Source organism: Corvus moneduloides, chromosome 13 (genome assembly GCF_009650955.1).
Source record: "Corvus moneduloides isolate bCorMon1 chromosome 13, bCorMon1.pri, whole genome shotgun sequence".
NCBI lineage: Eukaryota > Metazoa > Chordata > Aves > Passeriformes > Corvidae > Corvus > Corvus moneduloides.
The window spans coordinates 8,314,008-8,454,762 of record NC_045488.1 but is presented as its reverse complement, the minus strand read 5'-3'; the positions used below and the strand labels follow the sequence as shown (position 1 = coordinate 8,454,762).

At 43.2% G+C, this 140,755-nt stretch overlaps 1 protein-coding gene and 2 long non-coding RNA genes across 26 annotated transcripts; 1 reads left to right on the top strand and 2 right to left on the bottom strand.

Moving 5' to 3' along the window:
• Positions 1-9,103: 9,103 nt before the first annotated feature.
• On the bottom strand, positions 9,104-10,288 carry LOC116450515. The gene is made up of 2 exons (XR_004242814.1): positions 10,180-10,288; positions 9,104-9,497 (listed from the first exon to the last, which is right to left on the bottom strand). It is a non-coding gene; the product is annotated as an uncharacterized LOC116450515 (long non-coding RNA).
• Positions 10,289-21,768: 11,480 nt separating this feature from the next.
• NR2F2 (nuclear receptor subfamily 2 group F member 2) lies at positions 21,769-34,978 on the bottom strand. Of its 2 annotated transcripts, none has more exons than XM_032123344.1 (3): positions 28,844-29,411; positions 26,516-27,043; positions 21,769-23,380 (listed from the first exon to the last, which is right to left on the bottom strand). In XM_032123344.1, the coding sequence occupies exons 1-3, from the start codon at positions 29,271-29,273 to the stop codon at positions 23,106-23,108; spliced, it is 1,233 nt and encodes a 410-aa protein (XP_031979235.1). In that variant the 5' UTR covers positions 29,274-29,411; the 3' UTR covers positions 21,769-23,105. The 2 variants fall into 2 exon arrangements, with proteins under 2 accessions (XP_031979235.1, XP_031979236.1); XM_032123345.1 differs by lacking the exon at positions 28,844-29,411 and adding an exon at positions 34,767-34,978 and having other exon boundaries at positions 23,050-23,380.
• On the top strand, positions 31,576-98,028 carry LOC116450656. Of its 23 annotated transcripts, none has more exons than XR_004242900.1 (6): positions 35,369-50,562; positions 52,407-52,578; positions 53,315-53,605; positions 57,056-57,131; positions 57,318-57,863; positions 58,503-66,923. It is a non-coding gene; the product is annotated as an uncharacterized LOC116450656 (long non-coding RNA). The 23 variants fall into 23 exon arrangements; XR_004242890.1 differs by having other exon boundaries at positions 53,315-57,131; positions 57,318-57,410; positions 57,750-57,863; XR_004242883.1 differs by adding an exon at positions 31,576-33,921 and having other exon boundaries at positions 33,997-50,562; positions 53,315-57,863.
• The last annotated feature ends 42,727 nt before the right edge of the window (positions 98,029-140,755 follow it).

Genomic DNA, 140,755 nt, shown 5'->3' with positions numbered 1-140,755 from the left:
GTCGCTGAGGATGCGCTTATGCTTCCCGGGAGATAACGTCGCCCCCAGCATCGTCCCTCGCCCCCAGGGAAGCGGCCAGGCTTTTCTGGAAACTTTGCTCCAAAAGGGTATCCTCGTGTTGTGTAACATTTTCCGAGGATTTTCATTACACGTTCAGCCAAAGGTAACACAATCAGAGAGGGGAAAGTTTCTTTCCGTGGCCTTTTTCCCGATGCCGGCACCCCGGGGCTGGGCGGGCCGGGGACTCACTCGCCCGAGGCGAGGCCATCTCCGGGCCGGTGGCTCGAAGGGTGTGAGAGAAACTGGGCCCAAGTCGCCCCACAAACTCCTACCGTAAAAATAAATCTTCGCCTGCCGCTGCCTCCGCATCCTCCGTGCAAATAAACCTCGGGGAAAACTCCCCGAGGCTCCTGGGAAGTCCACGCAGGGTGTCGGGGGAGGGAAGCGCTTCTCCCCAGCGCGGCGGGGCAGGGCACGGCTGGGTCGTGCTGTGGGACAGGCAGGGTCCCCACTGAGCCCCGCACGACCCGGGCCGGCACCCACATATCTCCGCTGCCAAGCGCGGAACCGCTCCTGTCGGACCCAGCCTCCCCCGCAGCCACCAGCTGCTGTTTTAAACTGGGGGGACGGGGAGTCACTGGGGCAATCTGCACTTGCAACAGGTATAGAAGTATTGTACCTTCCTCCCGAGCTTTTCTCTAAAGAGAGAGGTTATTTAATTTTTTTTTCCCGGGAGAAAGAGGTCCCAGCAGAGGATCTATTGTTTTTTCTTAGGTAAAAAAAAAATAAGGAAGAAAAACTTATCTGCGTCTCCATATTTTTCAAGGATAAAGACTTGAGAAGTCTTGTAAGAGACAGCTTCAGCTTCGGAGAGAGTGTAGTCAGCCAAGGAACTTCAAATAAAGTCCTTGAGCGGTGAAAGAGAAAGTACGGAAACTTTCCCAAAGGTCACCTTTAAAGCAGCAGAGAAACTTCTCTCCCAAGTTCTCTGCTCTGACATTTCTCGGGGGGGTGAGTGCGCCGAGACTTGCCTAAAATCGATAACACTTTATAGAAAGAAGCCCGGATAACATCTCAAACACTCCCCCACCCCAATTCGCAGCCCATGGCCCGCGTTTGTGGCCGCCAGTCCCGAGGTGTGGCCGCGACCACCCCACGCACCCGCTGCCACCGCCCGCGGAGCGCGGCGCTCGGGCGCGTACCTCTGCCCCTCGTCACCTTGGGGGAAAAAAAACAAGAACTAGAAAAACCAAGGACAGTTATCAGCGCAGGGAAAGGAAGAGCAGCGCTTTGATTTACATTGTCTTCAGGAAAGAAAAAGGTGGAAAAAAAGGCAATTAAAAAAACCCATCCCGGCCCTGAATCCCAGGCAGAGATCTCGTCGTTTGTTTTTCTATTTACAACTTATTTTAAAACCATTTTACAAACTAAAAAAAAAAAAAAAGAAGACGTTTATAAACCCCCGGGAGGTATTTTTATTTCCCAAGAGCAGAGGCAAAGCCTCCGCACCCTGTCCCGGGGCTGCAGCCCGGAGCGAGATTTGGGAAGGGTGCAAGGAGAGCCTGCGGGAGCGAACCCTCCGCACATACAACCGGTCATTGATTCGTTCCTAGTAATTCTTGAGAAAGGAGCGTCAATTCCTTCCTTTGCGATACTTTTCGGGTTGCAGGCGAGACCGAGAAGGGACGGGAGGAACTGGCGATATCCTCCTCACGCTTGCACTTGCTTCGCTTACGAAAATTGTCTTTTTCCGAAAAGAATCGACCTTTTCCTCTTCTGTTATTCCTCCCAATTTTTTTTTCCATTTCTTTCCCTTTTTATTTTTTTTTCCACACTGTGCCTACAAGCATGCAGGTAATAAATGAATCTGGTAAAGGAGAGGAAATGGCCCATATTTATTTTGAAAACCTTCCTGGTGGGGCCTGTGGGTTCGGTACAAGGATCGGTTTGGCCTTAAATACCAGTAACGCGGCGAGACTTGTGCTCGAAAGGCCTCTAAAACTGACGAGGAGGAAAAGGAAAAAAAAAAAAATAGCTGATGCCTCCCTTTCCCAGCTGGATGTTGGGGATCGTTTAAATTCCCCTTTTTCTCTTCGAGGGTCCATAATAAAAGCGGTGAAAATGACACCGGTTTCCGCACAAGGAGGAATGTTTTGCTGCTTTAACATTGTTATTTTTGGCGGCGGGTGAGGCTTGGGGAAGGCGACAGCACCCAAAGCCGCTGTGCTCCTGCAGCTCCTACTGCGACACTGTATTAACTCCTAGTTAAGCCAGCAAATAATATTGTTCATTCTTCTTTTTCAAAGTTGATTTATAGCAATCGACAGGTTAAAGCGTCATCTGACTTCATTACTTTTAAAAGCTGTCTATTTCAGAACTGTCACTTTTCATCACTTAAACCGAATAAACGGTTGAAGAAATGAATTGGGAGAGACTTGGAGATCGTGTTTATAATTCTTTGTCTCGACGTTAACATTGCTAATGACCTGACCTGCATGGGGAACCTGCGTGCCTAACGCCGAGATTAAAAACAATAATAAAAAGAAAATCAACATCAACCCACCAGCCTCCAAAAGTTACAGGAAAGGCGAGGAAGTGGGGACAGAGGAAGAGCAGGACCGAGATGCTGCACTCGCACGGAGGAAGCATCATGTATGATCACACATGTGCCCACGTACGGAGATGTGGAAGTTAGCACTGGGTTAGCAGTAAATAATTCTCCTGTGTCCGTTTCTTCCTCACACTCCTATGGCGGCTGTTTAAAATGGGGGAGGGGGGGGGGAGTGGAGGAATAACAATAATAATAATAATAATAATAAATTAAAAAAAAAAAAAACATGAAAGGAAACGTATCTCGGATCCTTTTAACTCACTGAGTAATTTTCATACACTACTAAGACTTTTTATTTTAAAGCGACTAGCGATCATCTCCGAGAAGGTTGCAGGTATTGTAGGGAAAGGAAAGACCATAAAAGAATTTTTTTTCAAGTTTTTTAGAGACCGTAAAACAGTAAACAAAAAAAATCTAAATCAGAGAAATGCAATCCTCAATGACAGCACGCGTCAAAGCTCTCAGGAGTTTCCCTGTCCACATAAAAACCGGCGGCTCTGTGTTTGCTCCCCATGCTGGGAATTCACCTTTGTGGGAGTTCTTCTCCCTACGCGTCCAGGTTCCCGCAGCGTGTTTGGCTCTATAAAACTGTTGCCAATAACCTGCGTATATTAATAAATCCGAACCAGAAATGCTTCCAGGGGGCAGAGCTGTGGGAGAGGGGGAATTATTTTAAACAAAGCAGACAGGTTGCTCCCTACCTTTGCTCTCTCTTAACGCCGGGTGCAAGAGAGCTAAAATAATAGTGACCACCCTAAAAACGGAGCAGAGGTGCCGGGAGAGCCGGACCCCGCTCCGCGGCCGCGCAGGAGGGGGGCTGCGCAGGGGCGTGCGGAGAGCGCGGGTGCGGAAGGTGCGTGCTGCAGAGCACTGCGAGGGGGATCGTGGGGGTCAGAGGGCGGCGGGCCGCCACCGGGCGGGCTGGGTTCTAACAAAAATATGTATTATCGGCTAGGATGGTGGGTTTTGGTGGGGTCACCCCGCTGCGCGCCCGCGGGGCGCCCGCGTCCCCCCACGCCGCCTCCCGCCGCGCTCCCGAGCGCCACCTCGCTGCGCTGGGCGCTACTGCAGCCGCGCAGCCGCGCAGAGCCCACGCACCTGCGGGGCCGCGCGTGGGGAGGCGGAGCGGGGGCACAGCGCCGGGGGCACAGCCCCACGCGTAACTCCCGCCGCCAGGCCTCGGGCCAGCCGTAAAAAGAACAGAAAGGGCTTTCTCGCTTTCTTTGCAAGATTTTTTTTCTTCCCCCTCCACGCTGGAGGTGGCCTGACCTTGCAGGGAGATTGAGCTCAGAAGTGTCCCGGAGCACAAACTACTGCGACAGGATTGGACATGCAGTTTAAAAGGGCAAAATCGAAGGAGCCCTTTCTGCCTGCTGTGGCCCGGGCGCTCAGGCAGAGCCTGCCGCAATTTCTGCACCAAAAAAAAAAAAAAAAAAAAAAAAAAAAAGGCCTCAAGTACTATTAACTACTTTGTTTGGATCAAAACGAAACTTAGAAGCCAGAGCCATTTCCTTATGGACCACGTACAACTGCTATTTCTCAAGATAATTTAAAAATTTTAATCTGTTTGTTTTCCCCAGGAAAAAAAATTTAAATGGTAAACCCTCCAAACACCAGCATTAGCTGATACAGTCCGGAATTCCCACATCGCTTAAGGGAATAATCATAATAATAATGGAATAGGAAGCAGTGAATAATGCAATGTAAAGAAGATGGTGAAAACGTAAAGTCTCGAAATAGTTCCAGCACTTGGAGGACTGATTTGGGAAATTACTAAAAAGAAAAAGGAAAAAAAAAAAAAAAAAAAAAAAAAAAAAAAAAAAAAAAAGGAAGGCCCCTGCAGGCTCACAATAGGGACAGTGTCACATGCGCATTTCAAAGCACCCCGCGGATCTCTCCGCGGGCTGGGTCGCAGGCAGGTGGTGCGCGGGGAGGGGGATTTGGGGGGATCAATTTCGGTCCTACTGAAGAGGAAGCAGCGGCACAGGCACGGAGGAAAGGAAAGTCCCCATCTCCCAAGCTTTTGGTGGCTTTGGGTGACAACGGAGGGCAGACATCTCCCGGATCCTCTTCGCCCTCCCGTTTACAGAGAATTCCTTCCCACCAGCACACACGGCAGTTGTTTAGCATGAAACGTGCTATTAAGTATTGATTAAGAGCATCCACATGTTATTCCGAGAATGTAAAGAGCTATTAAGAGCCATTTGACTTTACCAGAAAGTAGCGAATATTAGTTAATGAGTAATGGAGAAAATAGAGAGGTGCGGGGCGGCGGGGCCCCGGCCGGCCCCAGCACAATTGGATTCTTTCAAAGAAAGCAGAAGAGAAGAGAAAAATCGGTCTATTTTTTAATTCCAGCGAGAATTTCAACCGGGAACAATATAACCCAACAGCTGCGACAGGTGGAAGAGAGATAATTGAGCAAAGGCTGCTTTTGACAATTAATATTGCGGGGAGATAATGTCCCCGGTCGGGGTTTGTTAAGAGCCCGGGGATGCGAAGGGGCAATGCGGCGGGTGCAGCAACAGCCAGAAATTATGAAAAACATTCAGAATTATGGAGAAGGCAAAAAAACCCCAACAAAACAGGAAGGTGAAAAGGTTGGGAAGAAATTCCCCTCGTCCGGTGCGGACAGCGGATCCCCCAGGCTGAGAAGTTGCCCGTCCTACCACCACTTTTTTTTTTTTTTTTTTTTTTTTTTTTTTTTTTTTTTTTTGTTAAGAAAAGAGGAAAAGAGTGTTTCAGGTAGACAACTTAATGCCCGGAGTCTTTTTTAAAAAATGCTTTTATTGCTATTGCACTTCCTACCACAAGATGCAGAGCAAGTCAGCGGAGTTTGTATTACAACTATGTCATAATGTTTCACTGATGCAAAACATGTAGCCAGAGGGGGTTGCTAATGATTCCTGGATTAGAGAGAGGGAGAGCGAGAAGTGAGAAAAAGAAAACCTGGTTTCTTTTTTCTTTTTCTTTTTTTTTTTTCTTAAGCTACGTAAAACCTGCCCATTAATACCCAGCCCTTGCGACATCTCAGTATCTCGCACAGACACGCGGACATGCCATGAGCCTTTTAAACACCGCAAACGTTTTGCATATTCCACCTATTAATTATGTTTGCAGCCTATTAATTTCAGGAGGCTCTTTTCAAGAGAAGACAACTTCCAACTTTGTATCTGTGTGGGGGGCGGGATGCTCCAGGAGCTGGGGATTTCCGCTCGGGGTGAAGACCGCTTCAAAGTTACCCTACCGCTGCCCCCCAAAACCTCTCCCCTCTGCCCAGGATGTGCAAAACATCTGTCCTGGCTGCTCCGGGCGCGGACTGGCTCCTCTCAGAGTGTGCAGGGTCCCTGGGGAGATGAAGAGGGAGGTGGGAAGGAGAGCTGTCGGGATTAAGGAACATCCCGCGGAGACGCCACCCGGCGCTGCAGGGCTTTCCTCGCCCTCCTCCTGCGCTGGGCTCTAGGCCCGGTCGCAAAGGCTCTCCCGGGCAGGGTGCGAGGTTTGGGAGGAGGGGGGTGCTCAAAGCAGGGCGCAGAGTCCTCCTGCACGGTGAGCAGGGAGAAGTGGGGTCGGCCGCCCGGAGCAGGGGCTACGGAACCGCCGGGCTCGGGGTGCCCGCTCCCAGCCTCATGGTCCCTGCTCCCCGCAGCCTCTCCACCAAGGCTGCAGCTGGAAAAGATTTTCCCCATTTGACAAGATAGTTTTCTTTTTTCTTTCTCTCTCTCTCTCTTTTTTTTTTTTTCTTTTTTCTTTCTCTCCTGACAATGAACCTCTGAAACCCGTTCAGGGAACGACGAGCGTTCCGAGGAGCCGGGCAGTGCCCAGACAGCCCGGGAACCAGGCGGGGGAACCACTGCCACCTCTCCTGCCCCGGCCACCATGGGCTGAAGCCAGCTCCATCCTTCCCGCAGGCTCCGGGTGCGATGCTGGCCTCCGTCCTACTCCTCTTCCCCACCGGGGCAGCCCCTCCGGCTCCGTCACTCTCCTCGGAGTTGCCCGGTCCCATCCCTGTCCCCTCCGCCCAGCTTGTCGTCAGCCTTGCAGAGAGGCCCGATCAGGCCCGGCGGGCGCTGGGAGGGACCTGCGGGGCCAGGTGGGACCAAAGAGCCCGAGACCTGTAGCATCCTCGGGAAAAGGCAGAGGCGAGGAAAGGGCTCGGGTCATGGTTACAGCCCCTGAGATCTGCCGGGCAGGCATTAGCTTTGCCCCTAAATCCCGCCTAAGCAGGACCCGTGGGCAGCTCCCAGCCCTGGAGCTCGACCCCGACCCCGCGGCTGCCACCAGCCCCGGGCACCCCGCCGGGACGGGCAGCGGCAGGAGCTGTCCTGCCCTTTTATCTCCGGATTTCGCTCAGAAGAGATGAAAAATAAAAAGTTTCAAATGTGACCTACTTCCATCTCCCCCTCCCCCTTCCCTTCAGATATTCACGTCATCTATTAAGGGAGGGTGGGGGGGAGAAGGGAGAAGCTAAATTTACGAGGTCTGGTGGGTTCTGGAGTCTGGGTGCTGGGAAACAGGTGTTGGCAGTTCGCTAGAGTGTCAGTCAACTTTTGGAGATGAAGTCATTAGGGAGGTAGTCTCCTCGGAACAATCTGGTGGTTTCAGTCGGAGTTAATTTATACCGAAAAAAAAAAAAAAGAGGGAGAGATGGGGAAAAAAAAAAAAAAAGGAAAGAAAGGAAAAAATAAAAGAGCCTGTAGAAATACCGAAGGGGACAAACATAACGAGAACAGATTCACACTCCCACAGATTATGCCACTTGGAAGTCACATCCTGAGAAAAATAGCCGGCTCTTGCACAGCAGCGTCGCGGGGCGGGCGGGGGCTGCGGCGGGGGGCGCGCCGGGGCGGCGAGGCTGGGAGGGCACAGCCGGGGGGACAAGAGGTCCTGTCCACTCCCCGGGCCGCCCCGCACCTCCACCGCCTGCTCTCCGGCTCCCAAGGCGACAACTGTCCGGGAGACGACTGGCCAGGGTCACCTTCTGCCTGTGTCTCCCTCCCCAGCCCGCCGCCACCGAGGCTGGAAATTGCCGGTGACCCTGAACTGTTCCCGGCTGTCTGTGAAAAGGCCGGCGATCCGCGGGCCGAGACAAAAGGTTTCGTGTGCACAAACACAGTCTCCTTCAGGCCTGAGCACGGCGCTGCTCGGAGCCGGGGCTGGCGGCCGCTCCGTGCCGGTGAGCCGGGGGGCGGCGGGGGGCGGCGGGGAGGGGGGCTCCGGCAGCGCCGGGGTGGGAGAGCCCGGCAAAGGCGTGGTGCGAGCTCTGCCTGCGAGGCATCATGGCATATCATGTGCTTCAAAAGATGGGGGGGGAGGAAAGGAATGATGCTCAGATCCCATCGCCCACCCCCCTTTGCAGTTGGGTGACAAATCACCTCCGTTGTATCAACCACTTGTTTCTTTTAGTATCGCGGGGAAAGATTTCATTAATGCTCCTCCAGCCCCCCCCCCCCTTCCCCCCTCCCCTCCCTCCAAATCTATTTTCTTGCTCAGAGTGTGTCTTCTAATCATAATTAAAATCGTCTCATATACATCGGCGTCTCTTGTGTGCATATTGAATTGCAGGTGACTGGGCGGAATGTTATTTCACTCGTGTCTCTCATTTTTACATTTACACTCACACGAAAACAACAACGACAACAACAACAACAAAAGGGAAAAAAAATAAAGCAAAAAGCAAAAAGCCCAGCACCCAGCGCCCCCTCCCCGGCCGCAGATAAGGTGTATCGTGAACGGCGATAGAAAGGCGATAGTCACGATCGATGGTTTACCAGGCAGCCGTCATGCATCACGTTCAACCCCACGGCCAGCCCGCTACTTCACTTAATATAATTGAGGTTAAAACTGAAGTGGTGGCGGAGGGAGCGGGTGTCGCTGGGTCGCAAGGACAGCAGCGGGATCTGCTGCCCCGGCTCAGGCACGCAGGGGTCACTTCTATTAAGTGATTTCCACCTTATTTCCTATATCCTGGTCTTTAGGTGCGGGCTGCACATATGCGCGGCGGTGCGCGTAGGTTCCGCTCTGGCACTGGGCAGAAAGCTCACGCAGATGACCTTTTTCCTTTTTTCCCCTCTTAAAAGCAGAGAAAGATGATCTCCGCGCCGTTATTTACAGCCACGTAATTAAGTCAATATGATGGTTTCGAACCAGAATCCCAGTCCCACTCGCGGTGGAGCGAGAGGGGCTGAAGCCAAGTTTATTGTCTATCACTTCAAGGAATGGGGGTTAATTTAAGCGCTATTACTGCTATTTCTCTGCGTCTGAGGCCACAAGCAAAGCATAAACCGAGGTGCTGGGTGTTTATTCCAGGCGATGTGACAGTCTGGATGCAAGGCAAGGAGGGACTGTGGGAGAGTTCAGGCGAGGACTGAACCAGCCCCACAAGCAGGGCTGAAAACCGTGTCTTCTTTTTCTTCCAGGCTTACATGAGGGTTTATCACTCGTTTCTTTTCCTTTATTGATTTTTTCCTCTTTTTTTTTCTCTTTTCTTTCTTTTTTTTTTTTTCCCAAACAGATACGCTTTGTTAATTTTATTTCCCGACACCGTATTCAGCCTCTGCGCCTTAAAGTCCTTTAAGCGATAGGTCCACGTTTATACCTCCTCTGGAGCAAATGCAAAATACACTTCAGCTTAAGGGTTGGAGAAAAAACCTTCTCCGCAAGCAGAAGCTCTGCTGAGCAGCCTGGTGCTGCTGATTATATAGTGCAACTTGAAATGATCTCAGCCGGTGGAATATTAATCAAATCAATCAGGGTTGACAAATGAGAAATATTTGAGGGAAGGTGGTAATTTACAACTTTGTTATTAGTTAAGAATCTCCCGCCTTGTAAGAGTAATTAATAACTCCTGGATGGGAACAATTTGGAGACGGCAAGAAGACAGCGTCTTGAAATAAAACAGGATAAAGAGAGGGGTTGAGAATGAGCTACATCTCCGTGGAAGAGAAATTGCAAATGATTTTTTAAAAGATGTCTACAGGGGCATTATATATATAATACGTATATAATGTATACACCAGTATAAATATGGCATAATCAGGCCAGCGAGCGAGGGAGACTGGACAGGAGATAAATACTGAAAAAATAAATCAAAACATTGATTCTTGTGGTCACGTCGCCCATCCAAAGATGAGATGAAACGCTGGGTTTCAAAGTACTTCAAAGAAATGATCCCCAATATGCAAAAGTGCAAGTCAGAAACCAAAGGAGTGAGTCCAGAGTGATTTGAGAAATGTATTTTCCCGCTTCTCTCTCGTTCACCCACACTCCCCCTCTTTAATGTCTGATAAATGTGAAGACCCCTTTTCTCCCCAACTCCCGCTCAGATGGGAAAACTCAATTGTCTGCAATGTTTATAGTGTTAACCCTGCTTATCTACAGAACCCTCCCCTCCCCACCCCTCCCTTTTCACTTTCCATAGACACACATTGATTATTAGACTGTATGGACCCCCCTCCTTTTCCACAACCCCACCTTCAACAACTGACCAAAATAATGACTTGTTGGAAAACTATAAATCATTTTCGTGTTTCAATCCCTGAAGACTCTATTTAAGTAAATAGGCTTACTGTGAAACAATGCATAGATCCAAGTCCTTCTCCGGATTGCTTCCAAATGCTGCCATCTCCAAAACTTTTATTTACAAGAGAAGAAGAGGAAGAAGGAGGGGAAGGATAAAAAAAAAAAAAAAAAAAGCAAACCAAACTTTGGCAAACTTTATCTCTTCTTTATTTTAAGCTTCAGCCTCGCCTTGGTAAGCCCCAGCCTGTTCTACAAAAGGTGGCTAGAGATTGAGATTTATTGGTTTCCAAATGAAAAGATTCATTCGATATAAGAGGTTAACTCAAAGTTCCTTAAACCGTGACTAGCATTGGCAAGGAGCTTTGCCTAGTCAGCACAAAGGCAGTTCAAAGAAACCTTTAAAAATACACACAGATATACATACACACAAACACACTCTCACACTTTAGCCTCAACTGCAATTTTCTTTTCATTTTTGTTTCTTTCTGCCATTACAAAGCCCTGAGCCCCTTTGTAGGTAGCTGGAGGGGTTTTTTTTTTTTTTTCCTCCAAGCTGAACTTTGCCATTTCGGTGTTGACCAACCCCCTTTTCTTTTGCGACCAGTGAATGAAAAGACTCGAAGAAAAAAAAAAAAAGATTAAGAAGTAAACGGGGTGAGCAAAAGAAAAAAAAATTCCTTCTAATTTATAGCGAGCAGAACAACGTTTAAAAAATAATACAACACCAAAGAAAACCCCAAATCCGTACAAAGAGGGGGGGTCAGGCAAGGTGACACGGGAGAGAAAGGCAGCGAGCGCGCCCCACGCTGCCGGGGGTGCTCGGAGCGGGCTGTGAGGGTTTGGGGTGCTGTCACCACACATGTCCCCGTGTCCGTCTGTCCGTGTGTGTGTCCGTGTGCGCGCCCTGAGCCGCACACAGCGGCTGCGGGCTGGAGGGCTCCGTCCTGTGTGTGGAGCCTGAGCTATGGAAATGGTAATGAGGGAAAATTAACCCGGCCGTTTGTTACATTGCAGAGAGATCAATGCCTGACCCGGGGCTGAGGGATAGCTTACTGCTGCAGGAAAGATATGAGATAATCGCTCCGAAACACACTGGTGGCGGGGACAAACAGGCACCCATTTGAATATCAGTAGAAATAATAATAATAATAATAATAATAATAATAGTAATAATGTCATCAACAACATTAAGCTCTCGCTAGAGCGTGCGAGGAGATGGAGAGCGGAAGGTGCTCAGAGCAGCGCTGGTGCGCTGCTGGGGCTGCGGCCGGTGCTGTCCCGGGGGACGGTGCGGACCCCGCAGCCCGACCCGCCCGGCGCCCCGGCCCCGCCGCTCCCGGGGGCTGCCACATCCCCGGAACGGGATCGGAGCGGGAGCAGGGACGGAACCTCGGGGCTGCGGGAGGCTTGCGGGGATACTAGAGCGGGGAGAGGCTGGCCTTTTTGGGATTTAAAGGGTTTTTTTTCAGCGAGACCTCGAAATAAAACATGAGAAGATGAAGGGGTTGGACAAATTCAGCTGGAGGAGAGAGAGTGAGCTGCTGTCTAAAAAGCAGCCAGCGGAGGCTAACGAGACCTTTGGGGTAGAAAAAGTGTACTTCTTTTTTTTTTTTTTTTTTTTTTTTAAAGTAAGACATCAGTAAACCCACAAAATTGATAATAGTGACAGTGCGAAATGAATCATCCTCCTATAAAGGGACTAGGAAATACAAAACGCGAGCGGGGAGGGGGTGTCTATCAGGCGTGGAACATAATAAAAATATATATTTTTAAAGCAGCTGAGGAAGGTGGAAGGGTTCTTCCCATGTTTCAGAAGACAGTATGGGCAGTGTGATGTGCTCGGACCTGCCTCCTATTGTACAAGTTCGCCATTGGCTTCAGCGAGGGAAAGATCGAGTTTTATCTGAATAAAGTCCAGCAAACTTTGCTGAATGGCAGCCCTTCCTCTCCCTTCTCCTCGTGCAGTGTCAATGCAAAAACTAGTCTGGATGTCAAATGTCTCATTTAAGGCTTTACCCTCAAGATATTTTGCATATGCTTCTGTCAGTGTTGTTTCTATTATTATTATTATTATTATTATTGTTATCATTTATTTTAGTGAGCTTAAATTTTTTTTTAGCTTCTTTTTAAGGCTAAGTGAAACTGTCTGCCTGGAGGATGAAATTTGAGGTCACTGTACAGTTAATTTCCAGGGGTCGTTCACTAATAACGATGCAGTAGTTAAGGCAGAAACTTGTTAGCTGAGATTAGGTTCTGCAGGAAGGAAAACCTGCGAGTGGAATCCATTACATCTGCAGCGGGGGACGACTTTCTTGTCCAGAAAAATAAACGTTGCAAAGAATAGGGACAGACAATGATCTCCAAGGAAGAAACGGAGAGCGCTGGGACGATTTGGGATTGCCCGGAGCTGAGCCCCAGCCGCTGCGGCCCCAACGCCAGAACCCTGAGGGGCTGGGGAGCAGCCCCGCTCTCACCGCCAACCTCAGCCATGAGAAATGTAGTCTGGAAAAGGCTCTGGGGCAAGGGGAAAAAAAAGTGGGGAAGGATGAAAAATCGCACTTAAGATGACTAAACAGTTTGTGATCAAGGGAAGAGAGCGGCTGGTGAAGCCGCTTTCAAAATTAGGATTATCTTTAAACCTGGGCATTTAGAGTGGCTGAATGTGGCTTCGCCTGCGGGGCGGTAGTTTGTGGGTAGCGAAGGATAAAGTTTTAACCCTAGTACCTGACAAATAGAAAAAATCACGGGAATGGTTGAAAAGACACTGGGAAGTATCAAACGGAAAAACAAACAAACAAAATGAAAAACAAATTGCGAAACTGCCCGGAAAGCTCAAAAGGGCACGGAAGGGGGAATGGACGGGGGGGGTTGGAAAAAAAGGGAGAGAAAAATGGTTCTGTGATGCCTGGATATTCCGACAGGAATAAATGAAAAATGAGAAATCGGAGAAGCGAGCCTGTGCAGCTTCTCTGGTCTGTACAGCAGGGAATTAAAAATTACATGTGGAGCAGAGCTGTCCTTGGCAAGTCGTTATTGCTGTTTGATATCATATATATATATTTATATTAGCAACAAGTACTCAAGGACCTAAACTAATTGATTCTGAAGTTTCTTGGAATTTGTCCCAAGAGCGATATAGTTTTCATCTTACATTGCTTAAAATTCCATTTCTCGAACAGTGTGAAACAAGTCATAAAAGTCATAAAGTGCATCAGTGTTTTTTTTCCCCCACACATAAATACTCGTCCAACACCCTCCATTCTCTCCTGATACTCCGAAGAGGTGCAAAAATAATTTCGAAGACATGTAACTACACCATTACATAATCTTGGAAATTGGTAATCCATTTTAATTGATTTAGAAGGCACTTCTGATTTTAAGTCTTAGTGGGAAAAGAAAAAAAAATAAAATTAAGACACCTTCCCAACTATTTCTACTTATCCACAAACAAGAAAGGTTTTGAAATCTAATTTTAAACCTGAGCACTAATGTTCCAGTTGGACTAATGAGGTAGAACTGGGTTACTGTGCAAAGTATTGGGGTGGAGATAAAAAGGCCTGTAAAGTTTATATACATTTCTGTTTTCCTCATCCCTCCCTTGGAAACACAGCCAGCAGCATCCCCAGCTAATCAGCCAGAACCAACCTCAGCAAGCGAACTTTTTTTCAATTAGCAACACTATATTTTCAGCATTAGAGGCCATGGCTATAAATATCTGACTATTTCTCTTAAAAAAAAAAAATTACGACAGAAGACTGACTGCCCCCTCCCCCCTTTCCCTGCACACCCACACTTTTCGTGTCTAAAATTAGCAGGAAAACTATGCACTAGAGAGAAAGTGCGATGTAGCTAAAGGCAGGGAGGCTTCATTAGTTCCTGCAAAGGCTTGGGTTGGAGCTGGGGCCGGAGCGCCAGCCATCAAAGGCAGCCAACTGCATCTTTGCAGATCATTTTGGCGCTTCAGAGAGCGATTCAGGCTGGAAATCTGTAAAATCCACGCAAACCTTTCTCCTCTCGCTACTAGGCACCCTTTGACACAGTTGTATTGAAGTTGGGGCTGGAAGGTCCTTGGAGGTCTCCGAGTGTGACAGTACTTAGAATAGCGGGTAGATGGCACAATTTTCTAACATTTAGAGAGAAGAACCCACGCTGGGAGCAATAAGTCCATTTAAAAGCCCTTTATTTAAAAGGAACAAAGATAACTGACAAACAAAGTACAGAGACATCTCAATGAAATTTCTAGAGAAGAATAAAAAACTCTCTGCAAAGGAAAACACAAGTTCTCGGCTTTATTTATTGTTGCTTTAAGTACAATACCGAAATTAAATTAAATTAAAATATAGATGTATCTAACAAGCTCCTAGAACTGAGGATGTTTAAATCAGGGATCCAGGATAGTAAGATACGAGCAGCTATTTGAAAGGAAGGAAATTCAGAAAATAGGGTTAATGTTTCAGAGTGAATACAGCTCTCGCATGCCCGTTGTTTAAAGGGCTCCATCACATCAGCACATGCAATTTTTTTTTCTAAGGCGAATCGGAGAAAGATGTGGTCAAGGGTGTGTGTGCTTGGGGGGGGTGGGGGGGAATAAAACCCGGGAAGAAGGGGGAGGGGGGAGAAATCTGAGGTTAGGAGCTACTTTCTAGGAAAGGGAAATAATCTTAAGGGCGCTATGTGGCTGCATTTCAGTTTTTTTTTTTTTGTTTTTTTTTTTTTTTTTGACAGTGCTTGAGTCCAACAATGAATGGTGCTTCTTTCTGAGTTCATTCCTTTCATTCGTGTACAGGCTATTGGGTAGGGTTCAAAGCAAAGGCTAAGAAAAAGGAGAGAGAAATTTCAGCAGAGGTGGGCAGCATCTCTGCGAGGTGGTGTGGCTCCTAAGAGCCGCTCGCAAGCATTTAGGGAGCGACATGCAAATAATTCAGGGACAATTTCCCCCCCTTTTATTATTCATCTTGGACTTCGAAACTCGACGGCTTTTGATACCGAATACACATATCGTCGATATTTTGGGGCTAAAGGAAAAGAAATATGTGAAAGTAAGGGGGAGAAGGGAGAGGGTGATGCCGAGAAATTAGGCATTGATCTGGGTTTGATCGAGTCTGGGAGCTTCCACTAGCAATAAGCAGGCAAACACTCCCAAAACAGAGACAGACACACGCTCCCAGCTCCAGTGATTATGTTAAAAAGGAGGGAAATAAAAGAAGGACAGGTGAAAAAAAAGAGAAAAAGCGAAGGAAAAAAAAAAAAGCAATAAGCTGTATGTTCACTCGAATCTGTGGTGCTGTAAAGAAATCAGTTTCCGTATAAATGATTGTATTTGGGTGGGTGCTTTTCCGACTTATTTGTTGAGTAAATCTCTCTCACCGCGCTGAAGGCGAATCCCTGTTGATAAATCCATCATTACCGTTTGGATACAGGGAGACAGCAGCGCCACTAAATTTATCTTACATTTGTAGCGCTTTAATAGACATTTATTAAATGCTTTCAGAGAGAGACATGGGGCGCCTGATTACATCCTAGTTATAGACAGAACATAAAGACACACGTTAACAGCAATTTACAAGAAGGAGGGAAAAAAGGAATAAAGAAAAGAAAACAAAAGAAAAGGCAAAGTTTGGGAGTGAAGCTGCTGGGAACCAGGCATCGTGCGCCTCTCCGTATGGCCGCTAAATACCAGCTTTTTCTCCTGCATTTCTGGGAATATTAATCGTGGCCTATAGATGTGTGTGCATGTCTACATACAGAGTATGAGCCAGGCACTCGCACACGCAGATGCACGCGTATGGATCAAACAAGGCGACGCAGATTTCTGTTCCATTCCCCAACACACAGGAATACAGGAGAGCATTCACAATAGATTCATCACCCTCTTCCACACTCGCCCTCCACCCCCTTACCCCTCTTACACCCCCCACCCCTCCCCCCGCCAGCTTTTAACTCTAATTTCAATCTTCTTCAACTGGAGAATCTCCAGGGACCTGGGCAAACTTGTGTAAAATAGTTAAACCAAGCGTGTTTCAAAGAGGATTGCTGAGTTCCTCTTCCTGCCTTAATAAACCGAAAGGCCCAGTTCAAAGAAAACACGCTGGAATCAAAATTCAAAATATCTCACGACTCGCACGGATGGAGCAGGCTCCGAGCGATGGATACGGCTTTATGCGTTGGTGGGCATGTAGTGACAAACATTTCACCCTCCTTTTTGTGTGTATGGAAACCCTTCCTTTGGGCTTTTTCTCCCTTTCTTATATATATACACATATATTTTAAACCTTTCTATTTTCTTAAAAAACCCTTCCTTCCACCGTCTCTCAGGTACACGTTTAAAGCCACCACTCGCTTTTATAAAGTTAACCCGCTCCTGCAGAGATCTGATCAAATTCGGGTTCACGCCGCTCACTGCCCTCCACTCCCCTCGGCTCCACAGCGCGCCCGCACAGCGGAGCCTCTGCCTCAGGACCAATGACTTGTATACATATATATATATTTTTTTTTTTTTTGGGTGTCTTGTAAGGATCGCCTCCGCGTTACCTTCCCATCATCCGAGTCACTCCAAGGGCAGCATCGCCCGGATAACACATGTAGCTCAGAGCTTCTCCTCCTCTAACACCCCGTGGGTCGCCTTTCACCGGGGACAGGGACACACACACACACAGACACATCCGCACAAGCACAGAGTTGATCCCTGCACCTCCAGGAAAATAAATAAATAAATAGCCACCACGCGAAACCTTCCCTCCACCTCTGCCCTTTTGCGAGAACACTCCTTCTATCTAAAAGTTTCCGAAAGAAAATAAATACAAGTGACACTGTGGTGGGGGAAAGCTCATTAGTTCGTTGTCCAAGTCTAATAAAAGAACAGAAGTGCAAATTATAGAGTTCAGCTTCAACACACGCTCTGTCAACTAAAATCAACCGAGTGCAGCCTTGATTCAAATAGCTGCGAAGTTGGTCCGCAATTCAAAACCATCTTCCCCCTCCTCCCTTCCCCTTCCCACCTCCACCCTCCGCCCTGCCGCAGGGACATTTGGTTGGAAAAATATTGTTCCAAGGAAGGTAATGATAAAGCTTAACATTAGGAAGAGGAGTGCGCAAACTCATTTCCCCATCGGTAATCCCAATAAAAGGAGCGTGGTGCTTCGCTGGGAAGGGCTGGGACGGGGGCTGCGTGTGTGTGTGGATGAGGGGGGGAGGAGGGACAGGACTCCTGAAATAACATCTTCTTTCCAGCAAGGTAGAAGAAGAAACGGCCCCTTTGTTTTGATAATTAGCTAAGCCCAAACTAGGAAAGCAGATGTGTTTGCTTAGCTAATCATAAGACAAGTTTCTTTCAAAGAACTTCATTGAGCGATGGCAATTCTGAAGGAAGGAGAAGGATTTCATTTTCCTCTCTCCCTTGCCTCCCACCCCCCTCTATTTTTATTATTATTTTCCCCCCTATACTTCTAATATGATAGAAATGCTTCCGATTACCTAGATGGGAAGAAAGCAAACCCTCTTCATCATAGCACCGGGCTCGCCCCCGGAGCAGCGCAGCCACCTCGGGCTCTCCCTGCTGCACGTTACCAGCCAGATCTGTTGACATTTTACTTGGGGGGGGATGGGTAGAGAGAGGGGGGAAAAAAAAGAGAAGTGGGAAAAATAAAGTTTTAATGACATGTATGACATATTAAATTAGGCAGTTTTACAATTGGGTTTGAATGCGATGCTAACTGATTACAACTGTGTTATCAAAAGGGTGATAAGATTTATAACTTCGTGAGCACAAGCCTCTCCTCTTAATGACAATAGATGTTCAATAGCAGAAATCTGGTTTCTATTTCCCAAGAAGAGACGCTGTGTGTCTCCGTTGCCCCTTTATTACCGCAGGATTCAAGATCCTCTCTAAAACAGCTCGGCACTTGGAAATCCACAGGCCAGGAATACCTTTATGGTCCCTATTAACTACTGTGTTATTTACACTTTCGCTGGTGCTTCTCACTCAATACCCGTATCACATACGAGGGGATAACACAGCCTCTCTCCTTGCCTTTCGCTGGCTGTTTTGGGTTTATATTTTGCATTTCTTTGCTTTACAAAAGGGGGGGGGGGGGGAGGGAAGAAGGGGGAAAGGAAAAAAAACAACCCCACAGCTCTGTCCCTTACACCCTTCTCCTCCCCAGCTCCCTAAACCAACACATTAAGCAAACTTTAAAAACTGGGTTCCTATTACAAAGCAGCGCCCAGGACTAACTGCTTTAAAATTACTGCATAATTAGATTTAGTTGAATTTCACCATTAATTAGGCAGCCGCACTGCGGGGAGCCTTTGAAATCTGAGAAAATGGGAAAAATCATCTGAAGCACGTTTTTTAAACCCAACTTCAATAAATTCTGACAAGGCCTGCATTTCTCCGTGTATCTCTTTCCATTCTACAAAGCAAAGCGAAGCGAGCACGATCCCCAGGACCCACTAAAGTTTTAATTAAAAAAAAAAAAAAAAGAGAGAGAGAAAGAAATAAAAATAAAACCCATCTCCATTCCCACATCCCGCTCGTTATCAGCGGCGGCGGTTACGGAGCGCCTCGAAACATCCCATTTTCTCCTCGCCTTTTCCTCGCTATCCCTCTTTCCCCCTTTCTTTCTCCCCTTTTGTTTTTTTTTTTTTTTTTTTTTTTTTTTTTTCCCCCCCTTCCCTTTTTGGCACATCCCGAGGATGCCGCGCTCCCTGCGGGCGCAGACCCCGCTATCCCACCCGGGGTCGGTGTGACCCCGCTGCACCGCGCCGCGCTCGCACGGGGGAGATGCTTCCACAGGTCATTGACATGCGGATGGGATACGGGCTCCGGGGGAAACGCCGCCCGCGGCCGCGGCCCCGGCCCCGGCCCCGGCCCCGTCTGCGGCCCGGCCGCTCCGGCCGCCCCCGAGCGCTGCGCCCGGCGCGGAGCGGGGCCGCGGGGCCCCCCCGGCTGCGCGGGGCGAGCGGCGGGGCCGGGGCCGCCATGTTGGCTGAGCTCATCGGACCCGCCGCCGCGGACTTTCCCACGCGTCGCCCCCGCGGCCGCGCAGCGCCGCGCGCCCCCCGCTCCTCCTGCAAACCTCCAAACCTCCCACCGGCCCGGCCCGGCGGCGCGGTCCCGCGGGCGAGCCCCGCGCACGGCCCCGCACCCGCGCAGGCAGGCACACACACACAGAGACAGAGACGCGCACACACACCCAGACACTCGCACACTCGCGCACGCACACACACAGACACACACACGCTCACACGCGCGGGCTGGCACCGCCCGCCCGGCGCCTCCTCCGGCCCCAGCCCCCGCTTTTGTCTGAACTTGGGGAGCCGCCTCCTCCCGCGCCCCCTCCGCGCCCCGCAGGGCCGCCGCCCCCCCGGCGGGCCCGGGGGAGGTTTGGGAGAGCCGCGGCGGGGAGGGGAGAGCAGACGAGAGGAGGAGGAGGAAGGGGAAGGGGGGGTGAAGAAGACCTTTCCCGAGCTGTGGGTTGCACCGCGGGCGGCTCCGCAGCTCTCGCTGTCGTTCCGGGTCGCCTTTGGGTCTTGCCCTGCCAGTCCCGGTGGCAGGGGTGGGGGGAAGGAATAGAGCGAGCTAAGATCAGATTAAAGCAGAAAATATAATAAAAAGGAAGGTTGGGAAGGGGGGAACCGCAAGGAAAAAAAAGTAAATTAGAGACTTAAAGGGAAAGAGTCGCCATGTTTAACAGCTTTTTTTTTTTTTTTTTTCTTTCCTTTTCTTAAAAAAAAAAAAAAAAAAGATCTCCTCAATTCAACATAGAGCAAGCTTCTCGATCCCAACCCTCCTCTTTTGTCCAATTCAATCTTTGGATAGATCTTTTGTTCTAACTCAGCATGAAAAGAAAAACTTTCTTTAAATGCTATAAACTTAAAACTAACTGAAGTCCCTAAACAAATCCTCCTCTGAACATTCCAAACATATATACACGGGGCTTGTGTGTGTGCGTGTGTGTGTGTGTGTGTGTGTGTGTGTTTTTATTTAACCCTGGTGCATTTTCTGTTTACTATTATTCTCTGTGAACCAAAGCTCGCTGCAAGAAACTTATAAATACAGAGATAGCTTACAGGCTTTAAAACATAAAAAGCAGAGAATGTTTTGGATTTGAAAATCATAAATTATAATTTAATGCCAATAACAATTTACAACAAATGGTTGTTTACAATAAACTAACACCAAACAAACAAGTCAAGATCCTGTGTTCTTAGTAAGCATAAAAACTTCACACACACACACTCACATGGATAGCACTTGCAATAGAAAAAGCTAAATCTAGAGGTCAGCAATTCCCCTGCAATAATAGTATATTTATATATTTATATATATTTATATATTTATAGAAAAGGAGCCATGATTCAGATGTAAAACTCTGCTCAAATTCACAGTCATACGCCCCTCAGCCCCCAGTACAGATGTGTCTAACTGGAACACACTAAAGATCAGGGTTTAATCGACTTTACAGAATGATCTCCCTCCCTCCCTCTCTCTCTTTTTGTGAAACCACAACATGGTGTAGTTACGTGTGGTAAAAAGGGAGAGGGGGAAGCCTCAGACAAGAACAAAATTGCAAGCTTTCACATACAAAGCATCTGCTATAGACCAAGGGAAGGGCGGGCGGGGGGAGAGAGAAAGAAAAGAAAAAAAAATAAATGACATGCACACACACAAAATAAAATATCAACCCCTTGCAAAACCACATCATCTTGCCTTCCTTCAGGTTTGGGTTGGGTTGGGTTATTTTTTTTTTTTTTTTTTGTCTGCTCGGGATAGCACTCAATTCCCCAGTGGTGTGTCCGGTCCTATGCCACCCGCCCAGGCAGGTCCCACTCCCGGTGGGAGCAGTGCCTGTGCCAGGGCTGCAGGAGAGGGCCCTGTGCCTACACAGGGGACATCCATGGACGCCCACGCGTGTCTGTGTGCCAGGATACACACAGACATATAGCCCATATGTAATAGAGAGAGATGACCTGTGGTCATGCTTTCACAGTCTAAGGTAGGAAAAAAAAAATCCACTTGAGAGTATATATACATTAAAAACCGACTCCTCAGTGCTAGAAGCTAAAGCCACTCCATTTGAAGACCTCTCAATGACAACGATAGATGGCAACTACGGAGTATTATAAAAAATCACACATACTTAAAGAAAACTCATTGCAAACAACTGACCTATATTTACAATACTGCTATTACCTTGCTTGAATGATCTTGTGCGCGTATGTCAGACATTTACAAAAGATTTTTCGCCCCATTCTGATCATAAAATAGATACTGATCTCCAGATTTCTAATACTTTTTCACAACAATACCTTTCCTACGCAGGCACTTAAGTGTGACAAAAATAAGGGCCTTTTTTTTTTTTTTTCCAGAAAATCCATTTTTAATTAACAGGAGGATTAGATGAATGGGGGTTGATGGTTTACCATTTCAGCATAGAACTTCCTAAAACCAGAGATAAACCACGAACTTAAGTCCTCCTCCCCCATCCCGGAATTAAACAGGTAAATACACTACAATACATCTGCTACAAACTTACTGTGACAAGTAAACAAATCAATCGCCTATGGACTTAAATGACTGCAAATTATAGAGAAGTAAGGTGGTTTCTGAAAGACATTTATGACAGCCAAACAAGTTTCAGATATCAAATAATATTTTAATTTCTGAATACTTTCAATTTTCCTTGGAATATAACACACAAAGACTCGACCAAACAGTTCAGTTATTATAACTTTTACAGTATACAGAAATGTTGCACTTAAAAAAAAAAAAAAAAACCTTCAGTTTTTTTAAACACAAAACTGTAAACTCTAAGATACTGAATCAATCACGTTATCTATAAGTGCCAACAGTGTTATTTTGTCATGCTGATTTCAATGGTATTTTTTAAAAAGGGAAAATATCAACAATTATTATAATACAAAGGGCTTGCAAATATACAAACAGATAGAGGAGTTTAATAACAATTCATGATGAACTATGTGGAACCCAATTCAAATTACAAAAGTTCACTTTGCTTGTTTGCTTGTTTTTTTTTAAATCAAAACCGTAGTGTGTCTTGGACACAAAATCCTTCTACCTATAATAAATCCCCACAGTTCATTTTCTGTCCGAAATATCAAAAAACCTAGATTTGGGGGGAGTTATATGACACGTGTGGTTCATTCGGGTCTATATAATTATAGCTCTCTCAGCTTCAAGCTAGATTTTGGGTCACCACCTTAAGTGCGCTTCCATCATTGTGTTGTTGAAGGGTTTTTTTTTTCTCTTTTCCTTTCTTCCTATGATACTTTCGTGGACTCAGTTTTAATTCTTTCAGAACATATATTTTTAAGGATACACAGTTTATTTTTTTTTAAAGAAGCCAAGGTTATATCAAAAATTATTATAGAACCACAGAATAAACTGGTTTGAAACCAGAAAAATACAAAAAAGAACAGCTATAGGTACATAGACACATAGGACAATTAATAATTTGGAAAAAAAAGACTTACTTTCTTCCGTTCTGCTAATTTTCTCCAAATTTCCTTTAAATGCACTTTAAGCGAGATTTTTTAAAAAGTTTACCCCAAAAAAAAAGAAAAAAAAAGAAGAAAAAAGAAAAAAAGAAAAAGCCCACCATCGTTTCTTTTCTTCTTCTTTCTTTTTTTCTTTCCCTCTTTTTTATTTTTTACAAAAAAAATGATAAGTAGCAAGTTTTTTTTCTGAAGAACATGGGAGTTTTTAATGCATTCTGTAAAAGTTCATTTGACAGTCTCTTTTTTTAATTCACAGTCCATTAATTTTTTCCTGTCTTCTCTTAGCAAACTTGTAACATCCTTTTACATCCTTTCTTAGCAGAAGGAAATTTAAGAAACAACCAGAACCCAAATGTCATTTGCTTTCCTTTCACTCTCATCTCCCTTCTCAATTTTGAAATTTTTTTAAAATTTTTGTTTTGTTGTTTTGTTTTTTTTTTCTCTCTCAAATGTTTTATTGAATGGACATGTAAGGCCAGTTAAAACTGCTGCCAGACAGTAACATATCCCTGATTAGGGTTTCTATGGGGGTTTTACCTACCAAACGGACGAAAAACAATTGCTCTATGACAGAAGAGGAGACAGTGCGAAGGGAGGGGAGACGTAGTAATAGCTTCCCGAATCGTGTTGGCTGGTTGGGATACTGGCTCCTAACATACTCTTCCAAAGCACACTGTGACTTCTCCTGTAAACTTTCAACATGGGCTACATCAGAGAGACCACAGGCATCTAGAAGAAAGTGTATTAAAAAAAAAAAAAAAAGAAAAAAAATAAAAAAAAAAAAAGAAAGCAATCATCAGATTAAAAAGGTTTTGGTGGTTTTTCTTTTTTTTTTTTTTTAATTTTTAATTTGATTTTTTTTCTAAATTTCTAGGTTTAAGAGTCGATTGTGCGCCATCACCTCGCCCCCCAGAGTTTAAGTGGGTTTTACCAAAAGGGACAATCTCTCTGTGCATGTGTGTGTGTTTGTATTTCTCTCTCATCTAGAGGGTCTCCTTTAGGACTGAGCACAGCTCCCAGAGTCGAGATTTCTAATGGCACAACAGACCTGAGAGGTTGGCAAGGAGGTGCTGGCCAAGCTTCATTTCATATATCTGTATTTTTTGGGGGAAAGGCTGGGGGGGCGGGGAAGGCTTGAGTCGAAAGGGGGGAAAGGGAGCCACTATTTCTCCACACCCCCCCCCTCCTCGGAAAATAATTGGGGAGAGCCTAGCCCTGTGATGAGAAGGAATACTACTCATAGTGATAGAAATCATAATAATAATAAAAAACTGGCCCAGCCAAAGATAATGGCGCCCCGGATCCAGCAACAGATTCTCCCCCAAAGAAGACAACGCGTTTTTCTTCAGTCTTTGAAACTGATTTAAGTGGCCCTTTAAAACTGATCTTGTCAGTTTAGCCTATTCAGAGGCAGCCATGCAAACTGTGATCTCTCTGTTCATTTGAGCTGTTTCTTTTCCCCCCTCTTTTCTTTTCTCTTTCTTTCTTCCCCCCCCTCCACTCCCCCCTCTTTTTTTTTCCTCTTCTTCTTCTTTTTAAACCTAAAGGCCCTTACAAGAAGAAAACTCCCTGATAGGGTCTGGACATTTTTTTCTTTTTTTTTTTTTTTTTTCCTGATACGCTAAAATACAATAAGTTCCCTTTAAATCAGAGACGTCTGTGCTGAAAGAGCACAGGTTGTGACCTGACCTCCCTGTGGCTTTCCTAGGCACAGGGCTAACACATGCATATTCTGCGAGTCATTAGAACCCAGATTTTTCCCCCCTCCCTCTTAAAAGAGGCTGCAGCAAACATTATATGCATCTATGTGCGTCTGCTTTACATCAGGGAGGTTATTGGGGTGCTGCAGAAGCTGCAAGCATCACCCTATATTTTTTTGCATGCGGCTGTCTTCCCCAGAATCAGATAACAAGAAACGTTTATCTAGTTGGGAGGCAATTTACACGCCAGGCCTCACATTTTGAAAATAGTCATAAATTAAACAGTTACGACAGGATCGGACGATTGTTTTCTCAGAAGGCTAAAAAAAAAAAAAAAAAGAAAAAAAAAGAAAAAAAAAAGTGATTTGGGAGAAAAGGCAGGATTGGAAATAAACTCCTCGGTGTGGGTGTGAGCTGGGCAGGGGCTGGGGAGGGATGTGAGTGTGTGTGGGATCCTCGCTGAGCGGCTGAGCGAGGGAGAGGAAAATGCATCCTAGAAAAACGACAGAAAAATAAAATAAGCACCCCACGGGCACCCCTTCCCATTCGGGATCCCTGTCTCCCTGTGGCTAGATGTGCCCTGCTCATTGATCACCTTAGGATTTAGCACGAGTAATTTGGGGGGGGAGGAAAAAAAAAGGAGAAGTTTTTTATGTGTAAAGCAATAATATATAAAAGGAAGTTTAGGTCACGACCCAGAACCTGGACAAAGTCCAGAAAATGACTTCGTTCCCCAGACCCCCTTTAACACAACAAGGAATGGATTGTGAGCCCTTCTTTTCCCACATAAACTACATTTTTTTCCTGTTTCCTGATATCAGGCTTTAAAAAACTCTGATGAGTAATTATTTTGCAGGTCCTGCTTCCATTCATATGTTTATCGCGTGGCCACTTTCCCAAACGTCCAAATGAGTTACAGATGAAATATATGTATTTTTAAATTTAATCCCCGAACTTCGAGGGCTCCAGCACACTGGGTTGCCGGTGCAGCCTCAAAGTTAGTGATCTGAGATAACGTATTGCACAAATTAGCGAGCAGATTTTTTTTTTTCCCCTCAGAAGAAAAAAAAAAAAAAATTTAGCCTCCAGAGTTAATATCAGGATTATTACTCACTCAGGTTAAACTCTAGTGCAAGCTAATTAGATTTCACAACGCACTCAATTATTGCTTTATAACTCATGCACTATTTCTAGGCAGCAAAAGTTGACACATATTTCCCCCCCCCTCCCCTCTTTGATTATCTAAGAAACACCTCGAGGTCTTTTCCTCGGGAGAGTCATGGTTGTGCCACCCCGGAATTACACTGCAGAGCGGCAGCTTCAGCCTCCTCTTACTTTTCCATACTATCCCTGTCTACTTATGGTAATGATCTTTTCGCACCCGCTACTCGCTTTGGACTATGCAGTTCCTGCTGGGTACAAATGCAAACTTTTCCCCTTAGCTTAAATGACACAGAACTGCTCACTGCCACATTCTGTTTAAATCAGAGACAGCTCTTTGCAAAGTTGATTTATTTTATTTTATGGGATGGCAGGGAACATATTTTAAACTCAGCTTTGCGCATTTAACTTTTTTTTTTTTTTTTAAATTCAATTTTTAATCCTTCAGGGCTTTTTTTCCTTCCTGGCTGCCCATAAAATGATCCTCTTTTTAAAGTGGTTTCACTGATAGGACGACTTGTATTTAACAACATCAAACAGATTTTGCTGCTGTTCGGATGCGTGTCATTAAATGCAACAACCCAGAGCTATACTGTTAAATAAAATATTATTTTCAATGGGAAGAGCGCAGTCTCTCGTGGCGAATGGGTGCCTCTTCCCAGGCCCCCTTCTTTCACAGTCCCCAGCATTACCCAAGCTAGGGTTGGGGTGTATTTTGGCTGCCTGTTTTTTTCTTAAAAAAAAAAAAAAAAGTGTGTGTGTGTGCATTTTATTTTTATTTTATTTTTCTGATTTGCACTCCCTGGAAGATAGGATGCTCGGATCCGAGGCCCTGAAGGGGAGAGCACAGGGCACCACTTCCTAAAAGGAAAAGAGACCGCGCTGGTTCTCAGGGGGCAGGGAGCGGGGATGGGGTGCAGGCAATAACACTTTGCAAGAGCAAACAGTTCTCAAGGGGGGCCCGGGGAAGGAGAAAAAAAAGGAGCAAAGAAATGCCGCCTACCTGAGGTGAAGAGGACTATGGCCTTTAAACAGCTATATTCTGCAGAGTCGACATGCAATGCTTTCAGTTTTTCTACTTGCTCTTGGAAGATTCGTATGTGGTCCATAAAGGCGACCACTCGGTCAGCAGACATTGGCGAAGCGTGAAGGCCAGCAGCTGCCAGGAGCGGAGCTACGTGGAGGGGCATGGAGCACTGGGCAGCGTTGAGGACAAATAACTCGCTCCAGGTCAGCCTCAGGAGGGCCACCTGGTCTGTGATCTGGAGGTCTGGGAAGAAGGGGATATTCCTGGCCCACTCCACCGCGCTGAAGAGCATCCTAGCTGCCAGTTCACAAATGTTCTCGATGCCCATGATGTTGTTGGGTTGCATGCACTGACTGCCAAAGCGGGAGGTGGGGTAGGGCTCTGCTCTCAGAAGAAGGGAGATATATCCGGATAGGTAGGAATGGCAGTTGAGAGGGTCCCCATTTGTCAAGGCGAACTGACCATGAGTTGGCTGTGTGGGTGGCATTCTGCCCCTCTGGACCGCTGCAGTAAATAAAGAAGAAACTACAGCTATTAATATCTGAATTGCGACCATCGGTTCAAATACAGCCTGCTTTGTGTGCTTGTGCGTGCCTGTGTGACCCCGGACCCGGCCAGCTTCAGGGGGAGCATGCATTTTCCCAGTCAGAGTTCAGCCCCAGCCCCGCTCTAAGGCTCTGCAGTTCTCGGGTCAAGTCAAAGCAACAATAAAAGCTGAGGGACACTGTGGGCTCGGCCAGGGCTGCTGCGGGAGCCCAGCTCCTCACTTCCCAAAACACACCTCAGTTCAGTTATTTCCCCCCTCCCCTCCACCGCCACCCCCTCCTTCAAGGGGTGCAGGATACGTCTTTGTGTGTTTTTTCTCCATTACATCTAAACCAGCTCATTGATTTGAGGCTGGGGGAGCGGGATGGGGAGGGAGGAGAGGAGAAGGAAGAAACACTTCAGTTCGAAATCCCCGGCTCTGGTCCCACACGCGTTTCTCGCCCACTGAATACATTGTTGCTGCTGGTATTATATATCCCCACTCTCGTAAAAAATACCAAAGGAGGCGAAATCACCCCACAACATCCCCGGCAGGTCCCCTGGTGAGGCTGAGGGCATTATCCAAAGGCACCTTCCCCCGCTGCCCATGGAAAGTGGGCCTTTCATTTTGTTAATAAATTTACACGGTGACAGCGAGAGAAAAAGGAAAGAGAAAAAGGGCTCAGAGGCAGAGAGACGACAAGAAGGGAGAACGCCTAAAAATGTGCTTGATTTATATTTGTTATCGCCTGTATTCCAAGGTTAGTTACTCTTGCAGAAACACAAAGAGAGGAGCCCGGCGAGTCCCAAGCCCCCTCACCCTTAACCTACATAGCAGCGTCCAGACACAGAGCACGCACTGGAAAACTGCAGGCTCACATTTCCCGTCTAATTTTATATCACAAAGACTCCACTTGCAGAGATCCGAGCACCCCACACTTACTTCTGGACTGCTCCCTAAACCCCCCACCCCACCCCTTCTACCCCCTCCTGCCTCTCCTGGAGGAACAAGAAAATAAGAGGAAGAGGAGAAAAGTGAGGTAATAACAACCAGTGAAGGCAGGCACACTGCAGTGTGTATATACACACACACGCGTGGAGATGTGTGTGTGTACATATATTTTTAAAGGAGGAAAAATCCGGCTGGAAATCCACAGTGGAGTGCTGTAGAGCCTCGGTAGGGTGAGTCCCATTGTAATAGTAATTTGAACCGCCTGTGTAAAATTGCAATCTAAGGCAGGGTGCTGGAGGATATATATGTGTGTGTGTGTGTGTGTGTGTGCATCTCGGGAGGCTCCGTGTGTGTGTGCACACAGAGGCACAGACACACACACACAGGGCTGCTCGGGGGACGGGGGCTAAGGCTGAGCATGCAGGAGGAAACACGAAGGAAAAGTAACCACACGTCAGAATCATCATCTCGCTCCTAAGCAGCGTGAAACTAAAAATCCACTTTCAATAAACCTCCATCAGCAAAATCAAAACAAACACAAATCAATTACGAGTGCAGGAGAAAGCATGCGAGAGCCCCTGCCTCCCTGCCCACCCTCCCCAACACCGCTTTCTTTCATTACGAGAAAGTTTCTGGCTGGTTTATTTGAGGGGGGTGGGTGGGGGGGAGGAAAGGTTCTGGTTGGGTTTGGGGTTTGGAGAAGGAGGTTAAAAATATTAAGAGTAATTATATATATTACTTAAAAATAATAAAAAAAAAAGAAAACCAAACAAACCCCAAAACGCAGCGAGTGAAAAAAAATTGCAAAACAAATGAAATCCCAATACCTTCCCGTCTCATGCCAACTTTGAGGCATTTTTTGAGGCGGCAGTACTGACACTGATTGCGGTGGTGCTGGTCAATGGGACAGTTCCTGTTGGCACGACAAGTGTAGCTGAGATTCCTCCTTACACTCCGCTTGAAGAAACTCTTGCAACCCTCGCAGGTAAACTGGCCATAATGTTTGCCACTAGACTTGTCCCCACAAACCACACATTCAATGTGCTGCTGCTGCTGCTGCTTGTCTCCTTGGTTCTGCTGGCTCGGCGGGTTGGTCTGGGCTGGCGTACTGGGAGGGCCCCCGGGCCCCGGGGTCTGTGGGGTGTGCGGGGCCCCGGCCGGGGGTCCCTGCACCGGCGGGGCTTGCGAAGGCTGCGTTCCCTGAGCTCCGGGCACATCGTCCTGGGGGTCTCGCCACGCACCGACTACCATTGCCATATCTATTGGACACCGTTGCCAAACTTCCTGTTCCCCCTTTATTTTCAAAGTTTGTTTGCTTTGCTTTTCAGATCAGCTTTGCAGCAGTCTTTTTATTTTTTGTCCTCCCCTCTCTCTCTCTCTCTCTCTTTCCCCCTCTCTTTTTTTTTTTTTTTCCTTTTTTTTTTTTTTTTTTTTTTTTTTTCTGGAGGGTCGGGGTGGGGGGGATCTCCCGGTACCGGCGAAGGTGCAGAAGCACGGGGCGATGGAGGTGTGTGTGCGGGGGGGTGAGGTGCGAGTCGATTGTCTGGGCTCCAGGAGAGCAAAGTAAAGGGGTGGTGGGGGTGGGGGAGAGAGGGGGAGAGAGAGAGAGAGAGAGAGGAGAAAAAAAAAAATCTCTTCAAAGATCTCCCTCTCTCTCTCTTAGAGCTGATCTGCAGCAGAGTAGTTGAAGGAGGAGAGGCGGGTGTCTGGGGGCCAGGTCCAGGGAAGCTCGCAGTCAGCCATTCAGGAAAGCCATCAAAATAAGAATGAATAAAAGGTTAAAGATTACACACACAGCGGAAAAAAACACGCACAGCAGAGGAGACTCTTCTCGGCGCGGAGAGCGGTCGGTCTCGCCGTAGTTTTTGGAAGTCCAGCTTGCAGCAGCAACATCAACTGCGATCGCTTTGTTTTTGTGGGCTTTTTTTTCCTCCTCCTCCTCTTTCCTCCTCTCTCTCTCTCTCTGCTCTGTCTCTCCTCCCTCCTTCGCTCGCTTTAATTCTTCCTCTCCGCCGCTCCGCCCGGCCGCTGCGCTCTTGCTCTCTCTCGCTCCCTCTTTTGGGCTCGGGGGTGTGGGGGGGCTGTTGGCTTTTTTTTTCTCCTCCTCCTCCTCGCTCTCTTTTTTTTTTTTTTGTTTTATAAAAAAATTCTTATTATCGTTATGATTACGATTATTATGAATTATTATTATGATTGTTTATTTGTTCCTCCTCCTCCTCCTCTCCGGCGCCGCCGCTCTGCTCTGCCCCGCTCCGCCGGTTCGCCGCTCCCGCCGCGCCGCGTCCCCGCCGCCGCTCCCGCTCCCGCCGCCGCTCGGGTGCTGCTGCCGCCGCTCCCGCCGCCGCCGCTCCCGCCGCCGCTGCCGCCGCCGCCGCGCTGCCTTATGCTGCTTCTGCCGCCTCGCAAGTGGGCTCTCGCCTCCGCGCCGCCGGTGCTCACGGCGCGGGCAGGGGGAGGGGGGCCGCGGGGCGGGGGGGAGGGAAGGAGTCAACTCGCCAGCGCAGCAGCGCCCAGCCAGCCAGGATGATAAAAGAGGGGAGCGGGAGGAGGAGGAGGAGGAGGAGGAGGAGGAGGAGGAGGAGGAGGAGAGGAGGAGGAGGAGGAGGAGGAGGAGGGAGAGAGAGAGAGGGAAGGATCATAACCCAGCGCGCAGCATCGTTCCTCAGCCGGGGAGGGAGGGAGGAGGGGAAAAAAATCACCACGGGGAGAGCGCGCCAGCGCTCTCCCCCCCCCGCCCCAAAATAAAAAGAAGCGGGGGCTCCCCCCCGCTCCCCTCCCCTCGCGGCGGCGGGGAGGGGCGGCGCGGGGCGGGGCGGGCGGGCGGTGCGGGCGGCGTGTGGGCCGAGGAGCGGCGAGCGCGCTCCCCGCCGGCCGCTCGCCCCGCTGGCGGGAGAGTGAACTTTGACACGGCTGCTGCAACTCAGCGCGCGTCGCCATGGCGACCGCGCGCCTTATAAGGCAACCGGGCCGGCGCCTGACTGGTCAGGAGCGCGCGCCCCGCCCCTCGGCCCTCATTGGGCCGCGCCGCCCTTGCGCGGCCCGCCATGGCCGCCGCCGCCGCCCGCGCGGTCCTAGCGCCGCCCGCCGCCCCGCGCCCGCCGCCCCGCGCCCCTCGCCGCGCCCTCCCGCCCCGCCGGGGCCAGGGGTTAAGGCGAGCCCGGCGTGCGGAGCGCGGCGCCGCCGCCGCCTCACCTGGGGCTGCCCGCCGGGGCACGGCCTCGGGGGTCGGTGCAAAGCCTCGGGGGGCGGGTGCAAAGCAGAAAGCAGGCGCTAAACCGAGGTAAAACTCCACGGAATAAAGTAAAGCCGAGCCCCGGCGCTGCCGCCGCCGCCGCCGGGAGGAAGGGGCGGCCGCAGGTTCCGCGAAAGCGGTCGGGGCGCACAATGCGGGCTGGCGCCCGCCGGGGATCTCACAGCGGAGCCCCCCAGCCCCGCTCTGGGCACCTGCGCTCGCCGTGGCCGCCCCGTGTCCCGCCGCCCGCCGGAGTCGTGCCCCGGCCGCCCGCGGAGCCGCGCCGAGCCCAGCCGGGCTGAGCTGAGCCGCGCCGAGCCGAGCGTGTCCGCGCCCGGCGCTCCGGGACCGGCTGCTCGCACATTCCGGCGGGACGGGGGGGGCTCCGCCGCTCCGCCCGACCGCTCCTCGTCCCCGCTCGCCCCGAAGCGAGGGAACCGCGGCTCCGCTCCAGACACCACCGAAGCTCGGCACGCCGCTCTGCAGAGCGTGACACCCGTGCCTTTTGCACGGCATCGCTACGGCGTAGCTCGTCTCAACCCCTTTAACTTTATTTCGGGATTTTGCGGCTTCGGGGGTTTCATGACCACACGTACCCTGACACTGTAACACGACCTCCGTGCCGTACCATGAGCAGGTAGCAGAGCTAAGCACGGGGACGTGTTTATTTCCCGCTGAATGGAGCTACCGGCCAGCGGAGCGGGGACTCGAGTCCGTCTCCCGGTGAAAATGGCCAAAAGACACTCGAACAAGCGAAGGGACGGAGAGATAAAATAGAAAACAGGTTAACACAGACAGATAAATGCACGGCCGGACCATTCCTCCTCTGCGAACACACGCGTGTATGAGCGCTTACATCTGAGCCGGTCACCAAGCACGGCCGCGAGGACACAGACCTGGGCACAACTCTGTAAGGGATTAATTGCCCCTTACCTCCTCACACACACTTTTTCATGTTGCCACATGCCCACCTACTCCTGCCGCAGAAATAATACTAAAGCCGCAGGTGCGGAGATGATTGGAAAGTTGTAAAAAGCACCTCGACCTGAGGGTGTCCTGCCTGGAAACCTGGTGTGTTCAGACCCCACGGGCGAAGATGTTTTTGCAGCTCAGTTTCAAAGACAAGGCTGCACCGTTCCCACTGATCCTCACGGAGCAAAAAATAACCTTTACCAGAAACAGGGACCAGGAGGGACTGGGAAGCCAGAAAGGGGGAAAGCAATCTTTCCTAGTTAAAATGTGGGGAACTGCCTTATGATTTCCAAACAACCCAGAGCTGAGGAGGTCACCTTTCGGGGAGGGTAGGAGAAGGTGGAGGGTTCAAATGCAGAATAGTCGCACATTGTTGCTGATGTTGAATTTCCTGAGGGAAAAAAAAAAGCCAAAACCCAAACCACAACCCAACACCAACCTTTCCTTTCTCGAATCTGACAAAGTAAACAGGATTAATTCACCATATGAAAAAACATAAACGCCATCCTAACAAATGCAGAAATCAGAAGAGAGAGCGGTTTTAACAGGACGCACAATATTAATAGTTTGAACGTATGATCGTAAAAGTGAAAAGCCATTGATATACGCTTAAAAGCTGCCGTATACGCTGATTGCTCAAGCATTAATGAAGAATGCCCCAGATTAACTATTTGCTCTTCGAGGGATGCAGCGATATAACTATCTATTAGCACCATTAGATGCTTTGCTATTTATTTGAAAACACCCCTGCGAGTGGGTTGAGAGAACAGATGAATGTAAAAATGAACTGCAGCTAATTTCGCTATATAATCCTCGAAACCTGAGCGCCTCGCAAGGAAGGGGGAGATTCTCCACTGTCCTTCTCCGAGGCAAATGACAATAGAAATGCTCTGGTTTAAAAGTGAGACCGTGTTGGTTTTCCAAATAAACAAATGCATCCCTCCTGCCATTTTACTGCAGATGTAAATTTATTTTAATGAGAGGGAGTGGAAGGATTTATTTTGCTAAAATAGAGTTGGGGATAGAGCCGGTGTAAATCTTTAGGTTTCAAAAAGAGAGGAGGAAGGAGGGGGAAGCTGCTTTCCTGGCAGAAAGCTGCCTAACAGTCCTCTAATTCTTTCTAGATTAAATCGCAATATGAATACAGCATCGAACAAATACCGAGTTTCGCTCTGAACTCAGTGGAAAGCAGTTACGTCTGACAGAATTCAATGAATTCCTCTTCTCCCTCAATGTAGTATGTGTGTGTTTTTCTCTTCCACCACACTGAAGTTCCATGAATAGGGAAAGTGGCTCCTATTGTGTGCCTCTGAACTTCCAAGTCAATGCAATTTTTAACCACTGGCTTGTGGTACTTTGAAAATCACCAGGGGCTGTCAGAGTTGGGTCCTCTGAAAAATTTACAGTGCTAAATCAGAGCATATGCTGTGAGAGAGGAAAAAAAATTGCTTAAGATTGGAGCAAGTACAGTATCTGGCTGCCCCCTAGTGTAAGTCTCTTATCTGCCTAAAATTCAACTTTAAAAGAAAAGGATCTCTTAAAGGGAAACGACTTTTGGCTCACGTATGCATACGAGAATGAAACTTCTGTACATTTTAATCTGATTAATTCCTGAGGATTTAAAATTAATTGGCTTGGGCACTCCTAGACCGGACTATAAGATTTCTGCATCAGGGTTTCTGCGAGAGCTGTGCCGAATAGGTATTTTTAAAGGATAGTGGTAAGGGATTGGGGGGGGGAGATCCTGTTTTGTGATTTTTTTTTTTTTTTAACGAGGATCCGTGCCTCGCTTGCTGTTGTCAGAGCAAAACACTTCTGCTGCTTAAAGTCAGATCTACGTCTTTTGCAATAACACTTAAAAAAAAAAAAGGATAAATAATTGCCTTAAAGCCTCAGCCGAACTGCCAACCACACCTTCGGATGGTGAGTATATTCCAGCTTCTTTCCATTGTACTTGCTTAGCCAGGGAAGGGACCGGAGGGGGAGAGGGGATCTCGGCGCTCTACCTTCCCCACCGACCTTTTTTTTTCCTTCCCCCCAAATAAACGCTGCCAGCTGCACACGGCGACACGATCCCGGGCAGTTTAATACCTATCACTTAAGTTAAGAGCCTCGTCCTGCCCTCCCACCCTCCGGAGCAGGTCGGTCCGCGCTCCCCCCGAGCAGCCCCGGCGCCGGGCAGGGGCGGCAGCGCCCGGGCGCTGCTCCTGGGGAAATGACTTGGAAGCGCTTTGCCTCGGACCTGGAAGCCGGGTCCGGTCGTTGGGTTTGTTCGCTTGTTTGTTTGTTTGCTGCTTTGCTTTATTTAGCTAAAGGACGTGCTAACTGATGGTGCTGCAATTACACATACTTGGGTCTGCCCCCCTCCCCTCTTCCCCTCCTTAGAGCAACCCACGTAACCTTAGAAACGATCGTTTAAGACGCACGTTAGCTAACATTTGCTTTTTTGGATTTTTTGTTTTCCTTAAAAGAGAAACACAAGAATCACAACACATTGCCCGAAAAAAGTGTCAAAGAAGAAGAAAAAAAACTATAAGTAAACATACCAAAACCATATTTGCCTTGTTCAAGGTCCCAAATCGCTTGCATCTTCCTTTTTCTACCTCTCCTTTAGTTTGGCAGGTGAAACAAACAAATAAAAAAAAAAAATTCAGACCGCTGTTTGCCCCCCAGAAAGATGTGCGTTGGGTAATTAAAGAGAAGTCTCCTTCTTGGTGTTTATCTAAGCGATTGTGCAAACTGATTAAAAAAAAAAAAAAAAAAGAGAGAGAGAGAAAAAAAAAGTAAAGTTACAGCCTTCGGGGGGGAAAAAAAGGAAGCAAGGTGAAGGGAATAGATTTCCCACAACCTAAAGGGAAGTGCTTTCGATGTATTATTAGCGATCAGCCTTGGGAGAGAGAGGAAAAAAAAAAAAACACCCTGAACACACTCTAACTTTACACAGACAAGATTTCGGGGGGGCTTTGTACACAGCTGCTTAGGAATGTGCGCCTTGCCTTTAAGAAAAAATCCCCAAGCCCAAGGTAGGAGATGTCTTTGAGTGATCCTTGTCTCATTTCATTCCTTAGAAGGAAGAGCGTCTCGCTACACCTTGTTTGGAGCTGGAAAGGCGAGACTTTCAAAAAAAAAAAAAAAAAAAAAAAAAAAAAGGGGAAAAATATTCACAACCCACCCTTCCAACTGGGGAGAAAAAAAAAAATAAGAGAGGGAAATCTCCTAAGTTAATGACTGTGGGGGTAGGATGGATGCGACGGATTTCAGCCCCCCCTCCCTCCCTTTCCCACCTCCCCCCTCCCCAGCAGGAAAAAAAAAAAAAGCCGAAAAGGGAAAAAAAAAGCCAACCGCAAACAACTACAGGCTGAACTATCAACACATGCACCGAAGGGGAAAAAATATATAGTGTCCTGTGTAGGGTCGGCAGGGAACGCAAGCACACGCTAAAGCAAGTTGGGAAAGAATCCGAGCTAATCAGCAATCTCTTTCTCTCTCTCTCCTTCTCTCCCTCTCCCCCTCTCTCTCTCTCTCACTGCCCCTGAGATCCCAGCTCGAAAGAGGTACTCCACATTTTTTCATTACCAAAAATCCGTTGCAATAATCATTTGTTGCTAATTGAAACCCTTGGAGACATTTTTCCCCACCCCCTTCACAAACATGGCAACTTTTAGACATGGGAAGCACGTTTAGTTTTATTTTATTAAAAAAAAAAAAAATACGGTTAGGAAGAGGCTGAATCTTTCACCCACGAGAAATATCAGCGAGTCAGCCCCCTTCCCCGGGATGGGAGGGGGGGAGTGGGGGGAACGGGACCCCGGTACAGTGAGGGCTTGGGAAAATTTGGAATACATTATACCGCCTTTGGCAGGAGAATACTCTCCAACTAATGGATTCCTGGTCCTTTTTGTGTGTGTGTGTGTATCAGTGTGGGGGGTTTCTGGAAAGAGGGGTGGTGGTCGTGGTGGTGGGGAGCCGAGCTTTTATTTTAAGAAACTGTTAGGGTAGGGAGTGTGTCATACTTGACAAATGGAACAAACGCTCTTCCATTTCTTGCTTGTCCTTGCCTTAAAACAGGAATTAAGTTAACCACAGTGCTGCATGTTAATTGCATGTTTACTGGGCTAATGAAAATTACAAAAGGGTTTTGCCACCTCGATCGGTGATGAAAAAGTATGAAGGCGATTGTCATTGCAGCCTTCGGGGAGGGCCCGGGGGGTGGGGGGGAAGGACCGAGCACGAACAATATTGATCAGAAGAAGGATAAATCTTTTAACTGCTTGTTAATACCATAAATATGGTCTACACAACTTTCCACTCTTGTTAAGTCTAATCAGTACATGGAAGATGGAGACATAGCCCACTTGAATGAATTTTTATTATTGCCAGAGGGGTACTTGCATCTGTGGGCTCCCTCCCCTCCTCTATTTGAGCACCCCCCCGCCCCCCCTTCCAAAATCACCCCTTGCAGAGGAGGATCATGAAGGTGTGCAGAAAGCAAAGGAGACAAATCCAAGCTTTTCATCCTTTCTTCATTTTTCCAAATGCTCCTTTTTTTTTTTTTTTTGTAAAGCTGAATGGGTGGTGGTGGGGAAAGCCTAAAGGTGGGAGTCCTCTCCCCGACCCACCCAGCCCCCCTTTTATCCTTGAGCTCTCTGGATGAAAGGCTGACCCAGTAATTCAGTTTGATGATAACCATTTTCATGCTTGAAAACAATCTGCCAAATTAAACCTAAATGGAAAGAGCAGTGGGAAAGGTAGTGAGAGCAGGGCATTTTGAAATCCCCCCCACCTCTCCGAAAGGGATTGTTTGGCCAAAGGAGGAGGGAAAGGCAATTAAATAGACTAAAGATGATTTAAATCCCAACCAAAAATAATTCCAGGGAGAAGTTTGCCCCCTCCGGTGTTGCCCAGCCCTGGATTTGAAAACTTTGGCCCAACTTGTGGCAATAGCTACAACTTTGCTCCGCAGGGGTCAGAGGTGAGGGCTATTTTAACCCTAAAAGCCTGCGAGTGACCAAGGTTGCGACTGGGCTCGCAGCACTAATAGCCATAATTACCTCCTCCCCTTCCAGGGACATTCCTCGCAGCAGCAGTGTTAGACGCCGAATTGAAGAAAATCCTGAAGTTGAACATATCTTCGGGGGTAAATAACAGCAATATGAAGGAATTTCAGAGCTCTCTCTTTTGCTTGGGGGGATTGAAGCTTTTTTCCTTTTTTTTTTCTCTCTTTTTTTTTTTTTCCTCCTTTTTTCCCCCCCCTTGCCAGCATTCCCAAGGCGCTGGGTCTTTGTCTTAGAAGGAATGGAGTGTCTGAATGGTGTGAAAGGGACAGAGAGGGTTGCTTCAAATCGATTTTACTTGTCCTCTCTGTCTTTTCGGATCAACGCCCTTCAATGGACACATAGGTGCTCTTTCAACCAAAAACTTGTGCAACATTTTCTGCCTGTATTGGTGCTAAATACAATAAATGCTGGGCAGATTTTTTTTTTCTTTCTTTCCAAAGCAGAAAGAACCCTAATTAAATTGTTTTATATGGACAGTCAAGACAGACCAATTAAGTATGCATTAGTATAAAGATATATTCGAGAGATAAGCGCTCTATAGGAGCCCTGTCTAGGCAAGGTGTGGAAAGTGTCCTCTCGCAGAGAGGCTGTGAGCAGGGTTTCATATGGATTTTTCCCCACCATTGCCTCCTATACTCGAGTAACGGGCTGAATAAGTTAGCGAAAAGCCATTAGTGAAAGTGGTTTCTAAACAAAGTTAACAGGTGGATGTAGCTGGTTTTACATTTGAATAACAGTCGCACATCTGTAATACACAGCCCTGGATTTATGCAGCGCCTGTGCAGGCAATGTCCATTTGCAGAGATAAACGCCTTCGACCTAGAGCTGAGGTGCAAACGCACACGCACGGGAATAAAGTAAATATCTGGGCACCTCTGTGGGCTGCAGGACACGATGCGAGTGAGCACAAACAGACGATGCAGATAGAACTGTGAAGCCATTGTGCGGAGGCACCCAGCCTGCGCCAGACCGGCACCCACACACCAGGCACTGCTGGCTCTGACATCTCACCGGGCACAGCACACTCCTGGGGTAATTACAAGGGGAGGCACTGGCTTTCCCAGGAGTGAAATAGCAGATCAGGATAAAGCATACACATACACACGCGAACTTCTCTTTCTGCCCATTTTATCACTCTGGGAAAGCTCTCGTTATGGTTAACCACAGGAAACGGTCTTTAAGCTCTTCTCCATTTCCATTATTATTACTTTTTTTTTTTTCTTCACTGCAGATTTTCCATGTCGTTCAAAAAAAACACCCCAAACAAAAACCCAGACAAACAAACAAAAAACCTCTGAAGCCACAGCCCTGCCTCAGCCTGGTCCTGGGGCAGGCAGAGCCGCGGGATGCGAGGAGGAGGAGGGAGGTGGGCTGGAAGTTGCTGGGGCACCCTCCATCCCTGGGCACATCGTTTCCACCCGCTGAGGCTGAGCTGTGGGAGCGAGCCCTGTGCCCGAAGATGCTGCAGGGTGCGACTGGGGATTCGCCCTTTTGCCGTGACACTGCACCGCAGAGAGCGGACGGGGTTTTTCTGGAGGGGTCGGGGAAGAGGGAATCGAGGGGTTCAGGGATGCAGAGCAGCGGTGCGGGGGCTGCCCGCTTTGGTACCCATTTTCCAGCAGCGCTCTGCATGTGTCAGCCCATCCCAGGGATATGGGAGACGGGGAGGAGTAAGCCATTCCTTGCTTAGGTGCTTTAATGGCACGGTAAACAGGTTAGAAACAGACGTTTTTAAAGACTCAATTTTTCTTTATTGGTCACCTTCGAGGATAAATCATAACAGACAGTATGAGGGGCAAAGAATTCATCTAAAGGAGGTCTCAGCAAGTCACTACCCGGACAATAGTCCACCTCCTGTTGGGTTGCGTATTGATCAGGAGAGGAGCTGAGGATGTCGCCACACTAAATATTTACTGATCACACACAAATAGCCGCGACTTGAACGATTTTCTCCTGTGAGGAGAGCAGAGAGAGAAGGGTAAATCATTTTATTAGTGTGTATAAAGCAAAGAGCACACTCTGGCTTGGAGTGTTTTAAGATGTGTCTTCAGCTGGATGAAAAGAGTTAGGGAAATCGATATGGAGTGATTAGACGAACCAGTCGTGTCAAAGAGAGAGGCTGTGAATTTCATGGATTTGGTTATAGCGGGAGGGGGAAAATATACCGAGAGATTAAAGGGAGGAACCCATTGTAGCAGAGCCAATGAAAAAATAATATCTAATCAGAGCCGGCAAAGGTAGGGACGGGATAAGACCCACATTTCTAAAGAATCACATCAGCTGGAGAGGGATCAGGGACACACATGAAAGAGGCAAGCGGGGGGAGAGCTGGAGAGTAGGAGCCTAGAAATGCTACAGAGCAAATCTAGGAAGAGGCAGAGAAAAGTCGACTCTGTGGAGCAAAGCTGAGATACCACGAAAATGGGGACAAAAGGCTCACGAGCGAGGGAGAGGGCTGGAGTAATCGGGCGCCTGCCTTGGAGGTGAAGTTGAGGGGTCCCCAGCCCTTGTACCCACCAGGCAGAGAGGGCTCTAACAGCAGAAGCGAGGGCACATCCAGCTCCCATCCGAGGGGTTTAAATCCTTCTCCTACAAGTTTGTCTTACCCTCTCCTTCCCGCCCCCCTCCCTCCCCACAAGCAAATGTGGTGAGTAAAATGGATTTTAGCGTTTAACCACCTCATTTTATCCACCTAATGACAAGGCTCGTAATATGTAATCTACAGATTACTGCCATTCGAGGGTGACCACAAGTGGCATAAAAAAAATTAAAAAAAAAGAAGAAAAAAAATATCAGCATTTCTGCAAATGAAAAAAAGTGGCTAAAATCAGTCCTTGCTTTAAGTACTGAAGTTGGGGAGTTGCTGCTGCAGGATTTTATCGGTCGTAGGGAGCAATGTAGCCGTGGTTCAGGTACAGCCCTGGGGTGTCTCGGCGGATTAAAGAAAACTTTGCTGGAGACAAGCAAATATCTGAGTGCCAAAGGGCAGAAAGCTGGGAGTAGGGCAGGACTCTGCCAAGATACGTTAAAATACGTTCTGTAGGGATGCTCGGGATTATTATTATTATTATTTTGCCTCGAATCCGTGATGTTTGGCCCGTGTTCACATGCTACCTTCTCTCCGCGTATTTTTCTTTAGCAGAAAATAGGATGCGACTGCAGAGAACTAAGTCAAATGAGCGAGAGAAAGTTTGAACTGCACTTTAAATGATGCTGTTTGCTGAGAGGGAGGAAAGGCATCTCAAGCTAGGAATCGAGGAGTAAAACTGATGTGAAAACAGCTTTTCACTTCTCCTCCAAGTGCTAATTTTGCTACTGTAAACAAACACTGAAGTTAGAAACAGCTGCAAATAGCCTGCCGGGCACCCAGGGCTCGGGGACCGGAGGGGGTTGACTTTTGTTCATTTCTCGGGCTGAATGTTCCCCTAGCTTTGCCTTTTTTTTATCCCGAAATCAGGGGCTGATGCTGATTTCAGTCGTGGAGAGGGGACAAAAAGTATAGGCATATTAAGAGCATTTCATGTGAGCCTGTGGAGTGCAGGCAGCTCGGCTGGATCACTAATGCAACAGGAAACCTCGGGACAGACTCAGCCTAATTAACAGTTTTCCATAGCTGAAGCGATTTTTAAGAATCCCAGTGGATTAGCCCAATATGTTCAGGTGTGAGGCTACGAGGGCCTATAACTCCTTTCACTATAATCTTATAACCTCCTTACCTAATTCCTTAGATTGCAGATAGGAAGAGTCTGACCCTGGAGGTCGTAAAGAGCTGGGTTTCATTAACCCTTCCCTCCCCGGCGCCGCTCCAAGGTTAACTGCGCCGGGCTGTGTGCTCGGGGGAGCGAGGGAGGGCGGCCAGGAGAAAGGGATTTGCAAGAGGGGTCGATCCGACGGGAGGGCAAAGCTTAAAATGTTTTCTGCTCCCTTCATTCCCTCCCTTCAACCAAAGGAAATATGGAAATAGGGAACTTTTCTCTACCATGCATCCGGAGGTGCATAAATGTACGGATGTTTGTGAGGCAATTCCTCCCTTTTACACCATTTCATTACTGTTTATTATTTCTAATTTTTTTTCCCCCAAACGTGGAGGAAATGAAACATTCTAGAGCCATCAGCAAAAAGCAAAGCAATCTCCATCTTTAGGACCAGCACCAATCTCTTGAGCTTCTTGTCCACAGTAGAGCTGTAATCTTTAAAGAAAAAAAAAATACCTAGAAAAGCTTCTCAGACTGTATTTGCCTGGGAACACACCTGGTTTATATTTTAATAGGTAGTTACATTGTATTGATTCAGGGTACATCATTGATGTTGAAAGTTAATAACTCTCAAATTATATCTATCTGCCTACATACATAATTGCATACACAGTATAACACTGGGGGAATTTGCATTTTGCAGCACATTCTTTGTTCTTAAATCTTTTAACACATTGAATTGTTCCTTTGAAGAAAATGTTATTGAACCACATGTTTAAGGAAAAGATGCTTCTAAACTATATGTTTAAGCAATGAAATTGTTGAGTGAAATACAGATTTCTTTGTATCTCACACAAACCTTGCCACACGCCAATCTTAACCTACACATCGAACTGCCTTTTTTTTCCCCCTCCCAGTTAGAAGGCAGAAATATGTGAACTGCTGAGAGAGGTGGGTACTTTTTGGTAAGTATGTTTAGATATGATCTTCAGATACATTTATTGTACTTTCAAATTCTTGGGATACTAATTGAGCTAGCAAACAATATCCCAGCTGAATGTCTCAGCTTCTTGCCTATTTAACAGGCTTTAATGTAGAAGTATATTGTAGTCACCCTTCTACTAAACAATGCAGCTGAGGAGTCAGCAAAAAATGAAAAAAACGTGTTAAAATCAAATTATAATTGCTGCCTTATATCTGACTCTTCTTCCTTTCCGCAGTCCTAATGAACTCTTTAAAGTTTTATTTATTTATTTTTTTATTTCTGAATGACAGATCAAAAATAATTAGCAGAATCAGAAGCAGCCGGGAAGCTTGAAATAATGTGTCTAAATATTTCATATTGCTACTTATAATACCAGCCCTTCAGCTGTAAAAAGGAGCCATTCCCTATTTATTCTGCGGTGGTTTATAAATACAGAAGGATAGATTCTTTTTTTTTCCCAGGGCCTGCCTCAGCGATGCCATAAATAGAGATAGGGCTATCAGGAAGAAAAAAAAGAGAAAGAATAAAATAAAAGCAAAACCCTGGACAGGAATAGAGACAGGCAGATAAATGTATAACTGCATCTGAACAATGTTACGTAGCACATTAGGAGTTGGTAAAAAAAATTAAATCTATCGCATATTTATAACCTCATAATTAAAATCCATTCTTATCTCTCCCTTCTGAAAGGTTGCAGCTTTCTTGGAAGTATTTTGAGTGCATATTTTAAACTCCATGTCTCGAATTGAATTAAGATGAGCTGTTTTGCCCAAGAGTAAAACCCTTGTTTACAATTTAATGTTTAACTTTCAGCTGCCTACCCATCGCCATATCATTTTCTTTAGATTTCACCTCCTCACATTTGCAGACTTTATTTAAAATGATATTCGCTTATATCAAATCCTAATTTCTTATCATGAGAGATGAGTCAATATAATCCAAAGCAGTCCCCCTGGTCTGATCGAGGTGAAGTGGATGAGAATCTTTCACATTCAAAGGGTTAAAGCTGAACCGAAAACTTTAAAGCAAAGAGATACCAGAAAACAGTGAAAAATGGTACATCTGCTCTCTTTTGACAAGCTTGCATTATATCACATGTAAGGAAGCCCAAATTTTTGAATCTAAGACCAGTTTTAGTTTTTAATAGGAAATAATTACATGGAACTTTATTTCCAGAGAGAATGTCCCTTCCAGCTACAGTGTTTTGCTTTGATCTAGGTATTAACTGGTAATAAAATAACCATATTTTGGATCTTAAGCATATTGATGCTTAGAGGAATGTTATGCTTTCAATCAAATTTTAACTTTATATCCGAAGGTATTCATCCCTCTTTTGTCAAAAACCAATTTGCTCTCTTACTCCTACAGCTACTCGCATGCGGTTTAGTATACTTTGTTATTTTATAGTGGAATTTGCACTATCGAGGTGGAAAACTTTTAGATGGAATGAGATCATGTTCCAGCCTGGCAATTTGGGCTGTTTCTCATACAGGTCTCCAGTCCAGCCCTTCTTTACACTTGTTGGGCACCACCGCCATGGCTCACCTCTGAGGGCGACCGCCGCTTCAGGCTTTTGTTTTAAATATTCAGATTTTTTAGGGTTTTTATTTTTAACCTGGAGAATCAATCATTTGGACCCATCCTGAACAATTAACCTCCCCTTTATATTACAGCCCCAAGTGCAGTACTTCATAAAGACATGAAAAGGACATCCCAGTCAGCAGGACCCGAGCCCAGGCCTGTCACAGAGTATAAAAGGAGAGAGAAGGGGAGTTTTTATCTCTTTGCCCTGCCAATTCTTAATAGTTCTAAGTTTCGATGTGACAATAAAACAGTTTTGATAGCATAGCTCATGGGTTTCTCTGCCACATAAAGTTTTCTTAATAATAAAAAAGAAGAAACTTTATCCCTGCTAAATTAAAATAGGGCAGATGTTGGATATGGTTCATATTAGCCAGCCTTTCACCCCTTTGCCCCTGGCACTAAAGTTCTGACTTTTTCTTTCTACTATGTCTGTTTCTAACTGAAAGGTATTATTCCTGCCCTGGCTCTCTTCTTCTATTTATTTTTTCAGTGTCTAAAATTAAACCTATTCATTTAGTAATATACATTCTATTTCACATTGCTAAACCTGGCCAGGGAGGGGAAACGTTTTCCAGAAAAGTGATGCACCACTGACCTTAAGAGAAAACATGGAGCAGGGAAAGCTGCTCTTAAAAGGTTTATTTCTAGAGAATTTTGTAACTCTGTTGACATTATAGGGATAATGGCTGTATTGCAATGGGCTTTCAAGGCCCAAGAGGTTTATGTTTCCTTCTGACCATAAGTCTAATAAAATTTTAAAGGTGCACAAAGTCTCATCACTTTAGATATTTAAAACTAGCTTGAAAAATCTCTTGGGAAACATACACTATGGTGGATAGCCCCACTGAGAAAGCAGGGGATAGACAAAAAAAATACCCTGAGTCCAAATCCAAATAAGCCCCCCCAGTTTTTTTCATGCTAGCTCTAGGAAAATCCTGGCTATTAAACTCCCAAGGATAGTACAGCTCTTTTCTCCAGGGCTGTGCAGATAGAATTTATTGTCCATTTGGAATGATCAGGTTTAGGCTAATAAAAGGTCCTCTGTAAGCAGAAATGCCCAAGTTGATGTTTGGCAGAGTTTTCAATGGTGGAGTTTATATAGGACAGGGGCTCTGCACTATTTGAAATTACTCCTATCCCAGCAGCTGAAGATGATCTGACACACAAGTAAACGTTAGCAGGCAGTGACTGAAGGTTAATCAGCGCTGCTTTCTGAGCTGGGTGCTTGAAAGCAGGAAAAAGTGAAAGCTGCTCTCTCTAGCCCTTCCCTATGCTAAGGTGCTGCTAACTTTTATGATTTTTCCCCCCTTCCTCTTTTACTATCTGTCTTTATGCCTGAGGGCCAGTGAAAGAACACTGCAGATTCTAGATTGCTTTCAGAGTTTCCCTTTGCTGATGATGGATTACCATGTCAATTTAAACGGCATAGGATTAATTTGTTTCAATGATTTCTCTTTAGGCTGAATGCCAGTCTTTTTTTCTATCTCTCTCCTTGCTCTTCAGAAAAAATAATAACAATAATAATAATAAATCCTTAAACCCCCCAAACAGTTTTGATATCCCATGTTAAAAAGACAATAATAGAAATAGACAAGTTAGGTGTAATGTTGCAACACAGTTGTAGGTTTGAGTGTTTTTATCTCATTCTGAGGGGCTGCAGCATACAGTCAGTCACATTAAAATGAAATTGGATCCAACGTTTATTCAATAAATACTTGTCTTGTAGGTAATCCAGAGCAGAGTGCTTTTGACACATAAGGACTTAATTTGTCTTGGATAACAAGTTATTAATATGGCACATTTAAACTTGCCACCTACAATAAGGTCATTTAGATCTATAATACGACTCATGAGAGAACTTCATAAAGCCAGAAACAAAGTTTGAAACTGCCTCTGAGGCGTGGAGCAGACGCACGGCTCACGGTTTGCTCTTTTCAGAAGAAAGTTCAGAGCAAGTAGGAGCCACCCAAACCCAAATGGTGTGCATCTGCTCCTCTCTGAAAGGCAAACGTAAATGGAGTAAGGAGGGGAGAAAAAAAAAAAAGGAACCCAAACACACATTTTTGAATGAGTAAGCTTTAAAGCTGTGCTGCGTCTGCTCGCAAACTCATCGCAGCTTTGAAAGTGAAAAAACAACATTTGGTTCAGAGTGGAAATTCGCCTGCATTTGCACCCTACCTCTTCCATGTGCTTCGCAATTTACTCGCTTTTAATAATAAGTGAGGAAGTTGGAACATAATCCACCCATAAATGTTATTGCTGTAATTTGACTGCTCTGTGTTTGTTCATGCATTGGTTGTATGTGTAAAGTGAAGTGGGGATGGATGGTCGGGATCCCTGTACAGCACGAACAAACAGAGGTGTTTTGGATTTCAACACCCAAACATCCTGCAATTGTTTTCAGTTTTGGGGTATTTTGTTTCAGACCTGTCCTAACCCAATGGTGCCTGCAAGAGGTGCATCAGGAGGGGAATATCGTGAGAATGCTGCTCAGGACGTGTTTGGTGATTGGCGATTCGGTCTCCACACTGTGTCCCTGAGCTTTATTATTCTGCTTTTATGTACTAAGCTCTTGGTTGCTCTTGGCCTGGCAGATTCTGTCTCTTTAAGTAACTAAATCTCATTTTTAAGCTATTCCTGGGAAAACGATGTTACACATGAGTAGAAAAATGCAGGCAAGAAAGGCTAATTGAATGAAAAGAGAGAATTAGGTTAAAAATAGAGTACAATCTAGTATCACATTTTCACTAGTGTAACCTGAAATGAAGGTGTCTCCAAGTCCCCAGTGATGCCAGAGTGTTTAGATGTTGGGCACAGATGGAGACACCTATTGAAATGTGTCTGAAGAAGATTAATAGGACTTGTCAGTGTTGGGAAAGCACTGCTTTGCTGTAAATTTCTACTAGCACAAGATGAATTACCGATGAATGCTCAGTTATCAACCCCATCACTATCATTGGACACTAAATCAAATTGAGCAGTTATCTACAATCAGAAAATTTCTTTTAAAAATAGGCATACACCTTTAGGCTTAAACTCTTTAATAAGACAATATCCTCGATGGTATGTGTGTGTTCACAAAGGGATATGATTTAAAGTTTCTATACAGAAAGCTTCTGTTCAGAAATGAGCTCCAAGTTCAGTGTGAAATCAGGGTTGTCAAACAATAGAAGATACTCAGAGAACGCTGGTTACATAATACAGAGTTCTGCTGGGGGCCTGATCCAAAATGGATTTTCATGCATGTCATTAGATTTTGGATCCATCCTTATTTATGAGAGGTTTTTTAAATCTCCGCTCTCCTCTTATTTATGGTGGTGATAAACGCCCCCTCCCCTCTACCTTAAAGACTGAGCATCCAAATCATACATTAATGCAAAATAGCCATCGTGACTCAGGATATTTGTATAATAATAATACCACCCCCCAACATATTTAGGAAATTACAGTTTAGTATAATGAACTATGTGATGAAAGAGTCAATGAATAATGTTTTAACTGAGAATATTTCTTTCTCTCCTTTATGAAAAGGGAAGCTGTCACAAGTAAAACTACCACAAGCATTTACCAGCCTACTCCTGAGAATATTACCTGCATTTGCCCTGATGATGCTGATGACAGTGATATTAAATAAGCATTATATACTTTTAGTTTCTAGGATTTCTTTCCCTCTCACCCGGGCATGGCATATTTTATCCAAGGAGATTTATCACGGTGTGTTTTCCAAAGTGAAATTTTCCCTTTTATTAGAGACAAGGGCAGTCATTTGTGTTGAGGGAGGGAGACAGGTACAGAGCCTTTATCTGATCTGCGTCCCCAGCCACCACTACCTTCTTAATCGACGGCAGATTCCCACTCTGGAGGATCTGGCCCTATCTGGGTTAATTCTTAGCCAAGGAATGTATCCTTCCCTTCATCTCTACATATCACACCTGTGATGTATGCTGCTTTTTGAGAAGGGAATAATATGTTGTTTACCACATAGCACAATTTCAAAGCCTTTGTGTGTTTCTCATCTCCAGCCAAAGCTTATTATTTACCACCTTAAAAATTTACCAGGATAAGAAAAAGCAGAAGTTATTTTCTTCATTTTTACACCCTAATTTTCACGCAGCAAATACCCTGCATTAGGACCAGATTCCACTCAGATGGAAGTTATCAACTTTCAGCAGAACGGAGCCGATTTCAGCCAGCCACAGCCCGTGCCCTTCGAACACAGTCGCTTTACAGCATCCCTGTGTTTATTTTTTTTCTTTGGAGGGCATGATTCTTTAAACATATTTGTTTTACACAGAGCAGCAGTTGAATCCTAACTTTTTTCTCCCCACAAACACGTAAAGAGAATATTAATAGGGAATATCAACAGAGGTGAGTGCAGCATGATGCTAGTTAGGTTGTAGTAGCTGAGAAACATGAACTAGTGAACATAATCCATAAACTCCATTTGGTTACTATAATATTCCAATCTGTATTTATTACAACCCCACTCTGATGCTTATACAACTGCAATTGCTAGATTTATACACTCTAATGGTTTCACAATAAGAAAAACCTGTGTCTTTATCTTTCTTTTCCTGTCCAAAATAACCCCTTCCACATATACTTCAGGCTTCTCCGGACCTTGTCTGGGTTTAATCACAGGCTTTGGGACAAAATGTGCATTATTAAGAAGTATAAATATTTTCAGAAGCAATCAAAGGGTTGAAAGATTGATTCGGCATGTAGATTGGATTTAATTCGAAGCAGCTTTGTTCTAATGAGGACTACTGGGATACAAAGACGGCAGCCGCTTATGGCCACCAGTTGGGAACTTCGACTCGCTGCAGCAACCTGTCAAGAATTCCAAGAAACTGCCAGGTATTGAACAGTGAAGTGGTGGGGAAGACGGTCGTCTATTGTTTGCAGCCTCCTTCGGAGGCTGGGTTAAGATTTCATAAGTCCTTATTTTACTAAAATGATAATTAAGCTTGTTGCTGCCCACACGGCCAAATCCTGCAGTCCCTCACCTGAGGAAAACCCCTATGGACTTTGTGGGTGGCTTTGCCTTGAGGGAAAGGTGGCAAAGCTTGGCTGAGCCTCAGCTCCAGCCAGTCTGGGAGCTGTGTAGCAATTTGTCCTGCTCCCAGACCTGGTTGCTTTTGCAGTGACTTATTCCATTCAGTTTTGCTATCTGCACTTCTAGATGTGATGGGACCTTTTTGCATAGGGAGGTGTTTATCCCTAGGGAGAATTACAGCTCTGTTAGGGCTTGGAAGCTCCTGTCCTTGTTGGGTGACCCAGCAGAACTGATGGACCCTCCTGTTTCCTGCCTGCAACATCCAACAAAACATTCATGGGATGATGCCGAACCAAAGGGGACCCTTGACTGCTTTCCCCTCAGACTAAAAAACCCCAACAGTAAAATGTGAGTGTGGGCCATGGGGGGTGTCACGTCACAGGTACTTGGTTTCCTAAACGCCGAGCGTACAGTCAGAATCACAGGATATACAGGATCAAACGCGGACCAGTTTCTCTCTCCCCTTAGGCCTCCCCTTGCCTACTTTTGTCCATAAAAGCAATAGAAAGAGAGAAGGCTTGAATTTTCTGAACTGTTTCACCCATCCACAGCTGGAATTCCAAAGCGAAATGAAAATGCCTTTAAAATCAACCCTACATGGGAGCCTGAGAGAACAAGTTTTCCTTTGTTGTAGGGTATAGTATTATTTGCTGTAGGTTTTTGATATACATTCTAAATTAGGCCTGCAAAGGAATGCTTCATCTTTAATTCATCACTCTCAGCTGAAAGAGATTAGCAATGTCTAGCACGCACCCTTCGTATGGTGCTGACCTCATCAAGTATGGCCTGAAATTAATTAGCCTCATTCATTCCAAATGGAAAAGGATAATGGAGCTGCATTTTAGAGATGACCATCACAAATTGTATGCAGCATATTTAAAATCTCTCCCCCCTCGCTCCCCTCCCCATTTAAAAAAAACCTATGTAGATTAAAATTCTTTCCAGAACTTGCAACATGTCGGAATTATCGAGGCATTAGGAGCAGAAACCATTCTGTTTTTATTTGTGGAACTGGGAGCCACATTTTGTATGTGTGGCTGTAAAAGCAGCAAGCCTGTCTTAATGGCAGAACACCTGGAATTAATTTGATATTTCCAGGTGCTCTGGCAAACTGGTACATCAAGCACTTGATGTTTAAACATTCTTCCACTGGCTTGCTTAAATCAATATGAAAGTGGTGTCCCTTTGTCATTCATACATGCAAAGTGCTAGCACAAACTCCAGCTTGGCTTCAGAGTCCTACATCACTCATAATCTAATTAGAAATCAGAGCAGAGCTGAAGCAGCATTCTTTGTGGATTCTTGGGCAGCAAATAGGGATACTTGTCTTTTGTTTCCCTCCTCGATTGCATCGTTCACAAGCTTTCACACCACATCTCTAAAGGTGGTTAGGTGCCTCAAGATGTTGACAGGCATGAAGGACAAGATTATTTAGGTGCCTAACCCGGGTGATTTCAAATGGAATTAAGCAACTGGATGTTACTGGGCTGGGGGGGGGGGGATGGTGGTGATGTGGGGATGGGGAAGAAAAAAAAAAAAAGCGGCCAGTGCATATTAAAAGCTCTAATTTGTTTTCCTAAACTCTAGCAATGTGGGTGATGTTTTTCCAGGGTAAAGTTGCCTGCAGGGTACATTTGCTGAAGCCTCTTAATTTTTCCTGAGGTCAGCGGGTACCCAGTGTTGGGCAGCCCTGCCTCTCCTGGCCAGGCACGGTGGCCGTGTGTGCTCCGGCCGCTTCCCAAGAGACAGGGACAGTGACGAAGAACGCGGGATTTCCCAAAGGAATTTGGAAGAGGTCCATGTCTAAGACAATGCTGAGGATTGGGCCAAAATCCAGATCCAGCCCTGATTCCTTCATCCAAGTAACCCTGTGTTGACCCACGACTGCTGATGGATTGCAGCGATGCGGACCTTCCTCTCTGCTCACTGCCCTGCATCAGATCACCAGCAGGACCTGAGAGTACTGTGAGTAAGAGATACATTTTTTTCTCACACCAAATAATTCATCGCAAAACTTCAGATTTTGAAATTACAAGGTCAAAATGGCTCATATCTGCTATGCTGGGGCTTGGGGAACATTCCTGCAGTTCTTATACCCAGGAGGAAACACAGGGAAAACATTTTGTGATATGCGCTATAATCACCTCATACCCAGAAAAATGGAGAATTAATTATTTCTCTTTTAACACAAACAAACATTTGTCTTCCAAAGACTCCATTCATTAAGAACTGCCATTGAATCCAAGATTGAACCTATTGTTATTAATCCTAAATGAATTCAAGTTTGTCTACCATGAACAAAGCTGCTCGCCATCTGATAATCCAAATTTGCTCAGGAAAAAAAATGAGCAAATGTTAGAAGCAGCAGGTGAAATCATACCACAGTTATTAAGCCTTCTTTCAGGGGAAGCACAGGATAGATTAAACTGTTATGTTAGGCCATGTTGTGAGTCCACGTCAATTTTGTCTGAGATCTTATCTTAGCTCAGAACTGTTTCCTCCTAAATGAAACTAAACGTTGAAGACATGAGAAGCATATTGACCCAAAGATTCAAAACTTTGCATTCAACAGACTTCTGGTCTTTTGTCCACAGAGTATCAAGTTGTAAATCTGTGGAATATTAAATAATCATGATTATCTTCAACTTGCCTAAGTTCATTTGTCATGCTGGGACACTGGCACAGATTTTCCTTGCTGGTTTTTTTTCAGAACCAGGCACTAATTTTGCCTGCTAGCTGGTATAATTTGCCACAGACCTTATAGACTGTGGTCCTATATTAATATTAAGTCTCATGCACCAACTGTGGGCTGTAATTCTGTCTCTGGTGCTCTTAACCTCTCTTTTCCAAACACCATTGTCCAATAAAGCAGCAAACAAAAATCTTACAATCAAAACAACCGAATTATGCTGGTACTTCGATCAGCTTTTACCAGACACAGGCAGTTCTTGAGATTCAGAAATGCAGTGTAATTCACCTGGGATAAGAAATCAAATTTAAAAATGAGCTGAACAGACATTTTTGGGAATAAGTAAATTTCTAAATAAACCAGCTTTTTTGTTCCACCTTTTCTACATTAGAACAAATCAATATTGTCTGCACTTGGAGATGAGTTTTAACTGTCATAATTAAATATCATCCTGCTTCTTGCAGCACAGCCATACGAGGACTTGTACTCCTGACACAAGAGTTTCCTCAAGTAGGGAAAACTTCCTAAATTATTACAGCAATGATTTAAGCTCCACATGGTTCCATCATATTTTTAAAAACAAATCTGTACCAAAACACATGGCACGATTCATCCCTGGAGTCAGAGCACTGCAGAGATGGAATAATAGAAGAAATAATATATTTTAAATGCTTTTTAAATACAAACATAATGATGATACATTAAATGTGATCTACTCAGATGGACTTCTAATTATCTACATGCAAACCTCATGTTCATTCATCACTTCATTCTCTTCAGCTGTAGTGTTGGTTTTTGGTAGACACTGACACTGAGCCATAAGTTTGAATGGGAAGGAAAACAAGGACAGTGCAAGGCTGTATATTAGCTTAGACAAGTAGGATGTCATTGCCAGCCTGAATTTGTTGATGACACCAGGTATTAAGCAAGTAAATCTTCAGCCACTGAAGCACGAGTTTGCTGACTTTAAGTAACGACATCCAGGAGGTGATGCAGTGGATTTACAGTAGCAAGTACCTATGGACTAGTAATGACCACTTAGCCCTGACCATAAAATAACGAGTCAAAATGGAGGTTCACTTTCCCCTGAAAAGAAAGATTTTGTTTTTCCTTGTTCTAGCCTCATTTCAAATGTTCAAGAATCTGGTTTTGATCTTCTTTGAGGATGAGGAAGGACTTTTGTCTATGAATAATCGAGCTCATGGAGTCGCTTGGTGAATTCCCATTTGTACCCAGCAAAGACTATGGAGATGTTCAATGATACAAAAAGGCATCAGCTCCCAATCTGGGGGGTGAGTGTGAGGCTGGGCCTTTCTGTGGGCTGTGGTTTGTTTCCATTTGTACCAGACATCGGTGATCTGTAGTGGTTTCACCTAAATCCCTGGATATTGCAGGTCCACACACACGGTGACTTCACGTGCTGAAAACAGAAGTGTGTCCCGTAGCCATCATAGTTTTTTGTCCCAGCTAAACTATTTAGCTCCCCTTCTGCAATGTTTTCTTTCCATACATCCTAATTCTACCATCCTTTTCCCCTAATAACAACATAAAGGAGTACTCAACAGGAGTAATTACAGTAATAGTTCTTTTACTGCAAATACTAGAAGCCTGTAACCTGTAATTCACTTTTTCTGATAGTCTCTCATTCTAACACTAGACATGTTATTTTAAAATGTCTAGGACCTGAAAGCTAAATTTATAGTGATAGATAGTAGCAATGGAAACCAAGCCTCCTCCTTAGCTCAGGCTTTAGAGGCTGTGTTGTATCTCTTGGCCAATTGTTGCCTTGTTCACCTAGAAATATCATACCCACCACTCCTGCAGTGATTCAAATATCAGAGTTAAACAGAAGGAAGCAAAATACATCTGCATTTGTTTATTTTAAGGTAAGAATCTGTAAAAACTCAAGGCATACTAACATGCAATGTCTTTTTTTGAATTATTCCATGGCAAATTCTGGGGCAATTATTGCTTCTCCACAGTGAATCTGCCATATTTCTGATAACATGAGCTACCCTTCTTTTCTAGGGATGCACCATCACAAACCCATTGGAAAGTGTGGGGACCAAGCACAGGGAGATGGCTGATGCAGCTTTTTCTCTGGCCCTGGGCAGTGGGTCAGCTCTTGGTCATGGCACAAGCCACTAGAAGCCAGAGAAACATCATGGGGACTGTTTCTGTCTTGGCTGCTCCTCATCAGTGCTTTGAGCTACATGAAGCCCTGAGAACCAAGCCAACACGAGTGCACCACCAGGGATTTTCTCCTCTCATGGTCTACACGTGAAGCACAGCACAAAGTTCCACCCTTTGCCTCTGCAGGTAGGAGCTCAATCTAATTTACAGATTTAGTTTTAGTGAGAAGCAAGGCAATAATGCTAAAATAACTCACGCAAATGGTCACCCTCTTCTAGAACCAACATTGTTTTGTCATTTTCTGTCCATTTTCCGGATGAAGCAGCCAGCGTGAGGAGGGCATGCTGGCACACACCCTGCTTGATAGCTGAAAAGAACAAACTGACAAACATTTAAAATATGCTGCAGCTTACCAACATCTCAGTGAATAAAAGGTGAATGATATTTTCCACTGGTTATTCATAGATCTACATGGATATGCTGATAAACTGCCATTTAGTCCAGAGACTGGACAGAAATAAATCACCAGGTAAAATACAATATTCCTAGTGAAATCCTTTATGGAATGTGTTCTTGCCCCAAACCCTTCCTGGAATAGGCACAGTAATGCTCCCTGAGACCTGGCAGCCCTTCTAAGTGAGCATATGGTCTGCTCAGCTCTCGCAGTACTGGTGCTTGGTGAGTAAACATGCCATACTGTCAGAGCAAACAGGGGGCTCTTTAATAGCATGAAATTCTGTGCATGCTTCAAACTCCATCAGTACTCCAGAAATGGATTTCTCTTCTCTTTTGGAGTGTGCATGGTTTGCAGGAGGGGCAGGATAAAAAGTGAGAGAGTCTCCTTGGATGGTGTCTGTAACCATCTCCCACAAAGCCGGTAATGCAGCGGAAGGGTCTTGGCATGTCAGAAGTTACATTTTCTGGTGATACTACATCACCTTCTCCGTTCTTTTGAGATGTCCCCTGATGCATTATAACTCACACAGTAATTGGAAAAGAAAGAGGGACCTGAAGGTAAAAATCCCAATGTTAATCAAGGCTGGTAAAGGCCAGAACATTAGCTGCAGTAGTTGTTTTTCTGAGGGAGTCAACAAAGCCGGGCTCGTCTGCGCTAGGGAACAGATCCGGTCCTGCCTCTGTGCTCCTCACACTGGCAGAACAGTGCCCTGAAATCACTGGAGCAGGGATCGGGCCAGGAATGAGCAGCTAAGTTGCAAAGCAAATTAATTCCTGCCAAAAAAGTTCAGCTATGCTCAGAAGTATGCAAAGTGTCTGATTTGAGAAGTGTCAAGTAGCATTTGTGACCAATTATCCAAGATGAAGGGGGCAGAGCTATGTTTACATGTACTAATCTTCAGCCAAAGTTTGAAAACTCCAATTCATGGACACGCATCAAATTTCCTTTCCAGGCTTGGCATTTGCCTGTACGCACGCATGCACATTGCTCGGGGATGACAGGAAAACATGATTATGACTTGCAAATAATACGAATAAAAAAAAAGAAAAAGTGAGAAGAGCTGCCATGCAGCAGCAGTGTGGTAATTAAACCTATACTGCGATATGCAAAAAGAATCATGGACCACTGTATGAGTAAAATAGCTTTATCAGCTGTGCTGAAATATGATGTGTGGTGTCTCTGTATTGTTATTTTTCCACAACCTGTGAAGACCTGGGAAATGATCTACACAAAAGAACAAGAAATAAAAGCTGCCTCTGCCATCTTCTGTTTAATTAACATAGGTATACCAATTTAATGCAATTAATCAAGATAGGAGGGATTAAACAGTAACTCACAGTTGACAATGACAGTGTTAGCATTGCTGTGGCATAAGAAAGGCTGCAAAATGAGAGTGGTGACTGGGAACACTGTGAGGAAGAGCAAGCTGGCTGCAGTTTTGGGAGGTTTATGCAGATGTATTGAAATTTAGGGGCAGCTGATTTTCCATGTGGCCAAGTGTTTATCTGCCCCTGCCCTTTCCTTTACCCTCTCAGACCTTCCAGGGTAATCCCCAGAGTGGCAACAACTTTTAAAGTGACTCCTCTTTCCTCTAACAGATTCCTGATGCTAAAGGTCTGACCTTAAAATGAGCAGTGCATAGGGCAAGAGTGGGTACTGCAGTGAGCTTCTGGCCTTCAACCCTTCCAAATACAGCTATTTTGGTAACCAGAACAGTATATTCATGATGGGTGAGGGAACAGAGCCTTCCAGTGCAGGGCTTCTCAGCACATTAACTCTATCAGTGCTGGATGCTGCGTCCCTATGCAAGATGTCTGTGTCTTTTTAAGACCATAAATGCAGATTTGCAGAAGTCTGCAGCATTCTGTAACTTCATGGTTGTGCTTTAGTGCCTGATGCACCTAAAAACTGGACTGAATTCTGTGGATTTCCACATGGATCTGGGAAGAACTGTAATCACATGCTGCTGAGAGTAGCTCAGACTTGGATTTCTTGTTGGCAGGAGAGGCACAGACTAGTTTGCTACAATGCGACAGTCCTCATTAATGTTCTTCAAACCCTGATGTACTGGGACTGCCGCCGTTGGGTCAGAAGATGGCTGAGTTTTCCAGGCTCATTCTCTTGTCTTCAGAATGTTAAATTGGGTGATAATGAGTGGTAACTGTGTCCTTTTTTATGGTGAAGTTGACACTTGCCTTCTAGTAAACAGACACAGAGATGACCCTCCTCATTTCGCACAGGTCGCCAAACAGCCCCGGGATGGTAGGGGTTATTGGCCATTTACCAAACTCTGTTTGACTTGGGTTCATGGGTGAGAGATGAAAGGCTGTATATTGCATTACCAATCCCTGGGGCCAGCCAGTCTCCCTAAAGAAGCATTTCATTTAGCAAGGCAACTGCTGGCCCATGGGAATCGGAGACTTGGGAAAAAGAGGACACAGTTTCAATTGCAAATGTTTCCTTAGGGCAGATGTCTTAAAGCCGCACAGAAACTCACTGATTCAGTGTCACAATAGTTGCTCCAGGACACTTAATGACCAGCAGATTTTCCCCTTTAATTAATCTCCCCTTTTTCCCAACAAAACATCCGTTAGGTTACTTGTGGTGTTTCTGCCTCTGCCCTGCTGTTTTGTCCATCTCCTTGGGCAAGACCATTACAGCAGTTGTGAACTGTTACCTTTTCCAAGAGCTTCAAAACTGACACAGACGAAACAAGGAGTTCTCCTATCACGCTTAGAGGTGTTGGGCTCTTGGGAGGAGAAAAGAGTACTCCTCAAGTGTCCAAATATTTTCCTTACCCTAGAGAAAAGATGCTGACTAATTTTCTTGGCTGTAGTGGAGTGGTCATTGCTATTGCGGTAGGCCAAGTGCTGCCTTTTCACAAATGATGGATGCAGTGCTTGATGGTTACAGGAAGAAGGATATCTGGTTCAGACCAAGAATTCAACCCAGACTTGTCCTGAATTTCTAATGATCTGAAAATCAGTGCTGTTCCAAATTCATTATCACTGATTAAAATCCTCTTTCAGTTTCCTCCCTTGTTCTTTGTGATGTGAGTCATGAGACATTCAGAAGTTGCATTTGTAGTTCGATAATTTTACATCATTGTTGTATTAGTGCATCTGCCAAGCCAGCAGGTTTTTTTCTGTTTGTTTATTTATTTACCCCTCCATTTCCAGCAAGTTCTTGTTACCCAGTTCCCACTGACAACAGGGAAAGAGGCACAAGTCAGCTCAGAAAATGAACGACTAGAAGGTAAGTGAAAAGAATAGTAAATGCAGGCCATTCATGTAACAGGATCCAATTCATTTTTATGCCAGGGAGATTTTTAAATGGGACTTCTCCCAGTGGAGAGCTCACAATGCTCAAGGCCTGTTTCACTATAAAGACAATACATAATTATTCTGGGCTTATTATTATTTTTTATCACTCCTTTTCCAGTTGCAGGGAGTGAAGGCAGCGATGAGATCAGGACCCAGTTTATTACTGTGCAGGCTGTGCAGCACACGGGACTGCAGGACCCTGTGGAGGCAGGTAAATGCACCCAGGCTGAAGGTTCAGGTGACAACGTCTGAGATGGGAGAACCCATCACAGCAAAAATAGGGACTCCAATCCTGGGATCCTACTGCTTGTTGCTTTCAGCATCTTTTTTTTTCATGCTTATTCTGAATCACTGAAATGATGAATTGAAAAAATGCCATGTCATTTGAAGCACTCTTTATTGTATTTATAGGAAACAGATCATCTGTTCTCTCAGGATAGTGGAAACTCAGTATGATGAACTCATCAGGAAAAAATGTAGTTTGGGTGTGACAGAGAAACTTGTGTTTTTTACCACAGTGCCATCTTAATTTCTGGTTTTGCTATGACAGACTCAGGGATACTGAACCATCCTGGTTCCTGCTTTCAGGCTGGGGTCACAAGCTGGACTTGGAAGAAGAAACTTCCATGCAGAGATGTGACTACAGTGTGAATACTGTGCCAGGGTAAGAGAAATTTTGTTTAATTCAGGGTTTATACAATGTATAAAGTCCATACAAAGTCTGTTGTTCATCCCAGCCTAGTGAAACTGCATTTGACCACTACCACAGCAACACCTGCTCTATTTATATATTAAAATGATTTTGCCAAGTGAGCCCTCTAGGACTTAGCATTTCATTCATAAAGGATTTTATAACACATGTCCAGTTGTGCTCTTTCTCTACTTCCTGATGATTTGGGTGATTTTCTTTAGCCAATTTATATTTTAATTAGTTGTAACACTTCTTTGCTTTCTAATTTTAACAACTGAGACTTAAAAAAAAAAAAAGCTAAAAAATAACTCTCAAAGTCTGAATGGATACTCATTATAATTTTCTCTTCAGTACTTGCAGGACCTAGGTTATCTTAGGTGACATTTTCATGTTGACTGCTCTGTGTTAGTTCTGCTCAGACAGAAGGTAGTGACAATGGATCGTGTGTTAGAGGTTTCTCTGCAGATGAAACCTACAGAGTGTCCTAAAGTCCAGCATCTACTCAATACCAGCAACTTCCACATCCCTCTGTGCTCCTACCATTGCTTTGAACCAATTTATTTATTCATTTAGGCTTTAAGTACTCAGATGCATTCCTTCTTGCTGCAACAGCAGGGATACAGGAAGGGGTGTTTGAAACCACGCAGTCATTTCCACCCTGGATTTCATGAGGAGTTATTCTTGTCTCAGAGATGACGCATTCAAATATCCTCCTATGGATTCCAGGTGAGTTAGTCACATTTAGATGCTTCCAAGTAATACAGAGAAAGGTGCTGAGAAAATGATGAGTCTCTGCCTCGTCACAAAAAAAAAAAAAAAAAAAAAAAAAAAAGCTTAGAAAAAGTAGATCTGAGCAAATTAAATGTACTAGCCCTCAAAATGTTCTAAGAAGACCTGGGACCAAAGGGCTTTTACCTTAAAAACAGTAGGGAGGCGCAGTATTTACTTTACTGACTGACCCATCAGCTGCTCTCTGTCCCCAGAAACAGTTCAGGAAATAACTGGAAGTATCTGAAGACATAAAAAGGATAATTAAGTTTCATTGTGGAAATAAGAGGGTAATCTGTCCAGACAAATCTAGGACCCAGTACTGAAAGCTGTAGTATCTGAATATAAAAAATGAGTAATTTTGAATAAAGATGTCTATCAGGACTGTAAATTCAGAGAGTAAAAAAGTATCTTTGCTTAATAGACCATCTCTCTCTCCATCTCCCTCTAACTCATTTTCTTATTCTCTTTCTTCCTTTTGTGTTATTGCAAAAATGCGTGCGAAATCTGATATTGAGAATGCTTTAGCTTCATTTCAATCTTCTATTCTCAAAAGGTTTTGTTCCACTGGGAAGGTTCCCCCTGTGAGATAACCTCAGCCATGACTGCATGAGGCTTGTGGGGTGACTTATTTGCAGAGGAACAGCTTTATTTTGAGGTGGCTCTGAGGCAGCCAGGTCCCCACTCTTCTGAGGCTCTTAAAGATGTTTGTGAGCTGGCATGAGAAATCACCTGGGACTCAGAGCACACCACAAGTGCTTAGGACAGTGTTTTCTCTGCACCTTTTTTTGCTGAGCAGAATTGCAGCACTATAAACAAATGTGAGTTTTGCCTCATTCTTAGATCCTGTGAGTTATGAAAGCCCCCTCCAGAAGTAATGAATGTATAGATCATTTTGACCAGATCATAATCTATTAGTAAATAATGCTCTCTGAAAGTGTATAGGTGAAATAAAGAACTTCTTGCTACTATTGCTGTATTGGTATCAAGGATTACTGAGGAGGCCAGCATGATCCTGAGGCTTTGTGCTGCTGACATTTAAATACAATGCAGAATTAACTACAGGGTTGGGTTAGCAAATTCCTTTCTGGATTAGGATATTCAGGATTTACACTGCTGGAAACAGAACCCAAAACTATACAAGGCTTACCTGTGCCTTGGCTGCATCACCAACACCAACTTCAGCTCACTGACACCCTCACTCATATTTACAGAATTTTTCCATTAGATTCCTAATTTTGGTGGTGATGTTAATTAGCAAATCACACAATACTTTTCAGAATGAGTAGAGTCTGATAGAGCAAAACCCTATAAGACCTATGACTTTTCTTCACTCTCCCTGGAGGAAGCCCAAGGATACCAGACTAAGGCCTAAGGCCAATTTTCAGCACAGTCTATAGGCCATGGGAAAGTTAGGTTTAAAGAAGATGTCACTTTAGGGACATCTGTGTGACACATGCTGCAGTGTCCAGACATTGGAGACTATGTTTTTGCTCTAAATCTAGAGAGGAAGTCACTAGGAAAAAAAAAGGGAAAGAAGCACAGGGGAATAAAAGTACTTTTGAAAGAGAAGAAATCTACATTTCAATGAAAATCCTTTCAAGGCATTTCAAATAAGAGTCTGAGAGAAATAATTACAAAGTTTGGAGAGAAAGAACGTTAGCTTTGATATCTTTTTCTTCTATGAAGCAATTAAAATAAGCAATTTTTCAAATACTAAGCAGAAAATTACTAATGGCTGAACCCAAAAGCTTTCATTTCCTTCTTGGGGCCTTTATTCTTCTAAAAAAAGACCAAAAAAATGTGAAGGTGGTTTTCCAGATAGATTAATGCTTAAAGCAGTCGCTAGTTGGATGTCATAAAAACTACAGCAGCATAGAATAGCTGAGATTAAGGGCTAGATTTAAATCATGCAACAGTCCAGTTAATATCAATGTCTAATTAAGAAATGCATAAGAAGTCTGTAATGTTGATTTGATGGAGAAAAACTCTAATAGGGTTTCTTTTGGAATTTTCCATTTCAATTGCTGTGTAGACTTTTAATGGATGTCCTATCCAGTCTTTGGTATTAGCAGAAATCACCCTCAAATTAAAACCAAGGCCTAAAATGCAACACAGGTAGACAAATTAGCTGGTCAGGGAAGCAGCCTGGGTAGAATGATAATGTGAGCTGAAGCTGAAATTTTAGTACAAATAAAAGAGAACAAACGTCTCAAATCTGGTGTGGAAACCCTCTCTGCTTCTTGTTTGAAACAATCTAAAACCCTGTAATTTGAAACAATGTGATGTTAACCCATTTCCCCACCTCCCTAAGATGGCAGAAATCCCTGACAATTCATACTTAGACACCTAGACCACTAAGCATTATTAATTAGTCTTTTTTATTTAAAAGACTTTCCATAGTTATGCATATTAGTAGTGTGTAGAGGTGGGTTCTTCTCTGCTCACGATGGGATTTAGAGCACACAGGTCCCTGTCATCATCAGCGAGAACCATTAATCTGCCACTCTTCTTTGGGTAACTAAATCTCTTAAACCTCTGGAGCAAAACTAAGCCTGTAACATCTTCTGTGTCCCATGGATCAACCAAGATGTTTGGTCTCTAGATATGAAAGGGAAACTGGGTTTGTGTGTGTCACTAATGCCCTGAATTTGCTAAAAGAGCAGCAGTGTAACTCTTACTATGCACAAATCCACTTAGCAAAGAGGGGGAAAGCATGGTGCTGGGTTAAAGCAGCGGGGTATTTGTTATCAACACTTTGTTGTTGACCCGACAAATCCAGAGGGAATGATCTCAAGAATCCAGGAAGACGGCACACTCAGAATAACCCCTCTGACCAATGCATGCTGGGAAGTATAAAGTTCATTAGAACACATTAAAATATAATACGTCAGCCATGGCAAAGCAAGGCACATGATTCCATCTGTCCACTTGTCTCTTTCAGTACTAAATCCATCCAGAGACCTTTCAGAATTCTATCATTAAGTCTTGTCACTTCCACAGAGAGTGGAAAAGACTGGAGGTGAAAATTAGAGCAACAGTGAAATTTTGGTGTTTCTAAGCCACTTTTATTTTTGGGTCATTGCCTGAAATGTCATGGTCCAAATTCAGGCCTGACATTGCTCTGTTGATCCATGAGGCACAAATACGTCATATTAAAGAGTGATACCATGGCCCTGGGAGATGCTCCAAGGATTTTTCTCCTTGAAAGAGATGGGGACAAGGGCATTCCCAGTGAGGCATCTGCCTTCTCAACGGTACAGAAGGTCGAATGTGAGGGCATTCAGGCTGTTGGAGGAGTCTGGGTTTTTTTTCCCTGCTCTTGCCTGTAAGACTGGGAGGTGCCATGGGTTGGGATGATGCTAATATGATTATTATATGATTTATTATATTATTATATGATGATATTATTATTATTATATGATGCTAGAGGATTGTTCAGGTGGAGCTCTAATAGGGTGCTTTCTCTGCAGCCTTTATTAGATTTATGCAATATTTAGGGAAAAACCAAGAATATGAAGCAGGCTGTCTTTTGCAAACACATGCAACAGAAAAAAACCCAAACCTTAACTTGCCCAACACACTTGAGAGCCACAAATTCTGTTACAGTTTTGCTAAATGAGAGGAATATTTCTCCTCTTTTCCATAAAACCATCCTTTTGGACATTACTGCAGTCATGACCTTACTGCAGTTCCTGGATTTCTTCTGAAAAGATTAAAATGAACTAATACACCAGTGATCTCATCACAGCGTAAAGGACATCTTACACAGGGGGAAAAAACTAATCAGGAGAACTTCAGTGCTGCATTTGTAGTAGCAGTAGAAAAAGCACTGTAACACCACTGTGGAAAAACAAGCTAAAGGTACAATGCCAGAGAGGCATTTTTCCATCTTATGACCCATTTGGATTTGTTCTACCTGATCCTGCCTGTCACACCTGTCATCCTCTTAGCTGTCTCCACATCTATCATCTTTCCTTTTTTCCTGCCTTCATCTACAATTTCCCTTGTCTCTCCTGTGCCCTTCCTGCCTGTTTTAATATTCCTGGTAACTTTGAATTGTACGCACTATTCTCAACTACGTCCAAAATGCATTTTGCAGAGTACGTATTTACAATCACCTTGCACAAAAATATTCACACACGCTTCATCTGTAGTTTATGTTATTCTGGATTAAGAACACCTTTTCCACGTTTTTATACAGTTCTCAGACCACGGGGTCATGGATGATGACAGCTCTCATCTACTTTGGAGCTGTTGTATCTTCTAAGAGAAATCAGAAAGATGAGTAGAGGGAGATGCTTTGCTTTCTTTGGTAAGAGAATCTATAAATTAATATTTATGTAAGTGAGACTTTCACCACACTTTTCATGTTGTATCACATTTTGAGGTTGGAAACTGGAATAGCTTGGGACTGGGTGATTAAGGTCTTTTTCAACCCAAGCCTTTCTATGATTCTATCATCTTCAGGACATGATGAATACAGTGTTAATAATGCAATCTTATCTGTTGTGCCCACAGGTGCTCCTCAGCTCTGCCTTGAGGTGACACCGTTAAGCAAGAGGTGACAAACCGGTTTCCTTTCTCAAGCCGAATGTCACGTAACTGCCCAGGGGCCCGTTTTGGTGGGGGTTGCACCCTGACTTTTCGAGGAGTGATGTGCTGCTGTGGCCCCTTCCCACCCTGCACCCCTGGCAGGAGGAGACGAAATTGCTCATTTACAGCTGTGACATTTCTCAGGCAGGAAGAAAGGCAGAAGGCTGTAGGGGGGGATCAGAGTAGCCACTTTTAGACACTGACAAAGAAACCTCCAGAACCCATCCAGTGGAGATGACCTCCTAGTGGTAGACCATGTTGGTACAAAGGATGGTGGTACCTTTCTATCCACCCAACAAGACTTGCTACTCCTAAATGGGGAAGCAAATACAACCAACCCCAAATACTCTGCAGTTGATAGACCTGCTTCAGTGAAGAGAGCCCTGATCAGTGATGGAGTGTTGTAGGATATGTGCTGCAGCATTAGGAAGGTCCAAAAAGCCCAAGGAGCGGTGCAAAGCATCTGTTACCAACAAGAGAATAGCATGTGAAAAGCTGTTGTAATTCCTGTCCCCAGTAGCCTAACTGGAAACATAGACTTCCCAGGACAGAGAGGATTTGGAAAACTCAGGATCTTCAGTGAGATCTCTCCCCAAGCCCTGCAGATTTACCAGGTCAGCTCAGTCCAGGCCAAAGTTGCCGGGAAAGGTCCTCGGCTCTACTCCAAGTTCATTGCTCTATTGATTGGGAAGAGGTATTTATTGTAGATCAGGATCTTGAGCCAAGAAAGCTGAAGCTGCACGGACTAAATGGTCTATTCCCAGCCCACAGATAAAACAAATGGCCAGTTTTAGCCTAATCATCACTTCTGCTGGAGGAAAGAGAAACTCTTTGAGGTAAGTTCCCTTGGATATAATTCTTTCTTTCTAGGTTAAAGAAGGGCCACAGCTAGTACATATCCTGAGTCATAATGTGGATTTGCACCTTTCCTGTTAAATATAGCTGGTTTATGTCCAAAGGATCCCTTCTTTCCCTAATGCTCACTCATATTGTTACAACTCCTACATTAGTTGCAGGTGTGAAATGCCAACTGATCTACACTTCTAGTGCTGTCAGCAGGGGAGTAATGTGTGTCAAAGGCCTGCTTCTCAGAGGGGAGGTCACACAGATCTCCATTTGCACATCTGCTGTGCTAAACACAAAACTCTGGAGGTTTGAAAAGCTCCAATATGCACAAAATGGGAAGTGATCACTACGGAAGGAACTTGGAATGTGCCTGTCATTTAGTAGGCAGGACACAGAATTTTCCCTCTGTACAAAATACTTCCTCTATTACAACAGGCAATCTTTTACTTTAAAGTTCTATATTAATAAGGAAAAAACTACATTTCTCTGCATTCCACGAGAAGACAGGATACCAAGAGGTTAAAAAAGAACCTCACACATTAAGCAGCTTCAGAAAGATTCTAATGTTCAGCATGTCCCTGCTTGGAGTGTGCAGATACAAAGAGCAGGAAAGTGCCTGATCAGAGCTCCTGGAGGGACTGTGCTGCTGGAGCCTGCCTTACACAGAGGCATCCTGGTTTGGTTCTGAAGGCTTCCAGAGGAGCTTTCAAATGTTTCTATTCCCTGCTGTTAGTGGATTTTTTTCATACCTTGGAATAAGTCTTCCGATGGTAATGTGTTTGCAGTTGATGCCTAGATAATAGTTCTTGCTCAGGGGACCTCTAAAACACAGTATTTTATGCTTTCTACATTTTATTTGAGATCAAAGACTCCTCCTATATATACATATATGCCTAATTCTTTCTTGATTTCTGCTAGAATCCAATATATCCCCCAGTATCTGCCATAAGGATGCTCACAGGTAATCTATACAGAGTACTTTTTGCTCTTCATGCGTTTGGCCTTTTAATGTCATGTTTATGACATCATGATGCCGCTTAGTCTGCGCTTACAGGACATTTTAAACACATATATCCAAGCATCCAAGCATCATTCACCACTATGCACTGTATTTTTCCTCCCCCAGTTGACTATTTCCAAATTTTTTTGGAGGGTAGTGAAAGCAACATTGATCCTTATATCCAAAATGAGGAAACAGGGACATGGTCATCAGCTGTATGCTTTGTTACATGAAATTTAGACCTTGCACCCTCACAGTAACTTAGCTGGAATTAAAGAAAAGTGATTTCCCCAAAGCATACTGGGGAGAGCTGAGCACATAGGACAGAGCATGTTTCATGAACACCTGAAATTCCAACCCTGAGTGTCTGCTGCTTGTAATGGACATCTCCTTAAGGAATCTGTTGAAAATAATTTTCAACAGAATCAGAAGAGATTCAATTTTAATACTGAGGAAGAGGATCGCTTGCTTTTTAAAGAAAAGTTTAATTCTGGAAAAGACTCTGTGTTGGTAAGTTAAAAGAACTGTGCTGTAGAAGACAGAGTTGTTGGTTGGCTCTTCATGGGAGTGTCTGTTGAATTCAGAGGTGGCCTTTCCCCTGAAATTTACACCAGAAATTCAGAAATTTCATCTTTGATCAGAACAACTTCATTACCTTCCTGACTAATAGGAATGACATTTGTTTCCCTGGGCTGTACAGTATAGACATAATAGACTCATGAAAAGAAATGGAGAAAGGGATACTGATTTTCTTGGAATGAAATTCAGAAAGTTTGGCCTAGAAAAACATTTGAGTATAATATCCTGAAAGTTTAAAGAAACATTTTCAAAAAAATATTTTCCAGGAGCATGCCTGTTAGTTTTATCATCATTTTTGCCATGTATAATTATGAGAAAAACAGACAACTCATAAGATTTTTTTGTTTCTGTTGAGAATTGCCTCTTCCAAGATAATTCTGTACGCTATTACTTTAGCCCACTGGGTATCATGTAGGGAAGGTGTAAGATTATGCACATGAATATTTCTGTCTACCACTTATGCGTGCTGAGACAATATCAACTTATACTTTCTCCTGTCATTGGTCCTTATTCCATAGAGGATATTCTTAATTACCAGCAAGACAATTTGGTAATATCATGTAAAGTGTAACAGCATAATTTCTGTGATGATTTACACCTGCTAAGGATCTGAATACTGAATTTTAAAACATATTTTAAGTTCAGAAGACAGAGTATTTTTTATACAAGGCACTATTTCTATTTTTAATAGAAATACTCTCATTTATTTAATTTATTGTCGCAGTTCTTCTAAATGAAATGGAGCTTTTGAACATGAAGACACCATTTTTACACATTTTCACTGCCCTGAAAAATTTAGAACACACTTCTGTACTGGATTAAATCAACTCGAGTCTAAATTCCTAAACACTATTTTTGACAACTGTGCATGAGGGACGTGCCTGTACAGGGATTCTAAAGAATAAAAAACCTAAAAATATCTTAGTTGCGAAGAAAATTCCCTGTATTCCTTCTTACACTTTGTAATAGTGGTTATATATATATATCTTTTTAACCCTCACAGGTTTATCCCTAATTCTGTTGAAAATGATTGAAATGATTCCATTGACTTTAACAAACTCTGCTTCCTACTGGATTAAAGGCGGTATTTGTGCATTAGATTTGCTGGTGATGTCCCACTAATGAAACAGGTAATTTTATAAACATGTCAGGGAGGGTAAGTGCCCAATAAAAAGATGTCAGATAGAGATCCACAAATTACAGTCTATTTGTAATGGAAATAAAACCAGGAATTCTTACCATGAGTCATGAATTTCTTTATAATTGCTTCCACATTTGGGACAACATTCTCCTAAGTTGTCTACAGAAACCCTGCCATTCTTTGTGCTTTTGATGGCAGTTATGATCACAACAACACATCTCATTTCTGATAAAAATTACTTACTTTGGGAAGGATTGTTTTTTTGTCAAATTGCTTTTCTGAGTCTTAATTTTATCTCCAACTATTTTCTTATCCTCCTCCTCATTTTCTATTTCTAATATAAAAACAGAAGTCCTTATCAATTTAGAAGAGCAATAAAACTAAAGAAAATTCTGGCAGAACTGTAAAGCATGGTCTATTTTAAAGTTCCAACTCAGATAATAAGACTCTGCTTGTGCTGCACCTCACTCATGGATTCAGTTTTCCATAGTGCATTCAGTGTTGTAATAATGCAAATCAAATACAATTTTAATAACTCCTTCCATTAATGTTTTAAGACTGCAACACTTATGAGCATGATTCTAATTGCATGATTTTGCTACAGGCAAGTTTTATAGATCTGCTTGATCTTTGGATATTTGCACCGTTTGGATTATTTTAAATAATTAATTTTTGGAAGCATTTCAGTCTCAGTAACAACAGTTGGGTTTGATAGTGGTTGTCTTGTCAGTAATTGTATGTATCTGCTTCCATGCAAGGATAAACTAGATAAATTTAGTACTCTTTGGAAGGAGATGGCTGAGGTTTATATCATGGCAAATGTCACGAAGAATGTTCTTAGGACGTGAATATTTATAGACTATGTTAATACAAGGAGCAAAAGAGGTTTAAAGTGAACAAAATTTTTCATGCAGCACAATTAGTTAATTAAATTGCAGGAATTTCTGCCAAAAGAATACGAAAAATATTATCAACTTAAAACATTACATACCAGTAAACATTCTTGTTTTATGCAACTTCCATTGCCAGTCTCTAATGCACTGAGTGATAGGAATGGGGAAAATACCTCATGAGAAGAATTAATTTGACTTCTGACATTTTTCTGTATATCTGCTGGGGGTTTCTGCCACAGGGGTCATAGAATCATGGAATCATTAAGGTTGGAAAAGACCTCTAAGATCATCAAGTTCAACCATTAACCCAGCACTGCCAGGTCCACCACTAAACCATGTTCCTGAGAACCACATCCACACGTTTTTTGAACACCTCCAGGGATAATGACTGCACTGCTTCTCTGAACAGCCTGTTCAAATGCTAGATCACCCTCTCAGTGATGAAATTTTCCCTAATATCCAACATAAACCTCCCCTGGTGCAACTTGAGGTCTCTTCTTCTTGTTCTGTCACTTGTTACCTGGGAGAAGAGACCAGCCCATACCTGGCTACAACCTCCTGTCAGAGAGCTGTAGAGAGTGATAAGGTCCTCCCTGAGCCTCCTTTTCTCCAGGCTGAACACCCCAGGTTCCCTCAGCTGCTCCTCAGAGGAGATGGTGAGGGGCTTGCAGGATCTCTGGTGTAACCCAGCTGCTGATTTTAGGCAAGGTAAACAGTTGTTTGAAAGCTTGCTCCTCTCTCCAGAAACCTGTGTAAAACCTCAGGCTTTCCTGTCATTGTGCAAAGTGGGATGAAGAAAATGACAGGTCGTGGGCAGAAGGTAAGAGGGCAGCAAAAGTCACAAAGAAAGCATTTGCTGAGTGGCTGGTGAGAGCCCTTACCTTGACACTGTCCCCAGGGTTTCTCTCTAGTGGCAGGCTCTTGGCTCTCCTCCTTGTACCTGCCTGTTCCTCTTGAGCATCACTTGAGATCTACAGTAGAAGGTTCCCTCCTTCAAGATGAAAAGAAACACCAACGAAATCTTGCCCACTCTTGATTCCACATTTCTTCTGTAGAGAATTTACTCCAAATTTCGCTCGTGACAAATGCTTACACAAGGCTTGGACAAACAAGCATTAAAAGTAGCAGTGGGAATTTTCTTTGGGGGTTAAAGAATAACTATGAACCAAAATTTGCTAACTGTATGCTGAGAGGTGATTTATTGCCTGCAAAAATAGCATGTTCTTCAGTGAGTATGGCTTTACCCCTGCCAATGGTGAAGGTTTTCCTGTCTATTTGGTGAATTCTGTGTTTGGCATGACAGAAAAGAAGAACATCTCATCTGAGTGCATTTTCCTTGCAAGAAAAAGTTCTAACAGTCTTTCTAGAGAGTTTACACACTGACAAAGAAATAGTGCACAAGTTGTGCAAAACATATGATTAACCTTTTCTTCAACAGAAAAACTTTTAATCAATTCTACTTGAGAGGAATGGAAGGGGCCATAGGCTTAATGACCTTTGAGAAATATAAGTTTTTCATGACTGGATAATCAGAAGTATGGATAATTTCAGCAGTATTTGAGAATTTCAGTGCTGGATCAACTCAGCATGAAATTCTCAATTATTCTTTCCCAGAAGTCATCCCCAACATACACTGAATTGATGATAAAAGTGAATTATGTCTAGAGTTTTCCATGAAAACTCTGTGCTGGGAAATGCCAAACAAGCAAAAAGGTCGGGATTGAATAAAACAGTTTACATGAAGCATCTCAGCTAAGAAAAAGATGTTAAAGATTTTTCAGAATAATTGCAATTGTCCCAATACATATTGTTCTAAAAGTGAACATATATTTGCTTTGAAAAATATTTTGATTTTAATTTTTAATTTGTAAGTGAAAGTAAAAAATTGAAATATTTTGAAACTACTGAAGCAAATGGCTCAGTTAGATTTTTCACTCTTTAGCAGCTTATTGGTTAGCCACAGAATTAGCTGAAAAAAAAAAGGAATCTTGAAAACTCCCAAAGGACAGAAAAAGCACTTCCCTGTCAGGTATAAAATGAGAGAAAATTATAATGACATTTTCATTTAGCACAGAGATTTACTAAAACACCCACATTTTCACAGAAGTTGCAAAGACTTGAACTCGGACACACTTTTGGCTTCTCCCCAGGTGTGATGCTTAATGATAGCGTTTTTACTAGACCTGGTCACCCAAACTCTCAGATAAAGAGCTGGAGGCATTCCAGCCTCTACAGGAGTAATAATCTCTGTTTCACACGGCACGAGAAGGAGGGCAGGAAGCACAAGCAGGAAATTTCAGTTTTAGTCCAAACTAATGTGTTTAAACAGAAAATTAGAATTCTCAAATAAAATAGAAGTGAGCTATCCAAGGACAAAGAGCCCCAGATGCCATGAAGGGTTAAGCTTTGTAGGGGAGAGAGGGAAGGCCTGTGTAGCTTCACTGTGCTAATGGTGTGGGTAAAGAACGTTCTGAGATGCCTGCTCAATTTGTCAGGATTTTATCTTCTGAACTATTACCTTCAGCTTTCTCCACAACACCCTTCTCAGCCCTTTTATCTGCGAGCTATCTTCAAGTTAACTGTCTGCCTATTGCCTTGGCTGAACCACACTAATAGTCAGCTAATTACACATGAACGCTCTAATTTGCTTTGTCTTCCTCGAAAAACCCCACGCATGTGCAGGCACGCACGCGAGTGCACTTCTGCTCTTGCCATGGAGTTGCACCAGCTGAACCAGGATAAAATTTGTGTCATTTGTTTTCTGCCCCCTCTGATGCTTCCCCCCACCAGGCCACCACCAACGCTTGTCATTCCTGATTTGCAACATCACCTGTTGCTCCAACACCAGGCTCCTGTAGAGCAGAAACTGGAGCAAAGAAGAGAAATACGTGTTTGTCATTGAACTGAGCTGAGAAGAAGGAAGAGGAGAATGATAAGATCATAGCCTGCAGCACTTTGTTTATGAGAACATCCTTCCAGTGATATATGTCTGCACCAGGTGAAAGTATTGTGTCACCTCTAACATATTTTAAATGCCAGGGCTGTCATGCAAGAAGACAATGATGAACAAGTTTAAACAGAATATGGTTTTGTAGCCATGTACAGAGTTACCCTTTGAAGGCTTGCACTGGTAGTGCTTCTTAGCAAAATGTTTCCAAGCTCAGTTTTATTCCCCTACAGAACCCCTCTCACACAGAATTTAAACTAAATGGAGACATTTCTGTTGCAGGCAAACTGATGGGGTTATACATAAAGCAGTACATTTCCTCAGGCACGATTTTCAGGCCATTTCACATGTCCTCCCTGCCGTATTATCCAAGTTTGTCATAACTTCTTGGATAGGAACCCCGCTCCACTCAGCAAATAGGCAAAGAAAGGTCTGTCTACACTGTGTTCTGAGGACTGACCCCAGGGCACTGCATGGCAGAGGTTTACTCAGACTAGCCCTAGCATGCTCCTGTAGACTGAATTCCGTTAGCTGCTGGAGCTCCCAGACCACATCACCTGCTTTAATTCCACACGAAAGAATTCCGTTTGCATGCTGCCAGGCTGCCTGGCCTGGTGGGACAGGGTAAGCAGGGTCATTTGGACGATTCTCTTCAAAAGTGCACTCCTGGGCCAAAGTGAAAGGCTAATGCAGAGGCACCTTTCCTCACCAGGCAGATATGCCCAGAGCTATCATCACATGGCAGTTTTCTTCCCAGATATTTATCTGGAGCTCAACTGCACGAACACCATCCCTGTGTTAGAGCACTGTTGCACAACATCACTCATTTGCTCAGACTGACAGCTCAAATTGAGCCTTGGGAAAGCCAACATCCAACACATGATACTGAATATGGGCACAACCATATCCGCCTTGGATTCAGGTGAAAGAGCTTTAGCCATATGTGTCACAGGGGGATGAAGGCAACCGTGACACCGTGGAGTTGTAGGTCCTTGAGGAAGACTAAGGTCAGAGCCACTCCATGACCCATCCAGGACAGCATTAATAACACTTTACAGAGAGAGAGGAAAAAAGCCTGAAAAAACCTTCAAGGAGGTAGAATTTCTTAAGCACTTATTAAGGTCCTGTGTGGGCTTGTGTAATGCATTCAACATCTGTCCCTCAGTTTCCCTTTCTGTAAAATGGACATACCTTGTTTTCCTCACAAGGTTATTAAAAGGATTTTCCAATTAAGGTTTGTCATAAATGAAAGTGTCTTGCAAACAGTATTTAATCACCTGGCTAAAAATGGTCTCCAACTTTTTTGGGCAGAATATGAGTTTTTATAGGGAGTAGTCACAGTGTCCAGCTTAACAGAAGGCTGTGGAATCACATGCTGCATCTTTAAGACAGAGTTTACTTCTGAATCAGTAAATGTACTAGACAAAGCAGCCATTATTTATGCATTCCTGCATACATGGCAAGGTGAAAATAATAGAATAAACATCATATACTTCATTATGATATCGGTTTACACTTCCAGGGTACACAAAAAGAGGCCATTTCATCAAGCTAATTGCCTGAAAGTAAAAGAGAGAGAACTTTAGCTATTAGTCTATTATGGGGCTTTTTTCTTAATCACAAATAGGGGCCGTGTGTCCCCAGGGGGATGTGTATTCTAATTTACAATTGAACTACAGATCAGAGCAATCAATCTTGTGCAGCACTTTTACAGTGTAATTGCTGCAACATAACAAATAAAAAAAAAAAAAAAGCATCCTAAGTCGAGTTTCAGCTTGAGGTGGAGATATTTACCAGGCATTGGTTCGGGGTGGGAGGGAGGCAGAGAGAGGAGAGAGGCACCAAATCCATGAATATGCAATGAGGGCTCATTAGTGCCCCAGTGTTGCCATGACGAATGGCATTATCCCCAGACTGGTGCAGCCTAAACATGAATTTTATAACGACCCATTTATCATGACTTGTCATGGGTTTCTTTACTGTACTTTTTACTGACTCTCTCACCCTCCACCATCAGCACCTCAGAATCCCTTCCTTTTGTTCTTTCCTCTTATTCCATCTTAGTTTGTGGTAACGATTCTCAGGCAATAAGGAGAGGAGGGCTGCAAACGTTGGTGTTCAAGAGTTTAGAGCTTCCCAAGCTGAAGACCCACCGCCAAATGTGTTGGTGGTCTTCAGTCCACTTACCAGTGGATAAGTGTCCTCATTGTCACAAGTATCTGCAATCTTGTCAGTTGACTCAGCAGAAAGGTCTCGGATTGACCGAGCATCCAGACAACTATCTTTTCGCTCTGGCAGATGTGATGGATGAATCTGTTTTGTTGACCTAGGCCCGTCTAAAAGTGCTCTTCCTCAGCCCACTCCAGCTATGTGCACAGTGTAACAATCCACCCCTCATCTTCACATTGAAAATGGTACAAAATCAGATAAATAAACAAAAGCTGCTTTCTCCCCAGTTTCACTTAAACAAAAAAAAACTGTAGTAGGTGTAAAACCTAAGTGATAGGGAAGGCATTTACCTTCCAGGAGCAAGCAATATTAGTCACTCTACAGGAAAACAAAATTACTGTGAAGTAATTAGTGTCTGGCTTCAGCTCATTTTTGGTCACTGCACGTTGTCTGTTTTACTGCTGTCCTTTTGGCCTACCCGATCCCACATTTAATATACCACTGCTTATAAAGAAATCCCTGTGGCTCAGAACGCTGAATTGCCACTGCTGGGCTAGGGCCTGCTCTCTACTATATAGAGGCTTTCATTTCCCAAGTTATGAATCTGACATCTCATGGTCAAATCCATGCCAGTTTATTTCTGAGAAGTCTGTCCTCATTATTTACCCCAAATAGTTTCACTGTCAGTCTGTCTTTTTTTTTTTCCACTGTGAAGTGGCTGGAGTATCTGAAAGTATCAAGCCTCTCTTTGTTGGATTTTACACTTTTGCTATTACAAGAATTTGTCTTTAGGGATAGAAAAATCAAGCAACTTATTTCCAGCTATTACTTGGATAGGACTTCATGTTCTTAAACAAGTTGTGAGCTTCCATGATCTCTGAAAACAACTCTCCCGAGGTCTTACATCAGGGTAGTCCTACAGTTCTTTCATTACTCTACTGGATGTTTGAAAATATTAAAAGGCATCTAACATCCCAGGCCAGCAATTTATAGACTCAAAGTCTGGCGCTGTAGCCCTCAAAGCCTCTATTTCTTCCACAAAATCAGCACTTTGCTATTATTGTCGCCAAGACAGGCACGTGTTTCACTAGGAGTAGTTTGTCAAAGCAACAGTCCATTATCCCAAGATTCATCACAGGTTCCCACTCTGGTACACTGTGGAAGAGAGCCTGGATGTCAGCAAGGGAGGAGAAAGGAAAACTTCCTCTCAGAAAGGTGCATTTGGGAAATGACACACCTTGATTAATCAGGGCATAGCTGATTAGGCCAGCAAATGCTTGCCATTTTTTTTCCTTTTTCAAACCCATCTGTGTTCCTTTGGAGAATATAGATATATAAAGATATATGTATGTGCAGTTTTTTAAAGCCCCAGACAGCATCTTGCACAAGTCCCTGACCTTTGATGGAGAACTCCAACTCCCACTACAATACAAACAATATTCTGTTAATTATCGGGAGACAAAAGAAGAATAGAAATTGCTCTTAAAGAAGCAAACCAGAAATGACATATAATACTGCAGAAAATGTCCGCTGTCTTCACAAGGACTCAGGACACAGCAAATATTATCATTATTCCTGAGAATAAATGCTTGCCCTATGACCCAGGTGATCTGATCATCTATTGAGTGGAGAGAATGGAGAGCTGTCACAAAAAATGTGGTTTAATTAAATTATTTTAATTTAGCTCCTATTAGGAGTACTAAAACTGACTGTACTCAGTCTAAGAGATCAGATTGATACATCTGATTGCCAGACCATTATCTGTAGTTTATGTGATGGAATAAGCAGATTCTTGTTCGAGTTGCTTGCAGTAACTCACAGCTCCTATCTATGGAGCTTATTCCATTATCTTATACCAATACTTGCAGCTCCCTTTGGGAAACAGGCTCATCTTTCTTCCACTCACCTCGTCAAGCAGATAGACATGGAAACAAGGACTATTAAGGGCCAGCCAAGGCACATGACACTGAGCTCTGTGTCACTTTAGCACCCAGAACCACTGGAATCACAGAATCACATCAGAGTTTTCTAGGTTGAGATCAACAGCCATATGGAGGGCAGCTGCCCAGGAAAGGAAAATGTTCACTATTCCTCAGTCAACCCACAAATGGCAACCATTAAAATAAAATAATTGCAGTCTTTAAAATATTAAGTCCTTGGTTCTAAGCCGAGAGGACTCTAATGATAGGAAACACACAAATTTCGGGAGGAGAAAGGTGACTTTCATTGTCAGATGAATCCAGCTTCCAATAAAAATATCAGATTGTTTCATAGAGAAATTAAGAAATATAAGCGACATTTTCAAGTGGAAGAAAAATCTACAAGGTGGGACTAGCTGTTTATCCTGAATTTAGGGTAATTTTCATGACTGAGTGCTGTAGGGTCAGAAATAGGCTGTCAACAGACTCACATGAGAATTCTGCTTTAAATATATATATTTGAATGTAGTAAAATTCTGACCATATAGTAAAAATATGCAAAATTATATATGCAATAGTTTTCTACATTTACAGACAGAATTCACAAACTTAGGATAAAAAAAAGAACCTGAAAAAAACTTCAGGTGTGATTACTATTTAATGATCTTCAATGTCCTTTGAACGGACATATATACAAGAAAATCTAAAAAAATCCTAAAACCAGATACTATTTCTCTGTGTAAAGTGACACACTTTAAAAGGCATCATAAAATGCCCACGCTGAACACAAAACTCCTTCTGAGTGAATACTGAAGTGTTTGAACAGCCAGGCAGTGCCAGGGACATATCCTCATGTGCTAGTAAGGGCTCCTGATTCTGCTAAATAAACCTGATCAGCCTTTTTTTGCTACTTTCGTGGAGAAATTAATCCCTCCCTCTTTAGTTCTGTTTCGAATATGACCTAATATAATTTTCTCTGTCCAAAGCTTGGCTTTAGTCATCCTAATGAGCTGATGATCTTTTCCTCTGGATATACTTCAGCTTTGTCTTGGAGGCTCCTCATCTTTCTGCAAATGGAGCCAATGGCTTGCTGCTCCCCACTTTTAAACAAACAAACAAAACGTCCTTCTCCTCCACCCCCCCACTTTCTTTAATGACATCTTCAGTCATTAATGAGTTAATAAAAATCTCAAAGTCATCTGGGAATAGATAAGGGGGAAGAAAGAAGAGTATTGTACGCATAATGACAGGCTCCCTGCTGGCCCTAAGATGTCATGGGTCAGCCATGTCAAGAATGTGTGTGCCCAATCATCTGCTGATTTTTATCAGCAAGGCCTGAAGCAGAATCTGACACGGCCAGTTTGGGAGTTACAATGAATAAACAATGACTTCTTGGATTGTTGGCGGCTGTGTGATAGAGTGAGAGGGTTTATATATACTAAAACATGATGACATTAGCAATCAATATACCAATTACTGGACAAGTTATTGGATGAAGAATGCACATGTTCTGAGCTCTGTGCACTTTGAACATGCTACCAGCAAAGGAGACCACAGAAATAATGTTAATTAACCCGTTCCAAGCTTGGTATGCTAATACCTGATGATGCCTTGAAGTTTCTGAGAGCATGAGGTAGAAATAACCCTGGTCTGATATAGCACATTAAACATTTTAAATATAAGACACAAGCCTAACAAATTTATTTTTCATTAGGACTTGAGGAAGAAAGGAATAGATTTTTTCAAGTGAGCAACTGAGTGTTGGAGCAATGGATTCTAACAGACTTCAATTTTTCTCCATAAAATTTCACCCAAACACCCCCAGCACACTACACAAATTTCATCACTGAGAATTTAGAACACGTCTCTTATGGGTTGGTTAAGGAAATATCCCAACAACTCTCACCTGCCTATTCTTAAGTAGAGAAAGGAAGATAAAACTCTAACACGCTTCTTTATTTCTGTGTGACTGGAAATGCATTTCTGCATCTGATCAGTCTCTGACATTCTTTAGTGTGCTCAAAATATTCAGTGTTTATGAGTTTGTCTTCTCTTATTCTGGAAGTGATTGTGAAGATAAAATGACAGTATTTTAATTGAAGCCAGAATAGAATGGGATTATAAAAGTCACCTAATTCTGAATACAATATAGAAGAAAACTGAAGTGGAGATAAATGTTGCAGGCAGATCTAGATTGGAGTTAAATGGTGTCAGCTCTCCATTAAGATGGACAAGTCCATGATCTAAAGGAAAGCTCATGGGTTTGCCCTGAGATGCATTGTTAAAATGATGTGGGAAAGACAGGTTTTATGATGGTTCTCCATCCTTTTCTGTGTAGTCTCTGAATGACAATTTTACTACTATCTGGGAAGCAGCAATGCCACAGACCCTTTGACTTTTGCTCAGGTGGGAGGAAACAAGGCAGGGTGTAAATATAAAATTTAACTCTGTCTGCCAGAGCACCAACGCATGCAGTAGAAATTGTGCAGAAGTAGGGAGGAGAAGAGTTCAGGCATCAGAGTGGCCCTGAGTACTTGCTGTGTGTCAGGGTCTGAATAAAATCTGAAGATACATCTCTTACAGATCACTTTTGTGATGTTACCTTAAACTACAATCAAATCTGCTCCTGCTGCTCAGAGCACTAAGCACTTCTCAGAGTTGTGTTGAATGGTGATGGCAGAGGGACCAGCCTCAGACAAAGGGGAAAAATAGATGAGACTGCATCTGGTTTTAACTGCAGTGGTTATGAAGTGTTCAGCTGGATCCTTCCAAATGGCTCTTCCCTTCCCATTGAGCAAGTTCTTGAAAAGTTTAAAAGTGAATTTGTCCAGCATGTGTGATATGAATAACAAAATGCTTTTAAATGTAAATGTTTCATAAAAATAGCACCATTACCATACATTGCAGTGAATACAGTTTAAAAAAACCAACTCAATAATCCCTCCTCTGTAATTTACAATTAACTTTTTGCCTCAAGGTAACAGCTACATTCACAAAAATAATGGTAATAGATTGACCTTGTTATGAATGGATAACAAGCTGGAAACAATATAGTTTGTCACAGAGCATTAACTGTTACTGTTGAAATTGTAAATAATGTGTATAGAACTTACAATGTAAATGGCTCCCCTTAAAAATATTAATTATGTCAATTAAACACTTGATGCATAATGGATTATTCTGAAACCTATTTAAGTTCATGTCAGACTGAGTACACCATTTTCTAAGATCCCATTCCCAGACTACCGGAAAAATCTATGGCTGTGCTTTGATTGCTCAAGGTGGACAAAGGAATATCACCTCAAATTAAAGATATATGGCCACTTCTTTTATTTGCATGCTTTTTCACTGAGTACAGCATCAGAAGATGAGACTGTCTACAGACATAAGGCTTTTCTGAGATAGATCAGTCCTTACACCTGGCTGGTTTCTCCCACCAAAGTGATCTAACTCAGCATTCTCAAGCCAGTGAAAGCTGAGGGTGATGCTGCTTGAATCTCCTCCTTGTGTGTCCTTTGGAGCCTGGGCTGTGCTCATCCAGGAGAAGCAGGTTGCTATCACATGGCTTTATGGAGTGATCCAAAGTTGATATATAACACATGGCATAGAAAAAATTAGTTTTCTCCCAGTGTCTGACGACCACTAATTCATGAACAAGGCACTGTAACACACTTTTTTTGCTTCCCAGCCACAGCTCCTCAGCTGTAGTTCAAGACTGGACTTAACAGCACAATACTTCAGTGTTCTGGCCAATTACCACGTATAGACTGTTGCCTTATAAAGGAGGGATTCCCACTAGATTATCCACATAGAGAAAGTGATACTAAAATGACAAGCCACCAAGAGGTCAAATAACCAGTTGCCAGAAGTTAAAATAACTAGACTGTGGAGTAGCAATATCTGAGGAGCTGGCATGTGTCCCAGGACTGGTTGTCACACAAATGAAAGAAAAGACAGCTGGAATCTTTTTGGATTGACTGTTATTTTCTGTGAATATAATGTAAATCTACCACTCTGGCTTTTTTACCAGATGCCTGAACTGGGAGGTGAGAAACTGGTTCAGTAAAATATAAGGTCTCTTTATATCTCATTTTTCCATGTATGAGTTTCATCTACTTTGTTTAGTTTTATCCTTTGGGAACAGGGACTGTTCAGACTGTCTGAGCACAAAAAGTCTGATTACAGTTTGGGCTCTCCAGTAATCCAAGCAAATACATTGCATCCTCCCTTGCCAAAAGGTGCGTTCTCCCATCTGGGCAGCAACAAAGTCTCCACAAATGTATAACTGAGCGGGCACCTCTACCCACCGTGGGGTCAAACTCCCAGCCAGGCTGGGTAAGCCACAGTTGGATTTCCCTCTGCTCAATGCTTTTCCCTGGGCAGCTCTTGTTTTTCCATCACTTAAAGTTAAGCTGTTTGCTATACATTCGGTGCCATCTCTTTAACGGTGTACATCTCAATGGGCAAGAAAGTTAGGGATTAGCAATGGGCAGAGGTCAAGTCTGTCAAGTCTTTAAGCATGTTGTTGGTTGTAAAAAAGATTACGTTACTGGCAGCCCTTTGCCAGATCAGTGTTTCGATGCCAAATGTTAATCCTTGCAGGGGACAAGATGGCTTGTAAATGTTATGGGAGAACATAGCTTTTCCTGTAGAAAACAGGCATTTATGGTTAAAACATGGATTGTTTTCTCATGCTTATGTTTGCATTTCATGCCAATTCACTCTTGCTTGCTATGAGCTTCGCTTCAGTACTTACATTTAATCACTTGAGGTCTCTAGTTGTAGAGTTGAGGAGAGAATGGTTGAGCTTTTGGAGCACTGGGGAGCAGAAGAGCCAGAGCTCAGCCTCAAGTTTTGCCAAAGGACTTGCACTGTGAAACTGGGCAAAGGCAACGTGCCTGCTGAACTTTTCTCCTCTGCAAAATGGAGCTCCATGTAAAAAAGATCCTGTAAAATTTTATTTGTGATGTCAGAAGTTCAGGGTGTATTGGATTTATAAAGCAATCTACCTATTTTAGTGTGGCTAACTATATAGCTGTAACTTTCTATGTAATGTCCTTTCCTACAGTCATAGAATCACTGAATGATTTGGGTTGGAACCTTCGAGATCATCTTGTTCCAACCCCCCTTCTGTGGCAGGGAACTTTCCACTAGACCAAGTTGCTCCAAGCTTTGTCTAATCTGACATTGGGCACATCCACAATTAGACACTTTGGAAGACCTTAGGTTTCCAGGCCAGGTGCTTACACAAGGACAGCCAAGGCATAAGCCAGCACAAAATTTTAAAATAACAGAAGACTCAGATACCCCAAAGTTTATTCTGCTCTGGACCAAGAGCACAACTGAGTGCGAGCAGCAGCAGCAGCTGTTGTCAAATGTGTGCAGGACACTGCACATGGCTGAGCACAGTCAGGATAATGTTATACCAGTAGATCTCAGCAGCTGACAATGCTCACAGAGCTGTACCAGTGCACAAACTCTAGGAAGTCCTACAGCTGTCTCACATGAAAGGGAAACAAGCAGATTTGGGTGCAAACTACACTCATTTTGGCATCTAGACAACCTCAGTGTTCCTGTGGCTCTGTTTTTCACCCTGTTTTGGGAGGTAATGAAACTCTAAGCTAAGGCAAAAATCAATAAAGCTTCACTTTAAAGGGTTTGATGAGGTCAGGAAAACACCGGTGCCTGAAGCACATGAGTAGAGGGGGCCATGTAAGTTCCCAGGTAGATTTGATAACAGAGTTCATAAAATAAGAAAAGCAAATTCAATCTGGGGAAACCTGAGCTTCTAGGTTTCATGCCGTGTACATTTAGTAGCTATAAAATTAGAATACTCTGGTAGAAGGGGATTCGACATTTTTTCTAGCAAGAAGTAAAAAATGATATGCAGCATCCTAAGTATTAAATTCTGTTAGTTCAGTTTTGTTATGCAGATGGATTTTTTTCCTTCTTGTCTACTCTTTAAAATGTTTTGAATTAAAATAGCTTACTCAAGGTCACCAAAGGCATATGGTCCTGCTCAAAATTTTAAACAAAACATTAGTTTTTACAACCTTTTGTAATTTGGTATTGTATACAACATGGTTATAGACGGAGTTTCTGTAATCTTTGCAGTGGGTGACAGAAATATGAGAGCCAAATTTATAAGCCATTTAGTGAAGCATTTAATCAATTTCATGCATAGGAAATAACTCCGATTGCTTTGCTTTATCAATCTTGCTTTCTCAGAGACCTGCAGTCACCCCAACCTCAAAACACTCCAGTGCATGCGGGGGGAACCATATGCAAAAATCGAATGCTGTACACATTGTCAGGAACTTCTGAGGGCTGTTTAAACTTGCCAGCATCAATAATCCCTCTTGAGGCTGCTAATATATTTCAGAAGGAAGGCAGAAAGCCTAATATTTATAGGAAGTTGCAAGGCCTCTTTTTAGAGTGATTTTCCTTAAACATCCTTTGTCTCGAATGAGTCTTTGACACTGTGTAGAGTTATGCAGATTGAGCTTGCCTCTAATACTAAAGTGTTTGTGAATGTTGCCTTTAATCACTTGCAAACACTTAAACACCCTCCCTGCACCATGTCCCTGTTTCCATAAACTATGACTGGCATATCATGTGCCAAATTCAGAGACACTGCTTGAGATGACACTGCTCACTAAGGTCATAGCAAGAAAGACAACACAAGGTCTGGTCTGTCTTGCAGCCCACTTAAAAGTCACACTTACCCATGACTGGGACTAGGGGATTTCGGGGAGACTGAGCTGAAGGATTACAAAAGTTCCTCTTCTGGTCTACAACCCATGGCTCTGGATGGACCACCTGACTTTTGGCAGTGGGCAAGATGTTGGGAACAACGCTCCTCACCCCTTCCACAGGACAAAGGGTGAGCTGGAAGTTCCTGAGCCCTGTTCTGTATTCAGTTGCATCTGTACTCAGAAGGAGTTGAGAAATATCTGCTCTACTGGTACATGACAGCACGAGGTACTGCTCTTTCTAAAGAAGGGAAAGGAAAACCTTGACCAAACCAACCTCATCCCCTTCTCCTATATCTAAAATCCCCATCTGGAGTAAGAGATGAGGCTTAAAAGACTATTTCAGAGCACACTTTCTTCTCACGTACTACAACAGCTTGTACAATACCCCAAGCAGAGTACTATGCAGTGATTTTTTTTCCTGAGTGAAAAATTCCTGAAGGAGCAAAAAGCCAATCTCTCTGATAATCATCAGCTGCTCAACTATATTAAATTTAGACAAGGCTACAATAGTGCCAGAGTTGTCCCCTGCCCTCTAAAATTAGAACTGAAAGAATGGTGGGCATAGTGCTAAATATATAACTCATTTAAAAATAATGTGCTCTCAGGCTTTCCTAATGCTTGAAAAACTGATCATCATAAATCCCTAAAGTTCTGTTTGCACAGCCAGCCTGCCTCCATCAGCCCCAAACCTGTTCCAGTAGGGTCTGTCCTTTCCTGAACATCCACTTTTTCTCAGAGTATATAAGGGAAAAAAAGCAGGAAAGGTTTGCTGCTGTAAAACGATAGTTAAACAGTAAACTTCCTAGTTATCTACCAGGACAGAAGCTTCACCTGGCCTCTGCTTTCTGTTTAGAAGCAAAAAAAGGAAAGAAAAAGGGTTAATATTAACTATCTCATAAGCACTAGTTCTGGAAGAGTTGGTAGGGATCATCCATTTGAAATGATCACAAGTGTGAGGTTCAGCTCTTCAAGCCATAGAAAAACCATAACGATCCTCTACAGAATAAAAGAAGACCCACAATGAATAAAGAAATCTAATTCTTCTCCTGTTTCTCAGCTCTAGCAAAACCTAGTGCTAACAATTTCAGAATCAATAAAACCAGCAGGATGGATTAAGAGCAACTTTGCATAGAAAGAGGAGCATGGAAAACCTACATCTTTCCTTCCTTCAAGGTCAGAAAAACTTCTACCTAGATGCAAACCTCTTCTTTCCTTCCCAATTCCCTTCTAACAATGCACAGAACCCACCAAGGGAAGAAGTTGTATTAAGGAAATTTATAGAGAGTTGGGGCCTGCATATAAATTGGACTAAAGGAATTCTGGGACCTTGCAGGACTTAGAAATCTCCATCATGAGACAAGGGGTGTCTTGGAAAATGTAGGCTTTTATTTGCCAGTTTCTCTTTCTCTATTATTTTGGCTATCAGAGAATCTACAACAGACATCTTTGAGGAGAGTGACATGAGGGGAGGGGGAATATTTGTTTAGGAGGGTTTCATGGAAGTACTGAGAAAATGCTCTGCTGTCAGGCGTGGTTCTTCCTTGGGGTGAGGAAACAAATCTGGGGTCTATGAGAACCCAAAAACCACTTAGGCTGAAAAATTACAGGTGGAGACTGTGTGAAGTTGGGGGCCATGATTAAAAGAGAGAATGCTGCTTCACCACAATATTTGGTTAAAAAGGAGGGGTATAGGGTTTTTCCTTCTACTTCAGCTGCTCTTCGTCCCCCATGCTTGTGGGGTGCTGCAGAGGGCTCAGGTCTGTGCTCATGGTCTCCTGAAGGGCTGTGAGAGGTGCCTGTGCCACAAGAAGTGGGTCTGGACTTGATCTGCTGCAAATAGAAATGCTTGTTAGGGTAGCAAACAGGTCATATTACACTATTCTTGTACCTTAAATAAATCAAGGAAGGTGTAAATGTGCTAGTCATGAACTTATTTCTCCCTTGGGCTACTTCTATGAGATGTTTCATTCTCTTCCTTCCCCCCTCCTCATTCTACCTTTGCTCTTTTGGATGCCATCAGCTGATTGGAGGGGTTTGCTGAAAATAGAAATATTAAAAAGGCATGTTTTCTGTTTGCTCATCTGGAACATTTTGGGGGGGATTAACTCATTGAATTCTTCACCCCATAAATTTGGGGTTTCCCCTCTAGTTTTGCCTTGCAGAGATACTAAGGCAAGAGAAGTAGAAGTAAAAGAAACTGAAAAGTTTTTTTCTATGTAGACATGCTTTTGCAACCTTAATCTCCAGGAGACCTTCTTTCCTTTTAAATAGCAACTAGGATAAAAAATTCCATTCTTCTCTGCTGGAGGAAGCCAGATGCTACCTAGAAAAGTTTATCATAATATGAATGCAGTTTTTTGGGAGGGAAAAATAGTATTGGAATTCAAGGTTGATTTTTTACTTTAATTTTTTAAAAAGATATAGTGATTACCAAGCATGTGTCAATGGACAGTTTCTGGTGAAACTGGTGTTTTAATGACCTTACTCTGAAAATGGTCACTTTGCCACCCCTAGGAGCTGTTTGTTCCTCTGTAGAATTCTCTGGACTTGGTCTAGAGCTGCTCAATTTTTACTAATGAAAGTAAATGAGAATTAAAATAAATGCGACTACCTGCTCACTTGCCAAAGGTGGTTTTCTTGAAGCAGAATAGACCCAAGCTGAAAACCTCAATCAAGTTTTTTACCAGCTAAAAACCACAGTATTTTATGGATGTAATTTATAAGCAGAAAAGAAGAGGGCTATTCCCAATATTATCTTTATCTTCTGGACATAAATAACAAACAACTACAGTAATCAAAATTTACTGCAATTGTAATAGGTTTTGGCATCATTTATGTATGGCAGGGAATGTTAACATAATGTTGACTTTCAGGACTGAAGCCAATTTTTTTAATTTTATTTTTAAAATTTTTTTTTGGCTGGATTCATTATATATTTATATATATATATATATAAAACCTCCCTTTCCCCCCAGTATATTTGTGACTTTTATGGCATTCGAGAGATTAATTCTCATACATAACGCTGTTTATATCTCCTAATCAGAAAGTTGAAATTATCTGTGACAATGTGAACACTAAAAAGTTGTATACTATGAAAATATTTCAATAATTAATGCATGCACTATCTAGAGCAATTGACAGTGAGGTCATAAACATAATGGGCCATCTGTGTTTGATTTGTATCTGAAAATGCTTAAAGGGAAAGGCAGGTAATTCAGGCTTCTCTTACAAATGTAAACAGGCAAGATTTTTCACCTTTTCAGAAGGTTGTTGAACCATTTCATTACTTTTAAGAAGAAGGAAAAAAAAAAAGGTTTTTCCAGGCTAGAGGCTTTTAACATGCTTGCATTTTGTGCCTGTATCCTCTGACAAGCAGCACACACCAGTGGGGCTTTTAGTCTTCTTTTAGAGTACACGGAGGGCTGTCATTCTCCTTTATTTACTTTATATTGTTTGCTCTATAAAAAAATGCCACTTCAGGCTCCCCAGCAATCCCACCAGCTCACTTTGCATTCTGAGACCTGGGTTTAAATAGTTTCCTTTGGACCTTTCCAAGTTCAGATCTGCACTGGGCTGTTGAAAGACAGCAAAAGGTTTATGCAGGGATCTGGCTCATTGCGCCTTTATGACCCTTCACTGGATTTGTCCCAACTTGTCTCCTGAACCTTTTCTCCCTTGTGAAAGTCGAGATTCAGGTTACCTGCATATCTGGGGTTAGATTTAGTTTAGCACTGGATTTCTGTACTGAGATGGGGAGAAATGGATTGTCCTGCTATTGTTAGGAATAACTTTTTATCTCTGAACTTATATGCAGTGGCATAAAGCCAATATCAAGTTGGAATGACTCAATAAATAAACAACCAAATGCCCCTCTTGTTTTCACTGGCTGATTCGATGACAGTCGGGCTCCTGCTCTTGGCACCGACCGAGGCTCTACTGAAGGAAATGCCATTATCTTTCCCGTGCCAGGCAGAGATTAATACATTCTTAGAAATTGAATCCAGACAGGACTTCTAAATGATTTCATGTGACCTCCAGTATATCAGGGCTATTAAATACTACAAATTACCTATGATAAGACCAGAGATTGCAACCTATTTAAAACTCTGTACATTTTTCCCCCTCTGGTCTGCCCTTTCTTGTTCCTCAAATATTAAGTGTCGGCACAGAATGGGTCGTAGCAAGGTAATACTAAAGTCCAGAGAAACTGGCTGAAATATATCTGGGTATTCCAGCACAGTAAGAATCCCCTCACTGTCCCTGATAATCTGATCTGGCCTAATTTCCTTCTCAGATCTGAAACTGGTGATCAGCGCAATCCTGAATATGACAAGAACAGACACCACCTATCACTGGTGAGACCTCTCCATTGCCCCCCCAGACTTTGATCACCTCTTCAGCATTTCATATCCAGCATTGCAAAACCCTGGATGTAGCCAAGGGAAAAAAATACTGCACTAAAGCAAGACCAGAAGCTGAGTTACACATCAAGGTGTGAGAATTATTCTTGACATTGCAAGTACCTGTCTAATGCTTGGGACACTGAAGCATAAATATTTTCCTAATGTTGGACTACAAGGTTAATAAAAGGGGACAAGGCAAAGCTCCAGATTCTCAGAGTGGTAAGAGAAAGGCTCTGGTTTATAGATGTTGAGCATTTGTATTTCTCTCACTTGCATAAGGATCCTCCTCCTTTCTCCATATCCTCTCAAGCAGGAGGGTGTATAAATGGCTGGATGTTCCAAGTCAGACGATGAAGAAGATAAATTCCATGTTGTCCAAGCCAAATGGTCTCAAAGTTTAGCAGTTTGCAGTACTGGGAAACTGCATCTTACTTCAAAGCTGAGTTTCTGTAATCCCTGTTTCCATTTTTGCACCTTGTCATATTGTTGGCAGCAAGGTCAAACGCCCCATGTTATCCGATATTCTCCCTACACACAGGTCCTATTGCTGAGAAATCAAGTCCTCTTCCTCCCTTTTTGTTCAACTGAAGAATTTGAGTTTACACGTTGCACAGCAGTGCTTGTTTCTAGTACCTAGATTATTTTGTTCTCCTATGGTCTTACTTTGTTATGGCTCCCTTTTGAAAGTAAAGTCAGACCCAGCTGTCAAATGATTTGAATTACCAGTTTTTGTCAGAGCAGATAATTTCCTTGTTTCTACTTGAATCTCTCTTTTTTTTTTTTTCATTCTAGCTCTGGACTCCAGATAGTTTTGGCCTCGTTATGCTGAGTAGAGGTGGAGATTAAATACTTCAGGTTCAAATGTTTTGAGACAGTTTCCCAATCTATAAAAGTAGCCTTGTTCCCTGATTTTTGCTGTTTAGCTATATTGCAGTAAATACAGCATAGCAGACCCCCCTGAACCAGAACCTCATCCTCTCCCACTGCTTGCTGAAATAATAATTCTTCCTGTCATCTACAGATTTTATTAGCACAATTTTATGTACTATATGAAAATTTCATAATAAAGTTCATGATACTATTAACTGCAATTTGTGTCAAACCAAAGTAAAACCTGACCTAGCCATAGTCTGTGACAGATTAGGGAAAGATTATTGGAAAGACAACTCTGTACCTTCCTGATTTCAAAATCAGCAGTTAAAAGACATCCAAAGCTGATGTTTAATATTACTCAGTGAAGTTTCATGGTTTTTAAAATCCATATATTCTTTTGTTGTCTCCAAGATTTTTGAAAATGAGTTCCATCATTGAATTCACACTGAGGAGAAAAATACTTCCTTGTAGCAGGTGCCCTATATCATATTATGAAAAAGAGTGAATAATCATTCCCTACTTACCTTCTCTATTCCAGATTTTATAGGTCAGACATTGTGTTCTCTTTTTCTTTTTCAGATATCCTTTACTTAAAAGAAGCAGGAAGGTGTTATAATTTTCTGCATCTCTTTTGAGTCAGAGTGACCAGAACTACTGTGGATTTATTCATGGCATGAGGATATTTTCTACATTTTCATTCTCTACTCATATTCTTCTATCTTATTTTCCCTTGTGCGGGGCACTGAATAGATGCTTTACAGTGAATTATTCACAATCACTGAGATCTTTCTGGCACAGGTGCATCTACAGCCTCTGTGTGTGTCTGTATTGCACTTTTATTACTCTCCCCCCAGTGATATTGAATTTCTCCTGTTTTTCTAGTACTCTGGCACTTAGTATGGTGAGATATTTTAGCTTGGATAGTGTTGGATAATTCTCTATCACTTACACGTATTTGATCAGCATAGTTGGTGACAGAATCCTGGGGGGCCCTGCTCAGTAACTTCCCCCACTCTGAAAACTGAGTATTTACTCTTGTAACCATCACATTTACATCAACTCAGTTTAAAGCATTGAAACCTTCTCAAAGCCTGTCTAAAAATCTGTGTGCCCTTGCTGGAGATGCACATGAAGTTACTGATTCCTTTGGCAGAACCTTGCTAAAAGGACTTTGTGCAGAGCAAGGAATGGTTCTGAATATCACTTGGCATTAAAAGCTGTGGTGGTTTTGCTTGGTTAAATTTAAAATAATTTCAAAAGGAGAATGTGTTTTTCTACTTAAGACTATGATCTGGCATTTGGGATATACAGGTTGTACTCCTTCTCTGCCAAAAAGCTGTCTTACTGAGCAAGTTGTTTCATCTTCCTGCAGTGCAGCTGCTCAGAGGTGCAATCATTACTTATTTCTTCCATGTCCTCTCTTTAGCTTCTAAGCTTTCCAGCATAGGGGTAGCATATTTATAACTAGATTTTTCTTTAAACCATTTTGTTTGGTAACTCTGGATGATGTCATGATCCAAGCTGATAATGCATTTGTTAAGGTCAGATAGTCTGATAAGGGCGTTAAGTCACTCCTTTTAATCAAGCTCCATTTCACTCTTTCAGTTAATACTTTTTTTCAATTTCAGTAATACATTGTCTCAATGAGAATATTTGTTTTGGCCACTATATCAACCAGCATGCCAAAATACAAAATCCTGTGTTATTTAGAGTAAAATTAATTTGCTTTTATTCTGCTGTTTTAAAGAAACTGGTTAATCTCTAGCAGTAGTAATAAGAGTAAAGGAAAAGTCATGAGAATCTAATTTCATGAGATTTCATTAAGGTGTGATAATTAAGAAACAGGAAGAGGACAAAAAATCACAGTGCCTCAGCACTGAAGATGTTGTGCCTTCAGAGTCTGAGTAATAACTGTTGGGTCAGTGACTATAAACCAGTCCTATAAATGCAGAATATAGGATCTGAACAGGGCATTTCCTCACAATGATTATGCCAGCAGCTAATGGTCACATCCAGTGGGTCACCTGTTCTTCCTCCCTCCCCTTTTGAAGAGACACCATCCCTGTTTTCACTCTGCATCTGTCATAAGGACACATTGATTTCCTTTCGGAGGGAAACACATATTTCTTCCCTCCTGCTAAGAAGATAAATCTGACAGATTTTAATCAAATGTAGTTGTTCACAACTATAGAAATGTTTCCAGTGACACAGATGAAAACCTTTTTTTTTCTTTCTATTTTTTTTTTAAAGGGGGTTTCTGGAAGTCAAGTTTATTTGGAGAGTGCACCTGTGCTAAAAATTTTACTATATGCACCAGCAGTTAACATTTGGGAATGCCCTATGGGCAGGTTTAACTTTACTGCCCTCCAACATAATGCCTGTCTTGTAGTGGTAACCATGAATACTGCCATAGTTAAGGGTCTGTCAGTGGCTCTGTCATAAACTCCCCTGTTTCCAGGGTTTTTATAACTCAGCCATAAAAACTCTCTCTAAGCTAAAGCGTAGCTTACCAAGGCAGACCTGATTCTGATCTTGGAAAGGCAGATGATACATATCCCTCTGTGTCTTCTGAAATTAGCTACGATCCCCCAGGAAGGGCTCTCACAAACCATGGGTGCCATACATGTCCAGCAATATATGATAGATGAAGGGGAAATAGTGTCTTAGAAAGGCTTTCATCCTCTTCAAATGGCAAATAAATTGGCCTTTTTACTTTGAAGGAGGAGAAGTCAAACAACACAGTGCTTTCCTATTTAAATTGCATTTTTACTCTAGCCTTTTATTTCTTAAAGTAACATTAGGAGTTCATTATTGCTTAGCCTGGGCCATAGGAAAATATCTGATAGCATTTAGAGATGTGGAAAATCATTCACTATTTAAGTATTACTCTGGATTTAAATCTGTGGGAATGAATGTAGAAATGGAAATCCTGAAGAAAAAGATCACTCAAGTCTGAGTAGAGCCAATGTTCAGCAACACAGAAACCATGGCTATTTTGACCTTGAAAGAAAGGGAATGGTGTTAAAAAAGTAAAATTGCAATTTAAATTTCTGTTAATTTGTCTGTAGATTTAACCCAGCTTGTAGGCAAGGCTGGCTGCAAAGAGCTCCAGGAGTAGAGCAAATATTGGTGCATAATAAAAGTATTCTAAAATGGCTGTTTGTATAGATTTGGAAATAGCTTATACATTCGTCAGTAAAATTAGAATGTGATAGATGGATGTTAGCTGAACGATGGTTCTGATGCTGTGTTAATGCCCACTAATTAAAAAAATACAGCAAACTTTGGATGCTGGATATATTAGGGTTGTGGAAGATTTTTTTTTTTGGGAGCAGAAAGAATTGTTCAACTCTGCCAGGATATCCACAGGCTTTCCATTCTACACTGAATTCTATGCTTTCCATTATCTCCTAATGGTTGAGGTGCTCCAGTCCTCCTTATTTCCTTCCTGAATGCTCCAAAGATGAACACTCACTTTTAAACACTATTTCTGCTGCTTTGTTATAGGGAACTTTCATGGTTTGTGCCCTGAATCAGATAATTCAGATCTTACTCCTCTTAGGAGGCCAACAAGATGATCTTTTGGTGACCAAGGTTTCCTCTAACATTTGTGTCTTTATGAGTCTCCTCTCTTCAAGATATGAAGGAAGTTTCTCCTTTTAAGGAGTCCAGTCTCCCAGTAATCTTGGGGTGGATTTGCACGTTTAAGTCCCATCAAATGCTAATAGGAATTCCTTGGTCAAATCCTCCACCCTGTCCCTCTTCATGCCTCACTGGGAGAAAAGAGCCATTAGTGTGTTCAAAAGTAAATTTCAAGGTTTCCTTTTTGTGTGTTCCAATGGCTGAGGTTTATTCCTCTCCTCCTTTTTATTTTATTGTGAGGCACCTTGAGTTATTTGCATGATAAGAAACCCTGTAAATGGATTATATTGTAATGCATTGTGTAGGTTTAATGCTGACAACAGCTTGGTTTGGAAGTAAGATAGCAACTTAGATTTTTAGTTTCTGATGTGCCGTGCAGAGAAATGCCTTTTGAGAAGCATGAGGCAAAGCAGGAGGGATGAGGAGGAGGCAGCCAGAGTTAAGTTGTATGAATAACATGAGGGAAGGCCGGCGTTCAAGACAAGATGAATGCATTAATTTCTTGGCCCTCAAACTGGGGAGAATCAACAGCACAAATGCCAGTGGCTCCCTCTTCTATACTCTAACACTTAATGTGTTTTTCCCCTTCACTTTTTTCCAAGGATAGCAGAGAGATGGCAATGTTTTTTGGTAACAGCCTTTCACATGGGGTGGGTGTACCTTTGCAGACACTGTGCCTAGAATATTATGTCATTATATACTACCTACTTAGAGGATGAAGTCGGTCCCCTGGAGAAGCCCTATATTTCAGAAAAAATGGAGAAATGAGCAAAAGGTCTGTTTTTTGGGGAAAGTAGATTGCCCTTAAGTCTCACTGGACCATGTAATGAGTGCTGGTGCAGGAGGTTTGGCAGTCTGAGCATGGAAAACATACACTTCCCAGGAACAGTATGCTTAAATCCTGGCAGAAAGAGCTTGGCTTTTCCTCCCAAGGTAAGTATGGAGTTTGCATGGAGTGGGTATTTTAGATAACGCCATAAAAATATAAACTTGCTGTGGAGACTAAAGTGCTTTTCATCTCTGCTAAGTCCTGCACAAGGCTACATTTCACGTTACTTGCTTGAGATACTTTGTGCGAGTGGCAGAAATATTCCTCTTGCTCCCTTTCAGTTGCAATAAAGCTCTCCAATTTCTTAAACTTTGTTCCATATAACTCACAGCTTGAATAAAATGATAACAATTAAATCAAAGGTGATGACTTTGTTTCACTTGTATCTTGTTGCCTTGATTCTTCATGGTACCCAGCACCCTTGTGTTGGTTTAAAGTTCTTGGGCATTTTAAAGCTCTTGGGCATGTCTTCAGCTTTTGGCTTGTACATGGTATAATTTCACACTAATAAACTATTCACATATCCCACGTATTTTAAATAACTCTTTATTTTCTGTAGTGGTTGAATGGAGGAAGCCGAGCAGTCGTGCAAAATTTATGCAACACTTAAATTAAAATGAAATGCTGCTTGGAATCACTTTAGGTTTCATTTTTTAGCTCAAAGTAGTCATGAATAGCGTTTTGAAAAGCACTTTGATCATTGCTCTGTTAAAAAAACAACAGAGGAGAGAGGGGAGTATCTTTAGGGGAGAAGCCTTTGAAATCATAAAGTGTAACTAAACTTAGTCAGCATACTGTGACCTGTCAGGAAAGAGCTGATCCTATTTAAGCTCTGCTGCATGCTGCCAAAATACTTTAAAGAGAATTCTGTAGATTTCTGTGTTTCCTGACATCAGTCTGGCACAAGAGGAAGATTGGCTGCTATTTTTTTTTTTTTAAGAGAAAAAGAAATGCTTAGAAGTGCCACCAAAGCATTCCTTACTTAGGCCACTATGCTGGTGACGCTGCAGTTTCTAGGACATGTTGTCACTCGATCCAGCTCTGAATCTGTGATTGAAAAAGGGAGAATTTTGGTTTACCAATCCATTCTTTTCAATTAAAATATGTAGAGCATCCTGTCTTCCCTGCAGCTGGGATTGACTCCATGGTTATGAGGAAAGAATTAGGCACTAACCATCCCTTACGGATGAGTGGCGTGTAAATCTGGATTAATTCTAGCAACTTGAGGGAAGCAATATAAGGATCTGTCTCACTCCAGTGCATGGTCTTTATGCCATTGAATTCCTACACTGATAAAGAGATGCTGTACAGTTGTACATCCAAAACCAGACTCAGGGCAAGAAACTTTTGATAATAGTTTAAATTAAAACAACTGGTGCTTTTAAAGAGAGGAAGAGGTTCTTTGTGACGTACAAATAAATTCTCCATCTCTCTCTGTGAAGACATCACTAACAGCTCATTTAAACTCTTCTTGTAAAAAGAGTGTTTGTGTTCTAATAAGAAGTTTTGCAATCTGGAACAAAATGTTACTGATTGGGGAATTTGGATCTCAGCTGCTCCTTAATGACTCCAGATTGAATTCCATTCCTGACGGTGCTATTATTCCAGACTTGTATAAGGGCAATAGACCATACATTAGGGAAATCAGTGTTACTGAATTATTATTTGATTAAAAAAAAGAAAGAACCTTCAGTTGTCACTAAAAGCAGTACTTTGATGGCTTTTTGCTGTTGAAATTGTCTGAAGCAGTCTGTGCAAATGGTATTGCTTTCCATAAAAATATCTGTCATGGCAAGTGTCCTTTCCTTTTGTGGGAACACCTGTTTGCGTGGTTTCTGCACTATGTGGGATGAGAGCATTGGATCCAAGACACCCCAGGATGCAGTAGAATATTGCAAAATAAATCAGCCTGCCTTTGAAATCTGAAAGAAATTTTGCTTTTTATACAGGGACACAAAGCCTGATACAGCACTGCTGTTATCTAAAAGAAAAACAGAGTGATCAAAATTGGTAATAATTCTTCCATTAAGTGGCAGATAAAACTTTAATTAAGACAGCCTACTGGAAGCTCAGGATGCTTCAAGTGTGACTAATCCTGACTGGAAAAAATATAAATTTTAACAAACATTAATTAGCAAGTTTTTGTCTGCGGCTGAGAAGACAGCTGTTGCACGCAGTGTCCGCGCAGCAGTGTGTATGGATGTGCACATTGGAGCATGTGACACGTGCTGATGGAGGGGTCTCACGTGTCCCCCAGTACTTAATGCAAAGTGGATTGGTGTCTGAGCAATGCGTCCAAGGACGTGGACACATGAATTTCTCTCTATGATGAATGTAGCACACATCAGCATCAGAAACCCAGTGGCCAGCATTGGTTGTTCGTACATGGGGCTGCACCAGCACCTTCCAGTGAGTCACCAGGTGGGCGCTGATTTGGAATGTCTCCATTTTTGTGTGCCAGGGTGAACTCTTGTGACACTCCACCAGGAGTTCTGCATCCAGCTGTGAGACCCCCAGGATAAGAAGGATGGGGACCTTTTGGAGTGAGTCCAGAGGAGGCCATGAAGATGAACCGAGAGCTGGAACACCTCTGCTATGGAGACAGGTTGAGAGAGCTGGGGTTGTTCAGCCTGGAGAGGAGAAGGCTCTGAGGAGACCTCACAGCACCTTTTGATGCCTAAAGGGACTCCATGAGAGCTGAGAGGGACTTTTGACACGAGCATGGAGTGACAGGACAAGGGGGATGGCTTTAAACTGAAAGACAGCAGAGTTAGATTAGATATATGGAAGAAAATCTTTACTGCGAGGGTAGAACAAGTCCCTGGAGGCGTTCAGGGAGAGGTTGGACTGGGCTTTGAGCAAGCTGGTCTCATGGAAGGTGCCCTGACCATGACAGGGGTTGGAAGAAGATGATCTTTAAGGTCCCTTTGAACCCAAACCATCATGCGATTCTCTGAAAACCTGGCCCCACTAGTTCAGGCTCCTGGCGGCTGCAGGGAGCAGCTATACCTCTGATTGTCCCCTTCAGCTGAGGCATCTGGGGCTGTTTTCCTCTTCCAGAGCCCTGGAGCTTCCCCATGGCTCATAGCCTCAAGGGGCTGCACAGCTGCTTGTCCTAGAGCCAGATCAGACTGAGGTCAATGGCATAACTTGCCCTCCAATTTTTGGGGACTAAGGTTACACCGCTGATGTTACAGGAGAAGTGCCAGATGACAGAATCAGCTGGATGGAGTGGCTACTTTAGAGTATTTTGGCCTTGTGGCTTGAGCATTTGGGTTATATTTTAGCAAGTGAGATGACCATTCTTTACAGATATTAAGAATGCAGAGCCTTGTGAATAGCGGAAAATCTAACATTTCATGGATATCACAACTCATGCTCTTTTTTCCGCAATACTAGTGGGTTGTAATTCTTTTTTGCCCTCTATTATCCTTTTACACTGCCACAGAATGTACTTTCATCTTTTGGAAATGACCCTTTAATGCAGTGGCTAAAATTTAATTTAGGATCCTTTGTTTTAAAAAGTGTGTGCCTTGTTTCACAGGAATAACAATGGGGCTTCCACGGTTTTTATTGTGACTGTTAGAGCGAAAATGCATATTTGAAAGATATTTATGAGATTTTTTTTTTCCTGACTGCTCAATCTGCAAACTCTGCTCAACCTTGGAGACCAGGCTGTATTCCTCCTGGTGTGAGCTCTTGTTACCAAGACAAATTCTTCCAGTGATGGCTTTGTTGCCTCCTTCATGCTAAAACAAGCATAAAGTAATTAAAACTTAATTTTCTTTGCAAGACATGGAAAGAAACATGATTTTAAAACACCTTGGACAATTCTTTCAAGAACCAAGCTGCTTTTTTGAAAAGAATTGTTTCTTTTTTTCCCAGTGTAAAACATAATTTTGAAAAAAAATTGAATCTCTATTACCATCCTGTGTGGGCCTGAATATGGAAGTTGTTACAACTCTCAACTTTTAGAAGCTTTCAAACCATGTTTAAGTGGAACATCAGTGACAGTCCCTTCAGCTGGTCAGAATAATTTCAGTTCCAAATGTCTTCATGAAGAAATGCAGGAGCAGATGTTTGTATCTTCTTATCATCTCAGTGCCTAACTAACTCAACTGCAGTAGCTACAGAGGACTTTTGCCTCTATTACTATCACTTTTAAAAATTTTTCTGTGTAGTTATCAAAGTTTTCTTCCATTTCAGCTGCTGATTTTATTGCCTAATGCTGGCAATACTCCGTTATCTTTATCTCATCTTGATCTATGCTTTTTATTTGAGTTGCAAAAGACCACAGCCACAATTCAGCCTAAGAAGATAAACTAAAGTAATTCAAGCCCAGTGAATGGTTTTATTCTCTTGTGTTCGTACTTTCATAACTTACTACTCGTCTGATCCATTTTCAGCTGTAATGTACATATAATCAACCTTTTCAGAGTCCTCACAAGAAAAGCTTTTGTTCGCTGGCAGTAATCAGTATTAAAGGCCTTTAAAATGGTGAAAGTCAATGACACTGGTGCATTGTCCAGATACATTGTTGTTGATGAACAGAACAGATATTACTGTGAAAGACCAATTTCATCTCAAAGTTTCTTCATCTGCCATGATCACAACATTTTTCACATATTGTTCTTCACAATCATGTAACTTGGTGTCCGCCTCTGATATTTCATTCTAGCTTGGGTAATTTTTTCCACCCAGAAAAACTACAGAATGATTTGATGTCTTAGAATAAAGTAGTGAATGGTCTCAGTCCATTAATGAAGCCTCTACAGACACCATTATATATGAGCTATATATATTACAGCATTTGAATCGGTGAGGAAAAAAATCTTACAGCAAGAAGACACTTGATCACAAATATAGTTGTGTCACTCGTAGATTTTAAACGTAAAAGAGCATCGCTTTAAAAAAGAATAAGAGGAGTGAAATCATCACATTTTTTCTAAGGGAGCACTGTACTACAGGCCTAATTGTAAACCTAAGACTGGTTCCAGAGATTTCAAATCCTTTACCATTAAGCTTGTGATTAGATGCTTTGATGTTTGCCGCTGTTGCAGAGATAGACATGTATTCTCCCAATTTTTAAATGTTTATTTTTGACCCATTACAAACCAGATTTCTCTGTGAGGTGTCAGGTAGAAACAAGGGCCTTTAAGTTTTACAGTCCCCAGTTAAATGAGCAGCTCGCTGTGGTCTCCACTGCTTTACAGCCTGTTAACTCCAGTGACATTTGGATCTAACACGAAGGTGGGGAGCACCCTCACGTCACCCAGACCTGTCCCATGGAGGAAGAAAACACTAACTGGAGTTTCTGGCTCTGATTGCTTTGTTTGCCTCAGGGTGTCCAGCCGCTGCAGTACAAACTTTTATTAGTTTTACAACTCCATGAAGCAGCTTTGAAGGTAGTTGATTTTGGGACACCTTCACTGGGGTACCAAGTGGAAGTCCTTACAAGAGCTGGACTTCAAAATTAACTGTATCAGACACAGATTTATCCCTTGATACTGCCCTAAATCATATTTAGATGCAAACATTGCTACTTTTTAAACTAAGTGAAAGGCTGTTAGGTGCAATGGCTTTTGTTAGATCCCATAGTAAAGCTGGAAAAGCAAGTATTGGGCATTGGAAGCTTTCATTATGTCTGAAACACGGCAGCAGACTTGGCTAAATACAGCTGAAAATAGTTGCCACATGTTCACTGTATGAGTCAATTACACAGTTGCTGACAGGGAAATGGTTGGCATTCACAAGAAAAGACTAAAACAAAAGCTTCTTTTCAGATTTTCCTATTTCTTTTGTTTGGAACAAATATTAAACACCTATTTCCCAATTTTTCCTCTTTTTTCCCTCTAAGAATAAGCAGTAGTTTGGATTTTTTCCTTTAGTTTTCTTTTTCCCTCCTTTTGCACTCCTCATCCTTCTTCTCCTTATTTTTCCTATTTTCAGACTAATTCTTACGAATTGTTAATTCTGGAGAAGTTACAGAGGAGAACAAAGGAAAACTGAAACTCTCTAAAGTGGTTAAACTAGTTTCATTTTTCTTTCTGCTGTTATAGCTTTTCCAAACCAAACTGAAATTTTGGATATTATTCACTTATTCAACTAAAGCAACAAAAAGGAAAAATGAAAGGAAATGGACAGGGAACAAAAATAATTCAAGTGCTTACAAAAATATCATGTAAACAGTAGAAAAAAAAAATTGTTACATTTTGTACCTTGTCAAGGGGAAAACAATGGAATTTTGAAATTTTTAATGAAAAAGTTCTTCTGTTTTTCAGCTGTTCTGAGAAATCCAAAGACCTCAGCTATTTTCATCACCAGTGTTACTGCATTTCTACTTGTCTTGGATCTTGCTTTTACAAGATGCTATCACAGCTCTGCTGTGTCTCTTCTGAATTAACTGAGCATTTCAGCTGCATATTTTAAGTCTACATGAGTCAAACGTTCATTGGACTCATCAGTCATCAGCCCCATATATCACTAATGCCAACTTTGATACTAAGATGACTCATGTCCTAATCATTTTGAATAACAAGCATGCTCTTGTGGTAGGACAATATGATTTTGCTTGCTACAAAGTGGATCAGCAGAAAGTCGCCATATAATTCAGGTTAGTAAAGCGATCGTGAAAATGCATGTTGGTACAAAATTGTTCATTCTTCATTATTTTCACAAGGATGATTTCCCCCCTCCCATTAAGCAATTCCTGGCTTTGTAGATAACAGGTAGTTGAAATTTTAAACATGACAATAAAGTACATTATTTTAAGTTACTTTTATGCTGTAAAATTATTTCACCTGTAGACTACTATGAAAAACACCTAGGCAAATGATCTACCAGAGAGGCTGTGGCTATGTGACCATAATTTCCTTTTTGATTGTTCAACATCTGTAATTCAATAGAACATTGACAGCACTACTTTGTGTGGCTGCTGAGCTATGCCGGGCTGTAGATCACAGTGCCCTCAGTGGTGGCACATCCTGTTCAGAGTGTGCCATAGGCCAATGAGTGGAATGAAATTTTTGGATTGTAACTGCCTTTCCTGTCCCAGATTTATGTAATACATCAATGGTTCAACACTCCAAGAATTTGCCAAGAAATAGCTGGTGCTGAAATTTCAAATAGTCTCATACCAATACCTGAGCAAGCTGGTTTAGTCTCTCTGTGCTGCTCTTTGGCTCACTGAAGACCTTATCTCTACTTACATCAAACACAGCAAGGCATCTCTTCTTTGCAATCTTTAGATGTTATCAGAGTGGTTGCTATGTTATAACGTCTTTCAGATCCATGTGACCAGGAAGGCCATTGTGCAGTTGTTGTCCCCACCTCTATATCCTGTAGCTACATGTTAATAGGTGGAATTATTCAGCAGTTTTACAACTGCTTTTACCATCAATTATATTGCTACTTCAGTGAGCAAAGTTTCACTTCTGAGTTAGCGTCTTTGGAAGTTTTTCTTTCCTTCTTTGAGATGTGAAGTTGTCCAGACTATCCATGTTGCAGGCTGGAAACAGCAAAATGCTTGGCAAAGTTGTGTCCCAAATCCCTCCCAGAGGAAAATTAATTGTTTCTGAGACGGAGTTGCCTCTCCTCTTTTAGCTCAGATGGAAAACTGGAGAAGGTAAAACATAGAGGAGCATGTGGACCACACAAAAAGTAAACAGCCAGCTGATCTTTGGCCTTATCCAAACAAATGCTGTTGAAATAATTGAAAATATGCCAATTGACTTCTGTGGGATTTGCAGCAGGTTCTAAGCTGGCAACTACCCTTTCTAGCAAACAAATCTTGTCTACTTTTACATCTCAGGCTTATAGTTAATCAAGTTACTGAGACAGAAATGTCCTTGGCATGAACATGTTTCTCTGTTTCTCTTCCCTGCAACTAATAATGTTTCTCCAGGAATCGCTTCCAAAAAACTCAAAGGCCAGTATTTAGATAAGCAATATCAAAATGCTTCAGCATTAAGCTGTGGTAAGTATTTCCTCCTGTTTGTTATAAGAAAGAAGGTTTTACACAAGCCATGTAGTCTTAACTTTCACCAAGCTAAATAAAGGTTTAGTAAAAGGATTTTGTGCCCTTTTAACCCCCAATAACCAGAGTGCATCCTGTGTGACCATTCATTACATATGAAATGGCTGTAATTTATACCAAATGGGGTAGTTGAATTCAAACAGAAAGATACCATCGATGATAAAAAGATAACACTTCCCTGTAACAGATGCTTCATTTTATGATGGAAATGGGGAAGCTGAATGCTGCAGGTGCTGGGCTGACACCAGGCCTGTGGAGAATCATTAGAGCCTCCTCAGAGATCTAGGTTTACTCTGTGTTTAATCAGCCACAGTCAGAAGAAATGGCTTCATTTCAGCTTGATGAGAGCCAGATTACAAAAGGAAGATAGATGGCCAATAAGGTTCATCACTGTAAGCATATTGTCTTAATTTGAAGAAACAAGCTGGCATTCTGTGCTGAGGAAAAGTGAAGTGCAATATGGCTAGTATCAAACCCTAGTTATTTCAAGTGTCTGTGCTCTCCACAATGAAAGTATTCTGGCTGCTCTTCCTTTGACTAAAATATTGAAAAAAAGTACTGCAAACCCTGCAAATGACCACATTTACTCATGAGATGTCACTGATTTGGGTTCCAGAATGCTTAAACCTCTTGAAGTAGTTTTGCTCATCTTAACAATTCTCCAGCCACTTATTTATACGTACATATATCATAAACATAAATGTATTTCTGTGTCTCCACAAGTGAAAAGGTTCAAAATGGCTATTGATCAAAAAAATGTCTCTGAGCATAACATGAACATGCACCTTCTAAAAGGGTCGGGGTGCAACCATCTGTCATGACTTCCCACGACAGCCATGGGGACAATGAGGCTGTCAGCTGGGGACTGATGGGGGATGGGGCTTTCAAAAAAGATAGGGACCCAGACCAGGGAACTTGTCCACACAAAAGATAAACAAAACTAGAGCTCTCTGCTTCCCAGATGAAACACGTGATTCATTGCTATTGCTTAGCTTAGCCTTGGTGCTGGTTTTCTCTCCCTGGGCATAGACAGACTTTTCATATAATCTATTTCTTCAGTGCTCTTCAGAAGAAAGAGAGAGCCTGGGAGCTCTCAGGATAAGAGTATGGGAGCCTAACATTTTGATGGGAGCAGTACAGCTTTTACTGTATATTTTACAGTAGAATCCGGATGGTTTTATTAAAGTCAGAACCTTTTAGTACCAGGAAATCTACAAATATCTAAACTGTGATTTTTCAACTCATTTTGAATTATGAACCCACAGCATTTTTGTCTTCTATGGCAGATTTAAACACTCTAAGAATCAGGTTTACATATATAAATTGCCTCCCATGGATCTCTAAAAAGATATTCCTTGCCTCAAGACTAAACAAAAAATTAATGCAGAACTTGAGGTGCAAAAGTGCTCAGTCTTATAATTAAGGTAAATTTTGAGTGGTAGTAAATGAATCCCTACCCCAAAAGGAATTGTTAGCTTGTGGAGTTTGAAAAAATTTTGAGACTGCACATGCTTGGGGGAGACATGTACAGTCAAGTTTGATTTTTTGGGGACAAAAACAGCTGAGAAGAGTGTTGTGGAGGATTTCACTCGTATACATCTTTGAATAAAAGAAGAATTTGCCTTAATGCAGTGGATGAAGAGGAGGCACTGATGGAAAACATGAAGCAAAGGCGTGGTAAAGCCAAAATTGGGCCTGAAGTTGGTCTTAAACAGTATTTTAACCAAGTCCCAGAAGATATTATGCTTTGTCTGAGGCATGCACAGCCCAGAAGGGTCCCCACAGCAGAAGAAATGGAAAAAAGATGAGCAGAGGACTTCTCAGAATCCAGGATCTGAATAAGTATTATGAGATAAAAGTATGTTATGCAGAATTGTAATTTGCTTTTGTCTTTGTCCTTACACTGAGAACATTGCTGCTTCTTTTGGTCTTCCTTAAACTCACTTTATTAAAAACCAACGTATTTATTTTTTTCCACCTTCCTTTGTTCTAACTTCACCCCTCTTTACATGTTAAGATGAAAGTGAAGCAACTCCCGCTGACTTTACAGGTCTGAAGGGAATTTGGAATTTGACTCAACAAAATTATCTCTCCTCCCACGCTTTTTCCCCCTGAAACACTGATGGAACACACTCCTTTGTCCCTCACACATTCTCCTAAAGTCTATTTGGACCCAAAGCAGAGAGCTCACAAGCAGGCAGCCACTTTTGATGAGCTCAGCCCCAGCACATCTGTGTTTCTGCAGGACCTGCTATGCTGCCAGCCTGAGACAGCTTGAACGGCCGCCTTATTTTATGGCTGTACTGACACAATCCTGCAGTGAACCATGCGACCCCCAAAGTGTTTAGAATGGTGCATTTGTGTAAGGAAGACTTTTTTCCTCTGGAGGAAATCAGAGCCTCCAAGATAATCTGCACAAACACGTTATTGACTCGTCCCTTTCCCTAGGCAAGGAGAGCTGGGTTTTTCAGAAACCGATCTGCTGAAGTATTTGCAAAGTGGAGACTTAGGAAGCTTAACAATTGGTAGAAATATTATCATCAACTATCAGGGTAACATTATCCAGTCATTCCCACCCACAGATACACACACACACTGGATTTCGGCTCAGAAAGCCCTGCAAATAACGCACTGTAGGTGTGTGGTCCTCAAAGTGTTTAAATGTTTGAAGATGAAGTGAGCAGGAACATCTTGCGTGCCCCAGCTGAAAGAGGGTTGGGAGGAGTGGGGGGTGGATTTCCCTGGACAGATGATAATTCTCCATCCTTCTATGTGCTGCCAAACTACCTCAACTGGTGGGGGTTTATAAACTTTTTTCTGGTCTCTGAAGAGTAGCTTTTTTAGTGTTTTTTGGAACACATCAAATGCAGTACAATTAAACAGGAGAAAAAAAATATTCCCAGGGCCCTTCATTCCCTTCCTTTCCCCTGTCAAGATATTACTTAATTTAAATGCTGCCAAAGTTAATAATGAAAGACAACATCCTCTGGTGTGTCAGAGCTCAGTGCCCAAGAAGAAAAGCAAGAGTGCCTTTTTGCACTCCCATCTTTGCTAAATTCAACCTGGAAAAAAACTAGAGCAGATTCAGGGATACTGTAATTAGCAGGATTTAAAATGATCTCTGCAGGTCACTTTTCTTGGCCCAGAATTGCCCAAGAACTCGACACCTGAACCGAATATCTGAGGTGCCTGTGCCATCATATGGTGCCTACAGTGTAAGGCTGGAGGTGCCACCAAGGCAGTTAACCCGGGTATGTGCCACCCACAGGTACTCCAGAAAAACAAACTGCCTTGGGACAACAGCTTTCCCTTCCAAACAGGATGGAAAGTGGGCAGAGCATGGTCCAAAGATTCATACCAGGATTTTGTGAGTAAAACCACAGGGCTTTTTGAGGGGGTGGAAGGAAAGGATTTGGTGCTTGTTGAGGACCTGGGAGTTTTGGGGTGAAGGAGGTGACAGGAGTGAAGGGACTCCACATTTTCTCCCTCCTCCACATTCCCACAAACCTAATACACTACTGAGGCACTGAACAGAGCAGATGAGCAGTGCCAGACTTCACTTCATTGCTTTTTCTTAAACCACCCCCCCGAAACCTTTTTCTCTTTTCTAAAAATAATTTGTATGTGAATCAAAGGGGGAAAAGAAAGGTAATGCACAAAGATACAGAGTGGCTTATTAATTAGTGTGAGGTGCTCTCAGTGCTCCTGTATATACAGAAGGGCTGAAAACGTAAAACACTGAGGTGACATTTTAGCTGGTGCTGGGCCTGTGGAGTGTTACTGTGATGTGCAGAGCCCCCTTGCTTGGGTAACTCACTCTCAGTGTCATCCCAGCTGCTGTCTTACAAAAACAAACAAAAGTTGCACAGAAGGATTTGAGGTTTTGGCACTGAAGCCAGGGATTGGGATTCGGGCTAGATTTATACAAGAAGGAATATTCTCCCACAACTTATCCATTGTGTGCATGTGGTATTTGGTGGGTTTGCACTCCCCTGTCCTTGTCCTCAGCAAAACCCTATGCCAAAGCCTTCTTGCAGGGAGTGCTCCATGTTCCCTAACACAGCAGCCTTTGGAGGTTTGCTGGTACAAAATGAATATTCTTTCCAGGGAAGACCTCCCCAAGGCGGCCTGGTTCTCTCTGCTCTCTAGCAAGGCAATCACAGACCCTACTCCAGAGAGCACAGGAGGAGTGCTGCAAACCATGGTATTCACCTGTTAAAGGTCAAGGTCAGAGCCTGCCTGGCTGCAGCCCAACACCCCTTAATCACAGCAGCCTAATGGCCTCGCTCTGCAGCCGATGGAGCAGAACATCATGTGATGTCTATCACCGACTTCCCGGTACCACCTACAGCTCAGTCCTGGCTTTAAAGCAAAGCTTTTGCTCCTCTCTCTGGGCCTGCAGGAAGGCATCACAACCACCTTGGCCTTGTGCCTCTGTCACCAAAACATGGAGCAAAGGGAGCCCCTGGTACCCTAAACTGCATGGAGGTGGGGACCCACGGAAGGGTGGGAACCCCAAAAGGGAACTGCAACAGTGTTTTAACCCAGTGACTGTTCTGCAGGAGATACTGCCTGGGGGAAAGGCTTTTTCTCTCTTCCATCTCTGGCTGGAATCTCTCTTCTTTCACCTTTAGCTGTGTGAGCTTACAGTTTAAAAGAAGAAGAGCGGAATAATAACCCAATGCCTAAGTTGTTAATGAAATCAACTGGGGAGCACCTCATATATGCAATGAAACAGAAAAGTTGCCCTTGTCTTCCACAGTGTTGGGGTTTTAGTTTAGTCTGTTTTTTCTCTGTTAAAGGAATTTTCTCCCATATGCATGTTGCTAGGGGACAAATAGCTGTACTTAAGAAAGACAAAAGGGGAGTGGGGCGGACCTGGCTACTCCTTTGTCTACACCTGGGTGTGGGGTCAGTTCGCTCTGAACGTCCGGAGAGAGAAGCTGCAGAGAAAGGAGCTGCTGCTTCTTTCTTTTTGGCCGTTCTTTCTTCCTGCTGGAAACAACGCCGGGACCCCAAAAGCCGCTTTCCCTGCCCTGCTGGAGACCGAGCTGTGGCTGCCCTGCCCCGCTGCTGCTTCGAGCTTTCGCTACGCTGTAGCCCTGCTTGCCCTGCCTGCCTGGGCCTCCGTGGGTTTTTCCCATCTGGATACATCTCGTCTGCCACCCGGGATTTGCGTTCGTCCCTGCCATTCCAGCCTGCTGTTCCTGAGAGCCCGGGATCAACTGCCCAGCGGTTTGTGAAGCCTTTGTTCCATCCCTTCCCGGGATCCCAGGGCACCGGTGCCGCGTGTGTCCCGAGCTCGCTCCGGAGCGCCCCCTGCAGCCGCGGGGGAACCATCGCACCTGCCCTGCTCACCGGGAGCCGCCAGCGCCCCTGCCGGCTGCGAGCGGAACTGCACCCGAGGGGAAATAGCCTGACAGCCGAGAAGGCTGGTACTGGGTTTGTGATTGCTGTTACTGCCATAGTTGTTGTTGTTTTGTTTGACTGGTTATATACATATATATATATATAGTAAAGAACTGTTATTCCTATTTCCCACATCTTCGCCTAAAGGCTCTTGATTTCAAAATATAATAACTTGGAGGGAAAAGGGGTTATATCTGCCACTTCAAGGGGGGCCTCTGCCTTCCTTAGCAGACACCTGTCTTTCAAAACCGAGACAGATCTTGGCGCCCAACGTGGGGCCTAAGGGCATTAAGAGATAGAGGTGAAAAAGGAATAACAGTTCCTGGATAACTTTATTTTGTGTGCTGGATATTGGAACCTTGTTAGGCAGCACTATGTGGTCTAGTTTACCCTGGTTCGGGTGGCATGTGGCCGTGGCTATATTCTTCCCCTTTGCAGCTCCTTACTTGAATATGGGTCCTCTGACTAAGGCTACCATTGCTGTTATCCAGCTTGCGTTATGGGTCGAGAAGGTGAGGAATTCATGGGTTTTTAACTTCCTCCGGAATGTGGGCACATGGATAAACAGCTATCACACACTGAGCACATGTTTTTGGGGTTATGTTAACAATGGTACCTTCTGTGAGGAAATGACACCAGGGGAAGTTTTCCCCCAACCCCTCAACCAGTTCTTTGGGCCCACCCCATCAATTTTCGAAGGGTTTAAATTCCCTCTGAATACTAACCATCTGCTGCTGATAGGCCTACTCTATTTAGCATTCAAGGATAAGTTGAGATTGGCTTGGATATCTACCCGGACACCAGCCCCAGAGACTAGAGATCCTACCCCAGAGCCTGATCCTGCCCCAGAACCTGACATGGCCCCAGAGAGTAGAGTTCCTACCCCAGAGCCTGATCCTGCCCCAGAGCCTGACACGGCCCCAGACACTAGAGATCCTACCCCAGAGCCAGAGCCTGCCACAGCCCCAGACACTAGAGATCCCGCCCCACAGACTGATACTGCCCAACAGTCCACCTCAGAAATGGACTACCCAAACTGGGTGGGGGTACTGGCAAAAGGGATGCAGGAGATGTGCCAAGAGATGGGTCAGGTGCGCCAGGGGATATGCCAGGAGATGGGTCAGGTGCGCCAGGAGATATGCCAGGAGATGGGCCAGGTGCGCAAGGAGATGTGCCAGGAGATGGGCCAGGTGCGCAAGGAGATGTGCCAGGAGATGGGCCAGGTGCGCCAGGAGATATGCCAATTGCTAAGGGAATACACCTCCTCAGCTAGTGAAAAACCCTCTCCCTGCCCCAAAGAGGGTGAGTCCGATGGTGCAGCAGTGGAACCCACGGATGTTACAACCATCCAGGCTTCAGCTGAACCACAAGGACAACCACAGCCAGCAGCAGTCGCCCCTGTGCAAAGGAGGAAGTATAAGACCAAATCAGTACGACCAGTCAATGATGATGGGCAACCAGGGCCCTCACAACCAGCAGGAGAGCCAGAGCCAGAAGTCATCACTGAGTCCCTGTCGCACGACAGTCTCCGTGCTATGCGAAACGACATTGTGCGAAGGGGGCGTGAGCCTTATACCACCTGGCTGCTTCGGGTTTGGGACCTTATGGGCACAAGTGTGCAACTGGATAGTGGTGAGGCAAGGTATCTGGGATCGTTGACCCAGGACCCAGGTGTGGACCAGATATTTGTGAGGGAGCCAGGGCCTCTCTCTCTTTGGGAGCGGCTCTTAATGAGTGTGAGAGAAAGGTTCATTCACAAAGAAAGAATGCAGGAGTATCATCATAGAATGCAGTGGAAGACACTCGAGCAAGGGATCCAACAGCTAAGAGAGGTGGCAATATTAGAGGTACTCTTTGGGAAGGATGGACAGCATGATAATGACCCCGATAAGGTCAGGTGCACAGGACAGATGATGTGGAACCTGGCAAGGCTAGGGCCATCACAATACACCACCTTCATTGCAACGATTGATGCTGAAAATACCCGAGAAACAGTGGGCTCTGTTGCCAACAGGCTCAGGCATTATGACAGCATGATCAATGGCCCGCTAAAAGCTCATGTCTCTGCTGTGGTCCAGGACCTCAAAGAGGAGATGAAGGAGATGAGGGAGGAGATGAGGGAGGAGATGAGGGAGGAGATGAGGAGGGTCAGCGTGGCACCAGTGCGAGTCACAGGCCCCCAAGTCAGAGCCCGTCGTCCCCCTGCGAGAGAGAGAGGGTACACCCCACGAGCTGAGCTGTGGTTTTTCCTGTGTGAGCATGGGGAAGACATGAGAAGGTGGGATGGGAAACCCACCTCTGCCCTGGCAGCGCGGGTGCGTGAACTCAAGGAGGGAGGCACTAACCGAGGGGGTTCCGCTAAGGTGAAGGTAGCCTCAGCCTCCCGTGACCGAGCTGCCAGGCACTACAGAAGGGAGGATGATATGTCGGATCCCCTTGAAGGTACCTCGAGCATGTACGCCCAGGGAAAGAATGATAACCAGGGCTAGAGGGGCCCTGCCTCTAGCCAGGAAGAGGCACGGGAGAACCGAGTTTTCTGGACGGTGTGGATCCGATGGCCTGGCACATCAGAGCCACAAAAATATGATGCATTGGTTGATACTGGAGCACAGTGTACTTTAATGCCATCGGGACATGTGGGGGCAGAACCTGTATCCATCGCTGGGGTGACCGGGGGATCACAGCAGTTGACCCTTTTGGAAGCTGAGGTGAGCCTGACTGGGAAGGAGTGGCAAAAGCATCCGATTGTGACCGGCCCAGAGGCCCCGTGTATTCTGGGCATAGACTTCCTCCGGAATGGCTACTACAAAGACCCAAAAGGACTCAGGTGGGCATTTGGGATTGCTGCTGTGGAGGCAGAGGGCATTAGGCAATTGAACACCCGGCCTGGACTATCTGAGAATCCTTCTGCAGTTGGGCTCCTGAAAGTGGAAGAGCAACGAGTGCCAATTGCCACCTCGACAGTGCACCGCCGGCAGTATCGGACAAATCGAGATGCTGTGATCCCCATCCACAAGATGATCCGTGAGCTGGAGAGTCAAGGGGTGGTCAGCAAGACCCACTCACCCTTCAACAGCCCCATCTGGCCTGTGCGCAAGTCTGACGGGGAATGGAGATTGACTGTGGACTATCGTGCCCTGAATGAAGTGACTCCACCGTTGAGCGCTGCCGTGCCAGACATGTTGGAGCTCCAGTACGAGCTGGAGTCCAAAGCAGCAAAGTGGTACGCCACTATTGACATTGCCAATGCATTTTTCTCCATTCCTCTGGCAGCAGAGTGCAGGCCTCAGTTTGCCTTCACCTGGAGGGGCGTGCAGTACACCTGGAATCGACTGCCCCAGGGGTGGAAGCACAGTCCCACCATCTGTCATGGACTGATCCAGACTGCACTAGAAAAGGGTGAGGCTCCAGAACATCTGCAGTACATTGATGACATCATTGTGTGGGGGAACACCGCAACCGAAGTGTTTGAGAAAGGAGAGAGAATAATTCAAATTCTCCTGCAAGCTGGTTTTGCCATCAAGAAGAGCAAGGTCAAGGGACCTGCCCGAGAGATCCAGTTCCTGGGAGTAAAGTGGCAAGATGGACGACGTCAGATTCCCATTGAGGTCATCAATAAGATCACAGCAATGTCTCCGCCGACCAACAAGAAGGAAACACAAGCTTTCCTAGGTGCTATAGGTTTCTGGAGGATGCACATTCCCGAGTACAGCCAGATCGTGAGTCCTCTCTACCTGGTTACCCGCAAGAAGAATGATTTCCACTGGGGCCCTGAACAGCAGCAGGCCTTCGCCCAGATCAAACAGGAAATTGCTCACGCCGTAGCCCTTGGCCCAGTCAGGACAGGACCAGAGGTGAAGAACGTGCTCTACTCTGCAGCCGGGAACAAGGGTCTGTCCTGGAGCCTCTGGCAGAAGGTGCCTGGTGAGACTCGGGGCCGACCACTGGGATTCTGGAGCCGAAGCTACAGAGGATCTGAAGCCAACTACACTCCCACAGAGAAGGAAATCCTGGCAGCTTATGAAGGAGTCCAGGCTGCCTCAGAAGTAATCGGCACAGAGGCACAACTCCTCCTGGCACCTCGACTACCGGTGCTGGGGTGGATGTTCAAAGGAAAGATTCCCTCCACGCATCACGCCACCGACGCTACTTGGAGCAAATGGATTGCCCTCATCACGCAGCGCGCCCGAATTGGAAACCCAAGTCGCCCTGGGATCTTGGAAATAATTACGAACTGGCCGGAAGGTGAGACTTTTGGGTTATCTTCTGAAGAAGAAGAGGAGCAGGTGACACGTGCCGAAGAAGCCCCACCATATAACGAGCTACCAGAGAGTGAAAGACAATACGCCCTCTTCACTGATGGTTCCTGCCGAATTGTAGGCGCTAGCCGGAAATGGAAAGCCGCTGTATGGAGCCCCACACGACAAGTTGCACAGGCTACTGAAGGAGAAGGTGGATCGAGCCAATTTGCTGAGCTCAAAGCTGTCCAATTAGCTCTGGACATAGCTGAAAGAGAGAAGTGGCCAAAGCTCTACCTCTACACTGATTCATGGATGGTAGCCAATGCTCTGTGGGGTTGGCTGGAAAGGTGGAATAAGGCAAACTGGCAGCGCAGAGGAAAACCAATCTGGGCTGCTGAAGAGTGGAAAGACATTGCCACTCGGGTAGAGAAGCTATCCGTGAAGGTCCGTCATGTAGATGCTCACATCCCCAAGAGCCGGGCTAATGAAGAACATCGTAACAACAAACAGGTAGATCAGGCTGCGAAAATAGAGGTGTCCCAGATAGACTTGGATTGGCAACATAAAGGAGAACTGTTCCTAGCTCGATGGGCCCATGATGCCTCAGGTCATCAGGGCAGAGATGCCACCTATAAGTGGGCACGAGACCGAGGGGTGGATCTAACCATGGACAGTATCTCCCAGGTTATCCATGATTGTGAGACATGCGCTGCGATCAAGCAGGCCAAGCGGGTGAAGCCTCTGTGGTATGGCGGGCGATGGTCCAAATACAAGTATGGGGAGGCCTGGCAGATTGATTACATCACACTGCCTCAAACCCGCCAAGGCAAGCGCTATGTGCTCACAATGGTAGAAGCCACCACTGGGTGGCTGGAGACCTACCCTGTGCCTCACGCTACTGCCCGGAACACCATCCTGGGCCTGGAAAAGCAAGTCCTTTGGAGGCATGGCACCCCTGAGAGAATCGAGTCTGACAATGGGACTCATTTCAAGAACAGCCTTATAAACACCTGGGCTAGAGAACATGGCATAGAGTGGGTGTACCACATCCCTTACCATGCACCAGCAGCTGGGAAGGTTGAGCGGTGTAATGGACTGCTTAAAACCACCTTGAAGGCACTGGGTGGGGGGACTTTCAAAAACTGGGAGATGCATTTAGCAAGAGCCACCTGGTTAGTTAACACTCGAGGTTCCACCAGCCGAGCAGGCCCTGCCCAATCTGAACCCCTACAAACAACAGATGGGGATAAGGTTCCAGTGGTGCACATGAGAGGTATGCTTGGAAAAACTGTTTGGGTAAAGTCTGCCTTGAGCAAAGACAAACCCATCCGTGGGGTTGTTTTTGCTCAGGGACCAGGTTGCACCTGGTGGGTGATGCAAAAGGATGGAGAGACCCGATGCTTACCTCAAGGGGACCTTGTTTTAGGGTGAACTACCCATGGCTCTGTACTTGTATCAGTATCAGCATGTATATTTGTATATAATTTGGGTAACGCATAGATTTATATGGTTAAAAAAGTTAAGTTTCATGTAACATGTTAGTATGGGAAAAAATTCGGGGTGGATAATGTTGGGGTTTTAGTTTAGTCTGTTTTTTCTCTGTTAAAGGAATTTTCTCCCATATGCATGTTGCTAGGGGACAAATAGCTGTACTTAAGAAAGACAAAAGGGGAGTGGGGCGGACCTGGCTACTCCTTTGTCTACACCTGGGTGTGGGGTCAGTTCGCTCTGAACGTCCGGAGAGAGAAGCTGCAGAGAAAGGAGCTGCTGCTTCTTTCTTTTTGGCCGTTCTTTCTTCCTGCTGGAAACAACGCCGGGACCCCAAAAGCCGCTTTCCCTGCCCTGCTGGAGACCGAGCTGTGGCTGCCCTGCCCCGCTGCTGCTTCGAGCTTTCGCTACGCTGTAGCCCTGCTTGCCCTGCCTGCCTGGGCCTCCGTGGGTTTTTCCCATCTGGATACATCTCGTCTGCCACCCGGGATTTGCGTTCGTCCCTGCCATTCCAGCCTGCTGTTCCTGAGAGCCCGGGATCAACTGCCCAGCGGTTTGTGAAGCCTTTGTTCCATCCCTTCCCGGGATCCCAGGGCACCGGTGCCGCGTGTGTCCCGAGCTCGCTCCGGAGCGCCCCCTGCAGCCGCGGGGGAACCATCGCACCTGCCCTGCTCACCGGGAGCCGCCAGCGCCCCTGCCGGCTGCGAGCGGAACTGCACCCGAGGGGAAATAGCCTGACAGCCGAGAAGGCTGGTACTGGGTTTGTGATTGCTGTTACTGCCATAGTTGTTGTTGTTTTGTTTGACTGGTTATATACATATATATATATATAGTAAAGAACTGTTATTCCTATTTCCCACATCTTCGCCTAAAGGCTCTTGATTTCAAAATATAATAACTTGGAGGGAAAAGGGGTTATATCTGCCACTTCAAGGGGGGCCTCTGCCTTCCTTAGCAGACACCTGTCTTTCAAAACCGAGACACACAGCTAGTGCCAAGAACAGGTTAAACTTTTCTCTTCAATGCAGTCAATGACATTATACCAAGGATACTTCAACTTCTATCTGTCTATAACCATTCTTCCATAAATAACTACTGTTTATCAGCTACAAGTTTTAGGGAGTTTGTGAATGGTTGGTTTGGTAAGAGATCAGGACCTGTATGATACCTAAAAGCACCAAAACGAAGGGAAAGTTATTACTTGTTTTGAATGATTTCTGAAACTAGTCACTTGCTTAAATGAGATTAAATTGTGCAAATCTAGGAAACAGTGAAAGGCCATGCCTGGATCCATCACCCAACTGCCATGTACCTGTTTTCCTGCTCTATGTCCCCTCATTTCCCTGCTAGATAGTGGGTGGAAAAAAGGCTGGTAATTTATGACTCCTGTTAATACTGTAGGCTGGACGTGTTGACAATATATCAATAATTATTTCTGGTGAGACCTGACCAGTGTAGTATGGGTCTCTGTAGGATGACTCATTTTACCAGAAGACAGATATATGTGACCTGAGTTTTATGACAGATGTCAAATATATCGAAAGGTGGTGTGAAGAAGATCATCTTATTGGCAAAGTAATGAGAATCTTGTGGGAAGATTAATGTTAAAACTGAATTGTGTGGTGCCTCCTTCACTCTGTGTTTTTGATAAGTGGTGCTGGGGCAGAAGGGAAAGGGTTATCCTCAGCTTGGTGTGGGCCAAAAGTGGGAAATTTTGGAGAAACAATAGTATTAATCAATGTGATACCTTAACTTTCATGAGGAGATCAAAAAACAAACGTCTTTTTGAATGGGAAGGAATTGTTGGGGGGGTTGGTGAATGTGGCAGAGTGAGGGGAGCAATCAACTAACCAGACAGCGTGGCCTAAATCTTTCAAGGTGACTGCTGTCTTGACAACTTATATGGGTCTTATTTTCAGCGAGTGTTAAGCCTCCCACCTTCTGAAAATCAAGCCCTCATGTTTCGCGCTGGCTGCCACTGAGCGGAGGTCAGCTGCCACCTTGGGAAGCGTAGGCTCCAAAAGCCTCTTCTCCTGCAAAGCCAGCACAGGGAGGGTCCCTTTGCAGAGATGGGCTCTTTGCTGCTGGAAAGCAGTTCCCTGTCTCAGGCTCCCCCACTGGTGCGCCTCTCTGATGTCTTTGGAGGCCTGGGGTGGGCCAGCATGGTATTCTGGTGCCATCAGAGAAGTGGCTAGAAAATAGCCACCATCACACTGTTCTGCTGGTGAGCCCTCCCTCCACATCCCTGGGCTCCTGGTCATCCTCAAGATAAAGGAGTTCCAATGGAATGTCAGATGAGAGCTCAGGATGCCAGCCTTGCCCTGGGCACGTGGCCCCGTTTTGCTGTTGCAAAGACCACCTCTTATATAGAGAAGTCCAAAGGATCAATTATCATAAAATCATCGAGTCAAAGAATGGTTTGGGTTGGAAGAGATCTTACAGATCATCTTGCTCCACCCCCTGCCTTGGGCAGAGATGCCATCCACTATCCCAGGTTGCTCCAAGCCCCATCCAACCTGGCTTGGAACACTCCCAGGGACGGGGCATCCACAGATTCTCTGGGCAACCTGTGCCAGGGCATCATTACCCTCACAGAAAGGAATTTCTTCCTAATATCCAACCTAAAGTTACCCTTGTTCAGCTTAAAATCATTACCCCTTGTTCTATCAAATTATTGTCCCTCCATCCTTGCTCCTGCTGGAAAGACGGTAAGGAGCTGCCTCCTCTGGCAGTAAGGAAGAAAGTCTGATTTGTGGAGGCAGGAAAAGAGACCCTCTCTGTGTCTTGATCATATTTGGTTGTGCAAAACCACTGCTAACATTTCACAGGGAGGGAGTTTTCTGTTACCCAAAAGTGCAACTTTCTCCATGGAGGAAAAATGTGGGGAAAGCCTGCAATATTATTTGAGGAGAAAGGTTTTGGGAAAAGCCTGCATTGCAATGCATAGATGTTTTTTTCTTGTTTGTGCAAGAAGGGCGCCTTTCGAGTGACACAGGTGCTTCAATGTAATAACAAGGTCAAGCTTGAAAAAAAAATTATATACTTTGAATAATTGAGCTGTATTTTTAGCCCTCATTTTGTGATCTGTGTCACATATATATATGTGTGTGTGGCTCATTTCCCTGTTCACCAGAGACACTTTTGCCATATTCAGGTTTGCTACCTAGAGAAGAGGCACATGGGCACTTGGTGAGCTAAAGGCACCTTTTGACTTCTTTCAGCACAAAAAGAGTTGCAGGATTTTTCTTGCTTTCCCTTTTTCTTAGAAAGGTCATGATTATAATTTCACCACAAATAGGACAATTTTCTTTCATTCAGCTCTAATAGTGGCACAAATTTAACTATATTGTGCTAGCAGGCACTGATATATTAATTAAAATATAGACTAATTATTTACCCTAGTTAGTTCATACAAATCTCAGTAGTATAATCAGTGGACTCCCTTAAGAATTTTTGTCATATTCAGCAATTGAAATGGTTTCTCTTTTTCATTCTATTCAGGATCAGATTTAGTTTGGGGTTTTTACTTTCAGATCGGTGCTTCAGTGGCCTCCACAGCCCTGATCTATGCAAATCGATTGTGCAGCCACAGCCACAATGACTGGTGCTAATAGGTGAATAAAACCTGTAAAAAAGTTATCCTAGTAACTGTGGCATTGTGGCTAAGTGACTCTTCCCACTCTCAACTTTGAGGAAATTCCTGACCTCGTGCTGGTTCCTCTGCGGTACATTTGGTCACACATAGCCAGAATGGTTTCTGGGAAGTGGTGCTCTGATGTTCTTCAGCATGAACAGATGTGGAACAATGTGGAACATGGGGAAAATGTTCAGCCTGTTTCGTAAGGAAGAGAAAGGAATGCCTCCTGGCAGAACAGAGGCAGAGCATTAAGACGGTGCGGATCTGAGCCTTTATTAAAAGGACAAGTGAATCTGACATCCAGAGCTGCAACACAACTTGGGATGCCCAACTTGTGTATACTTAGGGCTTATTTGATGCCAGGTGTTTATTTTAAACACAGGTGGTGTGAAAGTTGCAGATGGCCTCGTTGAAAGGGAAGAAAAAACCTTTCAAAGCAAAGGGGTGAAGGAGAGGAAGGATGAGGTGAGTCTGAGTAGGAGGGAGACTGACCCAACCTGCAACTCGCAGACGTGGCAACCTCATAAACACCTTTTGTTCCTCCAGCATACAGCCATCGGTCCTCAAACACTGTCTCCAGAGCATAGAAAATTGAAAAGAGCAGGTCAAGATTTCCTAGTTTTTCTCGCTTTGTGCTTTTCTTTCAGTGCCAATCCCTACTTTCTCATCTTCCCTCCACTTTTCTCTTTTTCTCAAGAAGACTGAGCAGCATTGAAGAGAAGAAACTGCATCATCTAACTGCTGGAAGAGACAGTGATGAAACTATGTACAGCCCTTCATATTTACAGCCCTTCCTATGTACACTGTAATTAAAAGTTGTGTCTTTCCCCTTGCTGAAGAGAGGGCCTTGACCAATTTGGGGTATTGAACACCAAACCCAAGCTGACTGTTGCTGGTATCAGTAGTGTGGGTGGCACCTGTGAACCAAGTTCTCTATAACCCTAGGAGTTATAGCCTTCTTTAAATATATACTTCCAGCAAACAAGCGCTGAAAAGATCAAGCAGAAATTAACACACAGGCTGAGAATGAGACTTTCCCAGTGAGACAGCGCAAGACTATTTAAAAACCTGCCCTAAACAGCAGAGTCATCAGCGTTCCTGGTAGTGCAGCTGTGTATCTTTGAAAATCAGGCACCCTTTAAGCACATTTTCATCATAATATAACTAATATACATTTTATTATATTTCCTTTCCCTGTTCTACTTCTGCTTTAACCATGTGTGAACCAAGCCTACATGATTAGACACCTTGTTTTTCACCAGTCATTTCTGTTTGCAGTCTGCCATAAAGTGTTTCAAGTGAATTTTAATATGTTGATGGTACTTACTGGAGAGATTAATATTCATAATAAATACCCCTTAGAAATAATCTTCAGCAAATCCTTTTGACAGAGGAGTTAGGGCTGCTAATGACAATAACTACTACAAAATGCAATTTGGTCAATTACTTTAATTAAATTTCACTCTGTAATGTCCTCTCGTTTATATAGTAAACTAATAGGAAAAAAGTACATCATCCTTATTTGCCTTCACTTAAATGCCCAAAACTGTTTCCTTATGTTTTTCTTTACCATTTGCAGCTCTCTCAGCTTCTAGGAACATTTGAGATAATTATGGGTTTTACAAATAAAGCTTATTCTTCACCAAGAAAGGTTGAGACTTTCTTTTGAGTACGTTTTCCTAGAATAAAAACCTTGACTACACAGATCCTAATCTCGTATTTACAGGCTGGCTGATTTTGGATGGTGCCAGCATTCCAGTGTAAATGGTAAAAGTGTCTACATTTCATCAAATGCTTTTTTAATTATATTGTTTGAAATTGGAGTAAAAAGGAACACAGCTGTCTGGAGATTTTGGTAGCATACAGGTTATAATGAACTCATGAGAAATAACATAGCAGTCTTTTTAATGCACTTTACTGCACTGAACAAGGAATTTTACACTGTGGGCTACATTCTCAGCTGGGGTAAATTGCCATATCTCTGATTTCCTCGCTGTACAACAGCCTGGTTCTGAGCCCCTTGCTTAAAAAAAAATGTAACTCTCATTGTCAACAGTTCATAACAGGAGAGGATTTGGCCTGGGTTTATTATGGTGCAATTGTGTGTAAATATTAAGGTCATCTGTTATCTGGAAAAATGCATGAATTAAGTTAAAATCAGTAACTCTGAGCCCACTGTATCAGTAAAATCAATAAAGCTGTTTCCATGAGCACTGTGAATATTCATGTCAACAATCATAATAAGACATATGGGAATGTAAAACATGCATGTATGACAATTTAGTGATAATTTTAGGGCCAGCATTGTTTTGGGGAGCTGGTGCTGTAATTCCTCTGCTACAGACTAGCAGCAAGTAAAGCTTCAAGAGGGAGAAACAATTCATTTTTATTATGGGGCGAACTGGGGAGGGGCTGTGGAGGGAACTCTTCTAAGATGCTGAAGTAGAAACCACAATTTTTTCCCCCGTGGTTTCACAGAACTCCTGTAAACTGCAGCAGTTTCTTCAGCAGGCTTCCAGTTTCTCTGCCAATGCTATAAATTTTGTTGGGAAGATGAAGTCCTACAGTGCAATTAACTCCAAAAGTGGTACAAAGCAACAGCGCGCAGATACCGGGCTGCAGTACTTAGCACTTAACTCTGAAATTCTGATAAGCCTTATCAACTCAGGGTTGTGTTTAATGTTCACTCCTGCTTATATACTGAAGATACAACCTAGCGGTCACAGTGTTAACACTCCCCAATATCTATTACAATTAGTTTTTGATTAAGAAGCCTAGCATGGCTTTTGAAGCCTTTTATGTTGTGTCAAATGGCTAGTGATGGAGTGAGATGCACAGACACCTCCCAGTAACAAAGCATCTTGTAAAAGGTTTCAAGTGAACTATTTTATCATCCTAATGGAAACCAGATGACTCTAACTCCCCCTTTAATTTCAACTATTTACTGAAGAGTCCTTGTTTTGAATTACTTAAAGATTTATTCCAAACCACTATCTCATGCATTAAGAATCACTAATAACAAAGCCATTCGGAGCAGAGCAAAGCTTTTAAAGAATGTGACTATGCCATTGCATTTATTCTTAAGTTTAAACCACGTTTTTTAATGGCTTTCACGTTTTTATTTCTCAGTTTATTTTCTTAGTGTGTTTTTTTATTTTTATTTCTATTTTTTTCCCTTGAAATCCCAAACACATTTTTCTACAGCCATTTCCAGCTCAACCTGCAGCTGAGCACTGCAGGCTGGAGCTTGGATGGTGGAGCAGAACCTGTGCATGTGCTCCTTCCTCCCGTCTTCCAGACAGCCTCTATTTTGGACCTCCTCTGTATGTTTAGCTCAGGAAGGGCTGCCAAATTAGGGCCTTGGGGGAAAATTCTGTCCACCATGCACAGCTTCATTATTTCCGCTGAGCAGTAAAATTTTCAGGGGACGAAAGTGTCGCTTCGTGTTAGCTGTTGTGGCCTGATGGCCGGAGACACCCTGGCTTGCCTGCTCTCCCTTGGAAAAAACGGGAGGACCAGGGGGAATCTGCTGCTTTGTCCTTGCCCACTATCTCTTTCGGGCTCATCCCTTCCTCCCAGGCACATCTCTCCCTGCATTGCTGCAGAGGGAACCCTGAAATCACCGGGATTAGCTGGATTAGCCGTGCAAAGCGAGTCTCCTCTCTCTGTGGCTGCAGTATCTGCTGCCTGGGGTGCAGACCTCCCCATTTCCGTGGAGCCTTGCAGAGACACAGAAATTGCTCTTAATGAGCACAACCATGAACTGGTTTTCATCCCAAAATGTGACACTGTTATTTACATCTGTCAGTGTTTTACTGAGCTCTCCTTCTCCCTGTGGACACTATCTTCTAAGATGTTTCAGGCAACACAGCTGCAATATTCTTTTGCCAAAATACCCTTTTGACTCAGACTGTAAAGTTCTTCAGAATACATTTTAGTGGCATGAAAAGGATTATAAAATGACATATTTAATTATAGATAGATTTTTTTAAGGTAAATTTATGAGAAAAAGATACATGTAAAGGAAAAAGGGGGAGAAATATGGCTGTCCAAGGATAAGAATAGGTTGTATATTAAGGTGTAGCCATTAAATGTCTTGAAAACCTTAGCTGTATTGAATAAGGAATTTGAACAAATAGGAGATGGTCTATTTCTAAAAACATTAAACAGAATTTTGTTGCAATGAACATCAATAAGTATTGACCTTTTGCTATCATGAGTCTCCTGAGCCACAGAAACAAGCAGTTGACAAATCAGACATCCACACCAAATAGACAGCTCTTCATCCTTCACAGAGATTTCTGCTGTGTGAAGACGTATTTTCAAATCTAGATTAAATCTAAAGGCCTTTAGTAACTCTAGACCTGTGCTGGTCTTTGGACAGAACTAGAGTTCATAGGATGAGTGGAGGGAGAGAGTGAAGTGTTTTAGGTGGGATTGAACCTCAGGTCATACAAGGGCGTGCAGTGATAGGGCAAAGGGGAATGGCTTTAAACTCAGAAGGCTGGCTTAGATTAGATATTAGAAAAAAACTCTTCACTGTGAGAGTAGAGAGGCACTGGCACAGGCTGCCCAGAGGAGCAGTGAATGCCCCATCCCTGGAAATGTTTGAGGCCTCGTTGGATGGGACTCCAAGTAACCTGATCTAGTGGAAAGTGTCCCTGCCCATGGCAGAGGGTTGGAACCAGATGATCTCTGTGGTCCCTTCCAAACCAAACCAGTCTGTGTTTCTATGACACCAAACAGGGTGCCAAAAGGCAAGGCATGTTAAAAACATCGAGAGTAAAAACCTCTTCAGCTGCCCTCCTCTTATTCTGCTGTAACAAGATATATTTTAAAAAATATTTTAATATTTTATTTAATTTGGTGGGTAAAACAGATATTAATTAATAGCTCTCTATCATTAACTCGTTTTCAGAATCATGAACTAGATTTCATTTGTCAAACAGGGAACAGGAACCACAAAATAAAATGGTCACATGTTCATGAGAAGATAGAAATGTTAATTCTCTGTTCTTCAGCCAAGTTATTAGTCTGAGTTGCATTTTTAGCCTGAGACTGCCTATAAACTATATAAAAACATAAATACTTCTGCATTTGTAAAATCCTTATGCTGGCACACAGAGAGGGTGACTTCTGCATATCATTAAGGAAACTTTAATAAATTACATTTTGGTAGAACTCAGGGAGAGTTCCAGCATAGCATGAATTGTGCGTTACATCTCCAGGCCCACAGCAGACTCTTGGCTCTCCAAGTCCATAAACAGAAACCCTTTCAGTTGCACCACAAAATGGGCCATCTACCTTTCTTTTGGCACTCCTAAAATGCCCTCTGCTTTCTGGCTGTACATTTTAGATGATCTTAGATGCTTCTCCAATTTTACTCAATGTTCAGATAACACGGCTTTGCTTATATTCTAAAGCAGCACTTTTCTAAACACTAGAAAATTATAATGTTTATCCAGAGAAATATTCTTCCACATTTTCCCACAGCATGAGGACCATGATGATTATTGTTGAAAAACTGGAAGTTCCACTCCCTTTTAAAGTAAGGTTCCATACGTTTTGTATAATTTTTAGTTGAAATAATAATTAAAGGTAAAAACCAACTGATTTGTGTCCACTGAAGTTTGCATGATGAAAACATGGCAGGAGAGATGCAATTAGTCTCAGATCTGGCTGCCTTCATTTCCCAACCTGAAAAACCAGGGACCTATTTAGAGCCAAGTCAACTAGGACTAATTGTGGACCTAAGAGTGAGGCCTGGCTTCATGGTGAGTTTGATATTCATCTGGAATAAACAGATAGGACTGCACAGGAAAACTGCTGCTGAGCTGACAAGCCTAGAGGAACTGAGAAAAAAAAAAAATCTCAGCTTTTAGGATGTGGGGGAGAAATGCTGAGAATTTATATTTTAGAAAAAAAAAGGTGTTGGTAAAACTTTTACCATTGGCAACTTAAACTACAGTTAGAATATATTTAGAATTAATAAGCAGTTCTAGTGGTTGCTGATGGAATGTTAAATCCAAATATTCATATATTTTAATATCTTTCCTGTAATGAAAAAAGGGACTAGTGATATGTTTGGGGGTGAAACCAATTCTTTAAATATTTTATATTCTGCAGGGTTGTCAACAGGACAGCATCAGTCTGAGAATCAATTGCAGAATGAACATCTGTGAAGTACTTTTTTCAGTAATTCAAATAAATTTGCTCTCCATGAATTAAAAAATAATTTGTTCATAAGATGAGAGAGAGTAGAAAAAATGAGAAATGAATGTCTTAAAATTCAGGCTCCTCTAGGTTTGACTTTCTGATGCTTTTAAAATATTGGTCCTTGCCCTTTCCAAAGTTATTTCTATTAGCTACTTTCCTAAGCTTGCTATAAACTGCCAGTTTTCCTCTCTGTTAATTATTAATATGACCTGTTTATGTACCAGTTATCCAGCTAACCATTAATGTCTGTTTACTCATTGATGACCTTTGCAACTACATGCCAGGCACTTGGCCAGTAAATGTCAACATTTTTTAATAACCTAAAAAATACTCTTCATAGCTTATCTACCTAAATTTTTTTAAGTGAAAACCAAAATTTAAATATTACTTATAATTCACATACATCTGTGTAAGGGTTTTTCAGTCAAATGGAACAGTGAATGTAAAAGAAGAAAAAAATCTTTGCTTAAATTCCTTACTTATGGTTTTGTTTTAAAATACATTACAGCAGGAAAAAGTGTAGGTCCAGCATGCAGGCATAATAAAATGCTTCACAAAAAGAATTACTGTGGGCAAATCCTCATTTTTTTTCCTCATAATTTCAGTATTAACCTGAACACAAGTAAGATGTCTCTTCCATGTGTTCTACTATTAGTTAAAAACTACATGATGGACACAACGGGATTAAGTCTGAAAGTGGTGACACTAATTTTTACCCATAATAGCAAATTTTATGTATATTTTTTTCACACGAAATGGGCCTAATTTAAAAAGACAAGCAGTAGCCCAGGATCATAAAGAATATGAGGGCACTTCCCACCCAAATTGATGTAGGTGTAGGATGCCCTCCTCCAGTCTGCTATGGAGATAAGTGGAATAGGCAGGTTTCTTTTTCCTTGGTCCACTAACATCCTTTCCTAAGAAAAGCCTTGAAATATTGTCTTTGTGATTACAATTTGCAGGTTGGAAATTGGCTTCCTATTGAAATATTTTCAAATATTAACATCATCCCAGCCATAAGTAATGGTGATGGCATTTACAGAGATTGCAGCTTTGATATATACATTGGTATATGTTCACATTTTCACGTTCACTGGAGTTCTAACTTCAGTAAAAATTAGGTTTCTTTTTTTTTTAGTTACAGCCTTGAACACTTGCTGTGACTGTCACTTTATGTGGAATTTATGGTACAGCATATGAGTTGTAAGGCTGAGGAGCAATCTGTCATAAGCCATTGTATCAATAATCTCTGAAAGGGTTTGTTTTGGTCCTGGCTGGGAAGTAAGCTTTCTAGATTTGTACCCTCGGTTACGGAGACAATTTGGGATCAATAGTATTGTTTCAAAGGGGTTTGTCTGTGCTGTAACACATTTACTTAAGCCCTGTGCTACTGTACAGGGTGGTTATACAGTACTTCAAGCATATAAATGCCTTTCAGTTTTTTTGTACTGAATGATAACTCACCTTGTCTTTCTCGGTGAGGTAGGTAATAAATAGAAATCTGGACTGTAACTGAGACATTCTGACTTAGTTAGATCTTCTGGTGTCCTGAAAAAGACAAGTAGACTCAATTACCATGCCAGCAACTACATAAAGATTGTCAAATTAAATCCAAAAACCTATGTTTAAATAACGGTATGACAAAACCAGAAAAAAGGCAAGAATATCAAGCTCTTCTGACATTTTGACCTGGAGATACAGCACTGTGGAGACAAAGAAAAATATTTTTTAAAACATGCATTACTATCATGAAGGACTGAGGGGCAGGACTTGGTCAAATCCATCTTAGCCTGGAGGTATGGACAAGTAGTGCTGCAGCCATTAATCCATGCTGTGTTCCTGCTTTTTGCTGTGATAACCACAAGGTTTATTTGTTAAACATGTAAATATACAACTAAAAGAGAAAGAAAAAAATATATATACTATACTTTCTTGAGAGTGTTTTTAACCAGCACCTTAATTAAGTCAGCAAAAACTTTGTGAGTTGGATGAGTGTTACATGGAATTAGCATCACCCACTGCTGATAGGGAGTTATCCCAAGGTTCAAGCACAACAGCTGTCTAATGGTGTACGGTGACACTGCACACCAGGGTAGGATGCGAGGAAGCATTCCACATCCGATTGGAACTGCAGGGAGACCTGAGTGGGAATTTAATTACTTCTGCTGGAACTTCTTCAGAACATTGGCTTTGGCACCCCGGCCTCTCAAAGCGCGCCGTGGAAACTTTAATGAGTTGCAGTTGTGGAAGGGAGGCTTTTTTTTTAGACATATTGAAAGGCAACAACTCAGCACACCTCAGCATCGTCAGGCCAGAAAAGGAATCCAGTGCTGACTCAGAGGACAGTGCATGAACTGGAATTGTCAGCACCATTCCTTGCAATAGCCAGGGCTTGCTTGGAGGTGCCTCATCTAAGACTGACCTAACTCGACACAGCCTGTGAGACATGGGACAAGGCTCAAATATAATATTCTTGAGGGAAGGGATGTTCTCTGTTCATCTGCTTTTATGTGCAAAGCAATGACATATTTAATCAGGGCTTCCACCTTCCCCCCCTCCAATGCTTATTATTTATAGGGAGCTGTTTAAATTTTCCAGATAAATATGTATTCAGAGTCCTTCCAAACCATATAATGTGCTCTATAGATCAGAGCAACTCCATTTAAAATTGTTTTTTAAAAACGCAAGGTATAATTTGATAGACGGGAACAGCTCTATTGGTTTCATAGATAGCTGAGCATTTATTTTCCACTATAAAGATCATAATATTTACCCAATGGACCAGAACAGCTCCTTCTTAGCCTTTACTCCCTCTATTATGCCACAATTATTTAAATACAGATTCTGCTTGCATTACTTATTTTGTACCCAAGTGGATGGGGATCACCTGGGTGAGTGAGTAAAAGGGGCAAGGGTTGTCTCATACAGCCCATCATCTTCTGAAAGTCTGGTTGCAGATCTAGAGATAATAGGGAGAGATTAAGGACCAACTACTTCCATGGCTGTTTTTATTTATAACGTATCGCTCATTTCTCCCTCCAGTTCAGTTTGAGAGCAGGTTATTCAGCCATGTGTTCTGTGCAGTGCAGGTGGGAGATATTTTAAATGCCAATATGCTGACAAGGTGAGTGGTTAGGGCATGATTTTGTTATATACATGTATAGGTGTGTGTGTATATAAGGAAGCACGAGAGTAATTTCCATGTGATTATTACTTTCCTGCTTTATTTTTGTGTGACCTCAGAAGGCCGGAGCATAAATCCATACTGCAGGGATAGACACTGTCTTGTTATTTATTTTTGGAGAGCCAGCAGAGTGCTTGATACCATAAGGACTGCAGCAGAGGAGATACATGTTCAGAAGCATTTACTAATGGTATAATTAGAAGTACTTCCTAGTGGTATAAAGGAGATATTTCTGCTGCAGTGGTTTCCTCATGTGTGGGCAATGCTGCCTCAGACTTTCAAAAACCTTGGGATTGATTCACCAAGCAAGGAAAATTAGCAACTAAAACTATCAGTGTCATCAGTGAGCATTGGCTTGGGGCTCCCTGATGTTAAATGATGGCCTTTACATACATTTTACATGTCCTTTTAGATCTCTTAATTCCTATCCTTAATTCCCATATTTAAATACACATTTTATCTGCATCATATTCCCTTATTTTTGGTCAGGCCTTATTCTTCCTTTCTTTTCTTTTAACAATTTTGTTTTATAATTAATTAATACAGAGAATCAAATGTGGTCACTACAGAACTAAAAACAAAACATACCCAAACCATTTTCTCTCGTGCTGAAATATATGATCCATCAGGCAACACCCTTCTCTAACTTATTTTTCCAGACTTTGTGTCTCCCTTAGCCAGTATGTTAATATGCAGCCGTAGAAGCAGACGGAGACACCAGTTTTGGTGTATACAACTTTCTTCATTTAAGAGGTTAACCAAAGATGCTGCATGGTATGGCTGTATTTTTCACCTACATGTGATGATGGCTGAACTGCAGGACGACTAAACTGTTTAATTTCTTTTTTTTCACATTGTGCATTTCATCCGGCTCTGTGACTCCTTTCTCTCACAGCCCCTTTCTTCAAAGAAACTGCCCTGTCAGCAAGTTCTCTGTCCTCTGTCATGTTCTCCTCATGCCTCCCCATAGTCAGCTGGTTCAGTTCCAGCTCCACTACAGGCCTCTAAAAACACAAAATATTTTCTTTCTTCCAGAAACCTAATTTTGATTTATATCCCAGATGAGCAATTCAAAAAGCATTTGAACGGTGAAACATAGTTTGGGTTTTGAAGTTATGCTGAGTTACAAGAACTGAAATCTCCTGAAGTTCTGGAACTGTCTGGTGTGGGGTTAGAGCCAAAGGTATTCTCTGAACAAAACCACTTAAAGAAACTTTTTTCCTGGTTGAAAAAGGAATGGATAAATATCAAATGTTTAAGCTGCAGAGGTGTGTAGATAGTTACAGGAGTGGTTACATGGTCAATCTAGCCACAGGTTGACAATAGAAGGCAGTTCTGGCCTTAGTTACATGCTATTGCAATTTAATTCACATCTACACCCAATATCTATCCAGGTGAACCTGGCTGACAGCTTCTGTGTCTTTGACCCCTCAGTAAGGTTGATTTTCAGCCTGTTCAATGACCTGACCCAGCTGCGTATGCATCCACACAACTGCCAGTACCCATGCAATGGACACGTCATGGACGTGCAGCCCACAGAGAAGATGAAGACGAGATTGGCAGCAGCTTGGGCACCAGCAAAAACCTCTGCTAGGGCTGTTTTGACCAAGACAGCACTACAGACATGGAGGTTAGGCCCATCCATTAATGTCTGTCTAAACAGGGTCATTGCAGGGTCTGTTGGAGGGATCTAATTAGAGGTCTGTTTTTTCTTTAAGAGTCCTTGCCTAGTATTTCCCTTACTTTTCCAAACACCCTAAAGTAGACAATACATCACAATGAGGTCAAAGTGGAGGAAAGGGAAAAAAGAAATATTCCCAGCAGCCTCAGAACAATGACAGTTTTAATTTATTATCTAGATGTCATGTGGGTTTTTAAGTCACCAATCATCATCAAGAGAAGAATGGAGATACACGCTTGACAAGAAAGATGCTGTCTGTGGCACCATAATATTCAATTTACTGCCAAGGCTACTGACTTCTGGAGCAATAGGAGAATAAGTGAAATAGTTGATTTCATACCTCAAAGGTAACATGGCATAAGACTTACACTACCTATTTCCATCATCTCTTTTTAAGCAACTTTCTGGATTCTGTATTAGTCCTCTGTAAAAGCAGAAGTTCTTAAGGCTGTCTTGGAGCCATACTATGAAAAAACCCTCTTTCTTAGTATGTTAGGGGTGCAAAGAAAAATCTGAAATACATGCCTACCAAAACGCAGGTTATTTTGACTGCCTGAGATTGCAAACATCCTGCAACAAAACCTAAACTGCCCCTTTGCCACGCATTGTATTCTGCCCCGAAAGCAACAAGTTTGTGTTGGAGCTTTGGGTGGAGGTCCTTGCAGAATGAGCAGAGGGCATCGGATTTCCTTAACATGACCCTGCCCCATTCCTATGCCTATATATTGTCTATTTAGGGAAACATTCCACTGTCCTTGCTCATGCTGAGCAGCCCTGTAGATATAAATCATCCCGCTGTGGAAGCAGGCACAATTCAGCGTGACTAACGGACCCCTCTGTGCTGATGAACATTAATGGATGTGGCATCCTACATCCTTGTGGAGTTGAAAGCAGTGGTACTGCTCATGGAGTAAACTGCTACTCACTGTGAGTAAATGCAGCAACACGTCAGCTATGGATAAGTAAACTACCTGGTGGGAATCTGCCAAGTGACAGAAAAGCATTTTACTGAGCTGGATGGTTTAATTAAGTCTTAAATTATATGTTTATACCAATAATTACACTTCACAGCTGAAAGGAGCTGTAAGAATGCTGTAAGCCACCAAAATACACAGGGGCAGTAGTGTGGTCTTAGAGTGTGGGACTGATGCAGTTGTCAAAAGTGTTCAATAAAGGGTAGTTTTTAAATGCTCAGCAAGGGGTTAAATTCGACAAACTTAAATATTTTCCAAAACAATTTATATTTATTAATGGCTACTACAAAATCCATTTGCCCATAATCAAGTGAAACTTGAAGGTGCTGCCTTTCTTAAGTGCCGACAGTCAACAATATTAAAGTAAATAGTGGAGGACATTCCAAGATAGTATTAACACAATTGATTTATTGATGATTGCACAATGGGAGGTTATCTTTTGTTAATTGACTCTGTAAATAAGCTCATAGGCGTCTCAAGCGAAGGAAAAAAATCTATTGCTACTAGAAAGTCAACAGGGTGAGCTGGCTATGCCACTCCGTAAAGTGTCTGCTCTGCTGTAAAACTCATGGGGTTGGGTAATGGCTGAGAGGCATTTTTAGCAACAAAACTCATGCATACATGGGAAAGGACAGTCCAAATATTGTTAGATTGGACTATCCTGCATGGAAAAAGCAGGAACCATCCCTGGAGCTCACAGATACATTTAGGTGGAGTCCATAGGGCAGCCAGCTCTGATCTTATACAGTTTGGTCTTTCCAGGTGATATATGGAAATATATCTGTTTCTTCACTGTGACCCACCTCTATCCCCTCAGACCTAAGGCCAAGCTTTGCTGGTAGGTACCTCCCCTTGGCATGCTTTATAGATGCTCAGATCTTATCATTGCTTCCTTTTGAAGTTCTTTATCTGCGCCCGGTTCTCTTCTGGTTTGAGCAGGGCATTGCCCAAGTTGTGTAACACTTTTACCATGTCCTTTTCTTTTTATGGCATCAGGACATTTATGGTGACTAGCAGGGACACTGCTTACCCAACAGCTAAGGACTATCTTGTTCAATAACATCTGACCTTCTTGCCTCAACAGCCCAGTGGAGACATTTGGTAGAGACTTGGTAGCCTGATTTTTCCACTTTGGTTTCCATTTTCCTCCCAGCTTTATTTCTTTCTTTCCTTCTGATCCCCTTCTGTTCTTGTCCCCTCCAGTAATCCCATTTTCATCCCACTCTGACCCTGCCTTGACATTTGGAAAGAACTTTAATCAGTCTAAATGTCCTACTTCACTTGGCATAAAATCCAACAGGAAAAGTTCTTTGCTCCTAATTTAACAGCCCTGAAATGTGAGCAAACATGATTTGTAGTTTTGGCAGACAACAGCAGATAGATGGGTGGAATAGGAGCTCTGTTGCCACAGAGCTACTGTGCAGGGACAACTCAGAAGAACATTTTTATTCCTGATCTGTGAAATGTCATGAGATTCCAAAGAAGCTGGCTTCTAGTCTGTGATTCTTATGAATCACCTTCACTGAGTCATGATCCTTTCCCTGTCCTATCAACAACCTCAGTATACAAAAACCAAACAACTTCTGCCACTCCTCCAGAAGAGCACTCAGATTGTCAGAACAAAGGCCCTGCTCTTTCCTAATCTCAAAAACAACTGAGAAATCAGATTAATAAAATCTTTAAATGCTTTGGTGGATGCAGGGGGAATGCTCCCTGTTTGCAGGACTATACAGCCTATCAGTTCCCCTGGCATTGAAGGGCACAAGGGAACATGAAGTATCAGGGTTGCTAACAAGACCAAGCGTGAAGTCTTACACTAAACAAATTAAAAAACCAGCATGTGTCAGTTGTTGTATGTCTTGTTTCTGAAGCTTCTAGATGTCTCCAAAGCCCAAAGTTTACCTCTGAGAGGACAGGGAATTCCCTTCCCTCATGAGATGTAGTTTCCTTTTTTATCTCCTTCCCCTTGTTCCTCAACACAAAATTGCATTCAGCGCTTCACTTAATGACTGTAATGCCCTTGGTTAATAGGATTTCATTGCAATTTCCTATCCTTTAGCTTGACACGGGAGCTCGGTGTGCATCTAGTGTTAGCTGGGTATTGTAAAGCGCTGTCTGCCTGGAAACAGCACGACAGTCGATTCTCCCAATATTCGGAGTAGCAATCTTTGGAATTACGCTGGATCAGGTAGTAGTGAAGATTTCATCTAGAGGACTCAGATTTCTCTGCTGGGATCACAGCTCATGCAAAGATTAAAGGCCATATCCACAAAGATATTTAGGCACTTCAGTAGGAGCAAGGTGCCTCAATAGCTCTTGTGGGACTGGCCTTAGCCTCATTTAGCTCACCTACCTGACAGCCAGGAGTCAGAGCTCTGACCTTCAAAACTTATGGGAAATGCCCACTGATTCCTGTTAAAAACAGCTGCAGGATTTTTTGTGGTGATTCTAATATTCTGACAAGAAGTCCTGGCTAAAAGGAAGCCCTTTTGGATCCTTCAGTTGAGAGAGAGAATGGCGAACTTTCTTTTTTTTCCCCATTTTTTACAGTTCAGGAGAAGGTGAATTTCATATTTTCCTTTTCAATCGTTTGATCTGTCGTGACCCCTCCTGTGCACTTTGTGACACCAAAGTGCTTTTCCATTCTTTGTTGCATTGCTTTGGGATCTATAAAAAGAGCAACAGTGTTGAGGGATTTCTGTTTCATTCCTGTCACTGTCCCAGGAGGATTAGAGTTGTGGAAGCTTGGAGTTAGGCTCATACTTCCCTCTATCCAAATGCCTGGCTCAGAGATAATGGCCTTTGTTTAGGAGGCCTCAATATTCCTGAGGCAGCACTCATCATGATGTGTTTCCCCATTTCCTCTCTCCCTCATGTTTGGTGCCCCTGTCCCTGTATGGATTCAGTAATCCAAGCCATTCTCTGGAAGCAGCAGTGACTCCCGTTTACGTCTTTGCCACCTTTTCTGAGAATGTGTTCATTTCATTGATCCCGTATTTCAACGCAGCAGTTGTCCCTGCCATTATCCTTGACCTACTCATAGCATTTCAGGATCCGCATGTCCCGTGGCCATGGATGAGCACATGGACAGAAACTGCTGCACAGGCCTGCCCATATAGCTTGCTTTAGATCCATGAGAATGGTGTGCGAAATTCCTGCTAGGTCCAGTTTCTTCTGAGCAGCGAGTGCCTAGATAGTTGTACTTCATAATCTGCTGGAATGCTTCTTAGCTGGCTTGGCATAGCCAGTCCTGCAGAGGGAAGAGGGGGGAGAGGATGTGCTCCAGCCCTAAGATCAGATGTCGGGCACAGGTGCTGGCAGCGGAGCAGCGCCACAGCTCCGGAATGAAATCGCAAGCTGGACCTTCTGAAAGGAGCCCAAGATTGTGTATCATGAGTTATGAGGGCAATATAAAACGGAAAGCTTGACAGCATCTGTTAGTTAAAAATTGCTGTGAGAGCTTGGGAGGCTGCGAGCTCAGTGTATTAGTGAATCTCAAACAGGGTGGCTGCACTTTACCTTCCTAATTAAACACTCTCTTAGTTTTTGTTGCCCAGGTTAATTTTTATTTTCCCTTTCTCTCACTGACACAGATTAGCACCATCCATGGAGACATCTATTCACCACATAAACTCTGAATCTGGATTTGTATTTTACTCTCTCCCTCAACTGTTGTAATGTTCTTTGACATGGAGCCGCCGTTTGCTGTCCCAAGGGTCATATGTCTGGGGAAGAAAAGAGATCTCCTCTCACAGTGAGCAAAGTTTTAGTTGACTGGAGACATATGCTGAAAGAGAGTTGGTGTTTTATTCTCAATTACGCCAAGAGCCTACGTAAATACTGGTCCTGCGCATCCAGTTGTGCACTTTGCAATTGAAGAAGGAGCTTTGCACACAGATACAGAGCACATACAGTCTTTAGCACTTTCATTTTGATAGATGTAAATGTTTGGGTTTTTTCCTCAGGGTCTGTCTCGCCACAGAGATTCTGCTGTGTGTTATTTTCTCGTCTTGTATCACAAGCGAAGTATCTGGTCCTGTTCCCAAGCAAATGAATGTTAGACATCTCCTTGGCTTTGAAAGGGCAATGTCAGACCTAAATGAGGGAGAGGTAGGATGGTGCTGGGATGAGACACTCCTAAAAGCCTCTTGAGTGACCCAGGAAGGAGGATTTGTAAGGGCTCCTCTTCCCTCTAAGGCACTAATGAGTCAGTCCTTAATCACAAACTGCCTATGCAGAGCACTGCCCTCCTGACACAAGGACAAGCTTCACCTCTGCAGACCTCTAAAATGAGCCCTCTAGGCTTTCCTTCTTTTACAGGAGATAGCTGACCCCAGTGACCTTGCTCCTCTCCAAATCATGAGCTCATCCTGTAGAAGTGAGGGTATATAGCATTCCTTCCACTTCCTGTCTTAAACTCTGGCCTCAGCCTTAGCACGGGCTGTCCGGGAGGTGGCTGTTTGTCCCGTCCCTCTCCCAGCACCAGCACTGCTCCTGTCATGGCTGAAACAATACTTTTACATAGATTCTATATGATTTTTTGGGTATGTGGAGAACTAGGGGTCATTTTGAGATAAAGTCATTTGGACTATATAAATGGAATTCCTTATTATTAAATCAATAAATAATACCAGAGTTGGCTCCTTGCTGTCAGACACGCTGATTTTCACCTTGGTTGCCACATGCACAGCATGGCCTGAATTCCCCACTTCTGTTATGTTCTCGGTGGCTGAACACACTTTCAAAAATGATTCTTGTAGAAATTTTTACGTTGGACAAATGTTTTCAGCACAGGAGGGGCCTTGCAGAGTTGAAAAGGGAAACTTGCCTTCCTAATAACTCATGGCTGTTGTGGCTACTATGCAAATCTCTTTATCCAATCAATCAGACATGAAATAAAATACACTGACCCGATGCTTGGCTAGCATGTAAATTCCAAGTCATATGAGGCTTGGGGAGCTACAGTGCAGAAGAAGGAGTTTTCATTCCCCATTTGTAAGATGATATCTGCTGGGCTCATTAAATGAAAATATTTTGGGGCCTGTGTCTTGCAAGGTAAACTTGCTCTATTGTGCAGAAGAACATTCACTGAAATAGCTAACATGGATCATCTGATGACATTAGCTTTGTAAGTAATTTCCATGATGTCAAGGGTACACTGGAGATTAAAGGGGGATTAAGGCCTACTTGCACAGTCAAAGCATCACAGTAAATTGACTTGACTTGGCAGGCAGCACCTAAAGTTGGCAAGTTTTCACTGACTAATCATATAAAATCCAGGTTTGTGGTGTTAGTTGGACTACACTTTCACAGAGGCCAGGAAACGTTAAGCTTTCAAGGTGGGAGGTTTTAGGAGGAAAAGGGAGGGGAGAGTGACGAGGAGAATTTTGCAATGTCAAGGTGCCAAAGTAAAATAACAACCCGGTTTTACTGGAGAAGGCTCTGCCTTCCAAAAGCAAGCTGGTTGGATTTCTACCCAAAGGGCTTTTCCTCCAGCAAAGTTTATTTTTTCCCTCCCACTTGCTGTCACAAAATGCAATCTCCTCTTAAAGGATCAGACCCTGCACAGGAACTTCACTGAATAAAGATGAGTTTATATTTTAAAAAGGAAACAGCTGGATTGCAAAAGCAAGGGAGGTAGGCAGCTCTAGTTTCATTAGCTAAGGGAAACTCAGGGCCCCAGAGGAGAACAACTGGGAGAGCAGCCATGACAGAAAAAAAAAAAAGGAAACAGAAGATCATAAAGAACTAATAATGAAAAATGGAAAGTGAGAATGAGCCAAGAAAAACATGCAATAAATAGATTAAAAAAAAAAAAGTTGTGGAGGGAACAGAAATGTAAAGCAACCAAGCAGGAAAAGAGCAGGGCAGAGAGTATGGATTTTCTGGAAATAAAATAAATAATTCTGAGAACTCTAAAGAATCTGATGAAAAATTGGAAGTGTCTCATGTTTGATCTTTGATCTCCAAACTGGTGGCCCTTTCAATATGAAAATGAAGGCAGACCACTGTGTATAATTGGCCAGCAATTTGTTTGCTGCCTCTGCTGGGAAAAACAGCAATTTTGGCTGGGCAAGAGAGTCTGAACTCTATCCATGCTGATGAATTAGGGCCCTCTAAGAGCAGCTTATAAAAAAATGTATCTCATGATTGTTTAGAAGGATCCAGTCAACTGTTTATCTGTGCAGTAATCACTGGATGATGAGTTGGAGGTAACCTGGGTGTGGGACTGTGCATAGCAGGAGTCTGAATGGTTTCAGATGAAGAAAGAGTAGAGATTGAAGGAAGAGAGGGCTAGGAAGAAAAACAGATACTAGTCTGTCCTTCGTCTTGAAATCTGTTCATTGTGATAAAATATATAAACATGGCCAGGACTTCATAGTCCAAGAGAGAACAGATTTTTTTTCAGCTGCCCTTCAATTAGATCCGTAATAATCCTGCAGCTTTATATGGTTTACAGACGACACTTTGCCCAACAGAAATGGTGCTGTTCTTTAAATTGTGCTGTGCTCATTAGGTTTTAATAGGAGCAGTTGTTTAAGGGGTGGGTGGGGGCGGGAGGGGGAATGCACTTGGTGATGCATAGTGGAATGTACATTAATCTTGTTAATGACAACACAGTTAATGGCTGGCAAAACATTACTTTTGAATTAACCTTTCTCTTGTGCAGGCTCTACTTGAGAAACAGAGCCAGGACACCGAAGATACAAGGAAAGTGCATGAAGACAGGGATACAGGATTTCCTATGATTTTATGTTGTTCTTAATTAGGAAGCATATTGGCAGCAAATGCTAACATGTGTTGGGATGTTTAGCTGTAGCCAAATAAATGTTTTCTATTACAACTCTGAATACTTTGCCTAGCCAGAGCCCATGCTGTTCTGTTCATGTCTTACAAAATCCCTTTATAAGTCATTTTGGGGGCCAATTTTCTGTTGGCTTATGCAGCAGAGTTACTTTGAACATATGTATACTCAGACTCCAGAAGGGTCGTTGTCCTCACTTTTTTTTTTTTTTTAATTTCTAATTTTTTTGAGTGATAAATGGGGAAGCCCTTCTTATGAAATGCTTCTGTAATCCAACTAAACAATAGCCTATACTGAGCATGCTCATTTAAAGCAAAAATCCAGGGAATGGATATAACTGGTTTTCTCTGGTCACGTGTTCACACATAGGCTGAATGAAAAATCCATAATGAATCATTTATCTGATATATAATCTCTTTCTCCTGCTTATGAATGGTCTGCAAATAATCTGCTGCTCTTTTTTTTTTTTTGTTCTGTTTATAATTTCAAATTATTAGTTAAATAGTTTCTGATCTGGCTTGCAGGTTATTTGAGAACACTTTGCTTTGAGTATGCACAATTTATAACTCCTGTTACTTCACTGATGTAAACATAGAACTAGAGTCTGACTTGAGTAGTGCAAGTCATTTTTGTGCAAGTGAAAACTTAGGGTTTTATCTTTCCAAATGTACTGCTACTTTTACTTTAATTATTACTAATTTTTCCTGATGATATAGCCACCTCTAGGTAGGAAATCTGATTTGTGTCTCCCTCCCACCTCTGAGTTTCTGTCTTGTATAATCAACCTATTCTAGTTGTGGTAGAAACTTGCTGAAACCCCTTTCAGCTAGAGGGGGAAAGAAGGTGCTCAGGGGCTGCCCATAAAGTGTCATGTATGAAAGACAATGAACAATGGAGCTAAAAATATCTCCCAAACTTAAAACTATAGCAGTTGTTCTGGGTTGCTGCAAATATCAATTTATGGTCAAAAAGAAGGAAGACAAGTTGCAGTATTTAATTACTTGTCAATGTGATTAGCTGCCTGAAAGCGTAAGGATCGTATCCTACCAAAAATCCATAGCATAAAAAAGACCCCTTCATCTTAAATTTCTTCTCAAATTGGACCCCATTAATCACTTTAAAAGTTTCAAAACCACTTGGCTGAAGATCTGGGATAACAGGAGGTTTTCAGGAGGTCATGCTCTCTGATTGCCATCCTTGGCCCTCTGCTGTCTGAGTTTCTGATCTTCTGGCTTCACTCTGGCTGTGGTAACCTGGCTGTCTGTGGGCTGAGCTGTGGTTACCAGTGTGAAATCGTCCCTGGGCTCATGTCCCTGGGGACTGGGCTGCTCAGGAGAGCACAGAAGGGGGAGAAGTGGCAGCAGTGGCTCAGCCCTGCCTTAAGAGTTCAGCTTCAGAAAAGGTAGGGCAGCAGTGGGGTGGTTGTGAACCAGCAGAGATTATAACTAGACCTTTGGAGTCCAGGCTGACATTTAAAGGCTTGAGGCCTGCTGGAGAGCAAAGAAATGTCAATCTTTAAAAGAGCGGACTGGGCTGGTTAGTACGAAGGAATGTCAAAAGAGAGTTTATAGGAATCTCTTAAAGTTGAAGCAAATGTATTTCATTCCTTTGATATGAGCACGTTTCTTCTTGATTTACCTGTGAATTAATGTCACAAGAGCTAGAGCTGGTTAACAGATGCTTGAAAGGACAGGAGGGGAGCACAGAGACTGGGGGACTGGTTAACATTTGACTGAGGGCACATAATGTGTAAGCCTGCCTTATACTGGAACTAAATCATCCCCTCTCGTGTGCTGGGAGCTGGATCTCTGCACTCATTCTTGTGGCTCAGAGAACCATTGAGTGGTTATTCACACCTAGCCCTTTTTAGGATCACCCATTACTCTTATTAACAACAGTGAGCACTACCAAGGAGAAGGAAAAAAATAATATTCTTTCCACAAAAAGGTAAAAACATAATAGTGAATTAAAGTTCTAAATGATAGGACTGTTAACATAATGCCTTTTGTCTAGAATGAACTATAAAACACACATATATACAATGGAGAAAACCCTGTAAATGTGTAATGGACAAAAAAATATATATATAATAAAACTGTTGAAAGAATGCATTTTCTCAGCACCAAGGCTATCCATAAAATTTTTACAGTTTTCCACTATATAACATTATCCTTCATAAAAAATGATATTTTAAAGCAAAAAGGTTGGCAAAAGAAACAATTGGTAGTTAACGGAAGGACGGGATTACAGCACTGTGCCTTTGCTGTGAACGGTGGAATAGAAAATGAAAAACATTTGGGGCATTATATGAAGCCCAGCAGTCATGCTCCATATGGTTTGAAGAGTTGAGCAATGCTTGACAAAGATTTTATGACTTCATTTTCTTAACATTGGATATTATTCCTTCAATCTAGTCCTCCCACCCCATTCCTTGTCTTAAATTTCTCCTGTTTTTCAGACAAAGAAATCTGGTTTATTAGTATGTCCCATTTATATTGAGTTTAATCACATCTGGTTCAATACACTCTTTTGTTACCAGCAAGGCCTAAAGCCCTGTAACAAGGTATTGGGGAAAAATTGAGATAATTTGGTCCCCAGACCCTCTAATACAACTTCCTATGTGACTTGGTTTTAGGATAAGTAGCCAGAGTCCTCTGTATAAGAGGACAGGTCAATATTTGTGGATAATTGGATTTGGAGCACAGAACTTCCTGCCCCCCAAACCTATACTCAGACAGATCAGGTTAAAGTTTTATGTCTCTTAGCCCACATCATGACTTTCAAAAACAAATACTGCTCCCCTTTAGTCATAAAATACACACAAAAATTTGTTAGTCATTCTTCAGTCTGCAGTCGACTGCTATGTGTGCTGCCAGCAGTGGAAGTGCACAGCCTTCCCCAGAAACACCTATGGATTACCCTTACTTTGGTTTGACATTGAAATCGTTAGGCACAGCTGGGGATTGGGCCAAGTTGTGCATTTGTAATCATAAGATGAAAATTCCTGCTGCAAAATGCACACCATAAAAAGAAAAGATGTTTGTGTCTTCCCTTCAAAAATACTTAGGAGGTTCATGGAGGTCTCAACACTGGCACACAATCTTCTATAGAAAGGCAAACAGCACGTTTACTGTTGCTACAGCTGACCTAAACTGAAAAATTCAAACCTGGAACCAAACTTTTTGAAAATCTGAGCATTTGGATCTGCAGCCTTAGCTTGGATGAATCTCTAAAAAGGAATTACTGTTGTCATTTATTACATCAATTCACGTACTGTGCTACACAAATAGATCTTTCTTGAAACATCACTTTTCATTTCATTTATTTTACTTCACAGTGAAAGGCAGAGTTCCTCTAACCCTTCTCCTGCCGTAGAGAGTGCATGCCCTCACATGTGGATCTCACATGCCGTGGTATTTCAGATGGCATGTTGTGAATTAGGTGGATAGAGTATCACTGGTGGTGTGTTTTATCCCATGGACTCAGTCCACTGGAGAGCACTCAGCTGGTTAATATTTCATATGGATTCTTTTCTCTTTTCTTTCCAACCATCTATGTAAACTCTAAGACAGCCGGTCTGGTTTTAGGAGGTGATTTCCTAGCTGTGGATTAAGGATCCATTTGTGAGTCACTCTTCAGGCACTTCAGAAGAGGAGATTTCAGACCTGAAAGAATGTATTGTAAACAGAATAATGTGCTTTCAAAATTAGCTCCTGTACCAAATTATGTATTTACTTAATACACCTTAATGGCTTTTGAAGCAGCCATTAGGCTCCATTGCGTAAATAATATATATACCAAAATATGTATTTAACCTAGATAGGGCAGTGCCCCATTGTTGGTTTTCCTTCCTTCTTTACGAAGTTTTATCTTCATGGCCTTTTGAAAGTCTATTATTCCTGAAGAATTTATCCTCCAGGAGATTGTTTTGGACGGCAGCTGAGGGGGCAGGGAGGAGAGGGGGTTCCTGAGTTTTAATGTGTAGGAAGGAGGAATAGCATTCAGGAGGGCTATAAGACTCTTCAGACTTTGGAGTGGGGAAGGGAGAAGTTCAAATATTATTGAGCAAACCAATTCTCTCAAAGGGCAGGATCCTACAGGGCTGATCCTAACTTAGAGAATAGGAGTGGGTTCATGCATCAGTCAGCTTTGTTTTCACATTGGGCTGGATGTGAATAGTCCTACATGTCCATGAAAAAGATGGGTAGAAAAGAAAGAGCCTCCTCTCTGCTCCCACCACTGAGGTGAAGGACCTGCCCATGCTGGAGGCACTCTGCCATGGTGGGACTCTCATGGGACTCCTTGGGAAGCTCCTTGAGGTCCCCTTAGGGTCAGGACACTGTCAGCCTGGTATTTCAAACAGGCCTTATATGCTGGGAATTCATACAAAATACCTAATCTTTCCGTTGGTTCTCCATCTGTATATAAATACAGAGAGGTAGGATAATGATCCTTGACAGTGGCTTTTTAAGGATAACTTAATGGAACAGATTTCATTGTAGGAATGTTAAATGTGAGAGGGGCACTACACCAGTTGGGACTGGTGGAAAATAAGTGGGGAAATAAGTACAAAGAAGCTGAACCTGCTGTGTTTCGCTGTTTACCTGCTACCTTCTGTAACTGGCACAGCAAGTAAACCATATATCTGCTAATGTTGCAGGTGTACTCTCAGCTAGCTCATAATGGAAAAAATATCTGTAAATAACAGCTCAGTTACAGCAAATGCCAAAAATTACAGTCCATGCTATCCGCAGGTGATTCCACCAATCCCAGACAGGCTCATCAGTTCGGAAATAATAACAAATGCGAAAACTCCAGAAAATGATGTTATCTTGCTCAGAAAATGAGATGAGAAGGAGCAGTTAAGGGCTGAAAATAGAAGTGTTGTATGAGGCCTTGTAACTTTGGCACAGAGTCACAAAGTGCAGAGTGAGAGAGGGTGTGGAAGGCACTGCCAGCGCTGGGCAAGAAAGAAATGTATGATGGGCACACAGGGATAGCCAGGATAAGGGGAGAAGCAAAGTTTCTCAAGTTTTAACGGAATTTGCTATAGACTTGTGTGTTTTCTAGGGCTCTGGAAAGTTCCTGTCTATATTAATCAGTCTATTAAACAAACACTTCTGCAAACAGTCTGTGCAAACTCCTCGAGTTGGTTCACCTGGGTCAACCTGCAGGATGGAAGGGGGCAAGACTTATTGGTCTTCTTAAGAAATGAGTTAACTATAAGTACAATCAACATAATGAAAATGAAAATTAATTCAGCCTGAATCTCTGAGAGGAGTTGCTCTCCTCCTAAAATCTGTTTTTAACAATCCTCTTGCCTATATGGCTTGAGACAGGTATCTCCAGGTAAAGTAGATTTTGGATACACTCGAAATTACCCTGGCTTGATTTCTGAAAGGAACCAAATGAATCTGAATTTAAATTAGGAAAGATGATAATAATATTAATAATAATAATAATAAACAACTGGACTATTGCTGGTAGGTCTCTTAATGATGCAGTTTCTCATCAATAACTTGAATCTGAGTATGACCATAGAAGTATAGCAGAAATAATTTTGTGCAAATATATTCAAGCAATGTTATCAACTGCAGGCCAAAAATGCACTTGGAGCTGTATTGTTCTTTTTCATTGACTTTTTGTTGACCACAGGAAAAACAGGTTTTAAAGTTCAACACAGTAGCCCAGTCTAAAGCAGTGGAAAACTCGTAGAGCCAGTTTGAGTTGTTAGGGTGTGCTAACTTGTGACCCAGACAGGATGGTGGTTTTAAAATAAAATTGAAACAAAAAAGTTCTGTTGTGCTGTTTCCATATCCTTTGTAGGAAATCGTACTCCATCTCCTCCACTCTTGTCCCACACGTCTTCTTCCCATCTCTCTCATTTACTGTGCCCTGCTTTCTCATATCCAAGATCTCGTACTTTGTTGCTTCCCTGACCCTCCCATCCCTTCTGAAATACCTCAGGCTGTCTATTTTTTCCCATTTTGTTTATTCTTACTCGGTTTAATAAAAATGTAATTTTTTTCCTGCTTAGTGATTGACTTTAACAAATATTTAGGATGTTTTTGGTGCCAAATTACATTTTTATCCTTGGTAAAAAGGATGAAAAACTGCCCTAGAGAGGCTGACTTTACACATTTAAAATATTTTCTGATTTATATGATTATCATCATGATAGATTTTTAAACATACTTCTTGATGATATAAGATTTCTAAATAACATGTTGAAAGACTTTTTTTTTGCAAGTGAAGTTAAAAATATTTCCTGAACTTATTTGCAAAGTTTGACCAGAACTAAAAATATTGCTATTCCCCTTTCGTCCTCTGTGAAATAGTATTTTTATTTTCAGTGTTGGGGGAAGGAAGAGAAAACTGAGCTGCTCCATGGTTAAGATGAGACACCATTTATAGGGTAAAATTTTGGTATTTCATAAAGTTTCCATCACAATGACATATTTATTAATCTGTAGCTGCTCCCTTAAAAATAGGCCCTTTGCATATAATTTTTTTCCTCAGGTACTGGGAAATTGTTCATTCCTGGTGTTCCATCAGGCATGTCAAAGACAAATATTTCTATGTGCATCTGTATTTGGGCCACCCATCCTGAATATGTAGCTCAGCTTTTCATGCCAAAAGTCCTCTGCACTAAATTTCATGCTGCATTTTCTGTGGGTTACTTAAAGGTGTTATTTTTCTTGTTTTTATTAAAAAGCTGAAACTGAATTGTATTCTAAATCAAAAGCTTTTTTTTTTAGAACCTGTGGGTTACTCTAAGTTCATCACGTGAGAGAAGTGCTGTTTTACCTTCACTAAAGGACTGTGGTTTCAACAGTAAGAAATTTGCCCCCAGAGCTTCTAGCAGCTTATTGATTGCTAACTTATATTTGTATGTTACAGATTTCTACAAATTCTGCTCAGATAAATGTTTAGAGACACCACCAAAGACCTCTTTTCATACATGTTTAAAGATGTTAGATGGCTTCCAATTCTATACATGTGGATATGCACAATTTAGAAAAAACTGGATACTGTTTGGAATTACTGTTCCTCAAAAATTCATAAAGATGTCGTGAAATGCTTAGACTGTATAACTTTAATTGAAAGTATTTATCCAGCTCTGATTTCAACAGATGTCTGGACAACAGGGGAAAAATAACCCCCACCCTGTAACAAAACATCATCTGCTTCCAGATTTCCCAGGCTAAAGGTTTTATGGCGGTCAGTGGTAACACACATGTACTTTTCTCTCATGCTTTTATAAAAACTACTTATCTTTTTAAAAAGTCTTATTTTTCCCTTATGCAGATATGCCCTCTGTGTATTTTTACTTGAAGGTTGAAGACATTTTCACACTGGGGACACCTGTTTTTGAACCCCCATGTTTAAGGGAACTGGGGAAAAAAATACAGTGAAACATTTGCATCCATCTGGTTAGATATGGGAATGTTATGATCATCTGAACATCTGGATAAGATGGTAACTGCCACCAAACAGTTTGGCAAATAGTAGATTTGTCCCTGCTCAAGCCTTCTATGGATAGTTTAGAGAGATTTTTTGCCTGATGATGTGCTTGGCCATACTTCTGTTCTTTCTGTCCCCACTCTTCTTCACCACCAGTGGGGATATTCCCCTCCTCCAGCGACAGAAACAGCTCCCCTGCTCTCCCTGCTCCCTGTGCTCTCCTCAGATAATGTTTTTCCATAGGGCATGCACAAAGGCTGTTGTTTTACATCATATTGTCATTGCAGCCACAGGCATGTGTCTGCACTTGTCCCCGAGCAAGAGAGGGAGACGTGTTTCCTCGTGCCTGTGCTTGCAGCGCGTGTGAC

Excerpts from the sequence above, each read along its gene's own strand:
- NR2F2 (XM_032123344.1), bottom strand. The coding sequence starts at position 29,273 with ATGGCAATGGTAGTCGGTGCGTGGCGAGACCCCCAGGACGATGTGCCC. Across the intron at positions 27,044-28,843 it reads AGTTGGCATGAGACGGGAAG|CGGTCCAGAGGGGCAGAATG; the intron begins GTATTGGGATTT and ends TATTTACTGCAG. Across the intron at positions 23,381-26,515 it reads CATAGTCCTCTTCACCTCAG|ATGCCTGTGGTCTCTCTGAT; the intron begins GTAGGCGGCATT and ends ACTTTCTTCTAG.